This window comes from Gopherus evgoodei, chromosome 15, assembly GCF_007399415.2.
Source record: "Gopherus evgoodei ecotype Sinaloan lineage chromosome 15, rGopEvg1_v1.p, whole genome shotgun sequence".
Classification (NCBI taxonomy): domain Eukaryota; kingdom Metazoa; phylum Chordata; order Testudines; family Testudinidae; genus Gopherus; species Gopherus evgoodei.
The window spans coordinates 26,811,952-26,950,952 of record NC_044336.1 but is presented as its reverse complement, the minus strand read 5'-3'; the positions used below and the strand labels follow the sequence as shown (position 1 = coordinate 26,950,952).

Below are 139,001 nucleotides of genomic sequence, written 5' to 3'. Positions count from 1 at the left end.
AGGAGGGGCCGTTTCCCCTGATCAGAGCTCGGGGAGCCTTTAACAAGGGCTGACAGCGCACTGGGGCTTGGAGACAGAGGACAAGCTGCTGGGGTGGGAGACACGAGTTACTGAGGGGGTCAGGTTAGCTCTGCGGGGTCGGGGGGGGGCAGGAGAGGTCGCAGGCCCAGACCCCCGGCATGGGAATATCTGCCCAGGCGACCGGTGTGCCAAGAGGGGCCTCCGTCCACATTCACCTCCCCACGCGGGTTTTGCAGCCCACGCGGCACATTGCAACGAGCCGGGCCGCGAGGAACAGAGCGGGGGCTGGACACTAGCCCCGCGCGTGCAGTGCACAGCCCCAGCCCGGCGGGGCAGGCCCGCAGCCACCCCGCTAAGCCGCCCATGCCCCCGCAGCGCGACCCCCGGGCCGAACCCAGCCCGCGTCCCAAGAACCATTCAAGGCGAGAGCCGCGAGCACACGGAGCAGCCGAGCCCCCCCGCCCCAGGCGATCCCTGGCCCTGGAGGCGCGTTCGGCCCGGCACCCGCGACCCTGGCCATCGTTTTAACATTTCAAACTCTAATTAAGAAAACCGCTTCCACGGGTTCTGGGAGCGCCCCTCCCCCAGCTCAGGGGCCCCGGGGCCGGTCCGAATCGGAGACAGCGGCTCCTGGACCCAGGGTCACTGGCGAGCAATTAGCCAACGCCTGGGGAATCCCCGCTTCGCGGAGCGGAGCGACAGGCAGCTCCCCCAAGTACCCGATCCTGCGCCCCTCAACGCCCCGGGGCGAACGGCGGGGTCCCCGGGCTGCTCCCCTCCTGCCCAGCGCCCCCGGGGGGGAGCGGAGGCGGCAGAACGTGCCCCCGCCTCCCTAGGGTGAGGTTCCGCCGAGCCAAGAATTCACTGACCCGCACAAACATCTCTGCTTCCCTAGCCCCCCTTCGCCGGGTGACCCGGCAGCCCTCGCTAAACAAAGAACCGGGGGGAAGGGCGGGAGGCAGGTTCTGCTAAAGGCAGGTCCTTGCAAATGTTCTCCCCCAGCAAACTTTTAGCGTCAGTAGCTCTGCGTGTGGTGTGTGTGAATGTCTTTGTGAAGTGCTGTGTGTGTTTTTGTGAGTGCGCTGCCTATCATAGATATCCAGGTTGGAAGGGACCTCAGTAGGTATCTAGTCCAACCCCCCTGCTCAAAGCAGGGCCAATCCCCAGACACATTTTTACCCCAGTTCCCTAAATGGCCCCCTCAAGGATTGAGCTCACAACCCTGGGTTGAGCCGGCCAAAGCTCAAGCCACTGAGCTATCCCTCCCCCTATCCTAGCTGGCGAGCCCCATCCGCTGTCTTTTTACTTTAAAAATTATATATCTTCATGTCACAATCGTTTCCCTTTAAAAGCACAAACATCCAATTTGGCTGCGTGTAATAAAAATCAGTCGGGGCTCCTTAAACGGCACCGTTCGGCGGCAGTAAGTTGTGAAATCTAATCTGTTCTATCCATCAAGGAGAACGCGTCCATTGTAAATCCGGGTTATAAAGAAAACTGGACCTGTAACAGCCCCCCACCCCCTGTCGGATTTGCTACTTGGCGGCTTATCAAATTACTTCAAAATGCCGGGGCCCCCCCCATGTCACTGGGACAAGAATGAGCCGTGGCAAGACACCGCTTTTAACGGCATGAGCAGGTCATACACTGGCAACACCCCGGCACAGAAACACCCCACCTCGGCCCGGCCCTTCGCAGTCCGGGGCCTGATACAAAGCAAGGGCCCATTCGAGAGGCCTGCACAGAGCAGGGTGCGGGGCTCTGCGGGTCCCCCAGCTCCTCGGGCAGGCAGCAACCGCCCAACCTGACCGGGGAGTCGGACCTCCCACGCCTGATCCCCGGCCGGGCAGGGCTCAGCCGGGAGAACTGGGTACCTGCATTTGCAGTTCACTTTTCCACACCGCAAAGGGCGGCCCGGGCGCAGCCTGGCCATTTTTTAAAAGATAAAAAGATGGTGCGAGCGGAGTCCTGCTTCGTGCTGTGGCGTGGGACTCGAGAGGGAAAATGCCCCGCAGACTCGCTGATTGCATCCCCTTGCTGAAGAAATTAAGCGATACAGCAGGCACAAACCAGTGTGTGTGCGGGGGGGCTGCTTGCCAGGGCCGCGTTCAGGGAACAAAGCCTGAGGAAAACACCATAAACCAGAGCCGCTAAGTTTGGAGCTGAGGGGACTTAGGGGCAGGCTCCAGCTTTGCTCAGCGCTCGGGAGAGATTTATTCCAGGAAGGCGAATGTCCCCACTGCCCCAGCCGCCTAAAGCCCGGCCCGATTTCCTCCGCTAAGCGTTGATTTCCAGCTAATTATTTTTTCTGCCGCTTGCAACCTAGTGTCTTAAAAGGGGGGGAGGGGAAAAGGGAAAAAAGCTGCAACTTGCACTTACAGCATTCTTAAAATACTCGGGAGAATCTGCGGGGCGTGGAAATTCCACGCAACCCCCAGAACAGCTTCCATCCGGGAGCGAGACAGTCCACAAAGCGCGGCTAACCAGCACCGGGGTCAACACTTTAGCGCGTTTATTGGCGACAAAAAGCCTCGAAATAAACCCCAGCTGCAGCCCTGCAGGAGAAACCATCCACTTCCAGAGACGGTTCGGATCCCGAACTGCTTTTTTTCTGGGGAGGGGACAACATATTTGGCATGCGGACAAGAACATAATTAAATGACAGCAGAGCAGGGGAAAGAGGGTGGATTTGGGACCTGCTTTCTAATTAAATTAAATGTTTGCAAGGCAAATAAATAGAATTAGCTAAATATTACTAGGGCATAAATAATAATCAGCTAACCATGCACCAAAGGCAAAAACCCCACTGCTCGCCAGGGTTTGTTTTGTTCTTTGCAGTTTGCTGAAGGTAGATTCTTGTTCTGGGCGCAGTCTGTGTTTAGAGCAGGAGCCATTCATACATTTGCAGGGAGGGAGAAATGAAACTAGAGGCACGATTAGAGTGAAGAAAAAATCGGAGTAAATTCAGCCCGTTTGGGAGCTGGCGAAGGTGAGTCGGGGGGGGGGGGGAGAAGCGAGTTTTCCTGGGGAAAAACAAATCCGAAAAAGCAGCAGCGTGACCCGTGACAAGAGATTTCAAACGGAATTAAGAGACCTTTCAAAAACCGTTCAAACGGAAAAGAGGGAAAGTCCGACATCCCTAAACAAACCGAAACGGGCCTGATCGCAGGCCTGGGAATTCCCCAGCCCATAAATCTACCGAGGCTTTTTCAATCAAATCATATTTTTATGGATTGTTTAGTTTTATTTAGAGAGCGAAAAGCTTCGTATGTTTGACCAAAGCTGGGATCGGGCTCGCCTCGCCCTGGCTCTGCCCCTTTGCCCACGCCAGTCCTCTGACATGGTCATTACAAGAAAGAGGATTTTTAATCCAAGGGGGGAGGGAAGCCCAAAACCTCTTATATTTTAAAGAGAATCGCCTGGAGAGAATCGCTTGAATTTTACCCCTTCAATAGCGGGCTGGTACCGCTTCCAGCCGGGTTTGCGGGAAACCAATTGTGCCCTAATCCAGACTAAAAACCTCCCTCCGTGTATTTCCTGGCCGGCAGGAAATCCAGCTTCCAACTCGCCCAGCGGCTTCGGTTAGTGATCCCTGGTTGTGCCACTGGCCGGGGAGACGCCGAGCCCCCGGAGCGAGCCATTCCCGTGTGCTGCAGCGTCTGGCCCGACCGAGCCAGGGAGAACCTTCAAGCTTTGCAACAATGCAACATCCCCAGCCCCATCCTGCGCTCCCCTCCCAGCCGAGTCAGGGCCCTGCATGGCGGGGGAGGGGCGTTATTTTATTTTAGCGAGGTCACAAAAATAATCAAAAAAAATCCAGCTCCCTTAAACCCTCCCGGAAAGAACCCGGGATATTTGGAATCATTTTGGGGGAAGCCTCGTAAAACCAAATTGTTTTCCAGGAATCCAATTATCCAAAGAAAAAAAGAAAGGGGGGGGGGAAGCGCTAGATTTTCCCTTTTTGATCTACAAAAATTTTTTTAAATGCAATTTCTCTTATTTTTAAAAAGACACACATGTAGCATTCAGTTATTCCGTGCCCCCCCCCAGATCAGAAAATACATTCCTTGTTCTTCTACAATATATTTTTTTAAATAATACATTTATACCCGATCGCCCGGAGAATTAAAATAAAATAATTAAATCCCTTGGAAAGTAGTTACAGGGGAAATAAGGTCAATTCAGAAGGAACCGCATGAGCGCCGAGGAGCTGAGATGTCTAGATTCAAATCCATTCTCCTCGCTTTCTATTTTAAACGGGTTTCCTACTGCCACTTCGAAAGTAACATTAAATTATAATTATTCTTACCCCGTTTAGGGAGTTTTCCCATCCCGAGTTTTCAATATTTGCTCTGATTCAGAAAGAGACACGGGAAATGATTTCTCTGCGGTTTAGTTCAGGGCCCCGTGCCGGATTTGTGTTGGAGATAAAAAGTAAATAAGCGACTAAGCAAAGACCGAAGTCTCCTTTAGAGGATTTTCTAACCGGGATTTTTATTTTTTGAAGGGTTTTTCCCCATTGTTTTCTGGGCAACTATTAGCTCAAAAATTGCACTCAGCTCTTTCCCCCTCTCTCGATACAAAACCAACAACACTTTAAACAAAGTTAAAAGCCTAAAGACCCCATAACCTAGAACAAAGGACTCATCTAACATTCTTTAAGCTGGAGCAGGCGACAGCGGAAAAGCTGAATGGCCGAACGATTTGTTTGCTGCCTGGAAGAACGAATCCCGCACTAACCCAGAGCCCGCAACCCGCTCGCGTGCTGGAGGGATCCGTTCCGCTGCGGTTCTACGTTTTATTACAACCGTGGCTTGAATTCAGCTCCCTTGACCTGGGGAAACCAGCTCCTCGCCTCAGCACTTTTTTCCTGACCTAAATGATTTTTTTTAAATCACCAAAATCATCGCTTGATTGTTTTGGGGGAGGGAAACGGGCACATACCTGGCAATCCCGAAATCCAGCCTCTTCCCTCCCCCCGAGAAAAAGAATCCGGGGGGGAAGCTATTCACAGCAAGGTAGAGTCTGCAGCCCGGCCCAGCCCGGCCCTGCCGCCGGATGGAAAGTAAACACGGTCGAGAGCCGGGCGCAGCTGCCATTGGCGCTGCAAGCCGGGAGCGGGCCTGGGCCTCACGCTGGGATTCTGCCTTCGGCCAACAGATCGCTTTTACCTCTAGGGACAAGCGGCTGCCGCCCAAACCGAATCGCCCCTCATCAGAAAGAGCCCCTGCTCCCTCCCTGCCGTGCCTCCCCCGGGCAGCTGGGCCACGCACCGCCGCGCTCCCCAGCGGGGTCTCCGGCGCGGTGCGCCCAGGCCGGGCCCTGCTGTTCGCACGTAGTTCGCGGCTCCATCCAGCAGACTCGGGCTGGCCGGCTCCGCAGGCTGGGAGCGATCCGGGTGCGAACTCCAGATCCGGGCAGCCCGGTCCCCGGGGCGGGGGGGGCGGGCTCTGTGCTCCCCCCCCCCGGCTCCTCCTCGGGGACTCCGGAGAGAGCCCGGCCGCAGCCCCCACGCCTGGCCCCGCAGCACGTGCGACCCGGGCTCCCGCCGGCTGCCGAGTTATTTCGGGCGCGGCCCCTGGCCAGGCTGCAGCGGCTCCTCCGGGCACCGGCTCCCGGGCTCGCCCCGGGGAAGGACGCCCCGGGCGGCGCGGGGAGACTCCGCGGGGAAGAGCCGCCCCCTCCCCCAGCAGCCTGAGTCACCGGGATCCCCGGGCCCAGCCCCTTTAAGGCGGGACGGAGGCAGCCGGGCCGCACCGGCTGCTCGGGCGCAGCAGAGGCTCCCAGGCGGCGGGAGACCGGCCAGGGCTCGGGTCGCTCCCGGGCAGGAGGTGTCTAGGAGGCTGCAGGCCCCGGGCGCGCCCCGACTAGGCAGCGCCGCAGCCCGGAGCGTTACCGGGTCACCTTAAATGCGTCGCGCCGCCCCACTCCGCGCACCCTCCCGTCTCCGCCAATCAGAAGAGGCGCTGCCGTTCTCTGACTGATTCACTCCGGGCCGGTGGGGAGCGCGTCCTCCAATCGGACGGGGGGGCACAGCGGCCGCGGCCCTCGGGCCAATGGGCAGGCGGCTCTCAGCAGAGGCTGGTGCGCGCTGCTGGGGATGCCTCAGGCTCAGACTCGCCATGTGCTCAGCCAGCCGGCGCTGCCCGCGTGTCCGGGCCGAACAAGCCTCGAGCCTGGGCTGCTCCCAGGGCCAGGCGCCGAGACGCTGTGGGGCACAGGCGGGTTACACATGGTGTGGACTGAGCTCTGCCCCCTTGGCCCCAGTGCCGCCGCCCCTGGCATGGGAGCAGACGGTGGCTCTGGATTTAAAGGACAGCCCACTCCCCAGCTGGTGGGGGTTGTTACTGTTTACACTGAGCTAGGAGGTGGCCTGCCAATTTTCGTGGTTTTGCAAACACATTTTCTTATTTTTGTAAATGGGTTTTCTCTGTCTGGGTGTTGTGTGAAAGACCCACACAGACAAAGGAGCTTTACTAGGTCACAGGAGAAAAAGTGAAACCGACTACTCACAAGGTGCTGGCTAAGGCCCAAAGTCAACAAACTGAGTCAATGGGGAAAACTTTTTTTAATTTGATTGTCATCCTAGATTGTACTTGTACTATTGCAAGGTACAATGCAGAAGCATGTTTTTAAAGTTGACAGCGCCCCTTTAAATAAAAGATCATTGTCGATATTACTAACAGAGCATTGGATGATTAAAACAGAGAGCATTTTATGACAGCACTTTACTTTGCAGCCTTTATGCTGTTTGTCCAAGATGAGTGAATTAGCAAAAAGCAAAGGACTACAATAGCTTAGCCACTTTCTCTCTTGTTTCTATTCAATTTCATTTCTGGGTCCCGTGCATTAGCACAATGCTGCAACGTCTCAGTTGCAAACAGGGCACGGGGAAAGTTTACTTCCAAACCAATCAAACTGTTTTAATTGACATTTATTTTAGATGTCATGAAACATTTCTATTACTATCTCATTTTGAAAAACCTGTGATCATTATTACTATTGAGCAAATCTTAACTTTTGTTTCTAAACTACTTATCAAGTCCCTCTGAAGGGCAATATTGAAGCACTAAGTAGTTCATTGGTTATTGTCTTCTCCAGCACTGCTAGGCTTCCCTCTGATCTGCCTTGTTTTTTATGCATTTATGGATAAATGCATTTTATAGACTGACAGCCTCTTGAGACTCAAGGTTTCCATTAATTCACAGAACCGTTACAGTACAGGCAGCAGCTGCACCAGAGTGCCTTACCCTGACCTGCAGGAACCAGTTCCACAAGCCAGAGAGGCATTCCGTTTGCATGGCCTGCTCAGTCCTTGGTCTCCTTTTGTTGAGATTGCCTGGAACTTTGTCAGCTGTTACCAGTGGGGATGGTGTTTCCATGTAGGGTGACCAGATGTCCCAATTTTATAGGGACAGTCCCAATTTTTGGGTCTTTTTCTTATATAGGCTCCTATTACCTCCCCCACCCCCATCCTGATTTGTCACATTTGCTGTCTGGTCACCCTATTTCCATGTGACATGGATTCCTGATCACTAGGAACTGTATTGAGACCCACTAAACTGCATACAGACCACTGACCAGCATAGACCATCCCACTATTTATATAGATAGCCTCTGCTCTGTTCTGGATTCCCTGGCTCCAGCAGTTGTAGAAGTGGGATGCAGATGGTTTATAATAAAGTTGGACTTAAAACAAAAAGTGAACATAGTTTTATAACTGCTGTTGTTTATTCTCCTTTTGACTTATGTGTCTGTACATCAACTAGCACAATGTGGGGCCCACCTGGCTGGGGCTTCATGATAGTACTGTGCTACAAATAATCAAGGCAAGGCAAGCTGTGTGTCTGCCCAGGGGTGGATCACTGGAGCCAGCTAGGTGGTGCACTGCACTGGTGAAAAAAGTGTGAGCACAGCTTTGTGTTAGGCACCAAATCCAACATGCTGTTTACACTCATGCACAGTGAATGCAAATTGTTACCATTCTGGCTTAGCAGCATTCCACGCTCGCTTTGCACGAGGGTGAGCGATTACCCAAGGTGCAGAGCAGTCGAGAATAGGGGCCAGTGGGTGCAGGTCAAAGCATATAACTGAGTGGGTGCATGGTTATGATATCGCGAAAGGTGGTAAATCAGAAGATGGCTTTGGGGCATAGAGTGTGCCAGTCCAGACGCTACCGTTGTGTGATGCGTTTGGGAGTTACACTGTGAAGACAGTGTGCTGTAAATGGGAAGAGTAATGCATCTGTTTTCAGGGGCCTCTACAAACAGCTGGGTGCCCAGGTACTTGCTTCCCCTAGCAGCAGCACATGGAAATCACGGCTCCTTCCCAGCCATCCCCCTGAGAGGTGGCAGGGCAGCTCTATACAGGGACAGTTCATTCTAGAAAGTGAACGTGGGAGCTGAGTTCAGCTTCTTAAGTGGAAAACTATCCCAGCCACTTTGGACGGGGGAAGGAGAGGGGAGTGGAGGAGAGCAGGTCTGGCTGTCTAGCCAGTGGCATATTGTGGCACTTTGGCCCTTACTAACTCACCATCAGGCCGCAGACTGTGAAGGAAGCAGTAGCTGATCTTTGAGAGGGCAGCCAAATCCAGGGAATCTGGGAACCAAAGGGAGAAAGGATTGTAAAATACTCCACTACAGAGAGTCAAACTGGTGGAGGGACAAAGACGAAGTATTTCTCCCGCCTTTCCCTAGTCTATGCCCTTAGCTTTCTGCCGAGGAATACGCTCCAGAGCGGCGGGACATGAGACACAAACCCTCCACCCCAACGTTGTATTTTGAAACTTGAAGATGAAGCATCAGAACTAATACCGATAAGCCACTTCAGGGTGTGCTTGGCTGGACCTTTGCCCTCTTGACAAGCATGCACATGAATCAAGGGGGAAAGACTTCCTTCTGATCCGGTTCCTTCCCATGGCTGGGTATTCGCTCATCAATGCCTGGGCTGTATTTCCCTTCACCACCGACCCAGGGGCCTCCTGTCCTCAGAAGCAATGATATTGCAATAGTTCATCTCCTTCCAAGTGCAGCACCAGGGACTCCTGTTGCTCAGGGCGACGTCCCCCACCCCTTGGAAGGAAGGTTCCAATCTATTTGAAGCAGAATTTAATCTTGTTGAGGGTAGTTTACACTGGGTGGTAAATAAAGATGGTGGAGTGTGGCGCGCTTAGGGGGCTGCGCTCGGAGTTAAATGGAAGCAGGGGTGACGCTAAGCCTACATCCGGCTTGGAAAAAAGAGCCGCACATCATTAACAGAGGGGTTATAACTGGCTTTAAACACATCAATGTTAATTTCTTCACACAAGTTGGAGAAAAGGCCCTGTATCCCTAACATTGTCTATTGACGGCTCATGTGATCCCAATCAGCAAATGTATTTCAGTCAGAAGGCTCCGTCTTAGAGGAGTTTCTATAGAGCAGAAGAATGCATATCATTAGGAGTGTAAATCCTTTGGCAAGCTGATGGGTACCATGAAAGGAGACATCAGCCGCGCAGTTCCCGGGCTGCTGAGGAAACACAGGCACAATTAGTTTCTGACAGAGGGACAGATGGAAACAGAGATGGATCTGTAGATGGGTGGAGATACCTGTACACACGGAAAAGGAGGGAGAGGGCAGGGACCTGCGCAGCTGTTTCAGGCTGGAAAAAGGTGACTTCTCTTGTTTTCCCCTTCCCTTCTCAATTTATCTGTGGCTATTGTCCCTGGGAGACGGGTGAAGGGAGGGAATGCCAGAGCTGGACCTTTGCCCATAACCCGAGGTGCGCTGCAGTGGCTGTCGGTGGCTTCAGCTGGGAGCATCTCTCTGGCACGAGGGAATAGAAAAGCCTGCTGCATCCATCTTTCCAACCTGGTGTGGGCAATGGCCCGAATTCTTGCTCTTTGGGGGTAAAGGGCGGGCCCGGGGAGGCAGAGCCATTCATCTCTAAGTTGCCAGCTCAGATCAGCAGCAGAGAAGAGTTGTCACTGTCAGACAGCTGACTGACAGCCCTGGTGTGAGAGGAGATGCTGGGACCCTGTCCAGTGCGCAGATCATGGGAACCCCTTTCTCAGCGGGCAGCAATGAGTGATGGGCCCAGGGACCCAACAAGCTGTGCAGAGTGGAGTAGGAGCAGGTGGGTTTGGTTTCGCTCTCTGCTGGGTCCATGGAAACCTGCCGCTCGTTAGGAAAGACAGGTGCACTGTCTGCCTGGCCAGTTCTAAGTTGCCTCATGGCAGAGCCTTGTGTTCATTACCGGCTACGAATGGTGGATGAAGCCGGGACCCAGGGCCACATATCTTCTCGTTGTTCTGCCTGGGGCAGCGAGTGGCCCCCGCCTTTGACAAAGCTGTCCCGGAGGGACACTCTGCCCCCTCTTTTGGCAGCACACTTTGATGTTGGAGCCACCAGTTGGCCTGTCTCTCAAGTCTGTCACAGCTGGCTGTGCCTTGTGGCTAGCAGGGAGGATCAGTCCCTGGCCTGGCTTCAGCATCCCTTTCCCACACATGCCGTGGTTCCACAGGCCTTTCCTTCCCCCAGCCCCTTCAGGCCTCGTTCCCTTTGCTTTCCTGGCTTCCTGGGACTGACGCTTCCTGCAGCAGTTTCCCTGATTCCTCAGGGGTCGCCCTCCTGTAGCTCTTAGGGCAGCTCTCAGCCCAGCAACGTGGTGCCCAGTCCTGCTACTCGGGCCAAGGCCTTTCCACAGACATTGCCAAACTGCTCTGTGGCTTCCAGGGGGCCTGTCTCACCTCGGGTGGTGCAGAGTGCTCCGGGGTGCTGGAGCGGGGCTGGCATACAAATGGGAGCCCAGCCTCAGAGCCTCCCTTTTTCTACTCTCGTTAATCACCTGGGAAAAGCAGAGCAATTTTTCCAAATGAGCAGAGCCTTGGCATTATTAGCCCTGGCCGTCCCGCAGTCCCCAGCCCTGATGGATGGCAGGAGAGCCGCAGGCCCAATTAGCTGGAGCTGGCTGCGGGCACATTCCATGCCCTGCACTGCCTGGCAAGCAACTGGGGCGGCAGCCAGGATAACGCCTTCCATGCGGGGGACCTTCGCAGCCTGGGGCTGCAGCTCGCTCACCAAGAAAGTGCCTTGTTCTGTGGATTGACAGCTGAAAACAAGGTCCGGGCTCCAGGTCTTTGCTGGCTGGCCTGTCCAGGGCGGGGGAGCCCCTCCCAAGAGTTCCCTGCTCCGTGGGGGGCTCCACTTTGAGGTTCAGAAGGGTTGTTATTCTAGAACCATGTGCCGGGTCTTTACGAGCCCCTGGAGCCCTTGGATTCAGTAGGGACAAAAGACCAAGGTCTTTGCAAAGGCTGATGTACTTCCGCCAGCGAACAAAAAGGGAATGTAGTCCCCCCCCAGGGCACTTCTCTGGCAAGAGGTCAGAGCTAGCTGCTGCCAGAGGTTATACACTAGCACAGGGTACAGAGGGGCCAGAGGAAGAGCAACCTCTCATGGCAGGTCCCAGTGCTGGGGGGAGATAGGGGCAGGTTAGCAAACATCAGACTAAGAGAGTGACTGGACCACAGCAGACAGCACCCTACTTGGCAAGGTGCCTAAGTCCCTTGGGTTGCAGAGGCATGCCTCGGAGCGTCTCGCCTGTGCCAAATGCACAGAGCGCTAACTAGCACAGTCTCTCTTGGGGAGTAAATGGGGCACACTCTGTTCAGAAGGCGGGGTGGGACTCAGGACACATGGGATCAAATCCTGGCTCTGCCACAGCTCCCGGGGTGACGATGGGCAAGTCACATAGCCTCCCTGGCCTAATTTCCCCTCTGAGAAATGGGGATCCCGCCCTCTCCGCATCCGTCTTCTCTAGTTAGACTGGGAGCTCTTTGGAACAGGGTCTCTTGCACCGTGTCTGCAGTGCCTGGAACTACGTGGCCCTGATCTCGGCTGGGGTCTGGGCAGTGCCTGGCACAACCGGGCTCTGATCTCGGCTGGGGTCTGTGCAACGCCTGGAACAATGGGGCCCTGATCTTAGTCAGGGTCTGGGCAGCACCTGGAACAATGGGGCCCTGATCTCAGTCGGGGTCTGGGCAGCATCTGGTACGACGGGGCCCTGATCTCAGTTGGGGTCTGGGCAGCGCCTGGCATGAAGGGGCCCTGATCTTGGCCGGGGTCTGGGCAGCGCCCGGAACATCAGGGCCCAGCTCTTGGCTGGGACCTGTAAATGCTATTGTAGTACAAATAATAATAAGATAAAAACATGTTCTGGAAGGAGGGGAATGATCCACCCTGGTTTTCCCATACGAAGTCAGCTGTCACACAGTCATCTCTTTGTCCTCCCATTTCCTGCCCCTTCCTTCCCCCTCCCCCATGAGCTGGGGCCCATCTCTTATTGCCCTTGCAAACAATCGGGAGCTTTCAGCCACCAAATAGAAGGGGAGGAAAAATCATCTCACCCCGATCTCAGCTTCTCCAGGAATGTCTTGCTTCTTTCTGTGCCGTTTTGACTCCTGTGCCCTGACAAATAACCTCCATTGCTAGGCTACCAAGCAGCAGGCCTGGGAGGGCTGGGCTGCGAGGCTGAGCTGAACTGGCCTGCAATGAGACCCTCCTTGGGGCCAGCCCTGAACCCTTGGATGGGAACAAGCCCTGATTTCTTTAGACCACCGACAGAACACGGCCAGGGAAAAACCCACATAAGGCAGAGGGCCTGGGTGCCAGGCTGTACAATGTTTGGTGGTGCCCATGAGGGGTCCAAGCAGAGACCTGCCATCCACAGGGCCTCGCGTTTTGGGGGACCCTGTGCTTCAGGGGGATGCAGGGTCTAGGGCAGCCTGGGGGGCTAGTGGGTGGCCTGGTGCCAGCAGCAGCAAGTGACCCAGCCCCAGCCTGCTTTGCCCCACCCTGCCGGTGTCGCTTGTGGGATGGGGTGGAAGCCGGAAAGAGGTAGGACATGGGCGTGGGATGGAATGGGAGCAGGAGGGGGCAGAGTAGGGGGTGGGAAGAGGCGGGGCAGGGGCAGGAACTTGGGGGAAGGGGTGGAGTAGGGGTAGGGGCGAGGCAGAACAGGGGCAGGAAGAGGCAAGGCGGGGACAGGGCGGACTGGGGCTGGGTCATTTGCTGCTGCCGGTGTCAGGCCCCCCTGCTAGCCCTGCAGGCTGCCCTGGACCCCACGTCCCCATTAGGCACTTGGTGGGGGAGTCACAGGGCCCCGGGGCAGTTGCCTTGGTCCGTCCTATGGACAGGACGGCTCTGAAAATATAAGCCCAAATGTTGGTGGAGCCGGGCCCATGTTCCTGAATATTGGTGGAGCACGGCACCACGGGCACCTATAACTCTCCGCCTGTGCCAGGGGCTCTTCCTCTTGCTGTGCTGGGGCTGCAAAGCCTTCCTTGTCTCCAGCCCGCTAGCTATTGCTCTGCCAGAGCAGGCGTCTGTGGAGCTGCTGGGATCTGCCCTGGGAGCTCCAGGCCAGGCCTGGATACAACTGTCCTCCCTGCATGGTAGCCGCAGCTCTCCTCCCAGCCTCCTTCGCTCACGCAGAGCAGCCGTTTCCCTGTGGCAGAGCCGCTCCATCCTGGCCCAGAGATGGTCCTGGGAGCACCACAATTTGCCAGATCAGCTCTCTCTCCTCTCTTCTGGTCTCATTCCCGCAGCGCTGTCCAGTGTCCACCTTCCACCTCCTCTTCCCATTGCTGTCAGCTGCTCCGTGGCCTTTGCCATAGCAATGCTCTCTGCTTTGCACCCAGCAGGCGTCTTTCCACTCCTGGCTCGCCAGCTTCCAGCCCACGGCAGAGAGCACTGCTGGGCCGCGGAGCTGGGGGTGGGGGGTCACCCCTGGCCTCACCCTTCTAGTTTTATAGACAGTGAAATCGGGGCCATCTCCCCTGTCTGTCCATCAGTCGGTCTGTCCCAGGATTTATGGGGTCCTCATTGCTGTGTGGCAAAGGGCACTAGAGTAACTGCTCAGGGGACTGAAATCCTATATTCACAGAATGGGATCATCAGTGTCCCTCTCTGGCACCCCATGACCTGTTCAGCCCATGGTCTCTCGTCACAGCCAGACCGTCTGTGCCAGTCGTGCTGGTGGGACTTGCTAGGAAGCAGGGGAGGCCAGCAGCTCACTGCACACGGGCCTGGCCGCTCCAGATCTCAGAGCTTTCCTCACCCTGGCGTAAGCCTAGCAACCTCCCACCACCTCAACACAGACGCTGCAGTGACGGGGCCATCCAGGTACACGGCAGAGACGGAGCAGAGCAGCAGGGAAGCCGAGGATGTGCCATGTGTGTCCAGGTTCGTCTCAGCAGCTTTGCCTGTTTGCTGCATTTGGCACCGGTCCCCAGGAAGCCTCCAAAGTGTGTGGGTGGTGAGGTGTGTGTGGATGGGACAAGTTCCTCACTTCTTGCTTTTCAGTGGTGCAGGCCTGGGTGTGGGGAGTGTTTTGTTCTCAGCCCAGAGAGGATCGACCCACCCCTGCCGTCCCACGTGGCATTGGCCGCGCTGCCTGTCCGTCTGGATGCTGTGGGGATGGCATCACAGGCTGTGGGCTCTCCCGCTCTGCACCCCACTGCTTCGCTGGCTCCCAGTGCCTGGAACCGTGATTGAGGGAACGAGTGTGACCTGGGTTCAAACTGCCAAGCGTAAGCAGGGCCGGCGGCAGGAACTGCAGAGTGACGGGGGCGCAACAGCTGGAAGCAGTTGGAGCATAAAGGGCTTTGGAGATAAGAGCCGCACAGCAGATGTGGGATCCTCCGTCCAGCACCCTCTCACTGGTTCCCATTAGCGAGCTCCTGGCAGAGGCTGCAGGTAGGTCGGAGCCAGAGGCTGGCTGAGAAACAGGAAGGGGAGGGGCAGGGAGTTTGGGCCATGGGGCTCTCTGGTGCTATCCCGGGGCACCGGCTCAGCCGCTCCCTTGTCCCAGCTACCGAGATCTCTGGACTTGGCTGGGGGGCAGGCAGCCTCTGGGCCTGCTGCACTTTGATCTCTGGCAGGGAGAGCCCGGGGAAATCCCAGTAGTTCCTCTTCTGCCTCTTTCCTGAGCCTCCAAAAGAGGCATGTCTGGCAGGTGATGGCAGCAGGGCTGGGCCCTGAGTTCCCGAGTCCTACCCCGGCACTGACACTGCTGCCTCAGCGGCCTTGGGTGCATCACTTCTCCCCCATCTCGATTTACCTCGCCGGGAGCCGGGCCAGTTAACAGCTACATGTCTGCACAGCCCCTGGTGCTGCCCCTGGGCCGTGCATATGCAGCAGGGCTTGGCCGGGCAGGCCAGAATGCTAGGAGAGAGCAATTCCCTGGGGGTCCACTTTGGATACAGCCCCCCTCTCTAGCCTAGGATTTACAGGCAAGGCCCAGGCTCTGCCCAGAATGAGACCACCTTGGCTAACGTCTCCAGCTGCACCTTCTGCCCCTGCAGATTTACAAACGATAAAGTCCAAAATACAGATCAATGGTCCTACGTGCCCCCAGCGCCATCCTGCACTGTCCTGTGCTCAGGCCTCTGCCCCCTTGTGTAGGGTGACCAGACAGCAAGTGTGACAAATCAGGATGGGGGTGGAGGGGTAATTGGCACTTATATAAGACAAAGCCCCCAGTACCGGGACTGTCCCTGTAAAACCAGGACATCTGGTCACGCTCCCCTTGTGCCCTCTGCTCTGGGGGTCGCCCGGCTATTTCTAAGGTCATGAGCTCAGCTGCACCCAAACAGCTCCCGGCTACTGGTGCCTCTGACCCCTGTCTGGGAGTGGACCCCCACGTCCCAGGCTGGGTCGGAGTCAGGGGGGCCTCCTGCTGGGCCCCTTGCTGAGGTGTGGGGGGGATGCGGCCCCTTCACAGTGTGACTAGCTGTGACCCTGGTATCCTGTAGCCCTGTGTTGGGCTCCATGGAGCACACAGCCCAGCTGAGAAGCTCTCTGCAGTCAGGCTCCTGAATCTGGCTGTCACCGCCGGAGCTGGAGGTGTGCACTGGAGCTCAGTCACTCCCAGCGCGGTCAGGACAGGCCCCAAGACGGCAGCAGCCCAGGTTGTTCCACTTTGCTGTCTGTTGGCTTCGGGCTGATGCAGCCGGACGACTCTGGTGGAGGGCGTGGGAAGGAGGAGAAGCAGGAACAGCTTCACACCTGCTCGTCTGCCAGGCCTGAATAGACGGGATCTCAGCAGGCCGGGATCCCCTCCAGGCTCGGCAAGCAAAGCCTCTCCCTCGCCAGCGTGTGCACAGCCTCGCTTGGTTGATGAATTTGTCAGAACTTGAAAGGCCCCTCGTTTATAATAAAACTTCCTGTTCCAGCCCCATTGCCAACACAGCCACAGGCAGGTTCGCTGAGCGTCCAGCAGCAAGCATCTGTAAGGCAGCCCAGGGAGCTCTCCCTGCAACCTCCCTGTGGATCCCTGGGAGGGGAATAAGCTTGAGGGGATTTCAGAGGCTGTTGCAGGGAGATGGAGATTGGGCTATATCAAATATAGCTCACTCTTTCCTGGCTTCAGGGAGCTTGCGAAAGTGGCTGGTGAAAGTGAGTCAGGGAGTAACATCCCCCAGCCGTCTGCTGCCTCCTCTGTCCACGCAGAGCGGGGTCCTCGCTGGGTCGAGTGAACATGAAAAGAGGGGAAAGCTGCTAGATGGGGGAACCCTCCACCCCCTGCCTGTCATGCTCCAGTCCAGCTCCCAGCGCATGCAGGTTTGGAGATGCAGCCAGCGGGGAACCAGGAGTTGCTGGGACAGCCCTTCTTGTGATGAAATTTCACCCCCCAACAGGAGAGAGAAAATGAAAAGGTGGTGGCATGTGCAGGTGCTCTGCCCGGGAGCTCACCGCGGGGCAAGGCGGCGACAGGGATGGGGGCAGCTGCACAGCTGTTTTTCGGGGGTCAAACCTCCTGCCCAAGGAGTCACGGGAAATGCCTTGATGAGCAGCGACTCTGGAGCCCCAGCACATGCTGCTGCGAATTGCATGACTGGCATATGACATAATGCAAAGAGGGTCAGTGCTGAGGAAACAGAGACAAGGTTTTCTCTCTCTCTTTCTCTCTCTGCTAGTTCTCATCCTCCTTTTCTCTGCATATCCCCCCCTTCCCTTCCCCACAGTCTCTCCTCCTTCCACTTTCCCCTCCCTGGCCCTCGGTGCTCATCCATCCACTTCTAGCCCCCGCCGTGGCCCTGTCATGGATTTCGTGGCCCCAGCGGGCTCCATAGGGATCACAACAGGCTGGCTGCTTGGAGCCCCTCTTAGCAAAGGAAGGAGAATCCCCTAAAGAGATTTCCCAGGTGGTTGCTTCACTGGGAGAGGCAGCCTGGGAAAGGGTGAGGGATCTGGACACAGGACATGTCTCCAAGATCTCCTGGCTCTGTCCTGAGCGGCCTCTGCCAAGTCGCCCTGGCTCGCGGGCTCCTCCAGTGAGGCTGTAACTCAGCTAGCCCATGCGTGGGGTTTTCAGGCAGGCGAAGCCCGGCCGAGGACAACACTTCCGTGCTTGGCATACCTGAACTCCATGGCCTGGTTTTCAGAGAGAGCCCAGTTCAGCAGGGGTTGTGGATGTAGGGCACCCAGACTGGCAATGTTCCGCTGGAGCGCGGTAAAGCGAGAAGTCTCTCCCTGCCTGGGGGGCTGTGCAGATCAGCTGGCTGGGGCGGGGCTGCTGTCGGAGCAGCGAAGCCCGGTGTGTCTGCTAAGTATTGGTGTTAATAGCAACAGTAACAAAGGTAAGTAACTGACCATTCATTATTAATGCCTAATGATCTGTCCTCTTGCTTTGAAAGGACGCAGTCACGGGCGGTGCAAAGAGAAGCAAGATCACCATCCAAATCCCTCTTTATTCCAGGGCTGTGGGGGGTTGGGGGATCTCTGTGTCACTTGGACTAAAGAGGAATTTGCCAACTGCCAACAAAGACGTGTTTGATCCGGAGGGCTCCCCCCCAGCCTCAGTCGCTCCAGGGCTGCCACCCTGCCAGGAAGCCGTGATCCTCAGTGACATGATTGTTGTGCTACAGAGGCAGCTTGGTGGCTTCTTGGCAGAGTCAGACAGGAGGAGATGCAGGGGGATGGATGTAGCGTTTGCATTAACACGAGCAGGGCTGGCTCCCAGAAGGAGGGGCTCAGACTAGACTCCAGTCTAAACTCCCCCTCCCCCCGGACCCTGGGTCTGACCTTTCCAGCTTGGGCTCACCTCTGGGAATTAACAGCCCTGGTACAGACAGCAGCAGCGGACGAACCAGGACAGGGCTGATGGGGTCAGGCGATGTGTGAGGGGAAAGTCCCACTCTGCTGGCAGCAGGCTGGTGAATTTCTGAGGCCTGCAAAGGACCAGACCAGGTTCCGAGGGGGCCCGGGTAGCAAGTGCCGAGGCGTATGGAGGGTGTGCATGTCTGCATCGATTCTCTGTGTCTCCCGCTCCAGCCTGAAGCACCACATCGCCAATGGAACAAGCAGAGCAGAGATTTACAGTGGCAGACCTTCCACTCCACTTGTACAGCAGCATTTTCATCGATCTCTCGGAAAGCTGACAGCTCGGCAAAAGAATGAATCGCTTGTTTCCACGGCACTGCCAACAGATCCTTCAGTGTTCCAGTGGAGAGAGACAGAGACAACAGCCGGCAGCCCCACAACCCACCACCACATCACAGCCGCCTCAACCCCACCTGCCGTGCAACCACCACAACATCACAATGACCACAACACCCAGAACCCACTGACTACCACGACATCTAGACCACCTCAGTCCACTGCCTGCTGCAGCCTCGCCTGCGGAACCGGCTTCAGCACCACCGCAGCCCCTCCCCACAACCCAGCTGGAATCATGGCATGTTCCACATGACACGGAGTCATGTGGGAATGGGAGCATTCGACAACACTCAGAAATGACTTTTTGCTCCTCCTGAATCCCGTACACAGCTCTCCTGGTAGCTAATGCCCTGTGTCACCTGCGGGGTGACTGGGCTGCTTAGTTTCTTTTCTGTGGGAGGAGGTGGAAGTGGGAACAGAGTGAGAAGGGAATTCAGTTCAGTGTTTGGGACTGCGGGTCCCGAGCCTGCCAGCTGTTAACTCCTGGCTGGAGCTGCCTAGATTTCAGAGAGGGTCTGGGCAGATATACAGATTCTGCCCTGCGGAATAGCTCGCAGGGCCCTGGCTAAGTCAGGGCTTCGCAGTCATAGCTCAGTGTCCCAGGCCTGGCACTAGGGGCATGTCCCTTTTCTCCACACCAGGGCAGTAAATATAATTAGAATAAACACTTAGCTCTTACTGAGCACTTTTCATCAGTGGGCGAGAACCTGGCAGTAGACAGGGTAACCCTGGTGGCTTCAGAGGAGTCGCTCCAGATTCACACTGGGTTAAGCTGGAGTGGAATCAGCTCTGTGCTCTGGGCCTTCGTGCCGCGCTCCCACTCGCCTCCCGTTTCACTACGTGCCGGCGCTGGCCTAGTGCGTAGCCCAGGCTGCCCTGTCGATTGTGAGACTGAAGTCTGGAGGAGTCCAGGCTACCCAGTGCAGCCGAATGGGCACGGTTGGCACAACTGAGGTCTGAGCCTGGCGCATCTGCCCCAAGAGGTTGGTTGGGTCTCTTGGCTGAGGTCTAGGAGCAGAAAGCGTTTAACAAGGCAGCTTGGTGCCCAGCTGAGCCGAGCCAAGGAAAACGAGGCCAGGAGGGGACGGCTCAGCCCCTCACCCTGCCCTGCCTGCCTCAGACTCTCTCTCTATTACACCCTCAAGAAGTTTGCAACTCCTTTTGGAATGTGGGTCAGCGTTAATCATGGGGCCGAGCCTGGGAGCCGAGTGCGGGGGCCAGGGACAGTGCTACCATTTAGGCAGCCTAGGCAATTGCCTAGGGCGCCAGAATAATTGGTGGGCACCGTTTTGCTGGAGGGGGCGGCAGGCGGCTCTGGTGGAGCTGCTGCAGTGGTGCCTGCGGAGGGTCCGGTGCTCCGCGGCTCCGGTGCAGCTGCCGCAGTGGTGCCTGCGGACGGTCGGCTCCTTGCGCGGCTCTGGTGGACCTCCCGCAGGCACGACTAAAGCTGCGGGACCAGCGTGCAGGGCAGCGAAATTGCTGTCCGCCTAGGGCGCTCAAACCCCTAGTGCTGGTCCTGGCGGGGGCGAGGGGCTCGCCTCCACTCACCACTCCATAAAGAACATAAATGAGGCTCCACGGTAGAGGAACAGCTGAGTGCCGCCAAGGAAAGTCCCTGCCTCTGGCAGCCAGACAAGCTGACAGCGGTGCCGGTTCGGTGACCGACCAGGGGGGCCGGCAGCCCCGTAGCAAGGCTGGAAATGTGACCCTCTGTCTCAGAAGGTTAAACCTGTGACACATGTCTGACAATGAAACCCAGCGTTCCCAGGTCAGCCCCCAAGGAGGCGACCTCTGAACCAGCAGGAGGTTGCATCTCATTAAAAACGTATCTGTCCAGTTCTGTATCGATGGCCTTTACTTGCTGTAATTAAAAAAAAATTGTAGTCCTAGAGCAATGTTCTCCTGGAGCAATTACCTGACAGTCAGTATAGACTATGGCATAAATGTGATATGTATCCCATCCAGCCAGGGCCTAATGATGAACCATCGGCTACAGAGGGCGAGCAAAGCACAGAACTAGCACCGAGCAGCTGGGGAAGGCAATGCAGCCAGAAGAAGAGATCTCATTGGGCTGGGTGACTTTTGTCTGTTTCGTCTGTTCTGTGAGATTCCCCAACTTGGGCCTTGCCCCCACCCAGCCATCGGCCTTAGAGGCCCAGAAAGCTCAGTTTTAGGAAGATCACATTTTATGCCAGATAGAGGTAGGGGGAGGGAAACAAATTTCATGGCTGTGGCATCTTCAGGAGATGGTGCCTCGTCCTGTTGACATCCTGGGGGGGTCTAACCAATATAAATGCAGTGAATTAAAGTCAGCTGCAGTCTGATCAGCTGGGTCAATCTAAAGCCACAAGGGGTCCCACACCACAAAGTGAACACCTGCCTTTATGACAGGAATAAGGGTTAAATTGGGGAGGCCAAATTCTTGCTAAAGCCTAATCCTGCAGGGAGCGCCACTGAACTGGCCCCATCGAAGTCAATGAGCTCTGTGGGGTCTGTGATTGCAGAATTCATTGCAGGACCCTTGGTCCCCTGACTGCACGAGGAGTTTGCCAAAGGATGGACTTAATCTGTGCACTGGTTAAGGGCCCTGGGCTCTGGCTCAAAGTCTGGTCCGAGTTTTAAAATGACCTTCGTTTGGAAAGCTGTTCTTTGGGTGGGCGCATTGTAGACTGGGAGTCTGTTTGTGTTGCTAAGAGCAGATCAGGCACAGGGGCACCAGTTTAATAATCTCACCTAGGGTACCATAAATCCTAAGGCCGGCCCTGGTGGGAGATCTGCAAGGTGGTTGCCCATCTCCCTCTGCACATGTCACGCCCAGACAGGAGGGCCCCTTTCTGGAGCAGCTGGAACGCTGTGAGGGTCTCGGTGGAATGACTTTGCAAGCTAAGGCAGCCTACGTCTCGTCATTGGTTTTTAGTAGCGTCTCTGTTGGGAAAAGTCCTTTCGGGCTAAATGTTCAGAGTCAGAACCTGGTTTGCAGTGAGCAATTCCAGGTGCAAACAAGAGACCTGAGCATGCAACTGAAAATGAGCTTGTGGTAAGTTCATGCACTGTGGGCAAAACTCCACTTGAGCAGAGGCCTAGGCATCACTTAGGTCCCACTCAAACCACTCCGGGTGTGCTCCGGGAGGGGGTAATTGGACTGAGACCTTATTGAGATGAGTGGGCCAGGAGTAGGCCCTCTGTGTTTAAAATAAGTGTCCAGGGTGTTTTGCTCTTGAGGATACTTCTAAACATCATCTTGTTTCATGGCTTTTGTGCTGCAAATTGCTGCTAAGACCAGCTTCAGCCAGCACCCAGACTCCAGGTAGTGCTAGGGAACAGGAGGTGTTTCGCTTCGCATTCCTTGCAGAGTTAAGGAATCAAATATTTTCCTGGGGCAAGATTCTCAGGAGTGACTGGCAACTGCAGAGGCCTCCATTTGTGGGGCCTCGTCTTGAGACGTTTCAAAGGGACCCAATTTTCAGAAAGTGTTGAGCATGGACTTCAGGAAACCAGGCTCTTTTCAGGCGTCCCAGACCAGCTCTTTGAAAGTGAGACACCCCGAATTATGAGTCACCTCTGATTGCAACGGCTTCTTGGCTAGGGGTGGTATGCCTCACTGGAGCAGGCTGAAATTTACTGCTTGCCAAACAGCTAGAACATTATCAAGACACATCGAGTGAGTGCGTGCCACACATGGCTGCCTAGGGCACTTGTACAGCCCAGGCAAAGCTAATGCTCCCTAGGATCGCGTCTGTAAATTACTGCTCTTTGAAATGAGCCCGTTGCTAAAAAGGTGAAGGTCAATGTAATTTTTACCACTATGGGTGAAGCCTGACTCCTGTGTTTGACTTTTTAAATCCCCTTCAGCGCTCTAGAATGGTCGGTGTCAAAGCCAGACCTACACCTCATTTTGCGCTGAGGGCCAGCAAGGCATTCCCATTCATGTATGCAAATCTGCAAGTGGTGAGATATTGTTTGCTGATCTGCGGGGGCCTCCCTTTCTCCTAATCCAAGCCTGGAGAAGTGTCACGACAGCCCCACTCAGAATGACAAGAGATCTCTCTGCCTGCCTTTCTACAGAATGCCTATGTCCATGCATGGGGGGGTTATTCTGAATATCCCACTACTATGCAAATGAGTGTAGCAGGACTTGGGATTGGTTCCCATCATGTTGCCTACCGCTACTCTGATCAGGGCTAGACAGCACAGAGGTAAAAGCGCTCCTGATCATTGGTGCCTGCACCGCTGCCATGGGGCCACATGAAGACTGGACCAGGAAGGCCTGTAGGAAGCTTGCCCAGCGAGTCGCTTTAAAGCACATGGAACTCACCCACACTCTGCAAAATCACCACAGCAAAACCAGGCCTAAGGCAACACGTGGCGTCTTCTGGTCAGGGCCCTGGGATGGAAGCGTAGCCTGGTAATGCACTATGAGCCATTCTGGGTTTGAAGTGCAGCGCACCAGTGTACAGGGGATTTCTAGCACATGCTTCTGAGGTCATCGGCGTCGTTCACCTGATGCCAATGCCCAGAGTGCAGGTGTGGGGATACAGGGCAGGAAGAGCTGCAATCAGATCAATACATGAATTCAACAAACACCCTCTTGCAGGTGCTTAATGACAGAAGCAGCAAATCCATGGAGTGCCTTCAACTGTGTGTTTGTGTGTGTGAGAGAAGGAGAGATCTTACTATAAAATAAGTCCACTGGGGAATTTGTCAAGGAGTCTTGGCGCACACGGCAGGGCTGTGGTGACAACACTGGATGCTGTAGCTTTGCCACGGTAGCTAATCAAGGTGGCATCAGAAGGACTAAAGTGTATGTAAATTCTTTCCTGATAAGATCCCCAAACAGAAGAGGGTCAGGTGCTCACTGGGTCCTGAATTATTCCCCAGGAATCAGGGTGCGAAACTCCCCTCTTCCCTAAGCTGCTACCGGCTCAGTCTCCAGGGCGCAGCACCTGGCTTGGGAGACATCTGGCATGGGGCTGAGGGCATGGAGCCTTAGCAAAGGCAAGGGTGGAATCCCCCAGCCCCGGTGACCTGCAGCAGGCAGAGGACGTGGTAGGAAAGTTTTTACACCCTGCCTGGCTCATGACCACAAGCTCAGGCCCTGAGCAGACTGAGGTGGAATCCTGGCCCCCTGGGAGTCAACTGGATGTTTGCCATTCATTCAAATGAATGAATTGTGCCCCTGGTCTTTGTCTGTATGAACTGCCACTGAAGCCTGCAGGTGGGAGTGCCTGCCTGGGGGATGCAAGCTGCAGTGCAAGAGGAGGAGAAGGGAGCGAGAGGGACAGGAGACACAACACAGAGATGTCACAAAAAATCCCAGAGTCAGCAGTTTGCATTTAACTCGAGGGCAAAACTGAAATTGACACTGATGGGAAAAATTGCCCCATGGCATTGGGAAGAAAAGCCTCTCTGTTTCGTGGATCTACAAGTGAAAACCTTTTGATGTTGCAGAATATAATTAATGTCATATTGTTTGAGCCGGTGATAAATCAGGACGTAGATATAGAGATTTCAAGGTCCAGCACCGAAGAGTCAGGCTCCCCTGGCTCATCAGAGCTACTGGTAGAAGACAGCACCTTTTCCACCTCCATTCTTCTGTCACCTGGCTTTCCTTGCAGGGATCCCATCACCCGCCCCCCCGCCCACCTGCGGACCTGTCCGTGCCTGCAGAGCTGCAGATCCCTGCAGTGCTCCACTGGATCCTTTCACACTCTGGTTCCAGATCATGCATCTCCCCAGGTTACACGGCCCTGCCCCTGGGTTTCACTTTGGGATTCTCATACCTGCATCTAACTGTCCCTATGGGAAAGGGGTCCCTGAATCTCTGAGACCTTCTTCTCCACAGCACGCCCCCCAATCTTTGAGGCCTCCCCACTGGGTAGCACCCTCCCAGCCAGGACCATCAAGATGGGTTGCCAAGCCTCCCCTCCACAAAGATTTCAACTAGGTGGAGTCAGTCTGAGCACAGCACTGAGGGACGGGGCAGCACTCTGGGGTCTCTAGATTTCCTTGTGCTACTGTTGCTTCCCTTTTTTTTTTTTTTTTTTTTTTTTTGCTTGGGGTGGCAAAAACCCTGGAGCCAGCCCTGTCTTCTCCCTCTCCTCAGGGAGGGAGGGACATATCTCCTCAGTGCTTTCTTCCCCCTGCAGATCCAGGGAGCAGAAGATCAGGCCGAGCAGCCTGGTCTCCCTCTCCCAGGGCAGTGCAGAGAATTGATCATTAGTCCCCAAATCCCACATGCCTTCTGATATCACACCCCTGCGTTCAGCCCTGCCACTGCCTTAAATGTCAGAAATGGGCAAGAAGGCTCTGCGCTAAACCCACAAGAGGCGGCTATGCTGCTGACATCAGCGTTGTTGTGTCCACTTATGCCAGGTCGGTGTTTGGTCGTCTCTGGCTGCCCCAGAGCTCAGCATGGCTATTTCTGGAGAGACTGCTCCCAGTGCAGGTTCATTTGCCTACCACGATAGCCCAGAGTTCTCCTCCATCAGTAACAGCTGAACCTGACCAAATGGCGGATCTCTTCAGTGAATTCAGGTACCAGGCAAATGGGTTAGCAGGATGGTCACTGTGACGAAAGCAATAGTGTGAGGACTTGTATAGCGCCAAGAGATCTGAATGAGGCCCCCAGATAGGAGCAGTGCTCTGTTATTTAGATGGTGAGTTCTTCAGGGTTCTGACTATGTCTTTTGCATCCCCTAGCGCAATGGGGCCCTGACCTTGGTTGGGAGCTGCAGGTGCCAGGGGAACAACAGTAATAACTCTGCTCTACAGCCAAAATGCTTCTGAAATAAATGTAGTCCAACTTTACTAATTCTGGGTCACTGAGAAGGAAAATGATGCTTAAAATTGTTGATTGGCTCTAGTTTTCAAGATATGCTATTGGGTCCGTATATACGACCCTTGACTTGGGAATGGCGGAGGATAAGTGAGTTCTAAAGGGAAGGGATTTCAATTTAAACCAGAAATGACTAAAATACATCTTTGACTGGATCTATGAATAAATCTATGACTGGGTTTGGACAGTACTTGCTTTTTAGGCAAAACAATGAATGATGCAATCTGAAGCTGGTATTGCATCATACATGATATGAATTGCATCATGTTATTCCTAGAAGTCATGGATGATGCAATCATAACGAAGCTTACATCACTCTGCTGAACAAATTGCCCTATATCAGCTCTAGAAATCATACAGTGTCCTGCTCTCTTATTTGTCAGTGTTTGATTTTGCAAAGGGACACATTTCTGTTTAGCCAAAGTGAGCAGAGATGCCTCGTACTTGTGTGAACAGTGCAGATAACTTCTGCTATGTTTGTGGTGAAGTGACTTTTGCATCACAAAAGCGCAGTATAACCACTATGGTTAAGAAAGCCTATCACCTTTATTTTGGCTGCAAAATTGGAGATCAGGACAAGAGGTGGGCCCCACACATATGCTGCAACACTTGTGCAACAAATCTTCACCAGTGGTTGAACAGGAAAAGGAAATCTATGCCTTTTGCAGTGCCAATGATTTGGAGAGAGCCAACAGATCATACCAGCAATTGTTACTTCTGCATGGTGCCTCCAGTTGGGAAAGGTGTGTTAAAGAAGAAAAAGTGGACTGTGCATTATCCAAACATTCCATCAGCTATACGCCCAGTACCCCACGGAGAAGGACTGCCAGTTCCTGATGCACCAGAATCATTCTCACTTGAGTCAGACGAGGAAGAGGAAGAGGATGAAACTTCTGGTCCTGAACCATCAATGTCACAGGACCCACATTTTCTCCCACCCTCCTCCTCTGAACCACACCTCATAACACAAGGTGAACTGAATGACCTTGTCAGGGATTTGGAACTACCCAAGAGTAAGGCCCAGCTGTTGGGCTCCAGACTACAGCAGTGGAATCTCCTGGCAGGCTATCAGGGCAAATGGAGCCCATCAATGCTTGCAGACTATTGCTGGACAGTGACAAGAGATGCTCCATTTAAAGAATACAAGAGACAAGCCAAGAAGCGCTGAGTAGACACTGAATAGGACTAAACTATGTACATAATAGTTTTTTGCCTTTTGTTTCATAATAAATTTAATTTATATAACCCTTTTGCTGATTTTTAAAGTGTTACAGGTGAAATATTATCATGTAAAGCAACCATAAACACATGAAAAGACCTAGGTCTCTCTACTATCTACACAATATACATAGACATAAAATGTGAAAACTTAAATATCTTAGAAACAGTAGCCAATCAGTTGTTTTAATTGTCATATTTGAATTCAGCACATCAAAATACATAATAAATAGCACATTTTATCTCTGAAGCAGGCGACTTCTCAAAAATTGTACACCAGTGTAATCAATGCCGATGAGCTGGTGGGAAGATGAACTCTCGTTAGTGTGTTACTGTCTTACTGGGCTTTTTGTCTGAGCTGTTGCACAACACATCAAGTATCCGGGTAAGACACTGTCAGTCACGTTTGGCTGGCCAGGGAATTCCAGGTGAGTTAGTAACTGATAATGGCTCACAATTAATGAGTGGCTCATTGTCGCTTTGATATTTTGGTTCAGGAATGTGAGGCTGAGCCCTCCTGACTGTGCACAGTCAAATGGGTTAGCAAAAAAATATCTGTACAAATAGCAAAGAACTTGCCAAAATAAAAACTTCCGCTGCATTCAAGGGATCCACCCTCACATGGCTGGAATATCGCAGCACATGCAAAATGCAGTGTCAGGCTCAACAACGCAAACTCATCGGGAGAAAGACAGAAATCTTGGTGCTGAGACCTAACGAATTTCCTGACTCTTGCACGATTAACCCTGATGTAACTACAAAATTGCTGGATGGCAGGAACCTAGACCAGGAGAAATGCTGTAGGCAGAATGTCAAACAGTTCCCCCCGCGCAATGGGAGGGGATGTCAGAGCAGGATGCCTGGATGCTAGTCCTAGCTCTGGGACCAATTCTGTCCTTGCACCATCCCTTTGGGAGGAGTAACATACCATTCAGCCTGAGTACAGATGGGTGAAATTGGGCACTCAGCAATCTTGGGTATGTCTCTTCACCTGTCTGTGTCTCGGCTCCTCCCTCTACCCTGTGGGATTCTGATAATATCTAACTCACCAGGCTATTACCAGGGGAGCTTTGAGCACCTGGCCAGAACGGTGCTGCTTCCCTATGGCACTGGCTGCTCTTCTTTTTATTTTGATCAGGGCCCCCAATTAACTTTTTCTGAATCCACCAATCAACGCAAGAAGGTAGAACCTGACCCCTGTTAGCAAATGAAAAACCAAGTTATGGATATGACCCTACCAAATTCACTGTCCATTTTGGTCAGTTTCATGGTCATAGGACTTTAAAAATAATAAATTTCATGATTTCAACTATTTCAATCTGAAATTTCGCGGTGTTGTAATGGTAGGGATCCTGACTCAGAAAGGAGTTGTGTGTGTGTGGGGGGGCACGCAAGATTATTGTAGGGGGGTTGTGATACTGCTCTCCTTACTTCTGCACTGCTGCTGCTGGCGACACTGCCTGCAGACCTGGGCAGCTGGAGAGCGGCGGCTGCTGGCCGGGAGCCCAGCTCTGAAGGGAGAGCCCCCACCAGCAGCAGCGGTGCAGAAGTGAGGATGGCCTGGTATGGTATTGCCACCTTTACTTCTGCACTGCTGCTGGTGGGGCGCTGCCTTCAGAGCTGGGCTCCCAGCCAACAGCTGCTGCTCTCTGACTGCCCAGCTCATTAAGGGTAGCAGTACCATGACCTGCCTAGAATAACCTTGTGCCCCCCTGCAACTCCCTTTTGGGTCAGGACTCTGGTCTCCCCCCGTGAAATCTGTATAGTATAGAGTAAAAGCCCACAAAATACCAGATTTCACGGGGGGAGACCAGATTTCACGGTCTGTGACATGTTTTTCATGGCCATGAATTTGATAGGGCCCTAGTTACGGAATAGACCTTCCCCTTCCCATGGCTTTCACGCTACCCTTCGCCAGGAGCCTTTGCAAAGTCCCTCCTTGAGAAAACGCTCATGTGTCTTTCTACCTTCCATCCCACTCCTCCACCCCACAAACAAAAAGTGCTGGTTGTTTGCCCTGCCAAATTCTTCCTTTGCAAATGAAAGTCTGAACACGTTTCATTTTACTGACTTGGGAACTTTGTGCCTAATTAGGTACGTTTCCCCTTCCCACCCCAAAAAGGCATTTTCCTTCCAGAGAACATTATTCGTCGTTATGCAGACAGTCCCAGGTGCGTGCACACGGCGTCAGACATACATGGTCCAGGGGCTGAGTCGTGTGCCCGGCACCCTCCCTCATCGCTTACACCTGGGGAAATGGAATGCAAAGGGGGTGCACTGATTTGCACAAATGTAAATAAAGGTGTGTGGGGTGAGGCCCTGGTGAAGGGAATCTGATCGGGAAGAGAGCGATTCTGAGAACATCTTCAAACCCCTTAACTTGAGTCTCTTGGAAGGAAGCCTCTTCATAGAGGGGATACAGCCAATGAGAAGAGACCGAGGTGGGGAGAGACGGCAGTAAGCAACAGGAGGGGGATGTCACTTGGGGGAACCCTGCTGTTTATTGCAGAGATCCGCTTGTGTTGTTTTGATGTGTCTTTTGTGTTAGTTACATTAGTTTCCTTTTGTTCCCCGCCATGGCCCTGCTCCGGAGGCAAGAGGGCTGCAGAGATTGGGGCTGCAGATCAGCTCCGGATTTTCCTTCTCCCAGCACAGCAGGGTGCCTAGGCCAAGGTCACTCAGCAGAAATGAGTGCAGCTCAGCGCCTGTGGAAACAGGATTTGACAACAGGCTTTGTGTTTTCTTTCCTTTGTCAGAGCAGGGGCTGCCGGGCGATGACACACATCCATTCCTCCCTGCCACCTGTTTGCCAGCCATTCCCAAAATCCTTGGAGCAGAGGGAAGTCCCAACAGCTATGCCAGGCAGTGAGACGGGGAACTGACTGTCCCATCTGCCCAGCTCGCACTGTGCATGGGGATCTGTGTACAGAGAAGAGATGCGGTGGGCGTTCGGCACTTTGGAAAATGTGACAGACAGACAGAGCTGTCTGCTCCGACGGGTCAGAGCAGCAGCATTGTTGCTACTTTGGATCCTTTAAGAGTGAAGGAAGAACGTGCATGTCAGGAAGAGGAAATGCCACGGGCTGAATGTTCTGACCCTTTAGATGCACTGCAATCCAGCCCTCCTGCTTTCTCACCAGGTGCCTTTGATCTGCCCTCACCCCAAGAAACAAATGGAGGTGTCTCTTGAACTCATTTGTAGTCCTGGCTTTCGAGCATCGTCAGCTCTGTGTTTCTGCTTAGCCCTTTGGGCTGAGTCAGTGCAGTTCACGCAGAGACATTAGCAGATAGCACTTTATCTTACCAACCTCATGTATCTGCTCTGCTCCTTCGGAAGGGGGACGTGTCTCAGTTTCTAAATGGAAAGGGCCTGAGCAGGAATAATGGATCAGGGACATTAGCTTCATTCCGCAGCGCAGTGCTCAACCTTCCGAGACCTGCTGTGGCAACTCTGACCTTTCCGATGTCTGATGGAGACGCACTGCAAGGGACACAATCAAAAAATGGCCTGGCTGGAGAGCAGAGGAGAGAGCTGGCCATGACGCCAGTGTTGCTGCTTTAATGGCTAGAAAGTTTTCCTGATTCAGCGTTTCCGCCATGTGTAATTTACAGTCATGTCCAGTGAGACAGCTGCAGCTTTACACAGGACACGGGCAAATTTGGGTTTAAAATGAGTGATCTGCCGTGTCATGAGGGAGGGGGTGGTGAAGTCTGTTCCAGGGAACATTGCATTAGCTGCTCTCCGGTACATCTGGCTGGGAGATTTCTGTAATCCCAGTGCTACGACCAACCACTGGAATTTAGTTTAGATTCTAATAACAGGCTGTGGTTCTGAAGCACGAGGTCTATTGCTAGAAAGTGCTCCGGCTTGTCGTATAATTGCCTTTGCAGTGCATCTCCTTTCCCGTCGGAGCCCAGCAATGGCAGCTCTCGCGAATGCGCTCGGGATATGTGACGAGACTGTGTGGCATTGCCACAAGTTTCTGTTTGATCTTGTTAGATGTACGTACTTGGTGTCACGTGCGTATTCAACCCTGGCTAATACTGCACCATAGAAAAAGTCTCATGTTAACGACTTTTGTCACAAAAGTCATTAACATAATAGGACTTCCACAGCAAAACTGAATATTAATACTACACCAGGCTGCGGCAGTAAGAAGGATAATTGCTCTAATACATTTTCCAATAGGATTTTCGCATCATAGTAGCAATTGCATTAGCAAAACTGATTATTAACACATCTGATACAATGGAACGGGCTCATAGGAGTTAAGTTGGTTCCTTTTTTCTCAGGATTACAGCCTGAGCGGTTGAGCTGTGTCTCTCCCCTTCACCTCTCCCCAAAAGAAAAATAGCCACCACCCAAACCACAGACCCAGACAGAATGGATGCTACAAGCCATGCGAAGCAGGCAGCCAAAAAGGAAATGTTTATGGACAGTTAGGAGATTGGGGGCCTGATCCAAAGTTAGTCAAGAGAAAAATTCCCCTTCACTTCTGTGGGCATTGGCTCAGGTCCCGTTGTGTAAGTATTTGCAGCAGCAGCAGGGATGTTTTGCTGTTACAGAGACAGCTAAGTGACAGGTCACTTGTATTATGTACAACACACTGGATTGCCAAGTATCAGAGGGGTAGCCGTGTTAGTCTGAATCTGTAAAAGCAGCAAAGAATCCTGTGGCACCTTATAAACTAACAGAAGTTTTGGAGCACGAGCTTTCGTGGGTGAATACTACATGCATCTGAGGAAGTGGGTATTGCCACAGGATTCTTTGCTGCTTTTACTGGATTGCCAGTGCACATACCACATGCAACAGTTTTGGGTTGCTTTCCTGCAGCCCCTCCCAGGGCTAACCAGTAAACTAAATGCAGTGTGGCAGAGCATTCATAATCATATATACATATCTCACTTTCTCACACAGTGTTTGAACTGTAGAAGGTAATGGGGGGGCGGAGGGGGAGGCGTTCTCTTGCCTTTCATGAGTTTCATGCAGCTTTCCTGGATCTACTCAGTCACAGCTACCAGGGTGAGTCTGTCATTGGCCTTTGGAATGCATTGGATTGCACCTGATGCCTTAGATGTGTGTGTATGTAAGAAGGAGAAACTGAGAAAGAGAGAGACCTTGGGGTGAAAGTGGACAGCAAATTAGACATGACTTTGCAATGTGATTTGTCAACAAAACAACTAGGCCATTGCAACTCTGAGCTGTGTAATGAGAGCCATCACCTCCCTGGAAAGAAAGGAAAAATGTCTCTCATGTGTCCCCACCTGGGATATCACCATAGCTGAGAAAACTGTATATCCAGGATAAGAAACCAGCCTTCCTGATTCCCAGCCATGTACTTTCAACACCAGAACACGCGTCCTCTATTGCTCCTCGTGTGCTCCCTCCTGATCTTTGTCAGCCTTTTTAAGTCCAGATGGAAAATGCATCCTAGAGAGGATGGCTTAGTCAGATGAGCACCAGCATCCAGGATTCTCTAGAACCATAGGTCCAAACCTAGGGTCTGCTCACCTTTCCTTCTTTCTTCAGGGACTACATCCAGGAGCACACAGCTCACCCAGTGAGGGCGTTGGGGCAAGGCCTTACAACCAGGGCCCTTTCTCTTGGGCATGGATTCTGCAGCAGGCCCCTGGTGTCCTTCACTCAAACTCCCCTCCTTCAAATGTGGGGCTGTTTTGTCCACTTCGCGCTCACCCTGGACTTGAGAGATGGCAGAATATATGTGGCTTGGCTGTAGTACTGTACATGTCTAGATCTATATGGGGTATGTATAAAGCGAGAGATAGATCAGTGGTTCTTAAACTTTTGCACTGGTGACCCCTTTCACACCGAAAGCCTCTGAGTGCAACTCCCTCTTAGAAATTAAAACATGTTTTTATATATTTAACACCACTATAAATGCTGGAGGTGAAGTGGGCTTTGGGGTGGAGGCTGACAGCTCGTGACCCCCCGTAATAACCTCGTGACCCCCTGAGGGGTCATGACCCCCAGTTTGAGAATCCCTGAGATAGACAGATAGATAGATAACATTGCTACAGTAGAAAGTGGAGCAGAATAGAGGCCATTCCATGCACCGGGGCTGCCTTGAGGAAAACACAGAGACAGGCATGACAGGGTGGTTGGTGGAGGGGATGCGATGAAAGGTGAGGTCTGAAATGTTGGCTGGGGGAAGATGTGCAGGGCCAGGAAGGCGTGACACGCCCGTGATGCACAGTGAGACTGCAGTCTTCCATATTATGTGCCCTGATGACCACAGACCCTCTCGGTGTGGGGCAGGACAGAGGAATGGAGAGGAATCCACACTCCCCTTGGGTGGGTGAAGGGATCAGAGTGTGTCACCGGGTAACATATTTTGAAAACTAATCTGATTACTTGCAACTAGTTACTGTCACTCTAATCACCTGCTCAACAGCCCCAGAGAGCAGCATTGTCCTTAGGACTCACCATGGCCTCCAGTCCTGTGGAGGGTCAATAGGACCCTTGATCACACATAGCCCTGGGCACAGAGATAAAACTCCTTCATTCTGTGAAGCTGAAATCAGTGGGAAGCCTGAACACCGGGAGACCTGCCCTTCCCTTCCAGGCACTGTGCAAATGAGAGGCTGATTGCTTATAACACACTTGGCCGGGTTGGCCTTGCACTACTAGCTGAGAGGACTCCTTGCTTTTTGGAGAGGCCCATGAAGCTGCACCTTGGCATTCTTGCTCTCTTCTACCCCACTGCTCTGCCCCTGAGTTTCAATGTCCTCAGCTTCCCCGTTATGAGACACCTTTACGGAACATCTTCTTCTGAGCCTCTCTTCTTATAATAGTGGCCAGGGCTCCAGTGAGGCCTGGGGGGGAGACGTTTTCTATCACCTTTGAAAGAGACTAAACCAGGGGTTGGCAACCTTTCCGAAATGCTGTGCTGAGTCTTCATTTATTCACTCTGATTTAAGGTTTTGTGTGCCAGTCATACATTTTAACGTTTTTAGAAGGTCTCTTTCTAGAAGTTTATAATATATAACTAAACTATTGCTGTGTGTAAAGTAAATAAGGTTTTTAAAATGTTTAAGAAGCTTCATTTAAAACTAAATTAAAATGCAGAGCCCCCTGGACCGGTGGCCAGGACTCGGGCAGTGTGAGTGCCACTGAAAATCAGCTCGTGTGCCGCCTTCAGCACCCGTGCCATAGGTTGCCTACCCCTGGAAGTAAAACCTGGTGGTGGAAAACTGAGGAAACATCCAGAGCAGAAACTCATTCAGTGTTGCAGACCAGAAAATTTGCAAATTAGCCAGTAAGCACAATGAGAATAATTTAAAAAGCCTACAACAAAATAACCCAGGATACTGCATCCCGATCTCAGAATAAAAGTCACCCACGCTGAGTAACACCAGGCCTCACTACTATTAAGAGGAGAGGGCTAGCGAGTCAGATAAAACGCTTGGAGTTATGAGATGGGGACATTTGGATTCTGCTCTGGATCCTTTCCTGGTGACTTGGACTAACTCTGTGAAATGCTTGCTGAGAAGCAGGCTGACTGGCTGGGATGTTTTGTGAGAATTCATTGGGGCTTGTGGATCAGCCAAGTGAGAATTAGAAAGGTTCTGTTGTGCTTATCGTTATTTCTATAGCTCTGCCTGTGCGCTGGATGCTTTACAAAGTGAGTACAAAGAGGAGGTCTCTGCCCCAAACCAATTGCACTCTAACTACATGTCTCAGTGTCCCTGCAATGACAGTAAACAATCCCCCTAAAGACTCAGGGCCTGATTCTTATCTCAAGCTGCTTTCACACACTCTCACTTCACTCTCTTCAAGTTACTCCTTGTTTAGAGCCGTGTAAGTGAAATCAGAATCCAGATCTCACTTTTACTGTGATGTCACAAAAGGAAAATATATTTAAATCTGCCAGATAATTTATTCATATATAAGTAGAATAGAATAGAATTGTAATATAATTACTTCTAATCAATTAATAAACTGCCAGATGCATCTATGTAGGCACAGGGGGCTGCCCTCCTGGGTCTGTTTGCAGGATTGGCACCTAAAGATTCCCTGTATGACCTTCTCTGTCTTTTCAACCTGTTTACTTGTATCTCACCCAGCGTAGGGCCGGCACTTGATAAATAAACAATAAAACTGGCCCTGCGTGTCTAGCAGGAAGTCCCATAGAAACGGGTCCCACAGGGAAAAAGTGTGCAGTGTTGAAGTTGCACAGAGGGGTCCGATGCAGTGCTCCTTGGTTTCTGTACAAGCAGGGGGGAGAGGAAGGCTGTGGTGCCTGTGGGAAAGGCGCCGATCTGGGACTCAGTTGGATTCTTGGCCCTGGCACAGACTTCCTGTGTGCACCTGGGCAAGTCCCTTAGACTCCTTGCACCTGGATTGCCCATCCACTCAAGGGGATAATGCTGCCCATCTCCCACCATGTACCTACCTGCCTTGTCTAGCCCTGATCTTGCAAATGACTCATGGGCCTCCAGGGGGGTTAGTGGAGGGCCCTGGGTCGCTGAACCTATGGCAGGACGGGGTGTTAGGGCTTTGTGGGCAGGGGCTGTGCGCCGCAGCCCGAAGCACTCTTCCCTGGGCCTGGCATAAGTAAGTGGTGGGGGTGGGGCCGTTGTATCTGGCTCCACATATGTGCAGCGTCCAGCACCACCCGATCTGGCCGGGGCCTCTAGGTGCTACAAGGCCGGCTGCCCACAGTCCAGGAGGGGAGAGGGAGACCCTGGCAGGGCTGGCTCCAGCGGCTGGGGGTCACCGCCCCAGAGGGGCCATGGCCTCCGCAGTGCCCTGCCAGGAGGAGCAGCCAAACGAAGCCACGGGAGGCCGAGGCGCCAAGCGAGCCCGGAGCCGCCAACCCCGCCGGGCTCAGGGCACTGCTGGAGATCGCTGCGAGGCAAGGAAGGTGAAAAACCAGCCGCCCCCCGAGTGCAGGGAAAGAGCCGCCGGTGCAAAGCCAGCGCCCGCCTGCCCCGAGGGGAACGGGGGCGGGGAGGATTGTGCTGAGCCGCGCGCGGGGGGGTCCCGGCTGCCGCCTCGCTTCTTCTTTTTGTGTGTGCAAGAGTCCGAGCAGCAAATCTCTGTTTCCTCCTCTTGTTTTGCGCGGTGCAATGTAGGGATTTCCTCTCCCCTCCCCCAGCCCGCTCGGCTCGTGCAGCTGCGGCAAGGACGTTACTTTGTCTGGATCCCAGCAGCTCCTGCCCGCTCCGAGTGCGAGGGCGCCAGCTCCGGGCCTGGGGAGCGGAGGGCATGTAGCCGGGGCCATGCACGCAGCAGCCTCCCTATTTGCATTGGCAAAGGCAGAGGAGCAGGAAGAAAAGGGAGTTCCGTTTGTCCAGGCAGCGGGCGAGGCAGGGCCCAGGAGCCGGCGGCTCCGCTTCTCTCCCGGGGCAGGGGGACCATGCGACTCGGCACTAGAAAATCCAGAGCCCGTCAGGTGAGTCCCGTGCGCAGCGCCGTGCCCGGGGCGGCTCCCTGCAGCCCTGGGTGTCCGGGGAGGTGGCAATGAATGAAAAGCCCCGCTCAGCTTTGCGGGGGGGGGGGGCGGGATCACCTTGCCCCCCCACGCCCCAGTAAAGACAGCGGCAGGGTGTGTGTGTGTGTGCGTAGTGGTGGGGGGTTTCGATCCCGCTTCGCTCTCATCCATTTTCTGCTGAACGGCCCCCGGCTCCATTGTGGGGGAGCTGGGCGCGTCCCTCGCCAGAAACCGGAGCCCCCCGGGCGCGCTAACTGACCGGATTTACTCCACGCAGGCAGGTCGGGGACCCTGGCACAGGAGCAAAATCATAAAATAATTGCAACCGCAGCTGGCCCCAGAACGCAGCGTCCAGCTCCGCCGTGGAAAAATCCGGGATCCTACACAACCCCCCCAACAGCAGCAGTTTCCGCTTTCGGGAGAGCAAGAGGACGCGTTAAAGCAACAGACCCCCACATTACCCCGCATCCGAGGCGTGTTCCAGCGGCCCGCGCTGCAAACTGGCTTCGGGGTCTCCGGGGGCCCCGGTCTCTGCCCTGCTCTGGATTCGGGCTTATCCCGCAGCTCCGGCCCGGGAGGCGGCGGCCTGGCGGTAGGTGCTTGGGCTTGTTTGCCTTTTTCAGTCTTATGTTTTTAAGTCTTTTCCCCTCTCTCCCTGCCCCCCTCATTAATTCCTCAGCGAAGGGAGCTTTAATTCCAGAGGGAAACTGGCCCCCTCGCCCTAGTCTGTTCTGCATCCCCCCCCCTCCTCCTGGTGCAATTCGAGGAGCTTTCATGGCAATTCCAATTCCCCCCCCCCCCAGGAGCACACAACAAAGGGGGTTAAACCCACTTCGCTTGCTCGGCCGCGTCCTCCCGTGTAGTCGGGGAGCGGAGCGGAGCGGAGTGTTGTTTACTAACTTTGTGTGCCGCCGGGCTGCATAACTGCAGCCAGAGTCCGATCCATTGCAGCTCAGGGCCAGGCCGAGCCGCCACATGGCTCTCGGTTCCAGCGTCTCACAAATAAATCGCTTCTGCTTTCAGAAAACCGCAACGGTTCAGCCGCCCAACGGGCCTGGGCCCGACCTAACCTTTGTCTTTAGAACGTAGTTGCCAGTCGGGGGGTGTTGTAGCCCTGCAGTGTGGCCTAGAGAGAGAGCCTCCTTTGCAATGGGCAGGCTGGGCTTACAGCAAAACTCACCGCGGACATTTTTTGTTAAGAGACGAGAGAAATTTTTGTTCTTCTTCTGCAAATAACATTCCTGGCTCGGATTTTTAATTCTTCATTTGATTATTTTTTTTAATAATTATTTTCGTCTTTGTACTTTTAAAAGCCCAACAAGACTTTGCAAAAATAAATCGATAGAACAAAAATAGATCGTGTCTCCAGGTTTCCTTTGCAAATAGATTTACAGCGAACAAGGAAAACACGAGGGAGGCACGGCTAGTGCTACGGATTGTATTTAATGATTGCATCCGAAAACAGCCAGGACGGGTTAAACCCGGTGTCACACAAACACAGATCTGATACTGGACCTGTACAATCTGCAGTTTAAATGTAGCAATCTTTGCACCGCTCTTTTGAAGCTCCAAATGTACTGGCTAAATAGCTGCTTTATAGCCAAGGAAAAACACAGCTTTGCTTCTGGAAAGCGAATTACACATAAATACAATTATCCACGCTTTTAACACAATATAACTTACCGTCCAGACGGAACTAACCTCACTTAGAAAAAGGAAGAAGTACAATAGGATGATTCTGCTTTCCTGGGCGCCCTAAAAATCCCGCCCCAACTCCCCAGTCTTTTGTTTCTGTTTTCTTGAAGGAAACTGATCGCTGGAATCTGTCACGAAACTTTATATAGATGTCCTGTAAATTCAGTGTAGAAAGTATATTTGTGCTAGTAAACAATGGATTTATGGAACGATTTTTAATTAAAGTGATCGACTTTTCTGTTAACAAAAGCGGTAGTGAAAGCTCCGGGTTCAGCTCACGGGAAGCGACTCCGGCTTGATTCATACACCCGCAGCCTCTTCCTCGAGCGGCGGCTGGTGCATTTCGAGAAGGGTCGGTTAGACTCGGTATTTTTAGCGTTTGTTTCTCCCCCGTTCTCCTCTTTTGTTCGGTGCAATTCGGTTGCAAAGCGAGGGAAGGAGACTCGGTCCCGGGCTCGTTAAGAAACGCGCGGCAGGCTCGGGTCTCTGGGCCTTTGTTGTTGTTTTGGTTTGGGGTTTTTTTGGTGGTGGTTTGAAATCCGAGAAATGAGACATGACATTTTAGTGCGTTTAGAAAAGCACCGAGGGGCTGGGGGCTGGTGCCTCTGGACTAACGAACCCAAGGCGGGTCCCAGGCTGGCGGGGGGAACCCGAGCCCGGGCTCGCAGCCCCTTTGCGCTGCGGATGGGAAGGCCCGGAAATGGAGCGGGGAGGAGGAGGACGAAGGAGGCTGGGGCAGAGCGGGGACGGGCAGGGAAGATGGCCGGCGGGGCGAGGGCAACTCTCGGGGGTCCCTGGCCGGGGCGCGGGTTCCGCCTCGCCGGGGAAGCGGCTCCGGGGCCGGAGAGGAAGTGGCGCCTGCAGCCGACACGGCTCCGGCCTGGCCCCGCAGAGCCCGCGCGGTTCCTTGCAAGTTTCCCAACAAAACGCGGGGCTCAGAGGAGGCTCCTGCGGGGCGCGGAAAGGCCAGCGCCAGGCTCCGCTAGGCGCTCCAGGGCTGCCAGAGGGGCAGGAACCCGCTTAGGGATGGGCCTTGCCCTCAGCTGGGGGGTGGGGGGGGGTTGTGGGGCTGATTCTCCCGCCCCCCGTTTTCGGGGCTGTGACAGAAACAAGCCAAGGCAAAGCTCCCTCTTTTCTCCAGCCGGCTCCCCTTGGCGAGGCCTGTCAGTCCTAGCAACGGGGCAGGGCTGGGGGGAGAAGGAGGCTCAAGCAAGAGAGCAGCCGCGCTCGGCTTCCCTAAAAGCATTTCTTCCCCTTGGTTGTGGTTTTAAAAAGCCATTCATAACTGATGCGCAGCCTGGTCCCCCCCGCGGCCGCTGGGTGCAGGCGTGTGTGTCTGTCCCGGCAGCTCTTAGCCTTTTCAACAGGCCGTGCAAATCAGAGAGAGAGAGAGTGTGTGTGTGTGTGTCTCTCTCTCTCTCTCTCACACACACACACACTTATTTACTTACTTACTTTCCAATGCTGTGTGAGCAGATAAGTCAGGAGGGGGCTTCCCAGTCCTGGCTGCTCCCCCCCCCCGCCAGCCTGGGGGGCAGCTAAAAGTCCAAAACAAAAGCATTTAAAGAGAAAGCAGGGAGCTCCGGCCCCTTCTCTGGGCTGTAAGTCTGCCAAGGCCTCCCCAGCCTTCGGCTGCCTAGGTCTGGTTTGCATTGAGGGGATAGGCTGCTCGCTAGCACCCACCCTCTCGGGTCCTCTCTGGCTTTTCAGTGGGGATTCTGGATCCTGGCCCTCTCTCTTTGCTGCCACTTGCAGTGGGAGATGGAGCAGGAGGTAGCGTTAACTCCCTGCAACCACCTTAGTGAGAAACACTGGACAAAAATGGGAGTGGGGGGGCTCTAGGTCCATTTTCTTGATGACTTTGTGCGGGACTTTGGGGCAGTGGAGGCAGCTGTGAATCCTCTCCTGGGGGGAAGAACAGAGCCTGTTGGGCCTGAAGAATGTGAACCCCCAAGTGCAGGAGCCAGGCGTCCACACTGGATTTGCTTTGTGCCGCCAGCAGCGCGGGTGCACACACACACACACACACGCCTGCCTTTTACACAACAATAAAAAAAAAGTCAAACCAGAGGGTTTGTCAGCCAGAGGGTCTCCCATTGGAAGCCAAAGGAAAAGCCCCAGCGCTTCCGCTCTGCATCCTGGGCCCTCCTCAGCCAAGCCCCAGAGCCAGACTCCCTTTCCCAAGGCCCTGCAAGGGCGCGGCGCACACACACACACACACACACGTCCAACAGAGGCCCTAATGATCACTTAAGGTTGCTTTTGCAAATCCCGTTCCTATTGGCGCGCAGAGCTGCTGTTCGCAGGCCTGGCTGCCAGCTGCAGGATTCTGGCACTAATTGCGTGTTTATCAAAACATGCCCCCTTTTGACATGTCACAACATATTTGCGCAGAACGCGGTGTCCCCCTCCCTCCCCCAACGTGGGTTCCCTTCTGTGTGCTGTGGGAGGGGCGCTGGGTGACAGGCAGGGCTGGGTGTGCAGGTAGCCAGGACCAGGGGTCCCCGGGCTGCCCTGCAAAGGGGTCTTCGGGTTCCGTTGGGACAAGGTGGATCTGAGAGCCTGTCACTGGGATTATTTATTGTCACTTTGCATCTAAAATCAAGCCCCCGTGTGCTGGGGGCTTTCTCCTTGTGGAAGATTCCGCTAGCTCTGCTGCGTTTGCCACCCTCTTTCACTTCACCCCCTTCTTTCCCTTTAAAGCCCCCCTGCCCCTCCAGTGCCTGCCTTTTCATAATAATTCCCAAACTCCGGAGTGGGGGGAAGGCCTTGGCACCAGGTATTAAACTTGCTTGAATTTACCCCAGATGGTTGCTTCATTGAGACCCTCACACAACAAACACATGGAGTGGTGCGTAGGGGGTGTGAATGCACGGGGATAGATTTAGCTACACATTAGGACGCTGCATTTAACAGGGCATTAACTAAGTGTTTGGAAGTGGAAAAGCTCTGAGTTCCTAACCTAAAAACCTCTGCTCTGGGTTGATTGGACTCCAGGACTTCATCTCAACTGGGGGTGGGGAGGATTCTCTCCACTCCAAGCCCCCACCCCAGCTATAGTAAACAAGGGCACCATTTATGATGTGTGTGTATCTGGATATATATGACTATATATATTTGTGTGTGTATGCACTGAAATCCTGTTTGGGTTATCAAGGCTCATTGCATTTGAGCAAATATGCCCCTCAGTTGTGTTTCAATCCCTTCCTACAATGCAAGAAGCTTGTGAGGCAGCGGCCAGGTTTCTTTGGAGATTAAAAATGTGTTGCTGGCTTCAGTGCAATGTCTCTCTGTCTGTTTGTCTGTCTCCAGACACTTGAGCTAGGTAGATTTATTCCATTAACCAATTTGTCAGTCTCCTGTACAAAGAGGGAGGCCAGGGCTCCTGGTTAGCTCTGGGGAGGCCAGAAAGGATGTATTATTGCCTTGGCTATTGATGTTTATAGGCGATTGGCCAATAAATAGCCCGAACTGGTTTGGCTGGGAGGGGTGTCAGGATGCTCTCTGCCTTCTCGCTGCTGTCCTCTCCAGGCTGAGCCCACTGTGATCAATGCGGCCAGGGTGGGGTTCCACTCCCGAAAGGACCTCTTTCTACCCTGGATATTTTGCGTTTTTATCAACCCTCCAAGCCCCAGGTCCCCTCCCTGGCTCTCAGTCTCAATGGCAACTCAGACGCCATAAATAACGCTCCTGCACAAGGTCTTCAGGCTTGTGTCTGTTGGCGTTTAGCAAAGGGGTGGGGGAAGCTCCCGCTCCTTGTCCCAGGGTCCCCAGGACATGGGCATGGACTGGGGAATAACCCCGTGCAGCACTTTGAGGCTAGTCCAATCTTCCTCCTGTTGGCCTGTCCGGGGGAGGGGACACTCAACTCTCGGGGGTGGGGGGAATGACTAGGCAGATGACTCAGGCCACCCGGTTGGTTGATTCACCTGGCCCTGGCTGAGGCGCTTTGGGTAGGGGGCAGGCGAAGGCAGGTGCCAGCCCCCGAAAGGAGGGGCAGAGACACTGGCCTGAGGGCCAGGTGGAAACAAGGTACAGCCCTGTTTTGCTTGGAGGTCTTTGCCTGGGGTGCAGGGGCTTGTGTCTCCTCCTATCTGTTCTAGGGAGACTGGAGTGTGGGCCATCGCCTGCCCTCCCAGCTCCCAAGGATAGGGGGCAGGGAGGGGGGCACACACCTCAGGGCTCTGGGGGGGTTAGCTCCCTGGGCAACCCGTCCCAGCCCCGTGGGGTATCTGGTGCTTCTAGGGTCCAGAGACCCTCTGCCACAGTCAGAGGGCAGCTTGCCCTGTGGCTTCTACCTTGTGTGGAGTTTGCCCTGGCTTTTGGGCAGAGCTAGATGAGACCCACACAGAGGGACATGTTCTCCCAGATCCTTAGGCCAGCCCCTGTGAAGTCTGGAGTGGGATGGGTCTTTCCCCAGCGGGCTCCGACCACGTGCTGTTTTGTTTTAAATCCCTAGCAAAAATATAGGGCCACCTGGACTGGTCCCCCCTGCCCCTGGCAGCGATCTGGCTAACGTGGGCAGTGCGTGTTGTGGGGCTGGAGATGGAGGGCCAGGACAGGGGTGGGTCGGTGCTTGGGCTCTGTGCGGGAGGCAGCGACCCCCAGCAATATGCCCTGACTCGTTCCCTCTGTGGGTTTGTGCTCCCCCGCCCCAGTAGCCTGTTTTTGTAACAAGTAATGCAAAACAGAGCTTATTTTCAGGGAGATTGGCAGCAAGTCACAGCACGTGCTGACTCCCCCCGCCCCCCCCCCAAATATGTAAAGCTCGCGAGCCGGCTCCTGTGTTTACCGAGATCTCTGGGTTCGAGCAAATAAACCCGGCCGTGATGGAGGAGCTGAGTTATTTGCTTGTTTGCGTTTTGATCGGAGCATGAGGGTTTTTTTCCAGGGGGGAGGGGCGGGGAATTTCGGTTTTTGCAAAGCGCTAGATCTGGGCCCTGGGGGAGGGACTGCTGCAAAGGCCGCTGCCCCCACCCCCTGGGTGCCAGGAGCGTTTGGGTTTGAAGAATTAAGAGTCATTTTTTGTAGTCAAGAAATTGTTTCTAATTTGCTCTTTGACTAATGGCACTTGGAACAATGAGCCGGCCCCAAACAATTGCATTACTCAGAGGCGCCCAACATGCAATTACCCAAATGCAGAGATTTGCATCTTGCAGCCCTATTAGGCAATTATTTAGTGTGCTGGGTTAATCTACAATATTATTTAACATACCGGGGTCCTTTCCCGTTCCGTTGCCAGATGGAGCGATATTCAATTGCAATATTTTAACCCGTTTCCCCAGAGCGGGGAGGTTGGCGGAGGGCTGAGAATTGCCAGCGATCGCAGATTCATTTGGACAGGAAAGGAAGCTGCTTTGCAAAAGGCCACTCGCCAGCCACTCCGGTTGGCTTAGGCGCGCGCTGAGCAGCGACCCAGGGATCACGGCGAGGCTCTTCGCAGCCCTGCTAGGGTTCCGCAGGGAGGAAGGGTCCATTTTCCAGCACACCCAGCTCCACCCACCCCCCCCCAGCCCTTCAGGAGAACGGGGCTGCGGACCAGGCCCTGTGCGGACAGGATCGCTGCAAAGCGAAGGGACGAGTCTGACTCATGTCCTGCCAAGCCTGCAGCAGGGCCCCGGGGCAGCGCTCGGAGGCTTGGACCGTGCCCCAGGTTTCCAATCGCGGGGCGGGAAGTGTCGACAAAGCCCGGTTATTGCAGCGCTTTGCCCGTCGGGCTTTACCCAGCGCGGTGACCAGCAAAGGGGCTTCTGGGCGCCAGGATCCATTTGCAAAACAGCGGGGTGGGGGGTGGGGTTGGGTTTGCAAAGCTCAGTGGAAGGCCGCTCTCCGAGGAGGGTAAATATTTAGCTCTGGTCCATTATCTGCGCTCGGTCTTGTCTAGAGGAAGCGTAAGATCCCGGCGCTTTGTTCCTGGTCAACGAAAACATTTGCTCGGTCTGGGCAGTTACAAACTCGGCCATCCGGGAAGCCTGCCCCGGCGCAGCTACTCCCCGCCCACCCCCAGCAGCCTCCTTCCCTTCGTGCCGAAAACACGGATCTATTTCCCTCCTTCGCCGGCAGGCCCCGGCTTTGTCCCCCGTCCTGGCTGCGGCTAGTGGGTGTCACAACGGCGGGGAAGGGATCTAAAAATGATAGAAAAATCTATTGGTGAATCTATGATTAAAACAAAGGGCCTGTTTTATAGGCAGGGGCAAAATCTAGACGGGTTTAAAGCAAAATCAATCCAGCGATGTTGGGGATCAGGTCTAGAAACGGAAGAAGGGCCCTGGAAGTTCCCACCCGGTACATTTCCCCGGGCCAAGCGCAGCTTTATTTCCAGTCGGGTTTGTGCGTTGTTCGTTGGGATTAAGTATCAGAGGGGTGGCCTGTTAGTCTGGATCTGTAAAGGCAGCAAAGAATCCTGTGGCACCTTATAGACTAACAGACGTTTTGGAGCATGAGCTTTCCTATTCACCCACGAAAGCTCATGCTCCAAAACGTCTGTTAGTCTATAAGGTGCCCCACGATTCTTTGCTGCTTTCGTTGGGATTGTGCCCCTGGTCAAACACAGCTGACCCTTTAAAAAAAAAATCCGCTCCCTTATTGCTCCAGTAAATAGCCTAACTTTTGTAATGCTGAGGGGCTGGAGATTTTGCAACTCTCGGCCTAAGCCGGTGACAAATGCACCGCTCTGCTAGTTGCCTTTGGGTAGACGATAGGAGGGAAGTGTCAATCAGAAACGCTTCAGTGATCAGGGACAATCCTCTTTGCAGGGCTGGCCTTCCTCAAGCGCAATCAGTCACTCTGCATTAATTACCCTTCCATCCATTCCCCACTGCAAGGCAACCGCTGCTGCTCAGAGACCGGGCACATTCATGACATGGCACCACCTGAAAGAATGGAGCAATCCCTCCCCCAAAACAAAGAGTCCAGAAAGGAAAAGGACTTCAGGTCTTCAAATCCCTCAGTCCTGCAGGCAGCCCGAGAGCTTCTCAGCCCTGCTAATGTCTCCCCCCCCTCCGCCCCACAGCACATCAGTGTACAAGCGACAGCAGCCAGCCAGAATGTATATTGGATAATGTTCAACCGGGTTGTTCGTGTTGGTTTAAACAGCTCTCTCCGTACATTGCCTCTAACTCCCTCACTCTGCTAGGAACCGCCTGGAAGTTACAGGCTTGTGCTGCTAATTTAACCGGTGATATAATATCCTGAGCCCAGATCAAGACACACACAGCCGGAGCCAGCCAATGCGTTGGAAACTGTGTTTTTCCATAGGAACTAGGAAGGCTGATTTGAGGTCTCGCTTTCAAAACTAGCAGCGCCTTAGAAAAAAAAAAAAGACAACTTAGAAGTAACCAAAGGCCATTTCTCGTGCAGCGGGACGTGCGTGTGGATTTCAGGCAGTGATCTCCAGCGAAAGCAAAGCCAAGCGGCGCGGGCTGCGGGAGGCGCAGGGAAGGGTGAAATACACAGAACTTTGGCGGAGCCGACATGTGAGCGACACGGTGGGAAGTGCTGGGAGCCAGCCCGTGGGAAGAGCACCAGAGAGCAGCCTGTCCCCTTGACACTCCTAGCGCTCAGCTGTTATTTCGCAGCGGTTGGAGAATTCACCCCTGAAACGCGGCGCGCATCGTAGCGGCTGGGTCCCACACAGCACAGAGCGGGACACTGGCCTGCTTAGCAGCTGCCTGTTTTCTCCCTTTAAAACCCTGCCCCTGGGTAGCGGCTGCTGCTTTGCCAAGAGGCCCGAGAGCGTGAGCTCGCTTCCGAGTTCAGCCACCCGCCAGCCCCGAGCTCTCCCGGCTCTGCCCCGTTCGGACTCGGGTTTTCTCCTTTCCGGCTGGGCTTTTCATTCCGGTTTCTTACAGCGCTGTTGGCCGCCGCAGCAGGCCGCCCCCCAGGCACCCAAATCTCGCTTGTATCGCCGCGCAGCCCTGCAGTCCTTGCGGGAAGCAGCCGCTTCGGATCTCTGCGTGTGCTGGTGCCTCTGCCCGGGCTCGGGCCCCCTTTCACCACGGAACCGCTTCGTAGCGCCGCAGCCGCGCCGACCCCTGTGCTCGGCCGCATTTTGTAGACAGGGGATGTCTCCCTGGATCTGCGAGGCGCCCCGGCTCTGCACTCGGGAGGGATCGGGATTTCTGATGGGGTTTCTGGCCTCTCCGGTCTGCGCGTCGGTCTTGTTCCTAATTCAATTTGCTCCTTCGCGTAATGAATAGCTCCCTGGTAATCGAATCTCCCGTACGAGTTATTCTGATTTATTCGGCGTTTTCAATCAATTACAGCCTGGCGTTTTTAAAAAACAATTTTAATCGCCCTTCCAGGGAATCGCCCCGGCCATTCGCCACCTCACCCCAGCCTGCTAGCGGTGACATTGGCTGGTTTCTGTCCGGGTATCCCGGCGGCCCCCCCCCCCCGATCCTGCGGCTGGGAATATCCCAACCCAGCGCTCTGGCAGGGAAACAAATTGACGCGCCTGATCTCATTAGCCCCCGCGGCTGAAATGGGCTGAAATGTCTGGGAGCGCTGGGTGCCGGCATTGGAAATGGGGGGGGGGTCCCTGCACGGATCGCCCCCCCCAGCTGCCCAGGCTCCCGCGGTGCCAGCTTGCGATTGGAATCGATAACTCCGACCCTCCCTTCCCCTGCCCAGCCGTGGCAGGACTGTCCCCTCGGACCTCTCCCCCGCCGCTCTCACCTAGTTACACCGCGGAGCAGCCATCCCCGTGCACCCTGCCCGGGGCTTGCGGCTGCTCCCCACACCCAGCTCGGCCCTGCACGGTGCAAACTTTCCCGATGCACCGGCTGATTCTCCCCCCGCCCGCCAAGGGGAGGGGGCTGCCCCGTGCGCCAAACCTGCCTTGTTTTGGGAATCACTGACTGGCTCAGTCCATTGCCCCTGTCTCTGTCCCTTTGATCCTCTCACTCTTTGCTCTTCTTGGCTCCGGGGCCAGTGGGGTCTGCCTGGGGGCCTCCTGGAAACAGTCCCCATCTTATCTCCTTTCATCAGGCAGCCCCGGGCCGCCTTGAAACCGTGGGGCCAGTAATTGCTTTTTTCAGGCAGCCCAGTGCGGACTGGCTAACAGCCAATCAGCGCCTTGTTTACACTGGGTGATTGACAGCGGGCTGGCAGGCTGCCAACCAATCGTAGCCATCCCGTGGAGGGAGGGGGAGTGAACACAAGGGGGGGGACTGAAAGCGATGGGTTTAACCCCTGCGTTGCCAAAGGACAATCGAGCAAGGGAGAATCTGCATTTTCGTGTCTTGCTAGCGCCGCAAACCTCTCCCAAGGGGCAGGGCGGAGACGGGGAGCTGCGAGTGGGGCTGTGGAAGTGCGCTGGGTGGAGAGCACGTCCCCAGAGTGGTCGCCACCGCAGTGTTTATCCCGGGAACGCCGGGCGTCTTACGAGCTGAGCCCTGGCGCTTTACAAACAACGCGGGGCCTTCCCAGCAGCAGGCCAAGGGCGCACCATCCTCCCAAGGATCGCCGGGGTGGTGGGGCTGGCTGACGTGAGTGTAATCCTCCTTCTGGCCCAGGGCTGGCAGGGTTTGTGGCTGGTTCCCTCTTTTGGGCAAGGGGGCGAAAGAGACTGCCTGGGAGTGAATAAAAGTCTCCCGCGGCTTCTCCAGAAAAAAAAGCCCAGCAGGGTCCTGTTGAGAGATCGGGCAGGATGCAAGTGCCGGGGAAGAAAGTTGGCAGGTCGGTGTCCCACTTCTGCAGCCCCTGCTCTTTCTGCAGACGTTCCCGTATTGTCCAGTCCGGGCCCGGAGCCACAGCGTGCAAGGGGCCCCTCGGGAGACTGCAGCACTTCTGTACGCAAAGGGATGTTCGGTTTGGTGCAACGCCCACGTCCCCAGCCCAGTCCACAACCCCCCATATCAGACTGCGCAGGAGCCCGGTGCCCTCTGGTGCGGTCACCCCAGGCACAGTCCAGTCCAGTAAAGCGAAGACGAAACTAAAACTCCCTGCCCAGCCGCTCGGAGTGCGTGTGGGCTGGAGCAGCTCCCTGGAAGAGCGCAGCGCCCCCCCTTCCCTCCACCCCCCGCCTTTGCCGTGCATCCCCATTCACCAAGCGAGCGGGGACGGGAGCTGCGCAAGGGCAGCTGCGCAGCTGCAAGGCTTGAATTAGGCGCCATTGGGCTGAGTAGTAGCCCTGCTGCTCTCTGATTGGCAGCTTGCTGGCCCCGCGCCAGCCTATTGGGAGGCCTGTTTACGCAGGGAGAGTGGCACGAGCTTATTACCGTGGAGGGCCAGGCGTCCAATCAGCGAGCGAGCTCACCCTGGGTGAGTGGCACGAGCTTATTAGTATGCAGGGAGAGTTGCTTGTAGGACTGAGCTGCGGGCTGGGGAGCTGCTGAGGCTGGAAGGAACCCACTATAGGGTCCTTTCCCTTCTGCAAGAGCAGCCAGTGCATTTAACAGTGCAACAGTCAGCACAGTGCAAATACCAATAGGAATACAATACAAAGTCCCATTTACTGATTTAATTGTATTGCATTCACTTGTGCAAGGAACATACCTCCAGTAAGTAACTGCAATTATATTTTTGTTTGCTTTTAAAAAAATGCTTTATTATTTTTTTTTAGAATTAAAATAAAATCCAGGATTGTAATTTTTATTTTTTTTTTGCATAGTGAGAACTTTTGGTGGTTGAAAATACCATGTTGCTATTCTTTTTCTTTTGAGAACATTCTGTAGTTCTGTGTAATGTTACATCTGTAAAAAATTTAATAGCAGTGTTTTGCTTGGAACTGTTTATAACACATATCAATTGAAAATAATAATAATACTAAAAAAGACATGTTGGAATACGCTACACTTAGCACCTCCAATGAAAAGAAATGCTACAGGGCATTTTTTTAATGGTTACAGTAAATTGCTCTCTATACCCCTGGAAATTTGTACCTAGCGCCGGGCAGCACCAACAAAAACACAATTGTTTGCAAATTTCCTAATGCAATTCTAAGGTTTTTAAAATGCAGCCATGAATGGTGCTTTGCAAGGAAAAACAAACAGAGCCATTGTAGCGCTTTAAAAAAGGCAATGGATGCAAATTTGCACCCTTTCTGTTTTAAAAATGAAATAATAGGTGGTTGGAAGAGAGGTTTAGCTTTGCATCGAACGCCGAGGAGTCCTTTCTTTCTCCCCCAGCGCATTTGTTAAATTTGAATAGAGGACAAATCTGAACTGGGAAAAAAAATCCAAAGGAAAAACGCAACCAAAACAGAATTAGGTTTGGGGGAAGGTGCAGTTTGAGGCTGTTGATTTTTGTTATGGTCACACGGACTTTGCATGTTAATTAGTAGATTTTAAATGAAGATTGAGTTGGAGAACTGGGGAGAAAATCCGGCTTTTTTTTAAACCTTCGGGCTCGGTAGATTTTGTTGTTGGTCGCAGAGAGGCCGGCTCGTTGCAAATCTGCCTGCGGTTGATGGCCGTGGCGGTTGTTGTCTCCTCTCTTCCCGGGGTCCTGGGGTGTCTCCTCTAACCGGGAAGCTGCTTTTTGTTTGTTTGTTTAATTTTCGTTTGGAAATGCGAGCGGCTGGGGCCCGGGGGAGGTTTTTGTTGGACAAATGCATAACCGAGGGATGCACGGCTCGAGGCTGCGCCTCTGTTCCGAGGAGCTGGGCTTCCCTCTCGGTGCAAAGAGGGTTGCAAAGCTCCGCTAGAAAGCAGGGGAAAGCCTTGGGGTGGGGAGGAAAACACCCGCTCGGCGGCCAGCCGGCCCCAGCCTCGGCCCTCGCTGGGCCTGCCGCGAGGCCGATCCCCGCAGCTCCCCGGCGGAGAGCGATCGCGGCTGGGCTGGGGCAGCCGCTCGCCCCGCGAGCCGCCCCCAGCTTCTCCGGACGGCGAGCGGAGGGGAGGAGGCCGGGAAGCCGATCCCGGCCGGGTGCGGGAGGGCGGCAGCCCGGGCGCTGCGCGGCCGCGGCGAGCTGAGCTGGGCCGGGCGGAACCGCGGGTGCCTGCCTGGGCCGGGGCGGACTCTGGGCCGCTTGCGGCGGAGTCTTTGCTCCCACCGTCTCCCCGCGGTTTGTTTTTCAGCGCTTCCAGCTCCACGTCCTTCCTCGCATTGTTCCAGCCGCGGCGCGCTCGGAGCGGGGGCCCGCCGGCCCGCGGCTGCAGGGAGCCAGGCGGAAGGAGAGATTTGGGGGGCTGGAGGAGGGGATTTGGAGACTGGGGTTTGGAGATTGGGGCCTGTTTGGGAGGGGGAGAAATTTACCGAGACCCCGCCGGTCTCCGGCAGAGGAGCAGCGGCTGGGAATAGGCGCGTAACTCTCGGCCGCCGCCCGCTCCACCCTGGCCTGCAAACAGGACACGATCCGTACAAATAATAATAAAAATCATAATTCCATTGTGCAAACAAAGCCGTGAGCGGGGCGGGGTGTCCAGCCCCCGCGCCTGTAACTGATCCCGGGACTTTCCTGCTCAGCCAGGCCCCGGCCGGATTGTCAGCCTTGTATTCAACTGTAAAAAATCTGACCCCGAGATGAATCAGAGAGTGGGAATCTTTCCCTCTGCAAAACAACCTTTCCCCTCCGCGTTGCTATGTGAAGCCATTCACCCCGCCAGGCTGCTGGAACTGCGAACTGAGCTTTGTCTTCCAGGCTGCAATTTTTCCCCCTGTGAATTTCATATCTAGATATTGCTTTGAAGTGGGTGTTTTCCCATATTCTCTCCCAGACCCATTTCCGCTGCTTTTTAGGTGATTTCGGCTGACTGCTGAGAAAAAAACCCCTTCCGTAAGGTTCTTGCAAAGCGAAGGATCCTTCCAATAATTCCCTGTAATTGCAAAGTAGGAAATATTCGTTAGGCTAAAAGAGATAGATTATGATCTCAATAGGGGAAGAAAAAACCCGCCCCCCTTTGTATTAAGTTGTAAGCCAAAGAGAGCTCATTGTGTTACTTCCAATTTATTTACAAAGCAAAAGCTCCCCATCTAAATATATATATAAAATACTTATCAGCTGTGCAAATATGTGTTCACTTAATACATTGTGTTTTCGGTTGTAGATTAAATCAAACACAAAATAGTCTGCAAATACGACCCTGTAGGACTGGAAGCATTACATACAGCAATTGCAAATGGTGTTGGCTAAATGAAAAACATCTTAATTGCTTGGTTGTTATGATCCGGGTTAAAAAAATATACTGTCTCCCCCCTGTAATGTTAACAATTAAGGGTGGCGACTCTAGGAGGCTCCTCTCTCCCTGGGCTGGGGGGCAGATGAAACGTTTAAAACGAGACCGATTACAGGAGAAGATGAGCCATGCAAACCCGAGGGGCCGGGAGCGGTGGGGCTGGAACTCGAGCGGGCAGGAATTGCGGGGCGGCAGCAGAACAGAGGCGGTTTCCTCTCCGTGCCCCGGCCGTGCCGGTGCTTTGTGTGTTTTTGTTTATCCCCGCACGCCCGGTGCCGGAGCAGGGAGCTGGGGGAATGCTTCGATGCTACCGAGTCCTTTGCTTTCCCCACGTTTATGAAGCAAGACTCCCCCCATCCCCCAGATCGGCCTGATGTTACAGGCTGGGCCCGGGCCAAGCAGCCTTGTGTGCAAAGGAGTGAATGCCCGGGACGCACCTTCCATAACTGGGCTGGGACCCGTGTCGAGAAGGATGTAAAGCCCCGGCCTTGCCCACCGAGGTGGCCGGAGGGAGAGACTGATTTCGGGGCCAGTGTCACCGATTCCGTCCTGGCTTTCCCGGGGCGTCACTGGAGACAATAGCGCAACTTCTCTCTCCGGTGGCAGCCCGGATCGGTGGGTGGGGAAAGCAGGCCCGGCTCCTGCGGCAGGGAACTGACCCCCCCGGGCACTGCCCGAAGGCAGAGCGGGAGAAGTGGCCCCGGCTCCCTGCGCCCGCCGAGCGGCCCCGCGCAGCGCTGGCGCTGGCTTGGCCACGGAGGCAGGAGCTCCGAGAAATCGCGTCTTCCCGAAGCGGGGAAGAATTTTGTTAAAACCCAGCCCCGTCAAAGGCCTGGCCGGAGGGCGGGGGCAGGTTTTGTCTCCCTCGCAGATGCAATTCACGTTTTGGATGAAATGCAGCTCTGCCTTGGGACTGGGGGGCGGGTTGCGCGCAGGGGGCCTGCGCGGGTTCTGTATTTTTAAAACTCTCCCGTGCCCCCATCAAGGCAGCGCGGGGGGGATTTCTCCCAGCCCCCGGCGGGCTGCAGCCGGTCTCACGCTCTCTCCCCCCTCTGCAGAGGATGAGCCGGGACGCCAGGAGCAGACGCGGGGCCCGAGCCCGCCGGAGCCCCGAAGGAGAAGCGCTGCCCCGCTGAGGAGCCGCCTCCGGGTTGCGTGCAGCGGGCCCCGGCATGGACGGCCGCGAGTTCGCGCCCCCGCCTCACCTCCTCGCCGAGCGCGGCAGCGTGGGTCACCGCAGCAGCGCCGGCCGCCTGGCCGCGTCCGGCCACAGCCCCGGGCAGCACCCGGGCCACTTCCCGCCGGGCAAGTTCTTCCCCGCGCCCATCTCCATGGCGGCTCACACAGGTCAGTGGGGCCCGGCTCCGCGGCGGGGGGCTGGAGCGGGAGCTGAGCTTTGCAGCCGTAGGGCTGGGGGCGAGACGCGGTTCTCCCCCTTCTCACCGCAGCGACAGGAGAAAAGCCCCGGCCGGGAGGCGTGTGCAGGCGCTGGAGGAACAGCCTGCTCCGTGGGGCTGGCTCGGGCCTGGCAGGTGAGGGGCAGTGGACGGCGTGTGCCGGGCTGTGTCCAGGGGGCTGGTGCGGTAGGACTGGAAAATCCTGTTTCTAGATAAAGCCCTGAAGTGTCAGGGTGCGAATGGGTTTGCAGGGCGCGCAGGAGCTTTAACAAGTGCCTGCGGGATCCTGCTCGAGGCACACGGAGTGTGGCAAGAAAAATACAGCCGGTTAGATGCAATAGGGTCTTGGGAGAGCATCTGCAGCGCCCTTTTAATCAAGCAGTGCTTCGGAGCCGCCTGCAGCCAGAGAGGGGTGGGGGAATCTACCAGGGACCGACTAGCTGCATGCTTAGTATTAAACAAAACACGATCAAAACTATCAAGCGGTCAGTTATAGGCATGAGCAGCTCAGGGGCTCTGGGGAGGTGAGGTGTGGATTCATGGTCTTCAGTCTGGTGTATAGCAAAAGGGCGGAGGTCAGTCCCTGCTCTAGTTCTGTGTCAGCCTAAGAAAGGAGGAAGGGAAAATGGAAGGGAGGCTTCAGGATTTGGCCCTCACAGTTTGCCTTTGCTTCTGAGTTTTGTGGGCTCCTCAGATTTCCAGAGGGTTGATCCACGATGGGACTGGATTTTAAAGTGAGCTTCTGCTGGGTGCGAAATGAAGGATTGGAGTTAGAAATCTTATTTCCTCCGGATTTACTCTGCAGATGTATTTGCAAGTGGGAATGGTGGAATTCTGATGGGCTCCCTCAGCTGCCTGTATATGAACCCACAAGTGAATATATTTTTGTCCTCAAAAGTTTTTGAGCCCAGCCTGCTGGATTTGAAAGCTGTTAGCTGTTCTTTAATGACAAGAAGGCAGGGCTGTGGGAAGCGGTGTGCAGTGTGTATATGTGTGAGATATATTTATGGGTGTAATGCTCCTAGGGCACAAGCACATAGCTGGCTCGATTTGTTTACAGTTTGCTTTAAACATCAGAGTAAATGTTTTGCAGTTTTTTGAAACTCAGCAGTAAGAGTTATTATTGCTAACCTGATGAACTGTGAATACTAATAAAATTATATCTGCTTTAATGGGATTACAATTAGTGCGTGGATTAAAAAGGACAGCATGAGATGGACTAGAATGGAGAATTGTCATCTGGGAGTGCAGTCAAAAGATGACTGTAAATTTCCTAAAAAGAGAAAAATGACACACACAAATTGCGTAATTACTAATGGGCTTTTAGCATGATGAGATGAAAAAAAGTGCCACTAACAAACACAATGATCTAGACATACTTATTCTTAAATGTGCTGCATTTGAAATAATTACATCATATATTTGTAGAATTTTCCCTGGATGAAACGTGTATTTCCTCTTACTATTTTCTCCCTTCTCCTTCCTTTTCTTAAAAAAAAATGGCACTATGCTAATTGCAGTTCAGCCTTTCAGAAACAGTTGCTCCCAAATGACACCAAGGTTTATTTTAAAATATAAAGCTGGACAAACGGGGCAAATAGTCAGATTTGTGTTTAAATGGTATTTCTTCTGTACTCCTGAGTTAGTGCCCCTAGTTCAGACAGTGCCCCATCCCACTGCAGAGAAGGTTTGATCCAAAGCCCCCGTAGTCTTCCCTGGGTCAAGCACATAGGCACTCATGTAGCTCAGAGAAACCCTCTTTCTAAAGTCCTCAGCGTTGTGTTTAAGTCTCATTGGGGAATTCGGGGGAGATGAGGAAATTTGCAGGTAAGCAAATTGCTGATTCCTGTAGAATAAATTATTGATGGTATCTTGACACTGAGTATTTAATTTATAATACAGGGAACGACCTCACAAGGACCAGAGGCCACTGAATAGGAATATACCGACTAGACTGGATGGAGCTTTGCCAATTTTTTTTTAATCTGAAAAAGGTTATTCATGTCTGTTAACCCCCTGCTCCCAGCCTTTAAACATACACACACGGGATGGCTCAGGAAGGATGACGAGCAAAACCTGTCCTGACGGAATTGTTTTGACTCCTTCAATTTTCAGGTTGAGATTTGGATAAAAATTGAAATGTACGGCTCGGAAGGCCCCCAGATGAGACAGAGCCATTGGGGGTCTATTGGTCCTAATAAGAGAAGCGCCGCTCAGAATGAGCGTTGGTTTTATGTCCAGTCATTCTTCCAGTCAGGCAAAATTCCAGAAGGCGCACATAGTTGATCGAGCATTTATTGTAACACTCCCGTTGCTGTGGAATTCTCTCCCCACAGAAGCTTCCCTCTCCCCCCCTCAAACTGTACTTTTTTTTTTTTTTAGTCAGCTGCAAAGACCTTGATTTTGAAGTTGGCTTTTAATGTTTCACAAATTGTTTTTCTTAAAACGGAGTGCTGATAGTTTTATAATCCGGCTGTAGAACTTTTATGGTAAAGTGCTGTTATAGTAACCTTGTCACAAAAGGTGCAATTAAAATGTTTTGTAGCGTTATTTTTAGTGCAGTGGTAGATTTTTTTTGTCTCTAATGCAGATGGTCCAAAGTCAAAGCTGTGAAAGTTGAGAGAGGAGCAAGAGGAGCAGGGTTATTTAGCAGTCCTGCTGCCTCAAGCTGCTGAAATTTCAACATTGCTGTAGACTCTTATTTAGTAAGAGAGACATTTTTATCTTTTAGGGAAACCTCCAAATATAAACATTGTCTCTCTCTCCCCTGCCGCCCCTCCAAGGTAGCTGCATCTTTCAACGTTTTAGCTTGAATGGAAATGACAATAAGAAATAATCTGTGAGCTGCTGCAGCCAGAAACACAAATATAATCATCGTACTAATTAATAAAGATTAATAGTGATCAGGATCGGCAGCCGTCTCTAGCAGGGACCACAAAGGGCTGCACACCGAGAATTTCTGGTGGAGTACGTCCATATTTTACTCCACTACCGTCCAAGCCCTGAAACTTGCAAGGAATAATATAGATTTAGTTATCGTTAAATCCAGTAATTTCCTGGTGAGACAAACCCTGTAAAGGGGTTTCTCCCCACTGCCTTTCCTGTTCTTCTGTTTTTAAAAGAAAATACATTTTAGTAAATACCTCATTAACTGCATAACACCAGTGAGTGTTTTTGCAACACAGTTACCAGCATTAAATAGGTGCTAAAAGAGTTACTGTTCCAAGACATGTTCTAAAGACTCTAACTATCTTTACTTATAAATGACAAGTAGCATGAGACATCAAAGGCAATGCACAGCTAACAGCTAGGAACTGCCAGGGCTGAGCTTTTGCACAAGAACTGTACAATGTACATTGTTATGCAGGGCAGCTGTGGTTAACACACACACTGGGAAATTAAAGCTCAGTTTTGGAATGTGCATTTTTCCACTGGGAATTGCTACACCATCATGTCTAATTATTCCTATAAGAAGTGGAATTTTTCTATAGGACTAGCCATGCTGGGTGACGCTAATTTAGTGGCAGGCAGAGCCTTGTTGCAAATAGCGCATCCTAAGAAATGGACTCCAGCAATTCTTAGAAACCTGCCCAGCCTGGTGGGAGAGGCTGTGTGACATATGGAAGTCCAAATGCAAAGAAGTCTGTTAAAATAACATGTAGGAGTCTAAAAATACCCCTCCAGAAACTCACTTTAAAAAAAAGCCAAACCCAACAACAGAAAGATCTAAAAATATTCCCGGCTTTGGCAAGGCCCATGAAGTTAAATAAATTATACAAGAGCCATTCATGGGAGAGTCTCCACTTTCTCTTACGGGAACATTGTTCAAGCTAATAAAAATTATAATTTACTAGCCACCGAGCTTTTCATGAGTCTAAATTTAATTGGTTGGGCTTCTGGAGTCCATCATTTCCTACTGGATTAGTAGATTTGTATTGGAGTTTGTGACACGGCAGAGAATGAAAAAAGGCAGAATCATGAAATGCCGTATTTCTGGGCACAGGCAGGACAAGGGGACTTGCTTGCCCTGCGGCCTGTGCAGTGGTGGGGTTTTGGGAAGGGGCTGCTAGGAAGTGAGGATGCAATTTAGATGCTCCGGGCCTTTGGAATGGAACACGGTCATTTAAATTTGATAAATGATTGGACACCTTTAAGAGTATGTGTGAACAATCAAGATGCACTCCAGCAGGCGCATAGGATGTATGCTGTCAACTTACCTATGTCATTAGTGCAGGCTGTGAGCATAAATAATGGGAAGACAGAGCTCCTCTGACTACCCTCCACTCCTCTGCTTGATACCCACAAAAGAGCCCTCTCACCTCCCGTCAAATTGGGGGGGGACGTCTGAGAGCACGCCATACCCTCAACCCCCCCGCTTTAGGACACACTCCTCTTGTAGCTGCTGCCAGCAGAGAGCCTTCAAAATAGAAACACATTAAGGATAATGGAGCCACCAAATGTGATCTTGGGAAAGCTGGGTGTAACCACTCCAGCTAGTTGTGGCTGGGTCTGTAATTTGGAGGGGAGAGAGACGTAGCCCAGTTGGTTGCAAGAAAGAGACATCGCAGCTCTCTTAGAATACCGTACGGTTACTTATTTAGCTGTTAACCTAATTTCATTCTTTTCTTGCTGCTGTTCCATGGCCTGGCGCTGAGTGCTTTGGAAACGTGGCTAACGGTAATGAACGATGATTAATAATTACTCTCCCCGATAAATAACCAAACAATATAGTGGGTTGGCTGCAGTAAACCGAAAAGGTGGAAAGACAGGCGCAGAACGGTAATTACAGCATCGGGCCGGATCCCCAACTGGTGCAAATCAGCGTAACTCCCCTGGAGGCAGGGAAGCTGCCCAGACTTACACACGGTGAGGAGAGGATCCATGTCTTGCCCACATCTGTTTTTTCCTTTGCTTTGGTACCGGCTGCCTCTCGGTCAGGGTTATCCAAAGTGCAATTCACAGGGCATGTGTGGTTGTCTGTCTGTAACATGGCTCCCTTCCCTGCTGCCCCTTCAAGCGTGGGACTACACATCCCAGAATACCTTGCAGATGGCTGGCTCCAAGGTTGTGGGTAACTTGGAGGATGCGCAGAATATAAGATAAAAAGGGTTTGTGTTATTTTATTAAACCCATCATTCAAAGCTGGGCAGTTAGAACAGCCAAATGCTTCGCTTTGCATCTGGTTTTGGCACAAAGATCATGCAAATGAAAATGTCAGAGAATGTTCTCCAGTGCTGGCGCACAGGACTGGGAATCGTGACCCCCAGCTCCATTTCCAGCTTTCTCACTTCCTTGCTCTCTGAGTCTTGTTCTGTGCCTCAGTTTCTTCACCTGTACAATGTGGAGACCACTTACTCACCTTTGTAAAGGGCACTGAAATTCTCCAGTGCAAGTTACTAAACCAGAGCAAAGTATTATTAATGCTTGATAAGCGCAGCATTGTGTTCTGGGAAGTTGCCTATGTGACTTCTGATATGTCAGAGTTTGGATGCTTGACATTTCTTATTTCTGATGCAATTATAGAGAGAACCAAATGGAACAGAATAGTTTTTGTCCTTCGGAACCTATGGGGCATATTTTAATTTTCCTGCCTACCTCCCATTAAAGTCACTGAAAATCCCTCATGGAACATACCCTGGAATATAGAACAGATTTTCTATAAAAGTCACTTTGTTCCGCAATTAAAATCCTACGAAGGAACTGAAAGATTATCGCTGAATCAATATGAAAAGCCTGCCAGAGTCCATCATGGTCCGGGAAAGAGTCCTGCCTTCATAACAAACTAGCCTCATCAAAGTTATCCTGGTGTAAATCTGCAGCTTCACACTGGTCTAGCAGTCGGGTGGCTCTTGGCCCGGGACCTTGAATCTCATGTGGTGCTCAGACACCAGGGTGGAAATGCCCATAAATAAATGAAATAAGGGAAAGAAGTGGAAAACTTCAACAAAGAGGTTCTGTGAACCTGATACTTTACACGGAGTCTAAATTTTTGCCCTTGTGACATTTTTATAGGCTAATATATAGGTTAGCTCGTGTAGTGCTATTTGTCATTGCAGCAAAGCTCTCTATTCGTTGCAATATATACTAATGCTGTACCCTGCGAGCAGCAGCCGGGAAGGGATTTTACATAAGGCGGGAGCAGGCCAAACATTGCTGGGTAGCCAAAGGAGCCCCGGAGCCCTGCTGTGACGTGATCCTGGTGATTTCTGGTTTTCAATCAGGCCCCATCGTGTGTCAGATACGAGCCCTCAGAGCCCAAGTTGCCAGCATCTCCTGCTCCAGTTTGTTCTCACTGCAGCTGTCTCGGTGGATTAAATTCCTGGCTGGGATCGGTCCGAACACTTAATTTTTTATCTGGCATTCCCGAGAAAGGGATGGGTCAGAAACAGGTGGGGCCGTGTTTTCTTTTTTAAATGGACTGGAGATTGTTTCTCTAATTTCCTAAGACCTTGAAAGCAGCCGAATCCACGTCACCGGAGGCTGGTGAATTGGGATCCAGGAGCCCTTGGTCGCACGCACACATACATGTGCAGCTGTGTGTGTCTTCAGCAGCAATCCGCCAAGCGTGAGAGAAGCAACAAAAACAATGCTGGGTGAGAGCAAGAATGAAGAATGGATCTTGAGGCAAACCACCTTGCAACTGTCTTTTAATTGCTTTTAAGATGAAATCTGACTCATTTAAAGTGTGTGTGTGGATGGGGGGGCCGTGTATACATCCAGCCCCAGTCACACCGGTTGGGCGCCGTGGAAGACGATAGCCTTCCATCTTCTCCAGGCATAGCCTGAGCAGGCATGAGGATGTGGAGCTGCAGGGATCAGTTAGCTATCCATCATCCTAAACGGAGCCTTTTCTTCCTCCCCTCCGTATCGCCTGTGCCAGCCCAGCCTCTCTGGAACATGCATTGCATTTTAAAAAGTAGGTGTCAAAGTTAAAACAGATTTTGAGATTAACTTGTCTACTCCTTATTAGTGACACTCCTGCTGAAGATTACTGAGGAAGGGAGGCGGGAGGGAAATGCACATGTGTCAGGGAGAAAAAAAGCAGAATACTAAGAAACCAAAATCTTGTGGAATTACACTTGAGTGGTTTCATCTGTTCATTAGTTATTATTTGGATCTGGGCAGAGACAGATAGGCTGGGGCTAGACTGACTGTACAGCACATTTTATGATCTCACCTGTGGACACTAAGTGTCTCTAATAAATACTGTTATGATTGCCCCAAAATATGGAAATGAATGCTTGACACCAGGATGCCAGAGCGGCCACGCTGTAACATGGAATTGGAGTCCTGTTTCAGGGACGTGAATCTCTTTGATGTACTGAGGGATTTTTTTTTTGGGGGGGGAGTATAAATTTGTTATTCATCATGGTGAAAGAGACATAAATATTCCAGCTGCCGGTGATGTCAGAGGGAGATCCTGTGAGTGACTGTGTGTGTCTGGGCATGAGAGAGAGATCCTGCGGGGAAGGGGGAAGTGTATATTAGGGGGAGAAAAATGTACCATGCAAGTCACTGATCTCTGTTCCCAGGGACTTCATGGTGCTGAGCCCCTAAGATCTGAACAAATGTCCCCTTCACCTGACCAACTCAGTGTCCCATGGGTCCATGCAGGGGAAGGGGAATCTGGAGCTGTGAGCACCGAAGTTTAAACAGGCAGCTTCAGAATGGAGCCAAGGGAGGAGACAGGGCCGGGCTGGGCAAATTAACTTGTGTTAAATGCACTTCCTGTAAATGCTGATAGGTTGTTTTGGAAAGACCCGTGGAGCGCACAGCGCAGGCAGAACGTGGAAATGAGACCAGCGCGTGGAATCCCGGGAAACCTTGTTACAAACCTTGGGATTAGGAAGCGTTTTTAAAACGGCTCTTCCATGGTGGGTTTGCGAGCCCTGGTCCAACTCCTCCCATATCAGATATGGAGGGAGGCGATGGCTCCATCACTGGCAGGGGAATTGCCCCAAGCCCCCTCCCCAAAGCAGCCCTACCAGTATCTTGCAAGGTCTCTGGGCAGGCAGATGCCCTGCCTCAGGCAGAGCTCCCCATGCAAAGCCGATGTGCAGGGCACAGGAATGCCGAGATCACAGCTCCCAGACCCATTTGGGAACGCGCTACTCAGGTGCTGCTGGGAGCTGAGCAAGGTACCTCCAGCCAGCAGCAAGGCCAATAATACCAGTGTGATGAATGTGGGGTTCTCTGCCCCCCAGTGCATCAAATGTTCTCCTCGGGGTACCGCTGCCCTTACGGAGCCTCGGGGAGTCAACAGAGACAAGTCAGCAAGCTGCATCCAGCCTAAACAGAGTGCGAAACGCACAGGGCGTCTGACAGCAAAGCTACATGCGAGCTCTGCGCTGGCCTGCATCTCAACGTCCAGCAGAAGGGAGGGTGGCACCAGTGGTAGCGTCTCCGAAGGCCGGGGCCGTGCGCTGATGGCTACAGAAAGTGACAGCGAGTCTGGTAATGGCAGCAAAGCGTTAAAATAGCAGGATTTGGCTACTAGGTGACTCTGGAAAGATTCACACGGGTTTCAAAGGGCGAGCCACCCCCTCCCCCGCATTCGGCGCGTGTGTGCGAATACACCATCCTCCAAGAATGGGACTATGGGGCTGGTTTCTTTTTCATCCACTCTGTAAATACAATAAAACAGATGGGCCCAGAGTTGCAAACTCAGCTTCCTTCTGCCCTGGCTGCACTGTACTCCCAGGTCGGGACGTGAGAATTTCTCTGGACTGGAGAAGAGCCGATCCCAGAAGCTCAAATCCTGATTTCCCCTTCCCGGGCCTCAGACCGGTTCTCCTCGTCACAGCTCATCAGACCAAGGGTGGGAACCTCCTGTCTCTCCCCACCCCTGCTCTCCCCTGCCTGGGCCTTGACCCACCTCTTACCCTCCCCAGGCCTGTTTGGTCCCTCAGGCTGGGACTGGAAGCGACGGGGGGGGGGTCTCACGAACGGCCCTGGGGAGACATCCAACCCCTGGGTCAGACAAAAGCAGCTTGGTCCAAGTTTTGGGGACCCACCTGAGCTCCTGGCTGGTCTCTCCTTGCGCCCAGATTTCTTAACCTGCCTCAGTGCCCGGAGGTGGGGGCTGGGCCTTGTGTTAATCCAGCTGCTGGTTGTGGGACGCGCACAGGCCAGGGAGCATGGGAGCGACACTGGGGGAGGCCGGGGAGCCCCTCACAAGCTAGCAGGAGTTCCAAGGGAGAAACAGCTGTTGGGGCCCAGGCAGGGCCCGTCACTCGTGGGCCTGAGAGAGAAACCACTGAGGGGAAACGTACTGAACCCGGGTGCAGCTGGGCGGTGTTACAGCTTCGAGGCCAGTGGGCCATTGACTTCACTGGGATCAAGTGTTCCCCCTTAAGGCCTCCTCCTCCACGCCTGGGAAGGTGGGTGCAGGGGGCTGGCAGGGGACAGACCCCTCCCTCCCACCAGGCAGCTGAGATGCCCCTTCAGGGTCCAGAGCCTGTGGCCCCTTCCCCGGTTAGCTCCCCAATCCCTTGCCTGGCCAGAGCGATTTGGGGTCCCCATGCTGCAGTGTGGCAGGCCTGCTGCATGCTCTCTGCAGGTGGGTGAATTGCAGCCTTCAGGCTGGGCAGCCTGTACCCACGCTGGTGAGCTCGCCCCGCTGGCAGAGAGTCGGGGCTCAGCACTCTGGCTGAGGCAGGACCACAGCTGTGTAAAAGAACAAATCTCCAGGGGCAACCGGGAGGGAAACACCACGGGGAGCTGGCTCGATAAACAAAGACTTTCCACAGACCAGGCCAACGCCCCTCCTGCAAAGAGCCGAGGCCCTGCAGCTGAGAGCCGGCAGCTCCAGGGACAGGCCCAGCTAGTGGGAGGTGCAGCACAGCCAGGAGACCCGTGTTCTTATTCCAGCTCTGCCAATGCCCTGCTGTGTGACCATGGTCAAGTCACTTCCCCTCTCAGAGCTGCTGTTTCCTCGTCTCTAAAGTGAGGATGATAAAACTCAGCTTCCTTTGAGACTACAGATAAAAAGTACCACGCGCACCTCTTCCAGCCTCCTCGGAGATGGACAGAGACGCCAGCGGGCAGCAGGCCACGCGCCGTGCAAGCTGAGCCACACGTTATCAGAACCCCCTCTTGGAAGCAACTAGACTTAGCCAAATCCCAGCATATGTATATGGCCCAGATCAAAACCCAGCTGTTAAATTTCTTTCTTTCTAGGGTAACTCAGAATCCGTCATCAGATAGAAGAGTGGAGAAGCTCTGCTCTTGAATCTGGAGTGGGATTCACCGAGTAAAACCAATATTTATGTTAGCGGGGATGGCGCTGGCCTCCCGATACACTGTGCTTTATTGCTTACACTCTGGTTTGGGAATTTTTGTGTTGTTGCTTTGCGCTGGGCCCGCTCTGCCTTCTTGCCCTTGGTGGGGATTTTATGTATTTGAAACACTCTGAGAACTTAATGGAGCAATTCCAGGGGCTGGTTCTCAGCCCTGCAGACAGCAGCTTGTCGGAAAAGGCCCTTTGGATTTACCGAGGGTGCAGCGCGCAGCCTCCTGCTTGTGTTCCAGAAACGCAGGGAGCCAAGCTGGCTGGCGGGAGCGATTTCTCAGCCCCGGTTTGGATGCGAGAAGCTCCAGGTGTGATTCTCCCCACTCGGCCCGGCTGTACCCACTCTGCTTTGCACCTGGCCAAAGTGGGGGTGAAGCTGCTCAGCTCAGAACCGCACGTTTGCCCCCCTGTGTGCGGGGCGAATGGTGACACAAAGGATCAGGCAGGAGAAGCGGGGCCCGGAGCCAAAGCAGCGATGGAAGATTCGCATATGGGGCCAGGTGCCCAAGAAGCTCCGGGTGGTCTGGGATTGGACTCAGTTCCCAGGGTTTCTTGGCTGCGATGACTATTCAAGTAGAACCTGGCTTTGTGAGTAGCCCAGGGGCTAGTGGAGGCAGCACCCAAGAGATCCCTGAGCTGCCATGGTTCCCAAACTGCCCCGATTCCAGTCAGCCAGGTATGCTTTCTGTTCCAGGCACCCTGCACTCCCTTGCAGCCAGGGAGAGCTGTGCATCCCCTCACTCCCAGGGTACACCTGCCCCTGGCCATCCAGCACAGCTGCTTCCTGACCCCATTATGGAGATATCCGAGCACCTCACTATCTTGATGGATTCTTCCTCCCTATGCAGCAAGGTCAGAGAATTTAGAGATTAAGGTCCCATTGGCACTCTGGCAGAGCAGGGATTTGAACCAGAGTCTGTCACGTCCCAGGCTAATGGGATCACTGGTGCTGTGATTGTGGCCATGGAAGGGGAGAGGGGTGTGACCAGTGGGTCATTGCTTAGTCTAGTCCCACGTCCGCAGCAGCTTGTGTCATGTTGCTTGACCACTGGCACCTTTCTGCTGGCGCTGGAGCGCATTCAGAGTGGTGCAGTGCGATGATGGGGGAGCTGAACTTGGCAGGAGGAGCTCTGGAGGGGTTTGCTCTGGTGCCTTTGTTTGTCTGGCTTTCTAAGCACTGGGACGTGAAGTGGCGCTGATCAGAACCGCTCCTCCATTCTCTCTCTCAGGCAAAAGGCGACAGATTGCAAGTGGCACTTACAACGTAGAAAGTAGCTTGTGATTACCCATTGGATAACATTTTAATTGTGCGTCTGGCACTCTGTCAAGCTAATTTGAACTGCATTTCAATATTACAGCATTTATTTAGTGCCATAACAATATGGATTAATCTTAAATTATAACACAGAAAATTATATTACACTTATTTCCTATTTGCCAAATATTTAAAGGGGCAGCGTCAGGTTAAAAATCTCATTATCTGAAGGGAAAAACAAAGGAAACTCACGTGCCAGGTCTGGATAACGCTTTAGATTAGTGCAAGGGAAGGACTTGAGAAGACTGTCCTTATTGACGCTATTCGCTGGTCCCCTTTGCATCTCCGGTCTTTGAAGCGGTTTATCCAGCTCTTACTTCCTAACTAGGGTCAGTGTTAGCTCTCGTGCCTGGACGCTGCTGAATGGGGCAGGGAGCAGTTACTGCAAAAGGGTTTGGGTTTAACTTGAGATGCGCACTGGGTTTCTTTGTTATTAAAAAAATAATAAAATCAGGTGATCGTTGATTTCTCTTGACGCCAGTTTGTGTGTTTCGTTTTTTTTGAGGGGAGAGGCAAATCTTTTCAGATAAACCCTCGGTGACTGGTGTAAATGGCTGGGGCTGGGCCGAGTGGAGCTTGAGCTGTCCTGGGAGCAGGTTTGAGTGACAAATCCGGTATTTCTCAGTCCAAAGGTTTGGTTCTAAGAGCGGGCAGGGGACAGAGGGAGTCCTCTTCCCCCTCCTTGGTGTTCATGGATCACTCTCATATCAGTGTGAACATGGCTACACCCGAGGGGTGAGTGCCCAAGTAGAGCTATGGAGGTGGGGGGCAAGAGCAGCCTCTCTTTATTTCTCTCCTGTCTTTCCTGGAGCAATGGACACATGCACAGCAGTGAGGAGAGAAGAGAGAGAGAGAGAGGTGTGTGTGTGTGCGCATGCGTGCGCGCGCAGAACTGCATTCCCTATCCCCTGTTTCCTTTCCTGCAGTTTCTTTTAGGAAGCCAGGTTTACCATTTGTGGAGATACGCACCTTGTCCCCCATGAACAAACCTCCCATGAGTTGACCCCACGAAACAGGTCTGAAAATCCATCCAATCCTCTGCACAACTCTGAGAGGCGAGCCGGGCACAGATGTTGCAGCCTGTAAAGTAGGGAGAATGCTGCATTTCCAGGTACCGGGATACTCCGTGTTTGACAGATACCCAGCGCTCTGAGTGCAAGGCACAAGGGAGCCGGGGGAGTGAGCTCAGGCCCCCCAGCCTGCATGTGTTCTGCAGCCACCCGGCTGTTCTCCACCCCACAGTTGTTTGATGGCCCCTGTGTGAAATGAGCTGCTGGCTTCAGCCCTTTCCCCAGGGGGCAGGTGCCCAGATCACGGAAACGCCAGGAGCAGAGGTGCTAATTGGTCCCTGTGCTGCCAGGCCAGGGGCTCAGAGGGATGAGGGGTTTCTGCAGGTCAGGGCTGTGCTGCGCAGATGGTGGTGGGAGTGCCGTGTATGCAGGGCCGGCTTTAGAAAGTGCGGGGCCCAATTCGAACAGTTTCGACGGGGCCTTGGCAGGGATGACCAAAAAACCCCCAAAAAACGGTAAAAAACCCCATGGGGCTTGTACTCACCGGGCAGTGCTCCGAGTCTTCAGCGGCACTTCGGCAGCGGGTCCTTCACTCGCTCCAGGTCTTCGGCGGCACTGAAGGACCCGCCGCCGAAGTGCCACCGAAGACCCAGAGCAAGCGAAGGACTCACCGCCGAAGTGCTGCTGAAGACCCGGAGCGCCGCCAGGTGAGTAAAAATTAAAAAGGTGCCTCTAGCCAGGGAAGAGATTAACACTGGGCGTGGGGCCCGATTCGAGGGAATTGGTGGAATTGGCCTAAAGCCGGCCCTGCATGTATGGGGGGAGCTGAGACTTGCTTTGCCTCTGCCTGTGGATAAATAAAGCAGATCCCCCAGGGCTGCCCCCTTGGAATCTCTCCAGTGGGGAAGGGACCAGGGGAGAAGTAGCCAGGATGCTAGTACCTGGATGGCTCCGATGGGCAGGGAAAGTGGGCGCCATTGCCAAGTTCCCCCTCTATCGTTGGAACCAGTGTGTGAGGTGCTCCTGGCCCCAGCGCTGGGGCATCCTGCAGGCAGAGCACTGGCCGTAGCTTTCCCAGAGCCACAGGGATTCTGCAGGCAGCGTCGGCCCCAGTCTGCTGTGCCAATCCCCCCGCCCCATGGTGGTGACTGAGCGGGTGGCTCGCTCTGGGCCCGGACACACAGGGTCACTGGAGAGCACCGTGAGGGCTGGCACCCTGTGCTGTGGCTGATGGGTGGAGTGTTCTGCCCTCCCTGCCTCCTGGCTGCAGCGGGGCACGGTGGGGTCAGGGCTGTTGGAGGCGAGGTGGGGAGAGCAGTGCCATCCGCCCAGAGCCCACAGCTTGGCCCCAGCGCCAGTTCACGAGCTGTAGTGACGGTCCTCCCCTTGCAGCACAGCCCAGCGCCTGCAGGACCGTTCCCTCCTGGCGCCTAGAGCCTGGGAGGAACCTGTTCTCCTGGCCCTCCTGGCTGTGAGGCTGGAGCCTGGCTGGGAGCACGTGCTGCTGCTGAGCTGGGTCACGTGCTGTGCAGGGGCCGTACAAACGTTCACTGGTATTGGTTACGCAAGGCTTTGTTTCTATAGGGCTTTGAGCAGTGGCTCTCAAAGCACTTTATGGAGCTGGGGGTGAGGGGGGAATGGGCAGAGTTGGTGCTATTAGCCTCCTGTTTGGGTGGGGAAACTGAGGTACAGAGTGGGGCCGTGACTGCCCAAGGGCACACGAGAGCTGGGAGCAGAACCCACGAGTCCTGACTCCAGGCCTGCTCTGTGCCGGTGTAAAGGGCTGGAGGCTTGGAGAGATCCAGGGTCTGGAAGGCAGGTCCCACTGAATGCGCGGAACTAGGCCAAGCCTTGGTCATCCCTCGCACCATTGCCCCAGTGAAAATACTGGGGCACCTGCCCCAAGTTGGGGACAAAATAGAACAGCATTGTCTGGGAGTTTCTCCCCCTGTCCCTGCCACACAGCCGGCTCCACCTGTTCCATGTTAGCTGCCATTTATTTTCCAGTCACAAATTGCCCCCGTCTTTCCCCAGTGCCGCTCCCAACTTTTCATTTTATTATTATTATTATTTTGCTATAAATTAAGAAGCATAATCAATATTTGGAGAAACCGGGATGGATTTATTCGATTTGCATAAACGGATGGAGTGGATGTTTAGCCGATATTTCAGCATGTCAGGGAGCTTTATGGGACAAATTGATTGATGAGGAAGATGAGGAAAGATTAGATTGGAAGGGGCAGGTTGCTGATACTTGTGAGGACCAGCCAGGGTGGGAAGGTGGGGGCTGCACATTGGTGGTGGGGGTTGCAATGCTACTTGGGTGCTAATTTGCATCCCTCGGCTTTCCGTTCTGGTTAGGGAACCTGCTAAACGGCTTGCAAATGAACAGACAGATTGCTGGGTTCGCTGGAGCAATTTTCACACGTTTTCAGGGCCAAAACTTTAACAAAATGGTCTCCATAAAATGTAACGTTGTCAACTTGGAACACCAGCTCCTGCCTTCGGTGGCAGGCGCCTCCCCCGGCTCTGCCTTTCTCAAGTGTTTTCTTTTGCAGTGGAAGGGGAATTAATTGCTTTTTCTTTGTTTGTTTTTCCCTATTTCCAGTGTAATCTACCAGTGTTTTATTGGTAACAATATATCTCTAGACTGTAGCATTTTAACAGCAAACTGAACCTCAAATATTTTCTGTGAGAGCATCTTCTCATTAGAATAACACCGGGTGCACCAGCTGCTTGTGTGGGAAATAAACTGTATTATCCCTGAAATATGGGGAAACTGAGGCACAGAGCAGGGACGTGACTCACTGAGGCCCACTGCGGGAGTTAGTGTTAGACCGAGATTAGAACTCAGTGACCTGGACATCAGTAAATGAGTATCGACCAGGGGAGAGGTGGCCCCCAGGTGCTCCTGGCTCGCAGGTAGCCTGTCTCCCTCTGTCTCCTGTCTCTGGCATGTCAGGATCAGTAGCCTGCGTGTGAGAGTGGCACCCGTAAAGGAAGAACGTGTATCAGGTTGCAGGGGCAGGCGAGAGGTCGCACTGGCAGATTTCAAGAGAATAGTGGGAATTGGATGGAAAAGCACCAGAGTTAAATGCTCACGCTCCGGTTCCAGCCAATCAGTTCCTGGGGCCGTTCACACCTCCACAAGCCCTGGTGTCAGGCTCTGCAGAGGCCCAGGGCAGGATTGGGGCCATAGACTAGTTGGGGTTGGCAGAGCGCGAGGGGCTGAGAGCACTGGCCAGCGTCAGACAGGCTGGTGTTGCCCAAAGCCTCCCGGCAGGCGGCCCACGAGAGAACCCGGGCTGCTCCCTGTCGGCTCCGGGGACCCCGGCCCTGCTCCCAATGTTCTAAACTTGGAATAGACAAATGAGTAACTCGCTGCTCCCCCGGCTTCTCTGCTGGGGTTTGAGTCACGCTCTGGCATTTCTCTGGGGCAGTGACCCAGCCACATCGTCCCCGACAGGGAGGAGTCAGCCAGCGGCCCATGCGTGGGGCTGGGAGCCAGAAATTCCCGAGGCCTATTCCTGAAGGTGCCACTGGGTGGTGGTGCCTCCTTGGGCAAGTCCCTGCCCTACCTTTTGCCTCGGTTTCCCTTTCCTGTTGCAGGGAGTTAAGGACGCCAGCCCCTCTCAGGAGCCTGCAGGTGAAGGAGCTGTTTGCGAAAGGCTGTGCTAAGCAGTATCAGTAAGAAACTAATCAACTCTTCCACCCCGATGCATGACGGGAGGACGGCCTCCCAGGCGCCTGTGTTTCTCATGAGCGCTGGCTGGTGCTACAGCCTCTGCCCTGGTGTGAGCTGAGACCCTGGGGCAGCGAAGGAGCCTGTGTGGAGGAGGGGCTGTGGCCTTGCCAGCTGGCTAGTGAGGCCTGTGGGTCTGGGCACCCGGCACCCAGCCAGCTCCCAGCCCGCCCTGCCTGTAGAAAGGAGTGAAACAGCTCCTTCCAGCAGGGATTTCTGGGGAGCCCCCAGGGTGGTGGGCACTAGGGAGAGCCTGGTGCTGCTCGTCTCCTGCCTGGTGGGCTGCTCTGCTCTTGTGCTCTGCTCCTGTGACAATTTCCCCATAGCCCCCCAAGCAAGGGGGCAGGGGGCTGCTCCCCCAGCTGCCCCGCACTATGAACGCCTCCCCACAGGGGCGCTGGCCTCATGTGGTGTCTGCTCCCCTGGTGGACGCTGCTCTCCGAGGGAGGGGCGAAAGCTGCCGAGGGGGGGTCAGCAAGGTTGGAGCTGCCCCGTGTCTGACCTGCATGGGGGGGAGGGTGGGGAATGGTGCCGGGGAGGGACGGGGCCGTGTGGGACGAAGTGGGGACCCAGGGTTGGTATTTACAAGCTCAGGGATGGGCTCTGCCCGGAGAGGAAGGTTATTTTGGAGCTGGGCTCCGTGCCCCCTTCCTTTCCTGGCAGTGCTCATCTGGCTCCTGTCGCTCCGCTGGAACTCGGCTCTCAGCCACTGGCCAGAAACCTGCTTAGTCGCAAAACAGATGTTGCCTCCATATTTCCCGTGTGGCCCCTGGAGTCTGTGGCCAGGGCGAGGTCTCCCCAGCAAGGGGGTTTGGAGGAGAGGCCAAGCCCTGACCCGCAGCCCCAGCCCAGCTGAATGGACGAGTGGAACTTTCCATCTGCCCAGCGCATTTGTATGAGTGTGAGAATTCGGTGCTCTCGAAAGGGAGGAGATAACCCTACGGAGGTTGCAGGAAGGCATGGTGCAGACTTCCCTTGGCCACCAGCCTCCCTGTGCCCCTCACTCTCGACCCGTAGCCCCCTGCTTTGCCAGCCCTGGGCTCCCCAGCTCTGCTGGTGCCCCTTAGTGCTGTTCCATTTCTCAGGCCCAGGCTCAGCTGTGCTGATCAGTTGTGTTTACAGTGTTGGCCGCTGGCCCCCCCACCCCCCGGGGGCTGTGCTGAGAGCTGCCGGGCTCGCTTCACGTGGGTTCTACCGAGGGTCTGCCAAGCGAAAAGCCCCCAAGCCTCCCCCAGGGCTTCCCAGCCCCTCCCCCACATTCTTGGCAGGTGAGGAGAATGAGTCTAAACTTGGTTCCCAAGGTTTTGTTTTAACTCTTTCCTGCACCCAGAGTTTCATGTGTTTCCTCTAAAAAATTTTGAAGTCAATTTGTGTGTGCATGTGCGTGTGTACACCTGTGTGAAAGAACGTGTGTGTATGTGTGTGTGTACTCGCGCGTGTGAGAACATGTGTTTATGTGCACATGTATGTGCGTGTGTACACGTGTGTGAGAATGTGTCTGTGTGTATGTGCAGGTGTACATGTGTGAGAATATGTGTGTGTGTGCACACGTGTGAGTGTGTATGCATGTGAGAATGACCGTGTGTATGTGCATGTGTACACGTGTGTGAGAACATGTGCGTGTGTGAATGACCCAGTGCACAAGCGTCCCGGGGGGAGTCTCATGGGGAGGACTCGGGGAGGTTTTCAGTCTGGAGCAGGAATCTCCGGAGATGGAGGAGGCCGTCAGTGCTGCCTTGTGCCCCAGGAACGGCCCCGCCCACGTCAGGGCCCATGAGCAGGAGGCGTGGCGGTGGCCTGCTCTGCTCGTGCTGTGTGTGGGGATGGGCGAGGGAGGCGCTTGGTCAGTCCCAGGGGTTTTGGGTTTGCCTCATGCCGGTGGTTCTGCTCCAGTTCTGCTGTGGCTCCGGCGTGGCTAGTGCCCAAGCCAAGTGGCGCAGAGCGGCTGGCCAGGATCGGGGGTAGGAGCAGGGTCTGCCTGCTGCTGAGTCTCCCTTTTGCCCCGTTCCCTGGGGCTCGGGCCCGTGTAGCCAGAATCCCAGCAGGCCTGGGAGGAGGCTGGGCAGTGTATGCCGTGCCATGGAGGTGGGGTGGAGAGGGCCCCCCATGAGCTGCAGCCTGGACTGGGATAAAGGGAACATCCTGCGGAGACAGGAGCCCAGAGAGCTGCATGGGGAGCTCCCGGCTTGGCTGCAGCCTGGGGACCCAGTGACCCCGAGCCCGGGTGGGGTCCCTGCTGCTCCTCCCGTCCCCCGGCGTCCTGTGCTGCCCGGCTCCCCGCTGCGCTGGGCTGTTCTCCCAGGCTGGGCACGGGGTCGGGCACGGCTTAGCTCCTGAAGTTCATGGGGACTGACATCTTCAGGAGATTAGCTGGCGCGAGCAGGGACGCCAGCCCGTGTTAACAAAATCCGCACAGCCTTCCCACTACTCGCCCGCGCTGCCGGGAGCCGGGCGCCAGGGGCCAGCTGTGCCTGGGTAGGGGACGGCAGAGATGTGGGAGGAGAGGGCTCCTGGTGGGTCTCACCCAGGGACAGAGCATGCGGGCAGCAGCTCCCGGAGGGTACAGACTGGGGGTGCTGCCCCTGCAGCCAGTCCGGTGCCAGGCACTCTCCAAGGGCAGGACAAACCTGGCAGGTTGCTGCTGAGACCAGGCAGCGGGTCTCCCGCCCTGCCCAGCGCTGGGAGCAGCCGACCCTGAGCAGCTCCTGGATCTGCTAGGCGCTGGCCACTCGCTCGCGTCCCTCGCCAGGGCACCTGATAGGGTGGGAATGGCGCCATCAGGGCCTGACGCGGGAGTCTGAGACCCATCCAAGCCTGTGTCCCAACCACTAGGTTCCTCAGTCACAGCACGGCCTAGGGGTCTGGACGGAGCCTATTGGCCGAACTCCGTGTGATCCGGCCCTGGGCAGGGGCTTCCGCCTGCTGAGCTCCCTCGGTCCGTCTGGGCGGCCTACAGGCCTAGTGTGGAGAAGGGCCCGACCTGGGCAGAGCGGGCCTCTCACTTGGGTCTCTCTCGCTCTCTGGGCCATGCTCTGGCTGCTCTCAGCCCCCTTGGCATATACTGGGAGCAACAGCCTGGGAGGAGGGAATGGGGCTTGGAGAGCAGCCCCTCCCCTGTGGCTCTGCATCTCTGTCCCTGCGTCTCTGCAGCTGCTCGATATCACTGGTGTCACAAGGGTGGATAAAAGGGGCGGGGGCACTGGGTGCTGCTCAGTCTGACTTGTGGACTCTCACTAGGCCCTGGGGAGACCTTCTCCGTTGCAAGGGCAGGGAGTGTGTTCGGATCAATTCTTTGGGGGCAGGTGTGGGGAATCTCGTCACGGCAGGGCGGTCCTCCGGGGAAGCCTCTCTTGAGTTGTGCTGGATCAGGGTCCACTCATGGGAGCCGATGGCTTGTGACTGCGTGTGCAGGGTTGGGAGCTGCTTCATCAGCCGCCCCGAATTCAAATCCAGCCTCTTCTCTCAAGGGAAAGTGACTCGCTCTAGCCCCTGTTCTCCCCATCAAAAAACTAACTCATTCCTAGTGACTTTGGTGCAATGGAGAATCGGGGCTGCGGGTCGGGAGTGAGGGGCACCGGCTGAGGTAGGGGGGGCAGGGCTGGGTTAGCAGAGGGCTATGGGTTGGGGTTGAGGGGCACCGGCAGAGCTGGAGTGGGGGGAGCCCAGGGCTGGGCTAGCAGGGGGCTGCGGGTCAGGGTTGAGAGGCACCGGTAGAGCTGTGGAGAGGGGGGAGTCCAGGGCTGGGCTAGCAGGGAGCTGTGGGTCGGGATTGAGGGGCACTGGCAGAGCTGGAGTGGGGGGAGCCAAGGACTGGGCTAGCAGGGGGCTGCGGGTCGGGATTGAGGGGCACCGGCAGAGCTGGAGTGGGGGGAGCCCAGGGCTGGGCTTGCAGGGGGCTGCGGGTCAGGGTTGAGAGGCACCAGTAGAGCTGTGGGGAGGGGGGAGCCCAGGGCTGGGCTAGCAGGGGCCTGCGGGTCGGGATTGAGGGGCACCGGCAGAGCTGGAGTGGGGGGAGCCCAGGGCTGGGCTTGCAGGGGGCTGCGGGTCAGGGTTGAGAGGCACCGGTAGAGCTGTGGAGAGGGGGGAGTCCAGGGCTGGGCTAGCAGGGAGCTGTGGGTCGGGATTGAGGGGCACTGGCAGAGCTGGAGTGGGGGGAGCCCAGGACTGGGCTAGCAGGGGGCTGCGGGTCGGGATTGAGGGGCACCGGCAGAGCTGGAGTGGGGGGAGCCCAGGGCTGGGCTTGCAGGGGGCTGCGGGTCAGGGTTGAGAGGCACCGGTAGAGCTGTGGGGAGGGGGGAGCCCAGGGCTGGGCTAGCAGGGGCCTGCGGGTCGGGATTGAGGGGCACCAGCAGAGCTGGAGTGGGGGGAGCCCAGGACTGGGCTAGCAGGGGGCTGCGGGTCGGGATTGAGGGGCACCGGCAGAGCTGGAGTGGGGGGAGCCCAGGGCTGGGCTTGCAGGGGGCTGCGGGTCAGGGTTGAGAGGCACCGGTAGAGCTGTGGGGAGGGGGGAGCCCAGGGCTGGGCTAGCAGGGGGCTGTGGGTCGGGATTGAGGGGCACCAGCAGAGCTGGAGTGCGGGGAGCCCAGGACTGGGCTAGCAGGGGGCTGCGGGTCGGGATTGAGGGGAACCGGCAGAGCTGGAGTGGGGGGAGCCCAGGGCTGGGCTAGCAGGGGGCTGCGGGTCAGGGTTGAGAGGCACCGGTAGAGCTGTGGGGAGGGGGGAGCCCAGGGCTGGGCTAGCAGGGGGCTGCGGGTCGGGATTGAGGGGCACCGGCAGAGCTGGAGTGGGGGGAGCCCAGGGCTGGGCTAGCAGGGGGCTGCGGGTCGGGATTGAGGGGCACCGGCAGAGCTGGAGTGGGGGGAGCCCAGGGTTGGGCTAACAGGGGGCTGCGGGTCGGGATTGAGGGGAACCGGCAGAGCTGGAGTGGGGGGAGCCCAGGACTGGGCTAGCAGGGGGCTGTGGGTCGGGATTGAGGGGCACTGGCAGAGCTGGGAGGTAGCAGGGGAGATGCTTTGGCTCTGGCGAGTGCTGTTTCCATGAGCGCATGGGTCCCCCACCCTGTCAGCCCCCTGGTTCCCCCCGGGGGAGGTCCGGCACTTGCTTGGTGGCCTCTAGACATGCTGGTGGTGAGTGGACTCAGTGGCCAGCCCTGTGCAGTCAAGAGCCATGCAGGAGTGTGGCCGTGCCCCTGCCCTGCAGGAGCCCCTGAGGGCCAGCGTAGCTGCGCTGTGGATCCAGCAGCCAGTGAGAACCAGAGCTGGAGCCAGGCCCCGGCTGTGGGAAGGACGCACCCTGCCCCTGTTCTGGAGCTTTCCCCTAAGGAGCCAGGATACCCCAGCCGGCTGCAATCTGGTGCTGGGATGGGAGCTCATCAGCCAGCAGCGTGTGGGGGGCAGGGGCTGGGACAGGGGGCTGCTGTCCCTACCCCGCTGGCGAGATGGGAGACCCCCCCCCAACCCTGCTCGGGTTCTCCTGGGGCTCTGAGCGTGGACAGGAGATTTAAGGTGGATTTTTTTACCATCAGCTTTGAACTGGAGAAAGGGAAAAGTATTTAAGGTGGAAATGTTTGTTTCCTGCTGCTCTGTGGGGTTTGACCTTCCCAATGGGGTTGTACATTGATGTCAGTCCGTCCATTCCCTCTGCCTGTGTCTGTCTGTCTGTCTGTCCTGAGCTCTCCCCCCCCAGGGCTGCGCCTAGGGCTCCCTCCCCACCCCGCCCCCGGGGCTGCGCCTGGGGCTCCCTCCTCGCTGGGGGCCACGGCTGGGGCTCTCTCCCCACCCCCACCCGGGCCGCGCCTGGGACTCTCTCCCCACCCCCGCCCGGGGCCACGTCTAGGGCTCCCTCCCCATCCCCACCTGGGTCCACGCCTGGGGCTCCCTCCTTGCTGGGGGCTGCTCCTGGGGCTCTCTCCCCACCCCCACCCGGGGCCACACCCAGGGCTCCCTCTCCCCACCCGGGGCCGTGCCTGGGGCTCCCTCTGACCGTTCCGGTTTCTTTGATGGGTTTATAGTTTTGCTCTGCAGATCAGGGCTGGGGGCTGGAATGAGGGAAACGTGCATCTCCTCAGCACTTGGCAGGGGTGTGGGAGCAGAGAGCTCTGGCAGAGAGGGTGGGAGCAGGGGGATTGCTTGGGAGTGTGTGAAAGGAGGGGGGTGGGAACCTGGCTGCAGGGCTTGGCAGCCAGACCCAGAGCCTGGGGAGCAGAGCCGGTGCCAGCGGCCTGTGAGTCAGCTGGTCGGAAATGTGGGGGGAGTGTGAGAGCAGCCGAGGGGGCCCTGTTCTCAGGGAGCCCTGAGCCAGCCAGCGCAGAGCCTGGGTTGCTTTGCCGCCTGCTTCCCAGCTCCAGAACAGGCTGGGCCTGGCACCTCGCCCTGCCCTGCCGAGCACATGGCAGCTCTGGCCCCGCTGCCCGGTTCCTCCTGCTGCCCAGCTCTGATGCTCCCTGGGGAAGGCTGAGTAAAGTCCCCGTATACCCTTCCACTAGGAGCTAGACTGGGGGAAAGTTAGACTCTGAACCTGGCTCAGCCAATCAGATTGCTGCGTTAGAGAACCCGTGTTCACCCCGAGGGCGCGGCTCAGGGCATGGGGCGTCCCGGGGCACCGGGATGGGGCAGCTTGGCCACGAGCCTTGGCCAGAGCTTGATCGTTGGCCCCTGTCACGGAGTCCCCGGGCGATGCTCCGGAACTGCTCCCCACCAAGCCAGGCAGGACTTTGGGGAGCCTCCTCTCCCTTGGAGCAGACTTGTTCAGGGCAAGAAGCTCACACGGCTTCACCTCCTGGGTCTCTCCTTGGAGCATTCAGCATCCTCTGCCCCTCCGTGCGCTTCCCACAGCGAGCCCGCCTCAGTGGGGTCTTGGGGAAGCCACTGGGTCCTGCACCCCCACTTTGCAGTCAGACGTGACTCTCAGCCAGCCAGTAACACAGAGGTTTATTAGACGACAGGAACACAGGCCAAAACAGAGCTGGTAGGTACAGGAAACAGGACCCCTCAGTCAGGTCCGTCTTGGGGAGGCAGGAAAACCAGAGCCCCGTCTGGGCCCTCCTGCCATTTTCCCAGCCAGTTCCAAACTGAAACTGAAACTCCCTCCAGCAGCCCCCTGCCCTGCTCTTTCTCCAGCCTTTGTCCAGTTTCCCGGGCAAAGGTGTCACCTGGCCCCAACCCGACGCCACACCCGCCCGGGACGCCACCCCCCCGTCACCCACCCCCCGGGACGCCATACTCCCCTGTCATCTCCCCCCCGGGACACCACACCCCCTGTCGACCTCCCCCCGGGACGCCACACTCCCCTGTAACCCTCCCCCCGGGACGCCACACTCCCCTGTAACCCTCCCCCCAGGACGCCATACTCCCCGTCACCCTTCCCCCGGGAGGCCATACCCCCTGTCACCCTCCTCCCCGGGATGCCACCTCCCCCTCTCATGTCCCCCCTGAACTCCACACACCCCTCTCACCCCACCCCTGGGACACCACACTCCCCCGTCACCTCCCACCCTCCCCAGGATGCCACCCCCTTTCACCTCCCCCCTGGGATGCCACACCCCCGTCACCCTCCCCCTGGGATGCCACACACTCCTGTCACCCTGCCCCCAGGACACCACACACCCCTGTCATCTTCCCCCGAGACACCACACCCTCTGTCACCTCCCCACCCCAGAATGCCACACCCTGCTCTCACCCCGCCCCGGGACACCACACTCCCCGTCACCCTCCCCCTGGGATACCATACTCCCCTGTCATCTCCCCCCCGGGACACCCCCCCGTCACCGCCATACCCCCGTCACCCTCCCCCCGGGACGCCACACTCCCCCGTCACCCTCCCCCCGGGACGCCATACTCCCTCGTCACCCTCCCCCTGGGACGGCATACTCCCCTGTCATCTCCCCCCCGGGACACCACACCCCCCATCACCCTGCCCCCGGGACGCCATACTCCCTTGTTGTCTCCACCCCGGGACACCACCCCCCGTCACCACCATACCCCACTGTCATCTACCTCCCCCTCGGGATGCCCACGCTCCCCTGTCACCCTCCTCCCTGGGACGCCACCTCCCCCTCTCACGCCCCCCCCAACTCCACACTCCCCTCTCACCCCACCCCCGGGACACCACACACCCCGTCACCTCCCACCCTCCCCAGGATGCCACCCCTTTCACCTCCCCCTGGGACACCACACCCCCCTGTCACCCTCCCCCTGGGATGCCACACACCCCTGTTACCCCGCCTCCAGGACACCACACGCCCGTGTCACCCTCCCCCTGGGACACCACACCCTCTGTCACCTCCCCACCCCAGAATGCCACACCCCACTCTCACCCCGCCCCAGGACACCACATCCCCTTCTCATTCCCCTCCCCTCCCCCCCAGACACCACACCCTGCTCTCACCCCGCCCCGGGACACACACCCCCTGACACCCTCCCCCCGGGACACCACGTCCCCTTCTCATTCCCCTCCCCCCCCAGACACCACACTCCCCTCTCACCCTGCCCAGGATGCCACATCCCCTCTCATCTCCCCACCGGATGCCACACCCCCTTTCATTCACCGCCCCCAGGACACCACACATCCTCTCATTCCCCTCCACGGGACACCCCCCAATCCCTTCCGGGATGCCACACAGCCCTCTCACCCTCCCCAGGATGTTGGACCCCTTCTTATCCCCCCCAGGACCCCGGACCCCTTCTCATCTCCCCCAGGACGCCACACCCACCTCTCCTCCTGCCCCCCCTCTGCTCCCACCCCAGGACACCCTCCTCCTGCCTGGGACATCCTACCCCCCTTCATCCCTTTCTCTGGGACACCGCACCCCTACTCTGCTCACCCCAGGATGCTGCACCCCTCTCTCATCCCCCCCAGGATGCTGCTCTCCCACCCCAGGACACCGCCCCCCCCCGATGTGAGCTCTGTGTCGGCAGAGCGGCCCAGGCTGAATGGGGTACATGGCAGGGATTGGATGGCAGTGCCCGCCTGGCACCTGCTCTGGACAGGGGGCACATCTGGCTCTGGGGGCCAGGCTGACACCTCTCCCCTGAGCGCAAAGCAGTCCCCCCTCCCATCTCGGTGACTCAGTGGTTCCTGGGTTTGGAATCCAGCCCCTCGCTGCCTCTCCCGAGCTGTCTGCTTGCCTGGGCCCTGTAATGCGGCCTGGCTCCTGGCTGGAGCCGCGTTCGCATGGAAACACTTTGCCTCATCGCATCTGATTTAAATCAAGCTGAGAGTGCGTCTAACCAGACTGGGTTTTCCGGGGCACGGGGGGTCCTGGGGGCTCGTCGAGCACTCGAGGAGGGACAGAGCAGACATTGGGGTGTGCGCTGGCCGGCAGCATGTGTTCGGGGGCGGTTTGCCAGGGCTCAGTGAGTGCTGGGGGGCGGGGAGGCAGCTGTTTGGGGGGTGGACTGGGGGGCCGACCATGGGAGAGAGTGGTCATTAGGACCATCCTCCCTCTTGAGCCATGGGGAGCCGTGGTTGGGGCTTTGCTGGGACAGGCTGGGGGGCAGGGCCTGCCGACAGGGGTGACATGGAGAGATGTTTGCATGTTGGAACTGGGGAGAGGTGGGGAGTGAAAGGGAGGGTGAGGCAGAGACCCCAGGTAGGGAGCATCAGCCGAGCTCCATCTCTTCATTAGCTGAGATCTCCTCTCCCATGATCTGTCTCCCCCACTTCCACGTCCCGGCTTCCAGCTCCCCAGCCTAGCCCCTTGGCCCCCCCTCCCACGGTGAGCTGGCATGAGGTGCCCTTGGCTCGCCACGCTCTTCTGCCTTCGCTGGCACTGAGCATGGGGCTGGGCCAGGGAAGGGAGAGCAAACGCCAGAGTCTCCGGCCCCAAATGGAGCAGGAAGAGTCATTGTCTGGCTCTGTGATGGCCCGGGAATGGGAAATGGTTTGGCAGGCGCAGTGGGGTCCCAGCGGGAGCCGGGGGCTGCCTGCCACTCCAGGACAGTTCGGGTGCAAATCAAGAGCCAGTGACAATGAATTATAAAAGCTGCTTCCCCAGCCCAGCAACCCTTGTGTGAACCCATGGCCTATGGACAGGAGCCCTGGCTAACAGGCAAGCAGGCCGGGGACTGTGGGGTGTTGGTATAGCTGGATGTGGGGGGCATGGGAGGAGGGAGATTTCCAGGCGGGGGGGAATCCTGGGGGGAGCAGTGGGGCTTTGGGACGGAGGACCCCAGGAGGTTATTTCCAGCTGGTTTTGCTCTATTCTGGGCCTAGCTGCGGATGCCCCAAGAGATGCCCAAATGCGTCAAGCTGGCACGTGGGCTGGGGGGTGGAGAGCAGGGAGCTGAGCCCAGCTCTGCCAGCTGGGGACAGAGGGTTGAGCTGGGAGTGGCTATAGGGGGCAGCTGCCTGGTGAGGTCTCTGGGACTGGTGAGTGCCAAGGGCTTGGGGGCGCCAGCCCCTTCTGTACCCACATGGGTGGCCCCTGCCGGGCAGACGGCGGCTTCCAGGGTTCGCGGCAGGTTTGGCCCCTGCCTTGGGGGCTGGGGCAGAGCTGGGCTGGCTGCATGCACAGGGGGGCCTGTCTTTGCCATCCCATCCCTGCCTCATTGCAGCTGTGGGCGGGCGCTTCTTGGCAACGCGGTCCATGGATGCCGAACACTGCTCTGGGGGGTCCAGTGGCTGTGAGGTCGGAGTGTGGGCCCTGCCTGAGGCCCATCTCCTGCCCCAGGGTTGCCGCCGCAGGCTGGGGGATCCTGGACTCCCAGCTCCTTAGCTTGGGGTCTGGCCTCCCCTCATTCCCAGGCCCCCCTGCTCCGCTGGGAATCCCCCATCACTGCGTGTGGGAGGCCCCAGGCTCCCTGTTCTCAGAGCCGCAGCCTGGAAAATCCTTCTCCTCCCTGGAGCCGGGCCCTGGCGTCCCAGCCCCGCTGGCTGCTTGGCTCCCCTGGAGACGTGCACTGAGCAGTGGTCCAGGCGCCCGCCCCCGGCCCAGCTGCTGGGCGCGGCCTCGCCTCGCCTGCTCTGCGGTGCCCAGCCCCAGCCCCTGGCTCTGCGAACGGGAAGGCCAGGGCGAGTGTAACCACATCCCGACACTCATCCCCGAGGCATCCTGGGGATTAGCTCAGGAGCGTGGGCCGGCTTAGAGAGTAGAGCTCACTTCCTCCCCATGTGGGCGTCCGGCCAGGCTCCGCGGGCCCCGCTCGGCTTCCCATCGGGGAATGACCCGCTCCTCGGCTGCGCCCCCGGCTGCAAACACATGTGTTGGGGCGGGGAGAGGACTGGGGCCAGCCCGCCTGGCCCTTGGCTACCGGCAGCGATGTTTCCAACATGATCTCACAGGCCGGTCTTCCATGCTCACCTCCTCCCCTGAGCCCACACCTCCCCAGCCCCAGCCGCTCTCCTGCCCAGCCGGGTGCCTGCAGGCTGATCCGGGTGAGCACCTGGCATGGGGCGAGTGGTCTGTGCTGAGGCATTGGGGATGCCAGCCCCAGCCAGGCCTTGAGGCATAGGGGCTTTGTGCGTTGCAGGAGACAACTGCCTGCTGTAGGGTGGGTGCAGCTGAACTTGGAGGGACACTGCGCCTGCTCCCTGCCCCAACGGCACCTGGCGTCTCACGGGCTGGGGGCCAGTGGGGCTGGACACCTGCTCTGCTCTGGGGCGCTGCCCGCTCCTAATCCAGAGCCGGACGCAGAAGGGCCTGAGCGGCTTGGATGGGGCTGCACTCCTGTGCGCATGGGCTGCCCCATGGCCCACGCACGCTCACGCCCCTGCTGATGCGCTTGCTAGCACGCACCTACGCAGCCTTTCTGCGTTCTGCGCTGGGCCCAGCCCATGGAGGTGCTGGTGCTGACTGCGGGGCCTGCTGCCCTCGAGCAGCTGACATGCGTGAGAATGAAGGGGGCGCTGAGCTGCATTTCTGCCTCAGGGCACCTGCCCTTCGGAGCCCGTGGCAGCGTGAGCAGGGTCTGAAGTGGGGACCCTCAGGGACATTCGCTGTGTGTGGCCAGGAGGCTGGGCCCCCACACCGCTTGGCAGCTGCCTGGGGCGCGAGGTGGCGGGGGGCTGTACCAATCAAAGGGTGCATTGCTCGCTGGGCTGCCCTCTGTGATGACGAGGGTGCAGCTCCTTGGCTGCGAGAGGGGAGCTGTGCTGGGCGGGGCCCCATGAAGGGAGTCCTGCTGGGGCTGCCTGGGGGAGATGTCCCATGGTCTTGCTGAGGGGAGACTGAGCTGCCTGCTCCCCCCGATCAGAACGAGCAGCGGGTGCCCGCTGCCACATGTGGGCGCACACAGAGGCACTGTCGGCTCCTCACACCCACTGGGGGACACGCTCCAGAACAGGCAAATGCATGCAGCCCCCCAAGTGCCCACAGATAAAATACACACGTGCCCTGCATGCTTGTGCCAACAGACGGGCATTCCTGGTGCACATGCCCAAACACCTCCGCAGGCACCTCCGTGTCCGCTGCATGAGAGATGAGCCCTTGCCCGGGGGCAGATTTCCCCACATTTCCCCGATGGCCCCGCGGCTCCGCACGGCCACCCCGCAGGGACATCATGGAGCCGAGAACTTCCCACCAGAGGTGGGTGTCAGTGGGTGTGTGCACGCCCGGGCATCTGGGCACTCATTTCGTGGGGGAGTGTGAACGGGGCTCAGAGCACATGGGTGCCTGGGTGCTGGTGTGTGGGTGCCCATGCGAGTGGAACTGATGGTCCTTTGTTGTGTTCACAGCAGGGAGTGGATTGATGGGGAACACGCCCGCCTCATCCTTCATGGGCAGCTTCCTCACCAGCAGCCTGGGCTCGGCCGCCCCCACGCATCCCACGGGCCCCGCCTCGTCCCCCTCGGAGCCGGCCTACCGGGGCCCACACTCCGGCACATCCCAGATCTGGTTCTCGCACTCCCACGAAGGTAAGGGCTCGGCAGCCCGGAGCGCCGCAGGTGAACTGAGGAGGGAGCAGGGCAGGGGAGACAGTGGGGACACGCGGAGTCCCAGCAGCCGCCCAGCCTTGGCTCATTGCTCCTCCTGGCAGACGACGTGGATTGGGCCAGTGAACCAATGGCAGTGAGCTGTCTGCCCACCCCTGGGCCACGTGCCAGATGTGTCAGGTGCAGCCTGCTGCCCAGGGTCACGTGTCCCCACATGTGTCAGGTGCGGCCTGCTGCTCAGGGCCACGTGTCCCCGGATGTGCCAGGTGTGTCCCGTTGCCCAGGGCCATGTGTCCCCAGACGTCTCAGGCATGTCCCACTGCCCCAGGCCACGTGTCCCCAGATGTGTCAGGTGCGGTCTGCTGCCCAGGGCCATTATTCCTCAGATGTGCCAGGCGCATCCTGCTACTCAGGGCCACATGTCCCCAGATGTGCCGGTTGTGTCCCACTGCCCCAGGCCATGTGTCCCCACTGTACACACTCAGACGTCTCTAAGGCCTTTGACTTGTACCACACGACATTTTGATTAGAACACGAGAATGAGATAAAATTACCCTGGCACACATGAAATAGATTAAAAACTGGCTAACTGGTAGATCTCAAAATGTACCTGTAAGCGGGGAATCACCACGGAGTGGGCACCTTACCAGTGGGTCCCGCAAATCAGTTCTTGGCCCTTCACTAGTTAACATCTTTACCAATGACCTGGGAGAAAACAGAAGCTCATCACTGGTGAAGTTTGCAGGTGACACAGAAATTGGGGGAGTGGGAAATAAAGCAGAGGCCACGTCGCTGAGCCAGAGCCAGATGGTATTGCTTGGTAACCTGGGCGCAAGCAAACGACGGGTGTTTTAATAAGGAGAATTGTAACTGTAAACATCTAGGAACAGAACTCTGGCCGTGCTGCCAGGCTGGGGGCTCTGCCCAGGGGAGCAGCGACTGTAAAAGATTTTGGGGGGTGGAATTCAGCCGAACATGAGCTCCCGGTGCAACACTAGCCAAAAGCGCCGATGGGATCGTGGGATGCACAAACGGGAATCTGGAGGAGCAGCAGAGAGGTTATTTCCCCCCTGTACTGGGCACTGGTCTGACCGTGCTGGGATCCTGTGTCCAGTTCTGGTGCCACGATTCAAGAGGGATGTGGATAAATCGGAGACGGGTCAGAGAAGAGCCACGAGAATGATCAGAGGGTTAGAAAACCTGCCTTGTAGTGACGGACTCCAGGAGCTCAGCCTATGTAGGGGAACTCAGAGACGGTTCTGGGGGGACTGGATCCCAGTCTGGAAGCACCGACCTGGGGAACTTTGATAACAGGCTCTTCAGTGTAGCAGAGGAAAGTCTCACACCATCCGCCAGCTGGACGCTGAAGCTGGACACAGTCAGCCTGGGAATAAGGTGGAACATTTTTAACACTGAGGGTAACTAACCACGGGAACAATTCCCCAAGGGGCCTGGTGGATTCGCCATCCCGGCAATTTTGCAATGAAGCTGGGATGTTTGCTACAAGCTCTGCCCTAGGGATTGTGTGGGGCAGGTCTCTGAGTCTGGCCTGCGTTACAGAGGAAGCCAGATGAGATGATTGCAACGGTCCCGTCTGGCCTTGGAATCTATAAATCTGTGTGCCAGCTGCCCCCCCGGCTGCGCATTCCCAAATGTGCCAGCCGCACCCCCTGGCTGCGCATCCCCAGATGTGCCGGCTGCCCCCCCGCTGCACTTTCCCAGATGTGCCGGCTGCCTCCAGGGTCCTGTGTCCCCAGATGTGCCGGCCACCCCTCCCGGGCTGCACGTCCCCAGATGTGCCGGCTGTCCCCCCGGCTGCACTTTCCCAGATGTGCCGGCTGCCTCCAGGGTCCTGTGTCCCCAGATTTGCAGGCCACCCCTCCTGGACTGCCCGTCCTCAGATGTGCCGGCTGCCCCCCCCCAGGCTGCACATCCCTAGATGTGCCGGCTGCCCCCAAGATCATGTGTCCCCAGATGTGCCAGATATGTGTCTCTGCTCAGCTGGCTGTGTGGCCCTGCCCCTCAGTTGGGATAACTGTGCTTAGGAGAAGGACGAGGGTGACTTTACTGGCCCCAGCCAGGAGCTTTCGGTAACCCCACCTCTGGTTCCTATCCCAGGGATGAGTGCGTCCGAAGGGCGGGGTAGCGCCGAAGGAGTAAGGCTTTGCAGGCCTGGCTCTTGGCATGGCTGGCATGTGGAAAGATAATTGCAGTTGGCAGCGTGAGTGAGCGGTGGGCTCTGTGCCGCTGGCACCTGGCTGCGCTGTAATATGACAGTTCCTGCAAATCAAGTGTTTAGAGAGGCGATGAGGCAGGCAGGGCTGGGGGGCCGTGCTCCCTGCAGCCCTCTCACTCTCCCAGGGCCTGTGTGTCTCTGGCTGGGGGGTTGGCATGACAGGGCTTGGAGGGGCATGATGCTCAGGGACCTGACTGCTCAGGACTGAAAAGTGCTAGAGAGAGCCCAGTACAGCTGTGCCAGGCCATGCCTTGCCCCGCCCCCCCTCTGGCTTTCTCTGCCCTGTACAGTGCCTGGCAGTGCCAGCTCCCACCATGGCTTGTGTGATGTGCACAAACACGGACTGGGCTGAGGCCAGTCAGACTCATGCCACTTGTGACCATTGGGATGTGGAACCTGCTTTAGCAGCTCGCTGTGCCAGGCACCCTCCGGGCAGCCCCCCCCGGGCCATCCCTCTCTGGACAGTGCAGGGCCCGGTGCGTCCCAGGCAGGAGTCCAGCATGGGTGTCGTGCTGCAGCGTGAGCTGGGCCTGCGCGAATCGGTGCTTTGGCCAGCAGCTCACTGGGGCTCAGACCAGCTCAGGGGTGGGGGCCAGGTGCCAGGAAGCAGCACAGGGAGTAGCCGGCATAACCGACGCCAGGCCCTGAGCTGCAGGTGCCACGAGGCCTGATCTCCGCGATAAGCAGCAGGGGCTCCAGGGGAAGGGAGAGGGGCCTTGGGTGGGCAGAGGAGTGAATGTTCCCTTCCCCCTTCCAGTAGCAGCCCAAGGTGCAGGGGTGACCCCAGCCTTTCGCCCCTCACCTAGCCCAGCCGGAGTCACTGCTCCAGGCCCCCAGGCTATCGCCCACTAGGGGGCTGGCACCTGTCCCTGCCCCCCATCGCCCGCTCATCAGCACAGAGCCTCTGTGGTTAAACCGGCGACACCCCGGCTTCCTGTACCACTAACGGCCGGGGGGAGGGGGATCCTGCTACCGTGGGGGGGGGGGGCTCCTGGCTCAGCCCCCCAGCCATGCTGCTTTGCATCATGGCGGTTGTGCTGGGGAGATTCAGCCTGCCTGCCCCCCACACTGGCCCCAGGGAACTGATTCACTCACTGGTGGGAAGCAGCACCCCCAGTGCCCACCCTGGGCTGGGCAAACCCCCAGAATCCATGTCCCATCACGGCTCACTCCTTAACCTCCGCCTGCCACCCCCTCCCCTGAAGAACCACTCCTCTCAGCCCCCCGTTGTACCCCACTGGAGAGCTGGCTCCCTTCTCCAGCCTCTCCCCCTGCCCCACCAGCTCTTTCGGTGCCCCCCACTCCCAACTCGCAGCCCCTTGCCATCCCAGCCCTGAGCTGCCCCTCCAGCTCTGCTGGTGCTCCCCACTCCCGACCTGCAGCCCCCTGCTATCCCAGCTATGCTCCCTAAACTCTGCTGGTACCCCCCACTCCCGACCCACAGCCCCCTGCTATCCCAGCCCTGCCCCCTAAACTCTGCTGGTACCCCTCCCGACCTGCACCCCCTGCTATCCCAGCCTTGCCCCTTAAACTCTGCAGGTGCCCCCCACTCCCGACCTGAAGCCCCCTGGTATCCCAAGCCTGCTACCTAAACTCTGTTGGTGCCCCCGACTCCCGACCAGCAGCCCCCTGCTATCCCAGCACTGTTCCTTAAACTCTGCTGGTGCCCCCCACTCCCAATCCGCAGCCCTTTGCTGCCCTCCCCCACCGCCTGGGTTTGGTGCTGAGTCTGCGGTGTCCCCACCTGATCCCTGTCCAATGAGCTGGGTCAGGGGAAGCGAGGGAGATGCAGAGTTAAGGAGCGAGGAGCGAGGTGGTATTGGCAGGGTGCCCTGGCACCGAGCCTGGCTGCTAGTTTGAACTGGTGCCAGCTGGCTTCTGGCATGCCGGGGCTTGCTCAGCGCGTCGGCGGGGTGGGGGGGGCAGCGCACGGCTGCCTGAGCAGGATCACGAGAGGCCTTATTGACGGGCAGCCAGGCCGAGCACCGGCGGCTAATGAAGCTGAAAGGGGCCGGGTACGCGTGGGGCTCATAACTCAGGCTTCCGGGAGGGCGCCTGCGCCAGGCTCGCTGGGCCCCCGGCTGCCATCCGCCCTGTTGCACTAGAGGGAAGCAGAGAGGGGGGCTCACAGTGCCCTGGGGGCTGGGTGGGAAGGGGCATGGATCTGCGGGAAGTGGGGCAGGGGAAGATGGGGCTGCGGGCACCGTGGGTAAAGCTCTGGCATCTCACCGGCTTTGTTCACCAGTGAAACAAGTCTGGCGGGTCTCAGCGTGGGGCCCATTGGGGTGGGGCACGGTAGAGGGGCATCGGCAGAGGTGTGCAATGGGGCTGGCATCGGTCGGTCTCTCTCTGCAGCCCCAGGCTCGACCTTGCTGTGCAGAGGGGCAGGATGGGGCCTCTGGATCTCGGCAGAGTGCTGCATCCCAGCCCCGGCTTGTGGGAATTTCCTGCCCCTGGCCCAGACCCCTCTGCTGGACCCCACTGTGCCAGCTTCCCTGGAAGGCTCCGAGCCCTGGGCCAGAGGGGTGGGGTGTGGATGTGCCCCATGGCTGGGAGCCACCAGCAGCAGTGATGGGGAGAGGATGGGCTGGCCGGGGGCAGGGCCATGGGGCTGGCCGCATGTGCCAGATGCCCGCCCCAGCGGAGGCAGGTGGGGCTGGTGACCCCAAGGGTAAGAGTGAGTCCACTGGACACCCCATAGAAACATCTAAACAGGTGGGGGGAGGGATCCAGGCCAGGGCCAGACAGACACAGGTGGGGGCTGGGTCAGAGTCTGGGCTTTGTTCCCCCCTGCAGGGAGTTGTGCTGGGGGTGAGCAGAGGGCTCCATCCCAGAGCTCCTGCTCCGTGCTGTGTGCTGGGGGCCTGGGGTGGGGACACTGAGCTGCCCTCGGGGTTCCCTGCTCCCACTAATTCGGGCTCAGGACACCTCGTCCCCATGAGGCTGCAGGCTGCATTCCCACAGGCAGTGCCTGTTGAGTTGAGTGTGGGCTGCACGACTGTGCATATGCCTGTGTGCTCGTGCGTGTATATATCTGTGCGAGGGTGTGCTCACGCGTGTGCATTTAGGCATGTATCCACACTTGAGCTGCGTTCCCTCTGGTGCCACGTGCAGCTGGGTGAGCTCCGTGGCAGGGCGGCACGCTCAGGTTTCGGTGCATACCTCGGCCGCCTTTGAAGCGAGGGCCAGAGATGAGGTCGGGAGTTCTGAGCCACGTGCTGCAGGGAAACCCCTCCCCTCCCCCGCAGTTGTGTGTGTGCTCCCCCCTCCCCCCTAGCCTGAGCCAAGACCTCTGAGGCTGGGCAGGTGCCATTCACACCCACGGCCCCTCTCTGAGCCACAGCCCAGCCTGGGGCACTGCCCTGGGCCACTCGCTGAGGCTGGAAAGTGTGACTGGGGGGGCCTGCCGTGGGGGAGGGCTGGATTTGACCCCTCAGTGCCCAGTGCAGGAGTCAGCTGGTTGAGGCTGGGCTGGGCCAGGCGGGCAGAAGCTCTGTCTGGATCTCCTGGTTCCTCGACTGCCCCAGTGCCCCCTTCACCTGTGGGCAGAGATGGGGCACAGGTGTCCCGAGACAGGCACTGCTGCCAGCAGCAAGGGATTCTGGGTAACCGGAGAGTGCCTGGCTGAGGCTCCGTGGGGCTTGGTGAGCCGGAGCTCAGACCCCAGGCCCCCTCCCTCAGCCGCTCCCCTGCCTGCCTCCCGCAGAGGGCCAGGGGCTGGGCGCCTTGCAGACGAGGCGTGTGGCTGGGAGTCAGGGCTCCTGGGTTCTAGACAGTGCGTGACCTCGGGCAGGTCACGTCATCGCCCTGTGCCTTGGTGTCCCACGGCAGGGCGGGGTCAGAGAGTGGAGGAGCTGGGTGAGGACCCAGCACTACAGAGAGGTGCCAGGGAAGACACCTGGGGCCATGGAGGCTGCATCCCCCGCCCGGGAGAGCGTGGGGGGCAGGCCTGGCCAGCGTGGGGGGCAGACCTGGCCAGCGTGGGGGGCAGACCTGGCCAGAGCTGGTGTCCCCTCCCCCATTGCAGCACGACATCCCTGGGGGATGCAGATTCAGGGCCTGACACAGCACAGAAGCCTGGCCGGACTTGGAGTGGGGTGGGGAGAGACGTGGGGTGACGGCAGGAATTTACAGACTTCTGTGACTGAAATGAGGGCCAGTAAAACTTTTAACAGGCGCCGATGACAGAGGTTCAGCTGCCGGTGTGCCCTGCCCTGCCGCATGCATAGCCCCAGGGTGCAGCGCGAGGTGAAGGTGCCATTGCAGCGGGCAGAAGAGTGCCGTTGACCACGCAGTACTGGATGTTATCAAGGGTCGTTCTGGTCTGACGGGGGCCAAAGGGAAGAGCGGCCAGGGGTCAGCGGGGGGCTAACAGGCCTCAGGCTGGAGCAGCGCCGCAGAAAAGCAGCGTCGCTGTTAGCTCCCTGGGGAGGCTGGGCAGCCCTTCCATTGCCGTTTCCCGACTTCACTGCTTTCTGGGCTCTGCGCTGTCCAGGTTTGGGTGCGGGCCGGGCTAGCCAGCCGCTGCTTTTGGGGTGTAACGGTTGAGATCCCTGTTCCTCCCTGGGCGATGGGGCTGTCACCATGCAGGGAGAGGGGTTGCTCCTGGCCTAGCAGTGAGCCCTGCTGTGTGCCAAAGTCTAACGAGAACTGCCCAGATGCCTTGGCGGATCAGACAGCCCCCTTGCCAGGGCTAGCTGAGTGCTATGGCAGGACTTGAGTGGTGCCAGGGGTTCGTGTGGCCACAGATCCTGGTGCATGGAGAAATACCGGGTGCCCCGTGCTGGCCCCTTGGCCTGGGAGAGCACGGGGGAGGCGCACCGCAATCGGTGCTGAGGCACCGTCCAGCTTGAACGGGCAAGCACACAGAAGCCAGCGAGCTGAGCACTCACTTGCCAGGCCGGCTCACGCCCCCTCTTGTGAGGGCTGCTGGGGGTGCCGGGCAGATGCACCAAGGGGATCAGACGGGCTAGCACAGGGGGGCATTGTGCCATTGCAGGTGCACTGACCAGATCTGCCCCCGCCGTAAGACTGGCATGCAGGGGGTTGATTGAAACACAACGGGGCTGTGTCCTCTCTGCTGCTCCTGCCTTGCCTCCGTGTCACCCCAGTGTCTGCGCACAGTGGGGTGAACCCCCCTGTGGGGATGGAGGTTGGCGCGCAGGGGGCCCAGGTGCGAATGGCGGGGAAGGGCGTCACGGCACCGGAGCGTGAAGGCCCCAGGGCTATCTCACACCAGCCATAGTTGGGTGGGGAGGGGCTGTCTGACTGCTGGCTCTGGGCCCCCCATTCAGAGCCCAGACAGCAGCAACCCGCCAAGGGAGAAGGGCCAGGAGCCTGGCTTGTCCATGCAGGCTTTGGTGTTCCTGTGGCCTGGCTGGGGAGGTGCCCAGAGGCCAGGGGGACGGGCAGCCAGGCGAAGCCTTTCCACAGAAGAGTGCACCGGTGTGCGGGGGCGGGGGTACCATTTACCTGGTACCTGTGCTGTGCTCGTCATCTGCCTGCGCATCTCTGCCCCACCGCGGGACCGGCTCATTCGCTTCCTCTCTCTCCAGCTCCGGGGTACCCCAGGTTCTCGGGGAGTCTGGCCTCCACCTTTCTGCCCATGAGCCATTTGGATCACCATGGAAACAGCAACGTCCTCTATGGCCAGCATCGCTTCTACGAAAGCCAGAAAGCAGGTACCAGGAGGGGCTGGGGCAGGGCCCCCCAGCCTGGAGTCTGCACCCCAGCGGCCGGGCTCCTGGCCCCCAAGGCAATGGGCAGGGAGGGGACCAGCTGAGCCCAGGAGGGAAGAGGCAGGAAGCCACCTGCAGTTCTTGGCACAAACCTGTGCCCCGCTAGAGCTTCCTGCTGGGGATTTGGGCCGTTGACGCCGGTGGAGGGGGCTGGTTACCCCAGCTGATGGGGAGACACCCCCGGTTCCTGTCTGGAGAGGCCTGCCCTGCCACGTGGCAAAGGAAGGGCCGAGCCCCCCTCGCCCGCTGGCCATGGCAGGAGGGGGCGGCTCACAGGCCCATACCAGGGAGCCGGCCTGGGCAGTGCGGGCTGTGGGTCGGTTTGCGATGCTCCAGCCTGGCCCATAACCCTGCACTGGGACGGAGGAGCGAGGGATTTGGGCAACAGGCTGATTTTTTTCAGCCACTTGGACCAAAAAGTGGGGAACTTCTGGCAGGGGGTGGGGAGTCTGGGGGGGCACGATTTGTGGAGCTGCTGGGGGGGATTAATGGAAGTGACGCTTCTGGGTTGGAAAGATTGGGGGTGTTGGGGCAGGGAGGATTGTGGGACGCGGGCTGGGATGAGGGGGCTGGGATGAGGAGTGGATTGTGGGGCTGGGGGGGCTGGGAAGGAGGTTGGGGCAGGGAGGGTTCTGGGAGCTGGGAAGAAGGGTGCTGGGGCAGGGAGGATTGGGGGGCTGGGATGAGGGGGGCTGGGATGAGGGGAGCACTGGAGGGCTGGGGACTGGGATGAGGGGAGGACGGGGCCAGGGGGGCTGGGATGAAGGGTGCTGGGGCAGGGAGGATTGTGAGATGGGGGCTGGGATGAGGGGAGAATTGTGGGGCTGTGGGCTGGGAAGAAGGGGGTTGGGGTGGGGCGGATTGTGGGCTGGGGGGCTGGGATGAGGGGCTGAGATGAGAGGAGGATTGGGGGGCTGGGATGAGGGGAAGACTGGGGGGCTGGCAGGGCTGGGATAAAGGGTGCTGGGGTGGGGAGGATTGTGGGGCTGGGGGGTTGGGATCAGGGGGACTAGAATAGGGAGGATTGGGGGGCTGGGATGAGGGGAAAACTGGTGGGCTGGCGGGGACTGAGATGAAGGGTCCTGGGGCAGGGAGGATTGTGGGGCTGGGATGAGGGGGACTAGGATGAGGAGGATTGTGGGGTTGGGATGAGGGGGACTAGGATGGGGAGGACTGTGGGCTGGGATGAGGTGGACTAGGAAGGGGAGGATTGGGGGGCTGCAATGAAGGGTGCTGGAGCGGGGAGGATTGTGGGGCTGGGATGAAGGGTGCTGTGGTGGGGAGGATTGTGGGGCTGGGATGAGGGGGACTAGGATGGGGAGGATTGGGGGGCTGGGATGAGGGGAAGACAGGGGGGTTGGGATGAAGGGTCCTGGGGCGGGGAGGATTGGGGGTTGGGGGGCTGGGATGAGGGGGACTGGGGACAGGAGGCTGCGGAACGGGGATGCTGCCACAGCGGGCTGTAGCATTGCTGAGGTGACTGTCATGGCGCTGAGACGTCAGGTGCCTCCAGTGGGCGATGCCGGGGGCTGGTGCGCAGAGCAGGGTCAGTGGGGCCTGGTGGTGGGCGAGTGCTGGGGAGGAAGCCAGCGTCCGGCCCCGCTGGGGCTGTGTCCCGGGCCCTTGCGGGGAGGCGAGCGCCCGTCGCTGCAGAAGGCCCCGCGCTCACCGGCTGCGTTTACCCCCCAGATAACTTCTACCTGCGGAACCTGCCGGCCCAGCCCACCCTGCTGTCAGCCAACCACAACTTCCCCACCATTGCCCGAGCCGCCCCCGGCCACCCCATCGGGTCCTGCAGCCGTGACCGCGAGGCCAGCCACGGGCAGAAGAGCCACAAGGAATACGACCGCTACCTGCTGGCCAAGGAGAAGGCGGGCAAAGGGGAGGCCAAGGAGAGGCCAGCGGAGGAGGACGTGAAGGAGCGGCACAAGCTGGTGCTGCCCATGACCCCAGAGGGGCACTGCAAGGACGGGGTCCACCAGAGGAGCTCATGCGAGAACCGGGCCAAGCACCTCAGCTCCTGCCTACTGAACTCCAAAATGCTCAACGGCGACGCCCACAAGGCCGTGCTGCCCAGCTGTACGGGTGGCGCCCTGCCCCGCCACGCTGGCATGGCCCAGGGCCACTGCCCCAAGGACATGCTGCGGTCGGAGCGGGAGCTGGCTCCCCACGAGTCGCCCCAGCCCTACAGCGAGTGCCTGGAGCGGCGCCAGATGCTGCACCACTCGGTTTCCTACACCGTCCCGTCCAGCCTGCCCGCCATCCCGCCCCCGCTCAGCACCTCGGCCGCCACCTTCCCCTGCCTGCAGCTCCACTCCAGCCCCGACGGGCTGTGCCCCTTGCAGGACAAAGCCGGGCGGGAGCTGAAGCTCAGCGGGGCCACGTTCGTGCCCTCGGTGGGACATTTGACTGACAAGAGCAGGTCATTCCAGGTGGCATCCGAGGCCTGCAGCCTGGAGCGCGGCGAGGCCAAGGAAAGGCACGAGATGGGCTTGGAGCACACGGGCACCTATGGGAACTCCTTTCACCATCTCAAGGCAGAGGGCAAGGTGGAGCGGAGGCTGGAGTGGGCGCAGAGCTCCAACCCCCGGCTGAAAGGCCTGGAATACCTGAACAGTGCCGGCTCCGAGGCCCCCTTCCCCAGCCTGCCCCCGGCGCCCAAGGGCTGCCTGGAGAAAGGCAGCTACTTCGAGATGGCACCGTCTCAGGACTGCTCCCGTGCCAGCCACCAGGATGCCCTGTGCGTCAAACTCAGCCAGTCCTGCTGCACTTTAGACAAGGGCTCCAAGGAGTGCCAGGGCCAGAGCGGGCAGAAGGTGGCGCGGATACGGCACCAGCAGCACGTCCCCCCAGAGCTGGAACTGGCGGGGAGCGGCTCTGAGGCCAGGAGGAAGGCGATGGGCTACAATGGAGCCCCTCTGGCCCCCTGGGGCGTGCAGGGGCAGGGCGCAGCCATGCCCATTGGCGAGGAGAGGAAGAGCTCCTACCTCGACCCCTTCAGCACCAGTTTGCAGCAGGCTGCGCTGATGACTCAGGGCTCGGTTTTGAGCCAGGACATGCAGAGCCCCCCCGATGAGGTGTCGGCCATGAAGAACCTGCTGAAATACAGCAACCAAGCACTTATCGTGGGCCAGAAGGCCCCTTTCGTGGGGCTGGGTGCCATCAAGGGCAGCTGCGCCCAGCAGGACGGGAAGTTCCAGGCAGGGAAAGGGCAGCCGGAGCTGGAGCGGCCGGACTGCGCCCGCAGCAGAGACCACGAGCTGGCCCACGGGGAGGGCGAGGTGCGGCAGCCGCCCGTGGGAATTGCCGTGGCAGTGGCACGACAGAAGGACACGCTGAGCCGGCCGGAGCCCTCGTACGGCGCCAACTCCGGCCGGCAGAGCCGGGCAACCATGGGCCTGAAAGGTAACGGGGCCAGACTGGCCGCGCCACCCCGGGCAGGAGGCCATCTGCGGGGATGGGCAGCCCCATGCCTGGGAGGAGCAGCAGCGGTGGGTGGCGTCCACAGGGCTGGCGGGGGGAGGGCGCTTCCCAGAACCCCCCACAGCTCTGCTGGTGCTCCTTGGTCCTGACCCACAGCCCCTGCTAGCTCAGCCCTTCCCTCCACAGCCCTGCCAGTGCCCCTCAGTCCCGACCCACAGCCCCTGCTAACCCAGCGCTGCCCCCCAAAGCCCTGCCGGTGCCCCTCAATCCCATCCTTCAGCCACACCCTCAGTTTCCCAGCCCTGTGAAATGTCCTGTGGAGAGCGCACGTCAGCCCCAGCTAAGGGGTGAGATGGGCACAGGCAGGGGCAGGCTGAGACCCACGGGATGAACACGGGAGTCCAGGGCTAGAGGCAGGTGCCCGTTCTGCACCTCATGAGTGGGGAGGTTCAGGATCCTGTCCCTCACGTCTCTCTGTCTCATCTCCCTTCTGTGGGGCGTCCTGTAGCCGGCTCAGCACGACCCATGCACGTCATCGACCTGGAGGCGGAGGAGGAGCGGAGCCGCCTGTGCGAGGAGCGGCTGGGGATCACGGGCCGAGACCTTCTTCTCCAGTAAGGAGCCAGTGCACCCTGGCACACGCTGGCAGAAGAGTCAGGCTGCCTGGCCTCCCCCACCCCCTCCGGGGCTGCCCGGATCCCGCATCCCTGATATTTCTCTGCCCTGGGTCTTAAACGGGCCCCCAAGGCCTCTGGGTCCGGGCTGGAGCGGGGCCAGTAATGGGCTGGGTGGGTGCCAGAGGGGGGTCAGGCTGCACCAGTCTCTAGCGTCATTCTATCAGCCTCAGGCCCAATTCTGAATATTGCAGAGCGCTGGCAGCCCTTGCTGGGGCCCAAGGGTGCTCAGCGCCCCAGGATTGGGCCCGGTCACAGCTGCGAGGAACAAGGGGAGGAGGCAGCAATCTCAGAGCTGGACACAAACCCTGTCACTCCCAAATCCTGCAGCTCCAGGGCCAGGCAGCGCAGGCCATGGGTGGAGGGCACCAGGACACCTGGGTTCTGCTCCCAGCTCTGCCATGGGTGTGGCCTTGGGCGGGCGTCTATCGGTCCACCCATATCCCACCTGTAGAGTAGGGGTGGGGTGGACCCTCCCTGGGAAGCGCTTTGCCCCTGGGATGTGCATGGAGCCCAGCGCATACCTCTGGCTCAGGGCCCAGCGTGGGACTCACCTGGCAGCTGGCCCAGGGCAAGCGCCTTGAGCTGGTCCTGTCCTGGCTGACAAGGCAGAGGGAGCCCAGAGCCGGCTGGACAAGTGGCCGCTGTGATGTGTGCCTGGAACCATGCCTAGGGGCAGCCAGGTCCCCGCGTTGTCACCAGGCACCTTATCTCTGTTTCCAGTGATGGGGGCAGAGGTGGGGAGCAATGGGCACGGTCAGTACAGACGGCTCCAGGGTGGCCCCTCTCACCCTGATCTGCGTCTCCCCTTCGCTTTGCAGGGAGAACAAGGACCTCGTGGACTTTGCCAGGATCCACCCATCCAGCGGCTGCCCGGGAGACCTCACCCCCCACCTCATGATCACAGGCAGCTCCTCCCTCCAGGCCGGCCAGTTGGGAGGGGACCCTGCAGCCCACACACACCCGGCCCATGCGCACTGGCTGCCCCGGACGCGCAGCCCCTCCATCTGGATGGGGGGGCACTCGTACGGTCAGTGCAGGGCGTGGCCGGCTGGCCGCTGCTGGGGAGACGGGGCCCCAGGAAATCACAGCTCCAGCTGCTGCGGCAGCTGGCCCCGGGCTTCGCTCCAGCTCTTTGGGTGACTCTATGAACAGGATTGGGCCTGTCTGGGCCCGGGCATCGCAGGGGCTGGGCATGCTGCCAGCCACGCACCTCTGGTGAAGCCCCTCAGTCCCCTACTGCACCCGCCCTGGCCTCCCGTATGCAGGCACTGTGGATCAGCGCCAGGGCTTGCTGGGGTTAGACGCCTCCAGACTCCTCCGGCTCCTGCTCTTAACACTGCTCCCAGCAGCCGTGGTCCGGCCGTCCCAGCTGCCACATGGAGCCTGGCGCGTGGCCCGTGGGCTCGCTGCCCAGCCCGGTTCTGTCACTGACAGGTCTCTGGGTCTGGCCATGGAGCCAGCGCTGGGAAGGTGCCTCCGGCGACGCCAGCTCCCATGACCCTTGTGTGTTTGTTCCCTCCGCAGGCATCAGCCACCCGGCCTTGCATCAGAACCTGCCGCCCGGCTTCCCAGCTTCCATGCCCAGCACCATGCAGTCCGTGTTCCCCCTTCCCCAGGACCCCCCAGCGCAGCTCGTCATCCTGCCCACGGAGCCGTCAGCCCACAGCGCCCCGCATACGCTGGGTAAGGGCAGCTGCCAGGGCAGACGCTGCCCCTTGCAGAGGGTGGGCCCAGCGCCTGGCCCCCTGGCTGGCTTTGTCCCTCTCTCCTCGATTCCCTCGGCAAAAGCTGGTCAGGGAGGGGGGCATGGCAGGGCTGAGCCGAGTGTCCCCTTCCCCTGGCCCAGGGCGAGGGGCTGCGGCCGCTGAGCTGACCCCCTGCTCTCTTCGGCAGCTGATGTTATGGACCAGGCCTCGCTGTGGCCGCCCATGTACCCAGGCCGGGGCCCCAGCTCCCACCTGCAGCACGCGGGCCAGCTCCCCGTCTACTCACGCTCGCAGTTCCTCCGGCAGCAGGAGCTCTATGCCCTGCAGCAGCAGCAGCGGGCGGCCCAGGCGCTGGAGCTGCAGAGGCAGTCGCAGATCCAGGTCAGGGGCAGGGGGCTGGGGGCAAGGGGGGGTTCAGAGGAGGGTGGTGCCGGTACACTGCCCCTCCCAGCCCCTGGCAGCCTCACAAGTGGGGAGCCGGCACTGGGCAAGCCGGGCTGGGGCCATCTGGTCTCTCCGCGGTGGGTGTCAGGCTAGGGCATGAGGCCAGTTTGTCTGGGGTGTGGGGCTGGGCCCTGGGGCTGACCTCTCTGGGCTGTGGGGCTGGGCCCTGGGGATGACCTGTCTGGGGTGTGGGGCTGGGCCCTGGGGATGACCTGTCTGGGGTGTAGGGCTGGGCCCTGGGGCTGACCTGTCTGGGGTATGGGGCTGGGCCCTGGGGCTGACCTGTCCGGGGTATGGGACTGGGCCCTGGGGCTGACCTCTCTGGGGTTGGGCCATGGGACTGACCTCTCTGGGGTGTGGGGCTGGGACTAGGCCCCGGGGTGACCCGTCTGGGGCGTGGAGCTGGGCCCTGTGTGACCTGTCCAGGGTTAGGCTGTGAGGCTGACCTGGCTGTGTCCTTGCCCCGCAGCGGAAGGCGGAGGAGCAGCCTGCCGAGCTGGAGGAGCCAGGCCCCGAGAAGCCCCTCAAGCCGTCCCACAAACCAGTTGCCTTAACGCCCCCCACCAAGGGCCTCTCCTCGCCGGCCCCCTGCCCTGCCAAGCTCTCCCCCTGCTGCCACTCGCCTGCCCTGCGGCACCCGTCAAAATGCCCCTCGGCGCATCCTGCCACCCCCTGCACTTTACCCGTCTGCCCGGCGCCCAGCTCGGTCATTGCTCCACGCTCCCCGCCCGCCAGCCCCAGCCCCTCGCCCAGCTCCAAGGGCAACGAAGCAGAAGACAAGCAGGTGGAGGGGCAACCGCCCCGGGGCTACCCCAAGTCGCTGGAGCCAGGTGGGGATCGCGCCGGGGCTGGGGTGGATGGGAGTCAGAGAAGTGCTGGGGCCTGAGCCCTGAGACAGATCGTGGGGCCAGCCCCCGATTCGTGTGTCTCAGGGCAGTCCTGTGAGGTGGGAAGATGGGGTCTCTGGCTGTGGGGCGGGGGGAGGCCATGCTGAGGGCCTGCCCCAGTCCTGGGCAGAAGGATTCAGCCTTGTCCGGACTGCAGCTGGGCACTGTGGGGACGAGGCCAGTGGGGTGAGGGGAGCTCAGGGCCACTGCGGGCAAGATGAGGCGCCTGGGTGGCCCTGGTTCTCCGTGCTGGGATGGGAGAGGAGGATTGGCAGTCAGCCCTGATAGTGGGAGAGAAGCCGAAGGGGGCATGTGGGGCATCACGAGGCCAGAGCCTCCCCGTCCCGTGCAGCCCGCCATGGGTGACCCAGTGCTAGGGCAGGCACAGGGGCTGGAGCCGATAGGCATCCGCTGGGGATCTGGCCCCAGGAATCCACCAGGTGCTTGTGGGGCTGTATGCGCGTCCCGTTGACTGGGCTGCTCCCTGTGCCAGCCGAGCTGCCCGCTGGCTCTGCCAGCCCTCAGACAAGGGCATTTAACTCCGCTGGCATTGCCGCCAGCGTTTACATTGGAACCGTGTGTTGGACGTAGCATCTGGTCCCAGGGTTGCCACGGGGATGCCCGCCAGCAGGGTTAATGGGGCACGGTGCCTGTGCTGAGCCAGCTCCCCTTCCCCAGCACCAGCTAAGTCCTGCCTGCCGAGCCGGAGGATGGGGGGGGCCCGGGAGCTCCAGCAGGGAGCAGACTGAGCAGGGGGTGGCCTGGCCCGCCTGGGAGTCATCCCACGCAGCAGCTGGGGAGGCACAAACCTGGCAGACGCGTGGGCCAGTTAGACAAGTCCCCTGGGCCCCTTCCGGCTCGGGGCTGGGGATCCCCAGGCAGGCAGACACCAGGCGCCTCTGACCAGCTGGCAGGCCCACAAGGCTCATGAGAGAGGCCAGGGGGAACATCCAGGTGAGGGCCTCAAGGGAGGGAGACCCCCAGACACTGAATAGGGTAGCAGGGGTCAGAGTCCCCTCCTGGAGAGCGTCGGGGGGGGGGCTGGCCCCTAGTGCTGTGGGGCACATGGTCCCCTCCCCTGTCCTCATTGACTGCGCTGCCTTGCTTTGCAGACCTGCCACCTGGATACAGCTACCCTGCTGTCAGCATGGGCTACTCTTCGCCGCTGACCGTGCACGCTGCTGAGCTGGCCGACCCCGACACTATGCAAAGCGTCTCCCCGGCGGCCGAGCCCGAGCAGTCCCGGACGTTCCCTCCCACGGAGGAACCGTGTCATGCCAGCGCTGCGGCTGTGCTGGAGGAGGCTGGGCGGGCGGCGCAGGGTGTCACGGCCGAGCCCAGGGCCCACGCTGCCATGGGCCAGCATCTCCACCACCACCACCACCACCTCCTCCCCCTGGGGCAGGCCTCCGGGGAGCTGGTGGGGGCAGCAACGGGGCAGGACCTGGCGGAGGAGCTGGGAGAGACACCCTATGGCCCAATGCTGGGGGGGTCCCAGCTTGGCCTCGGCTCAGGGAGCTCCGGAGGAGAGTGGGGACCTGGAGGAGCAGCCGGGGGCAGCACAGCTCACAGGGGCACTGGTGGGCTCCCCCTCGGAGGGCACAGCCGGGGAGGAGCAGGCAGCAGGGCGGGAGGCTGGCTGCGAAAAGGAGCAGGAAGATGACTCCCTGAGCCTCCTGCGGGCGGGCAGCGGCCTCCAGGGCCCTCTGAGCGGGCTGGACACACTGATCATCGCGGGCATTGACCTGGGAGACCTCCCTGCCCTGAGCCCTCCCAGCGCGGCCCCCCCAGCAGATCCCCCCTCGCCCTGCCCGTGCAGCTCAGGGATCACCCTGCTCAGCGAACTGGCTGACCTGGAGCGCCAGCGGCAGAGGTGCGATGCGGCAGTGGGAGGTAAGAAGCTGCCTCACACTGGACCCCTCCCTGGGCTGGGAGCCCCCCCATTGCCCCATTGCAGCCCCTCTGCTCTCTGACCCCCACCCCCCACTGTGTGGGGTTGGCATCGGGCTGGGTGCAGTGTGGGGTTGGCATTGGGTGCGGCTGCTGCATGGAGTATCAGGGTGGCCAGCAGAGTGCCCTGGCCCAGTGCAGACAGGCTGAGAAGCTCCATGTCCCACCCAGGCAGGACACGGCTGGGTCCCAGGCATGCCCCTCGGGCTTGCAGGGGAGCAGGCGGGTTGCCCTGCCAGATGCCAGGGTGCTCTGTGCGTAGTAAACCCCCCTGCAGAGTGGGGCCTGCCTGGCCCGGGTGAGCTGGAGGCTGTTTGGAGACCAGCAAACGCTCAGGTCGCTCACCAGCCACTCAGAAAGGAGAGTGCACCACGGCCAGGCGCCCCCACCCCCCTCGCAATGGGCGCAGACGCGGCGCACCGGGGACGTCTCCTGGGAGCAGGTGTTGGGAAGGTGGTGGGGTGCCAGTCTTCGGGCCCAGCGTCCCTCCTCCCTCCACACCTGAGATTCCTGCTCAGCCTGGCCCCGTGCTGCGAGGCCGGGGGGTTCCTGAACCAGGGCTCTGTGAGGAGAAGAAGCTGAGAAAGGGCACCAGGCTCTGAGCAGAGGGAGGAACCCGCCGGGCATGGCCCCAGTTACATGAAAACAAGCCCCTGGGAAGGGAGCAGGTGGCCCCCCAAAGCCCTTCCCATCTGCAAGTCCCAGGGAGCAGACTAGGGGGAGCATCCTGTCCTGGGGATGGGACTTTCCCCACTCTAAGGCTGGGGCTCTTTGGGGGGACCAGGGTGTCCTGGCAGGAACAAGGAAACCCAAAACCCCACTGCAGCAAGAGCCAGGCAGGGAATGGGCACCGGAGTGGGAATGGGGAGTTGGAGGGCCGGGAATGGGGGGCGGAGGGCAGGGAATGGGCACTGGAGTGGGAATGGGGGGCAGAGGGCAGGGAATGGGCACTGCAGTGGGAATGGAACATTAGAGGGCTGGGAAGGGGCGTTGGAGGGCAAGGAATGGGGCTGAGGGCAGGGAATGGGGCATTGAAGGGCAGGGAATGGGGAGCGGAGGGCAGGAAAGGGGCGTTGGAGGACAGAGAATGGGCACTGGAGTGGGAATGGGGTGTTGGAGGGCAGGGAATGGGATGTTGGAGGGCAAGGAAGGGGCACTGGAGTGGGAATGGGGCATTGGAGGGCAGGGAATGGGCACTGGAGTGGGAGTGGGGCATTGGAGGGCAGGGAATGGGTGTCTGAGGGCAGGGAAGAGGTGTTGGAGGGCAAGGAATGGGGCTGAGGGCAGGAAATGGGCACTGGAGGCGGAATGGGGCATCGGAGGGCAGGGAAGGGGTGTTGGAGGGCAGGAAATGGGCACACCCCTGCCCCGAGGCCTGGGCCAGCGCACGGGGGCTTGGCCGCAGGGCGCAGCCCTCAGGGTGCGGAAACTTGCCAGGACTTTGTCTGTGGGATCGAGTTGTTTATTTTCTTAAATTCTAGAGGCAGAAAATCCCCCAACTCATTTATTCCTGCACCATGGAAAACCAAAGCCACACGGCATCGCCCCCATTTCCCCTGCCTCCTCCCCCCAGCTGAGTCTGGCCCGGCCTTGGTCCATAAAGGATTCCCAGAGAGCACAGATGGGCCAGGCCTGGTTCACCAGATCCCCACGCCAGTGCTTTGGGCGCCGCTAGCAGCTGAGTTCACTGGGGGCTCCACACCCTGACATCGCCCCCCCAACCAGCCTGGCCCCGTCGTCCCGCTCACACGCCATGGGTCCTCCTCGCCCGCCCTCACTGCAGGGTATAAACAAGCCCCTGCTGCTCCCTGACGGTTCTCCTGATCCCCGCAGTCCTTCGGCCAAGCAAAGTCTGTTCCTTCCATCTCTGCTCAGATGGTTACTGTTCCCAGAACCCGCACGAAACAGAAACCACACGCAGGCATTCCTGCCCACCGCCACTGCCACGCCATGCACATGTGCCCTCCCCTGACAAGCCAGCAAACCCGTGCACACGTGTGCGCGGGCCCTCGGTAGGAGCATACCCACAGTACACGCCTTTCACACAGGCATGGCCAAAGCCAGCGTCACTTGTCCAGCCATGCAGAGAGCGCACAGCTTCACCCGTGCTGCCAGCCGTGTGTGCACTCGCCTCTCTTGTATGCAGCACATGCCAAGCATACGCATGTGCGCAGCCGTCCTCACTGAGCCTGGCTACTGAGCCTGGTCCATGGGCTAGATCCTGGTGCTGAGCCCCCCGCCTCTGGCATCACACAATCCCGGGGCCTTGTCGTTCCGGTGAGCCATGACGGACCAGCACGGGGATCCGGGCAGGGCCGGCTTTAGGCCAGTTCCCCCAAATCGGGCCCCGCGCCCTACGGAAGAGTGCTTAACTTTTTAATTTTTACTCACCCAGCGGCGGTCCGGGTCTTCGGCAGCATTTCGGTGGTGGGTCCTTCACTCGCTCTGGGTCTTCAGCAGCATTTCAGCAGCTGGTCCTTCAGTGCCGTGGAAGACCCAGAGCGACCCACGGGCCCCCGAGTCCCTCCAGCCACAATGCTGACCTCTCTGCTCCCCACAGTGGAGGATGAAGACTTGGTGGCTGTTAACCTGCAGAACCTGGCGACCATCGCTGCCCTGATGGAGGCAGCCAGTGAAGAGAGCAGCCCTCCCTGCCTCAGCCCCATGGTGCCCCCCCTGGCTCCCCGCACACGGGACCTGCGACGGAAATACACCTGGACCCCCAAAACCAAACCTGTGAGTGCCAGCCTCGCTGCCCTGCCTGCATGGTCCCCCAGCCTCCGCAGCACATGGCAGGGCCCACCCGAGCCACTCGCTGGCCTGGATTCCAATGGGCAACCCCCAGGGAAAGGCCCTCGAGCCCTTCTCTGGGCCCCATAGCCCCTTGACAGCATCTCTCGACACTGCTGGGAGCCCCATGCTTTCTCCCTCTTTGGTCTTGGGAGCCCTGGGCCCACCAACGGTCGAAGGGCCCAACCCATGTTTAGTGTGCAGGTTGCCCAGGGCCTGCTGGCTCATTCCACATCCCAGAGCTAAGCGCATTCCCTGGCACACGGGGACTCCAGGGCGCTCCCATCTCGCCAGGGTCACCCATCGGGCAGCTCCCTGAGGGGCCCGGATGCCTCTCCCTGTTGGGACAATGGGAACTGGAGCTGTGGGGACCTGGTGGCTGGGTGGGGTGGCCTGTTCCCGACAGATGGATCCCCCATTGCACCTAGGATCCTGGAGAGAGGAGCCGTCCCAGCCGGAAGGGGCATGCGCCCAGGCTGCCGCTGTCCTTGGCCCTTTACTGGGCTCCAAAGGCCAGTTGAGGCAGAGAAAGGGGGCCAGGCTGGTGACGCCAACGAAGGGAGCAGCTGAGGACATGGTGCTCGGCCGCCCAGCCTGCAGGCCCTTGGCTCTCCTCCCTCACGCTGACCCTGGGCCTGCCCCCCCAGGTCTGCCCCCTGAAGGCCGCAATTGAGCAGCTGGACACACAGGAGGTGGAGATGCGGCTGCGGCTGGCGGAGCTGCAGCGCCGCTACAAGGAGAAGCAGCGGGAACTGGTGAAACTGCAGCGACGGCATGACCATGAGTACGTCCCCCTTGACGCACCCTGCCCATTGGCTTTTCGGAGCCTCCCCCCACACAGGGCATGGGGCAGGCGGCCAGTCTGTGAAAGGGGCAGGGGGGGAGGGATGGAGTGGGGATAGGTGGGGGAGAACCGCCACAAAGGAAAGAGGAGGGAGCCCACTGAGGTCTCTGCCCAGTATCCCAGGAGGTGTCAGAGCCCCAGGGAGAAAAATGAGGCAGGTGAAAAGTCACTGGTGTTCTGAGTCTGAGGCCGTTCTCAGCCTAGTTCACACACTGAGCCAGTCAGTTTAGAAGATGCAGGAGCCCAGGGCAGAGGGCAGGTGGGGGGCGAGTTCCCAGGGGATCTCCTGGTGTCACTCTGGTTTTGTTGTGGCTGGTGCCTGCAGGCACGACGAGAGCTCGCGGAGTCCGGCGCGGCGCGGCCCGGGGCGGCCGAGGAAACGGAAGCACTCCAGCGTGCTCGGCACCCTGCGGCAGAACAACACGCTCAGCAGGGCTGACAGCAGGAAAGTCAAGTGAGTGACGCTGTGTGTGGTGCATTGTGGGGCTATGCCAGCAGCTGGGGCCCCTGTCTCTGGGGGTCGCTTGGCCCCAGGACGCCTCGTGCTCTGGGTGTGCTGCATACTTTGCCTTGCGGCATGGGAGGGTGGGGGCTCATTCCCCATCCCCGGCGTGCTAGATGTGACTCCGGGCGCCCCTGCTTGGCTGTCTTAGCAGGTCCCGGCACAAGCCCACAGGGCAGAGAACTCTTCAGGGCCCGACGGGTGGCACGCCAGGGCACTGGGCCTCAGCTGGGACTGGAAACCTGCAGCCCCCTGCACTTGGCAGCCCGATTACAGGAGCGTGTCCTGGTGTCCTTGCTCTCCTTCCTGCTTCTGCGTGGCACGGCCCGCCTCACGGCTCCCCTGCCCCAGAACCGGCAGCACTTTGGGGGCAGGAGACGCAGTCCTCGTGTGTGCAAGTGGCAGAGCGCACCAGGATCCAAATGGGGCTGGATAAAGGGCCGGCTGGCTGCAAAGCTGGCTTCCTTCTGCCTCTTGGTACAGCGCGCTCCCTCCCTCCCCAGCCCATCGCCGAGTGGTTCCGACTTGCCTGCTCTGTTCGGGGGACCCCCCTCCCCTTGAAGGGGAAGGCAGCGTTGCATAAAAGCCTCTTTATCTGTGCTGTATAAAGTCATTGGTCACGCTGCAGTGCTGTTCATTGCTGCCGGCGCTTTATTATTATCCATTAGCCGCCCGGCGCAGTCATTCTCGCACTCACGGGCCCTGTATAATTGTCCTTCTCTGCTACAAATTGCCTCTCCCGGCAGGCCCATTTGCATAAATCCTCCGAGCTAGTCCAAACATGATTGGAGTGTGTGTGCGCAGTGCATCAATCCTGATGATTTGGTAATAATAGTTAAATCTGTACTAAATGGTTCCTTCAATTAAGACAGAGGAAAAAAATTAATCTCGAGGTTTTATGTCACAAAACATTAGCAAATGGAGTGAAGGTTAGAGTTAAAAAAAAAAAGCGGTTAGTGTTGGCTTAGGGCTGCAACGTGGCTCGACCATATGGCTGGTGGGAATTCTCCTGGGCTATTGGGACAACTGGTTTTTCTCCCTCCCCCCAGTCCAGGGGAAAGAGGAGAAAGCTCCCCCACCCTCATCCTCAAAGCTCTGCAACCCTCAGCAGAACAGCCTGCTGAACACAAGGCCAGCTCCCTGGGAGGAGAGTCCCACCCGGAGACACCCTGCACTGCCCTCCACTGCCCGTAGCAGGTCTGTCTCCTCTAGTGACTGGAGAAAAGGGCTTCCAGGCTCCTCCACAGACGCCTGGGCTGAGCACGAGCATGGCCGCCCTCGTACGAGGAGCTGGGCCAGGGCTTCCTGAGCTGCCAGCTGGTGGGGCAGGAGGGACAGAAAATGCCATGGTGGGGCCCAGGCCAGGGGACTGGCATACCTAGAAATTCCTTCCCAGCTCCACATCTGGCCACTTCCCTCCCCTGGTGCTTGGGCCAGAGTCCCTGGAGCTGCTGCTTTCCTGGCGTTGCTGATAAAGGACCCAACAAGAACCTCGGGTGGATCTGTGCCATTTACCTGGGCGGTGGCCAGACTACGGCGTGTGCCTGCTGCTCGTGTGCACATGCAGTCACGCAGCCATGCTCGTGCACACGTGTGCTCATGCACATACCTTCCTCCACAGATGCAGCCCCACAGACCGGCACACTCATGTACGTGTGCTCCAATGCATATCCATGCACGCGCATATCCTCGCACGGATATGTCTATGCTCCAGTCCACATACAAATGCACCATCACATAGCCCTCCACTTGACCTGACCCGCCTGCTGCACACAGTCTCGCACCACATTTGTGAGCCTTCTGGCAGGCTCCGTATGCTCACACCCCTGCATCCATCGTGCTGACGCACACGCTGCCTGTGACCCTGGCCCTGCACCCCAGGAAATCTGGCTCTGCAGGCTGTGAGCCCACAGCCCCACACGCAGGTCCTGCCCCTCCCCATGCGCTGCATGTGGGATCTTGGCCACAGCCATGCGGCAAAGGCTCCTCCAGCAGCTGCAGCTCCGGCCCTTTGGCCGCCGTCCTATCACTAACATTCCTGCCTCCTCAAGCTCCCCAAGGGCGCGGAGCTGTCTGAGCAGAGATGCCTCCCAAAGCCAGACATTCCCCTGGAGCAAAGCTATGGCCTTGGGCCGTGGAATCTCCTCTCAGGGCCCCGGTCCTCCCTGGCTGGCCCAAGGGCCCCGGCTGGTGACCTGGGGAGCTGGAAACCTCCCTGCCTCCCCTCCTGGCTCTCTGGTTCCCCGGGGATTCCCTCCCTGCTGCCCCGAGCTGACACTGGGTGCCAGGGTCACCCAAGGGTGCCAGGTTGAGTGAAAGCATCCGGCCCTGCGAGAGGGGTGTGAATGGGAGCTGCCTTGCAGCCTTAGACCCCAGCCTGGAGTTCCAGGTCAGGAGAGCAAAGTCAGCTTCCTTGGAGCTTGGGGCTCAGCACTGCTCCCAGCACGGAGGGGCTCCCGGCAAGGCCAGGCCTTGGAGCAGTGAGATGCCCTGGTTTGGGGTGGGCAGCAGTGCTCCCAGCACGGAGGGGCTCCCGGCACGGCCAGGCCTTGGAGCAGTGAGATGCCCTGGTTCGGGGTGGGCAGCAGTGCTCCTGGCTCGGAGGGGCTCCCGGCACAGCCAGGCCTTGGAGCAGCGAGATGCCCTGGTTTGGGGTGGGCAGCAGTGCTCCTGGCTCGGAGGGGCTCCCGGCACAGCCAGGCCTTGGAGCAGCGAGATGCCCTGGTTTGGGGTGGGCAGCAGTGCTCCCGGCACAGAGGGGCTCCCGGCATGGCCAGGCCTTGGAGCAGTGAGATGCCCTGGTTCGGGGTGGGCAGCAGTGCTCCCGGCACGGAGGGGCTCCCGGCACAGCCAGGCCTTGGAGCAGTGAGATGCCCTGGTTTGGGGTGGGCAGCAGTGCTCCTGGCTCGGAGGGGCTCCCGGCATGGCCAGGCCTTGGAGCAGTGAGATGCCCTGGTTTGGGGTGGGCAGCAGTGCTCCCGGCACGGAGGGGCTCCCGGCATGGCCAGGCCTTGGAGCAGCGAGATGCCCTGGTTTGGGGTGGGCAGCAGTGCTCCTGGCTTGGAGGGGCTCCTGGCACAGCCAGGCCTTGGAGCAGTGAGATGCCCTGGTTTGGGGTGGGCAGCAGTGCTCCCGGCACGGCCAGGCCTTGGAGCAGCGAGATGCCCTGGTTTGGGGTGGGCAGCAGTGCTCCCGGCACGGAGGGGCTCCCGGCACAGCCAGGCCTTGGAGCAGCGAGATGCCCTGGTTCAGGGTGGGCAGCAGCGCTGGGAAGGAATGAACAGGGAGGGTAAATGATCCCCCTTCAGGGAGCCCGGGGTGAGGGGGGCATTCTCCCTGTGGGGTGGCTGCGCCAGTGAGCACCCAGATGCACGGGCAGTGCCCACAGAGCCGCAGGCAGGGTTGTGGAAGTGCCAGGGCGGGCACTGGTGGTGCACAGTGGGGATAGAGGGCGTGGCTGGTTCTGGCACTCTGAGCCACAGAGTCTCTGTGCGCCGCTCCCGAGGTGCTGTGATCTGAGTGCTGGGGTGGGGGACCCCCCCTCTCCCATCCCCCACCCCCTTGGGCCCAGCTGCTGCTCCCAGGCCCTGCTGGTTTTCTCTGTCCTCTAATGACTAAAGCAATTAGTCAGTAATAACTGCCCTCAGCCCCAGGAGGGCAGCACCTGTGCATTCCCCCCAGTCTGGAGGGATGTCTCCCCATCTCCCCCATTCGCCAGTGGCGGCACTGACATCCTCTCGGACGGGACAGGCCAGCCCCACGTGGGAGCTGCCTTTCCCCTGCCAGCCCCGTGCCCAGAAAGCGCCCTGACAGCTGGGGATGGCTATTCATGTTTGGTGAAAGAGGCGATTGTCCGTGGAGCGGGTCCGTTCCCCCCCCCATATTAATTAGCTCCAGCAGGAGCCGCCTCGCGGGCTCTCTGGAGGAATGTGGCAGGAAGGCAGGAAAGCCCAGGAATGTCCCAGGGAGAGGACCCCCCTCCGCAAGGGAGCAGATGCGGGGGTTGGGTGGGGGTGGATCTGCCTGCCCCAGCTGTGGCCTGCATTGTGTTCATTGTTGGGTGGGAAGATCCCAACACAGCCCCCCCCCCCGCCACCAGTAATACACCTGCCAGGGAAGGAAGGGGGCGCAGGGCCGATGTCAGGGAGGCTGAAGGGCAGTAACTCTTTGCATTGTCTGTGCAGCCTCTGTCCCCAAGGATTTTAAGCACCACAATGGATTTTGCCTCCCAGTTCCCTTCTTATGATGCAGAGATGTCTCAATGCCCCCATTTTATACAGTGGGAAACTGAGGCACGGGGTGATCTGGCGACTTGCCCCCAATCACATCATTGGGACAAGAACCCAGCGCCAGGCTGGGGTGGGAGTTCAGAGCCGCTCTGGTTCTCTGCTCCAGCATGGACCTGGCTCGTTCCCACCTGTTTGTCACCAGCCTTGGCTCCATGGAATAGGGTTCTGAGCAAAGGGGCTGGGGGGGGGCAAGATCCCTCCCCTGCTCCCCTAGGCTGCCTGGTGCCGGGTGCAGTTCCCAGTGCTGCTCAGGGCCCCAGGCTCAGTGGCTGTGGGGACTGGTGCTCCTGGGCTGGGAGCGTCCCTGGGAGGCTGCTTGGCTTGGGGGGTCAGGCTCTGGCAGTGGGGCTGACATCGGGGTGGAGGCTGGCAGCAGGCTGGGATTCCTGGGGCAGCCGAGTGGACGGCAGGACAGGTCCCTGGGGTGGGGCCAGTGGCGGGGCAGGCGGGGTCCCTGGCAGGCTGGGGCTGATGGCGGGGCACGTGGGGTCCCTGGGGTGGGGCTGACGGGGCAGGCAGGGTCCCTGGAGTGCGGCTGAGGGCAGGGCAGGCAGGGTTCCTGGCAGGCTGGGGATGACAGCGGAGGAGGTGGGGTCCCTGGGGTGGGGCTGATGGCAGGGCAGGCAGGGTCCCTGGAGTGGGGCTGAGGGCAGGGCAGGCAGGGTTCCTGGCAGGCTGGGGCTGACGGCGGGGCAGGCGGGGTCCCTGGGGTGGGGCTGACAGCGGGGAAGGCAGGGTCCCTGGGGTGGGGCTGACGGTGGGGCAGGCGGGGTTCCTGACAGGCTGCGGTGACGGCAGGGCAGGCGGGGTCCCTGGGGTGGGGCTGACGGTGGGGCAGGCGGGGTTCCTGACAGGCTGGGGTGACGGCAGGGCAGGCGAGGTCCCTGGAGTGGGGCTGACGGCGGGGCAGGCGGGGTTCCTGGCAGGCTGGGGTGATGGCAGGGCAGGCGGGGTCCCTGGGGTGGGGCTGATGGTGGGGCAGGCGGGGTTCCTGGCAGGCTGCGGTGACAGCAGGGCAGGCGAGGTCCCTGGAGTGGGGCTGACTGCGGGGAAGGCAGGGTCCCTGGGGTGGGGCTGACGGCGGGGCAGGCAGGGTCCCTGGGGTGGGGCTGTCTGCGGGGAAGGCAGAGTCCCTGGGGTGGGGCTGACGGCGGGGCAGGCAGGGTTCCTGGCAGGCTGGGGCTGACGGCGGGGCAGGGAGGGTCCCTGGGGCGGGGCTGACGGCGGGGCAGGGAGGGTTCCTGGCAGGCTGGGGCTGATGGCGGGACAGGCAGGGTCACTGGAGTGGGGCTGACGGCGGGGCAGGCAGGGTCCCTGGAGTGGTGCTGACGGTGGGGCAGGGAGGGTCCCTGGGGCGGGGCTGACGGCGGGGCAGGGAGGGTTCCTGGCAGGCTGGGGCCGATGGCGGGACAGGCAGGGTCACTGGAGTGGGGCTGACGGCGGGGCAGGCAGGGTCCCTGGAGTGGGGCTGAGGGCAGGGCAGGCAGGGTTCCTGGAAGGCTGGGGCTGACGGCAGGGCAGGCGGGGTCCCTGGGGCGGGGCTGACGGCAGGGCAGGGAGGGTCCCTGGCGTGGGGCTGATGGCGGGGCTGGCACGGTTCCTGGCAGGCTGGGGCTGATGGCGGGACAGGCGGGATCCCTGGGTGGGGCTGACGGTGGGGCTGGCACGGTTCCTGGCAGGCTGGGGCTGACGGCGGGGCAGGCGGGGTCTCTGGGTGGGGCTGACGGCAGGGCAGGGAGGGTTCATGGCAGGCTGGGGCTGACGGCGGGGCAGGCGGGGTCCCTGGGGTGGGGCTGACGGCGGGGCAGGGAGGGTTCATGGCAGGCTGGGGCTGACGGCGGGGCAGGCAGGGTCCCTGGGGTGGGGCTGACGGCGGGGCAGGCAGGGTCCCTGGGGCGGGGCTGACGGCGGGGCAGGGAGGGTTCCTGGCAGGCTGGGGCTGATGGCGGGACAGGCAAGGTCACTGGAGTGGGGCTGACGGCGGGGCAGGCAGGGTCCCTGGGGCGGGGCTGACGGCGGGGCAGGCAGGGTCCCTGGAGTGGGGCTGACGGCGGGGCAGGCAGGGTCCCTGGGGCGGGCTGACGGCGGGGCAGGCAGGGTCCCTGGAGTGGGGCTGACGGCGGGGCAGGCAGGGTCCCTGGGGCGGGGCTGACGGCGGGGCAGGCAGGGTCCCTGGAGTGGGGCTGACGGCGGGGCAGGCAGGGTCCCTGGGGCGGGCTGACGGCGGGGCAGGGAGGGTTCCTGGCAGGCTGGGGCTGATGGCGGGACAGGCAGGGTCACTGGAGTGGGGCTGACGGCGGGGCAGGGAGGGTTCATGGCAGGCTGGGGCTGACGGAGGGGCAGGCAGGGTCCCTGGGGTGGGGCTGACGGCGGGGCAGGCAGGGTCCCTGGGATGGGGCTGACGGCAGGGCAGGGAGGGTTCATGGCAGGCTGGGGCTGACGGCGGGGCAGGCGGGGTCCCTGGGTGGGGCTGACGGCAGGGCAGGGAGGGTTCTTGGCAGGCAGGGGCTGACGGCGGGGCAGGCAGGGTCCCTGGGGTGGGGCTGACGGCGGGGCAGGCGGGGTCCCTGGGTGGGGCTGACGGTGGGGCTGGCACGGTTCCTGGCAGGCTGGGGCTGACGGCGGGGCAGGCGGGATCCCTGGGTGGGGCTGACGGTGGGGCTGGCACGGTTCCTGGCAGGCTGGGGCTGACGGCGGGGCAGGCGGGATCCCTGGGTGGGGCTGACGGCGGGGCAGGGAGGGTTCTTGGCAGGCTGGGGCTGACGGCGGGGCAGTCGGGGTCCCTGGGGTGGGGCTGACGGCGGGACTGGCACGGTTCCTGGCAGGCTGGGGCTAACGGCGGGGCAGGCGGGTTCCCTGGGTGGGGCTGACGGCGGGGCAGGGAGGGTTCTTGGCAGGCAGGGGCTGACGGCGGGGCAGGCAGGGTCCCTGGGGTGGGGCTGACGGCGGGGCAGGCAGGGTCCCTGGGATGGGGCTGACGGCGGGGCAGGGAGGGTTCCTGGCAGGCTGGGGCTGACGGCGGGGCAGGCGGGGTCCCTGGGTGGGGCTGACGGCGGGGCAGGCAGGGTCCCTGGGGTGGGGCTGATGGTGGGGCAGGCAGAGTCCCTGGGGTGGGGCTGACGGCGGGGCAGGGAGGGTTCATGGCAGGCTGGGGCTGACGGCGGGGCAGGCAGGGTCCCTGGGGTGGGGCTGACGGCGGGGCAGGCGGGGTCCCTGGGTGGGGCTGACGGCGGGGCAGGGAGGGTTCCTGGCAGGCAGGGGCTGACGGCGGGGCAGGCGGGGTCCCTGGGTGGGGCTGACGGCAGGGCAGGGAGGGTTCATGGCAGGCTGGGGCTGACGGCAGGGCAGGCAGGGTCCCTGGGGTGCGGCTGACGGCGGGGCAGGGAGGGTTCTTGGCAGGCAGGGGCTGACGGCGGGGCAGGCAGGGTCCCTGGGGTGGGGCTGACGGCGGGGCAGGCGGGGTCCCTGGGGTGGGGCTGACGGCGGGGCAGGGAGGGTTCCTGGCAGGCTGGGGCTGACGGCGGGGCAGGTGGGGTCCCTGGGTGGGGCTGACGGTGGGGCTGGCACGGTTCCTGGCAGGCTGGGGCTGACGGCGGGGCAGGTGGGGTCCCTGGGTGGGGCTGACGGCGGGGCAGGGAGGGTTCTTGGCAGGCTGGGGCTGACGGCGGGGCAGGCAGGGTCCCTGGGATGGGGCTGACGGCAGGGCAGAGAGGGTTCATGGCAGGCTGGGGCTGACGGCGGGGCAGGCGGGGTCCCTGGGGTGGGGCTGACGGCGGGACTGGCACGGTTCCTGGCAGGCTGGGGCTGACGGCGGGGCAGGCGGGGTCCCTGGGGTGGGGCTGACGGCGGGGCAGGCAGGGTCCCTGGGATGGGGCTGACGGCGGGGCAGGGAGGGTTCCTGGCAGGCTGGGGCTGACGGCGGGGCAGGCGGGGTCCCTGGGTGGGTCTGACGGCGGGGCAGGGAGGGTTCATGGCAGGCTGGGGCTGACGGCGGGGCAGGCGGGGTCCCTGGGTGGGGCTGACGGCGGGGCAGGCAGGGTCCCTGGGGTGGGGCTGATGGTGGGGCAGGCAGAGTCCCTGGGGTGGGGCTGACGGCGGGGCAGGGAGGGTTCTTGGCAGGCAGGGGCTGACGGCGGGGCAGGCGGGGTCCCTGGGATGGGGCTGACGGCGGGGCAGGCGGGGTCCCTGGGGTGGGGCTGACGGCGGGGCAGGCGGGGTCCCTGGGGTGGGGCTGACGGCGGGGCAGGCGGGGTCCCTGGGTGGGGCTGACGGCGGGGCAGGGAGGGTTATTGGCAGGCTGGGGCTGACGACGGGGCAGGCGGGGTCCCTGGGGTGGGGCTGACGGCGGGACTGGCACGGTTCCTGGCAGGCAGGGGCTGACGGCGGGGCAGGCGGGGTCCCTGGGTGGGGCTGACGGCAGGGCAGGGAGGGTTCATGGCAGGCTGGGGCTGACGGCGGGGCAGGCAGGGTCCCTGGGATGGGGCTGACGGCAGGGCAGGTAGGGTTCCTGGCAGGCTGGGGCTGACGGCGGGGCAGGCGGGGTCCCTGGGGTGGGGCTGACGGCGGGGCAGGCGGGGTCCCTGGGTGGGGCTGACGGCGGGGCAGGGAGGGTTCATGGCAGGCTGGGGCTGACGGAGGGGCAGGCAGGGTCCCTGGGGTGGGGCTGACGGCGGGGCAGGCGGGGTCCCCGGGTGGGGCTGACGGCGGGGCAGGGAGGGTTATTGGCAGGCTGGGGCTGACGGCAGGGCAGGCAGGGTCCCTGGGTGGGGCTGACGGCGGGACTGGCACGGTTCCTGGCAGGCTGGGGATGACGGCGGGGCAGGCGGGGTCCCTGGGGTGGGGCTGACGGCGGGGCAGGCAGGGTTCCTGGCAGGCTGGGGCTGACGGCGGGGCAGGGAGGGTTCCTGGCAGGCTGGGGCTGACGGCGGGGCAGGCGGGGTCCCTGGGTGGGGCTGACGGCGGGGCAGGCGGGGTGCCTGGGGTGGGGCTGACGGCGGGACTGGCACGGTTCCTGGCAGGCTGGGGCTGACGGCGGGGCAGGGAGGGTCCCTGGGTGGGGCTGACGGCGGGGCAGGCGGGGTCCCTGGGGTGGGGCTGACGGCGGGACTGGCACGGTTCCTGGCAGGCAGGGGATGACGGCGGGGCAGGCGGGGTCCCTGGGTGGGGCTGACGGCAGGGCAGGCAGGCTGGTGGCAGGACAGGCCCGCGTCTCAGGGGCGCTGCATGCCTGGTGCACTGAAGGCCGCTCTTCCCCGCTCGTAGGGCCGTGAAAACCAGCCTGTCCCTCCTGTGCGCGGAGCTGCGGAGCGACGGCGAGCCCAAGACGAAGCGGAGCAGGATTGCCGAGGTGGCCTACAGCAGCCTCAAGGGTGCCCAGGTGAGTGCCTGTGCCGGGAATGGCCCTGCCAGGTTGGCTGGGGGAGGCGAGGGGACGACCTGGTGCCAAGCCCAGCGCAGAGCCTGGAGCAACCGCGCCACCTGCCCCAGAGAGGAGCCTCCAGCTGGACGCTGGGTGAGGGTGCAGGGCACGGTGCCCAGGGGTCTTTTGGGGCCCTTGGCTGATCCACACATGGGGCTCGATCCGACAGCCCCAGCTGGGAGGAGCAGGGGTTGGGGGTTGTAATGGGAAGCCCAGCTCCTCTTCTGGCCATGGGGGGGGGGGGAAGCCATTGCTGCGGGGCCGGGCAGCAGGGCAGAGCGTGCTGGGGGGGCCTGCAGGGGTGGCCGCTCAGGGCTGTGCTGTCTCTGGCCCACACAGGACAAGGTGCGGTGCAAGAAAAGCAGCTCCCAGAGCAAACTCGCTGCCAAGGTGGCTCACAAGGTCTCCCAGCTGAAGCAGAAAGTGAAGAGCAAAGGGCTCCCGGCGGGCATCAGCCCCTTTCGCAGGAAAGAGCCCAGCCCCGGCAGCAGGATCCAGAAGAAACTCTCCAGGGCCAAGAGTACCAAAGCTGCGGCCTCCACCAAGTACCCGCAGCAGGACCCGGCCAGCCGGGAGTCTGCTCACTTCAAAGCCATGCCCAGCCCAGGGGCAGCCGGCGCAGGTATGGGAGTGGGAGAGGGCATGGGCCAAAGGTGCGGGGCCATGGCACAGTCAGGTCCCCCTGGCACCCGGCCCCAGGGCTGCCCCCCCTTCGTACTGCTACAGGGAGGCCCTTGCTGCTCCAGGCAGGCCCTGGGCACGACTCTGCTCCACGAGAGAGGGAAGGGGCATCTGTCCCTGGGCACAGGGCAGCTGGCAGGGCAGGGCTGCCTTGGCAGTGAGCCATTCCTGGCTGCTGCTGCTCTGCTGGGCTCCCTGCGGGCTCCCTGGGGTGCTGGCTCTGATTGAGGGGCTGGGGGTTCCCCAGGGCTGGGGGCCATGCAGAGGTGAGCGCTAGCTGCAGCTATGGGGGAGAGGAAGGGAGGCCGACAGATGGAGAAAGCTCTGTGGGACGAGGAATTTAAAAATAGCTCTATCTGCCTGGCCCAGGGCTGGTTCCTGAGGCCCCGGGGGCGACCCCGCAGCTGCCGGGCAGGGTTATCGGGCAGCCAGGCCCTGACACACAAGACTGGGAAAAAGCCTCAGCTTCCTCTCCCCAAAAGCCCTTTGGTCCGGCAGAACAAAGAGAGGGGCCTGCCTGGGCAGGATGCAGGAAGGAGGAAACTGGAGCAGGAAGTGCTTTCTGTGAAGGAGCAGGAGGTGCCATCCCTGGGGAGCGCCCTCCCTATGCCCCGGGTGAAGGGCAGAGAAGTGGGAAGGGCAGATAAGACGAGGAAATCCAGGGCTCTTTGTGCCGGCCCTGGTCGTGTCTGGCTGAGCAAACCTCTTCTGGGTGCCCAGCCCTGCTCCTGGCGAGAGGGGTCCTGCCTGTCGACTGGCCACCGGACTGGGGCCAGAGAAGGGGGATCCCAGCCCTGCACCCTACCCTTATGGGGGTATCCCCCGGCAAGCCCCAGGATGGCTTCCAGAGACCCCCCCAGCCACTCTCGGGCTGTGACATGTGGGACATGCTGAGTCCCCTGCGGCTGCCCAGAGGGTTCCTCCCGGATTCCAGGGCCGGGCAGGGCAGTGTGGGGAGAGGAGGCTAGGTAGTACGGGACCCCCTGCACCCACGTGGTCTCCGGCCAGCGCTCAGCCTCACACCCACCATTGCAGCCCCACTTCCCCCATCTCTTCCTCACCCCTCCCGGCCTGGCCTCCCTGCAGACGCAGACTACGAGAGCGAGGATGGTGCCGCCCTGTCGCCCGACGAGACCCTGCCCCCCTCGGTGCCCCTCGCCGTGGCCGGGCCCTCCCCATCCTCGGTGGTGAAGATGGAGGCCAATCAGAAGGCGAAGAAGAAAAAGGAAAGGCAGGGGTTGCTAGGTAACGGGAAAGGCAGGCCGGGGGTACCGGGGATTGGCAGGTGCCAGGCGCAGAGCGCTGGGGCAGGGGGTCCCTGGCACACACCCTCCTGAGTGGGGGGCAGGCCATGGAGGCAGAGCTGCCTTTGCCCGGAGCAGGGGCAGCATGCTGGAGGGGCTCATGCTGGCACCGTCTGGCTCTCCCCAGCACCGACCCCGTCCGCCCACCTCGAGAGGCAGCGAGCAAAGCCAGACGCTTTGCTCAGCAGCTTCCCTGGTGGAAACGTGGCCGGCTGGCCATGGTTCAGCGTCAGTGCCGGGAGAGCACCCCCTGCCGGTGCCCCAGGACGCTGGCCCACATGCCAGCACGGGGTCCCTGCTCCATGGCGGGCTCAGGACGGGCACAGGCTGGCAGTCACCCGGACCCCTGGCCTAAGCAGCCCGTCCCTCTCCTCTCTCCCTGCAGGGCCGTGTCGAATCTCCAGCCCAGAGGGCGAAGTCAAGATCAAGCAGCGCCCGGGGAAGCCTGGCGCAGGGAAGCTGGAGAAAGTGCCCCCCAGGAGGAAGACGGGGGCCTGCGAGGGGACCACCAAGGAGAAGCTGAAGGGTAAGCCCAAGGAGAGCCTGCGGCAGCTGGTGCAATCCGCCGCGGGCAGCCTGGCAGCCAGCAACAGCCCCTTCCCCGGCACCGACGCCAGGCAGCTCGCACCCAGGGAGGATGGGGCCAAGATTTCCAGCGAGCGCCTGAAGAAAGCCACCCGCAAGAGCAAGGTGCTGCAGTCAGCCCTGCGGGTGAGTGCTGGGGGGCAGGGGCTTGTGGGGGGGGTAGGGGGCTCTTGCGGGTGAGTGCTGGGGGGCAGGGGCTCCTGGGGGGGTAGGGGGCTCTTGCGGGTGAGTGCTGGGGGGCAGGGGCTCCTGGGGGGGTAGGGGGCTCTTGCGGGTGAGTGCTGGGGGGCAGGGGCTCCTGGAGGGGGTAGGGGGCCCTTGCGGGTGAGTGCTGGGGGGCAGGGGCTCCTGGGGGGGGCTGTGGGCGCACGGGGGGAACGTGTTGCATGGTGCAGGGCAGAGGGCTGTGGGTGTGTTGGGGGTCTCCAGGCCAGTGCCATGCACGGTCAGTGTGCAAACCCGTCGTCTCCCCCCGACAGCGGAAGAACGGGGCGCTGGCCCTGGCCCTCTCGCCCAGGAGTGCCAAGGCCATCCTCAGCAAAGGCAAGAAACTGGGCAAGGTGAAGAGCAAGGTGGCCACCAAACAGGTAAGCCCTGCCCCCGCCCCGCTGCAGCAACCCCTCCCCCACCTACGCTAGCCCTGCCCCCGCCCCGCTGCAGCAACCCCTCCCCCACCTCTGCCAGCCCTGCTCCCACCCCCACTTCAGCAACCCCTCCCCCACCTCTGCCATCTGTCCCCCCCTCCACCCATGGCAGCAGCCCCCATGGCCCCTAGTCTGTGGCATAGGAGCTGAGCCCTGAACCACATCCTGCCCACCCTGCCCCGGCTGGGAAGAGACGCTGAGGCCAGCGGCCTGCGGTCCCCTGACTAATCACCAGCCACCCATCCAGAGATAAGGGGCTGGTCAGGGGCCTGTGGGCGGAGAGCCGCCTGGAGAGACCGAGGCTGCGCACGGGGCTGGAGTCCCAGCCAGGGGGGAGTGGGGATTGGGAGAAGTGCAGGAATGGGGCAGGGGGAAGCCCCTTGGGGCCATTCCTCCCTCCAGACACTCCCAGGCGTCCCCTGGGCCCCCTAGACATTCGCTGGCCAGGCCGCTGGTGCTGTCGGGAGAGACCCGGGTTCAAGGCCTGGCCGGGGGCTGAGTGAGGGGCTCCCTGGCGGGCCCCTGACCACAAGGGGCTGGCTGCTCACTGCCCCCGACACTCTGTCCCCACAGTGCAAGGGACGGGCAGTCAGCAGGCTGCTGGAGAGCTTCACCGTGGAGGACGACTTTGAGTTTGGTGACAACAGCAGCTTCTCAGAGGAGGAGGAGAGCCCTCGGCTGGGGGCTGAGCAGGGCGCAGCCCATGGTGAGCTCCGCCCCCCAGGCAGAGCCCAGGGCTGCCAGACCACTAGGGGATGGGACGAATGGACACATCGGGGGGGCCAGGGCAGAGGAGCTGGTGCTAAGGCACCAGAGTCAGGACCGCTGGGTCCTCGCCTGACTTTGTGTGTGACTGCCCCATTCTGTGGCTCAGTTTCCCCATGGGGCTCTCAAGAGTGAGGCTGTGGGGCTCAATCCAGTCACGTCTCGCAGCACTTTGGGATTCCTGGAGCGAGGTGGAGCCACAGAGTGGTGGGGCAGGATCCCAGGGGGCACAGCGCAGCCCACAGCTCGTTTCAATGCTCTGTAATGAGAGCCAGCATCCCATGTGCAGCGCCCAGAAGCCAATGAGCAGCTGCGGATTCCTAAGCCACGGGACGGGCTGTGAGGCATGCAAGCGACCCATGGTGCGGCTTGCCTTGTGGGCACGGTGTGGGCAGGTGGGCAGGTGCTGGCCCCTGGGGGACTCATGCCCCATCTTCTCCCTCAGCGCACTCCTGTACTATCCACAAGGAGGACCTGCGGGACGGCCTGCGGGTGCTCATCCCCAAGGAGGACAGTCTCCTGTACGCCGGCAGCGTCAAGACCCTGCAGCCTCCGGATATGTAAGAGCCATGCTGGCGTGGGGGAGAGACGAGGGGTGGGGGGACCCACAAGGAAGGAGACGAATAGATGGACAGACAACCCCAGCACGGAAGAGCTACCCTGATGCCCCCGGGTATGAGGGTGGGTTGACCCCTTTGGATTTCCCAGCTGTTCTCCCCTGGAGAGGCCAATGTCTGGGAACGCTCTTGGGATGCGAAATGAGTCCTGTCTCTGCCCATCCCCCTGCACCCTGGCCCTTCCCCTCTCACGGCAGCGCTGGGCTGCGGGCCCTTGGGTCACCAGGCTGCCCCTGTGGCCACTGACTGCCATCCAGCAGAGCCACTCACTGGGCTCTGGGCCTCTCGGGCCGGATGTCCCACCTTCCCCCTTCTGGGTGAGCTCCGAAAGCAGAGGGAGCCCCTTCCTCCCGTCGCGCTGGCCTGACCCCTTTGTTCGCTGAATCCCCCATGCAGCTACAGCGTTGTGATCGAGGGGGAGAGAGGAAACCGCCAGCGGATCTACTCCCTGGAGCAGCTCCTGCAGGAAGCCGTGAGTGCTCTGCTCACCCTGGGTAAACACAGCGCTTGGCCCGGCGCCCTGGGGAGGGAAACAACCTGCCTCAGACAATCGGAAGGTCCCAGCCATCTGTGCAGGGCAGGCAGGGCAGCCTTCAAAGCACGGGCAGGAAGGGAGGGGCTGGCAAGCACCCAGCCAAGGCAAACAAGGCCAGACGTGCACAATGTGCTGGGGCCAGCGTGGGGCCAGGAACCAGGCCAGGCCAGCATCACAGCACCCCGGGCAGCGGCTGGAGCACACCAGAAGGACTAGCTGACCCAGAACCCCACTGGTTCCCCGCCCTGTGTGCACTTCCTAGGCAGAGCTCCCCCCACGTGGCTGCGACGGACACCCCCGTCCCTTGGGGGCAGAGGCCCCAGCCCTGCCGAGGAGCCTCCGGTGACCCATGCTCTTGTCTCCTTCCAGGTGCTGGACATCAGACCCCAGTCCAGCCACCACCTCCCGCCAGGCGCCAGGGTGTGCGCGTACTGGAGCCCGAAGTCCCGCTGCCTCTACCCGGGGAATGTTGTGCGAGGTGAGGAGCCTTCAGGGTGCATGCATGGGGTAGGAGCCGTTCGGGTGATTTGGGCTATGGGGCAGCGTGAGCACCACTGCAGAACTGAGGCTGGTGCTCAGGTGCCAGGCCGGGGTCCCCGGGCAGGGGCAGCGAGAGGAGAGGGCAGCAGGGCTGGCACCTCCCTGGCACACAGCCCTGCTGGCAGGCCTGGGCAGACGGGCTGTACGGAGAAGCGTGCAGAGTGAGTGCAGGGCGGGGCAGCTGGGGATGGGCCTGGCTGGAGGAGGACTCTCATTCTGCCACATGCACATGTGACTGTGGCTCAGAGATGCCCCTGCCATCAGCGCGTCCCTCCCCTGGCCTGCTGGCTCTGGCGCAGCCTCACCTGCTCAGGGCCTTGTCCTCAGGGACGCCCTGCGCTGGCAGTGGGGTGGCCCCCTCACTCCCTCAGCGCTGGGGCTCCCCCCCCCCCCCGTGCGCACTGACAGCATGTCCCCTCAGGTCCCTCCAGCGAGGAGGAGGAGGAGGAGGAGGACCTGGACTCGGTGGTGGTCGAGTTTGACGACGGGGACACAGGCCACATCTCGGTGTCCAACATCCGCCTGCTGCCACCGGACTATCAAATCCAGTGTGAGCCGCCTGGCTGGGCCCCGGTTGGGGGGGGGAGGGGCCGTGCCCTGCCTGGGGCTGAGGGGGAGCCCCGCAGAGAGGCACAAGTTGGGTGTGCAAGGCCAGAGTACTGGCCTCGCACTGCTGGGGGGCCGGGCCGGGACTCAGCCAGGTCTCCTTGCCCCTGGGGCCTAGGCCAGCCCATCTGGCTATGGGCGTGAGTCTCCTCCCCAGCCCTGACGCGTGCTGTGGTTACAGGCACGGAGCCCTCCCCCGCCCTGCTGGTATCCAGCACATGCCGGCGGACGAAGCGGTCCTCCAGCGATGCCCCCCCGCCCAGCGAGGCGGTCCCCAGCCTGTGTGTGGATGGACGTGACAGCGCCGAGCCAGCCAAGAATGCCAGCAAGAAGGCCACTAGCAAAGAGAAAGCCGGTAGGTAGAGCCAGGGGCTGGGAATTAGCCTCCCAATAGGCCAAGAGTCCCTCCCCCGCGCAGCTACAGCCAGCCAGCCAGTAGAGCTGTGCTCTTCCCTGGAGGGGAAACTCCATAGGGGCCTGGGATTGACCTAGCAGGTCAGGCGGGAAGGGCACCAGCAGAGCTGGGTGGTGGAGCCCAGGGTTGAGTAGCAGGGGGCTGGCATCATGCTCCTCTCCAGCCGCGCATTCGTGCCTGACTTGAGAGCTGAACTAGCAGAGCCTTGCCTGGGACCCATATGTGCGGGGGGCACAGTGGGGAGGCTCTGGCTGTGGATCAGGAGCCTGGCGGAGCCCGGAGGTGTTCCCAGCCACAGCCATCGCCCTGACTCGGCTGTTTCCCTCCCCGACAGGTAAAGCCGATGTGCTGGCCATGGGTGCCAAGGCGCTGCCACCGGCTGATCACTTCCTGGGCCGGCGAGGCAGCCCCCTGCTGAGCTGGTCAGCGGTGGCCCAGACCAAGCGGAAGGCAGCCAGCAAGAACCCGGCCGTGCTGCAGAACCTCTTCCAGCTCAACGGCAGCAGCAAGAAACTGCGGGTCAAAGAGGCGCTCTTCCCCGTGCACAGCATGGCCGCCCCCATCTTTGGCAACGGCTTCGGTGCTGACTCCTTCAGCAGGATCGCCAGCTCCTATGCCTCCTTCGGCGCCGGCACCGGCCTGGTAATGCCCGGTGCCCAGAAGCTCCTGCGAGCCAAGAAGGTGGAGAGGCTGGAGGCGGAGGTGGGCAAGGGGAGCAGGAGGAAGTCGGGCAGCGAGTACCTGGTCAAGCTGGACCACGAGGGCGTGACGTCGCCCAAGAACAAGAACTGCAAGGCCCTGCTGATGAGCGACAAGGGCTTTGGGCCCAAGCTGGAGAGGCCCTTGCCCAGCCATGGCTACACCCACGCAGCTCTGCTAGGCAAGGACAAAAAGGGGTGGGCCCCCATGCACCAGCTGCCCGTGGGGCTGGCGCTGCGCAAGTACTCGGGCCAGGCCGACTATGCCCTGAACTGTGACAGCGACTGCCACAGCTCCTACTCCGACATGGATGAGGACGAGGAGGCCGGCGGGCTGGGCGCCAACGTGCCCTCGCGCTTCATGTCGCGCCTCTCGGTCTCCTCCTCCTCCTCCGGCTCCTCCACCTCCTCCTCCTCCGGCTCCATCTCCACCTCCAGCCTGTGCTCCTCCGACAACGAGGACTCCTCCTATAGCTCCGACGACGAGGACTCCACCCTGCTGCTGCAGACCTGCCTCACCCACCCTGTGCCCACCCTGCTGGCACAGTCCCAGGCACTGCGCTCCAAGGGCAGCGCCCCGCAGAGGTGTTTCATCGCCAAGGCTGCCGCCGCCAGCACCAAGGCCAAGCTGAAGCGCAAGGAGGCCCTGAGCTTCTCCAAAGCCAAAGAGTTCTCCCGGAGGCAGCGGCTGCCGTCGGTGGAAAATCGGCCAAAGATCTCCGCTTTCCTGCCAGCGCGGCAGCTCTGGAAGTGGTCGGGGAACCCCACGCAGGTACGTCCAGCCCTGCCCAGGGGAGCCTCAGGGGCAGGGCAGGTAGAGGCCTCCCATGTGATTGTCCCTGGCTTGTTAGCTTGGTGCCGAAGGGAGGCGGTTGGGCACTGCCAGCAGATGGGATGAGGGGCAGGGCACGCCCTTACCAGGGATGTCTTGGGTCAGGGAGATGCTGGAACAGGCCAGCACCTCCCCAAGCAGACCCCTGCCATGGAGGCACAGTCACAGCCTGAGAGGGCACCGGCTTGGCACACCGAGGCGTCTCCCCCAGCCCACTGCCTCCATGGTTTGCAGTTCTTGGTCCCCCCTTAGCTCCGATCCAGGCAGAGCCTCCCCACCCCCACCAGAGGCACCCCATCCCTGCCGCTAGCCCTGGGCCTGCCCTGTCTTTCTGGGAGCCCATGGACTCGCTGAGGGGGCCTGGAACCGCTGCATTGCTACCACCCCTCCACCCCCAATCCCACTAGGGCAGCCATGCTGCTATTGGCACCCCAGTGTGGGGCTGGAGAGTCGCGAGCTGGGGCCTGACAGTGTCTCCACGCCCCACAGAGAAGGGGCATGAAGGGCAAGGCCCGGAAGTTGTTCTACAAGGCCATTGTGCGGGGCAAGGAGACGCTGCGCATTGGTGACTGCGCCGTGTTCCTCTCGGCCGGCCGGCCCAACCTGCCCTACATTGGGCGCATCGAGAGCATGTGGGAGTCGTGGGGCAGCAACATGGTGGTGAAGGTGAAGTGGTTCTACCACCCCGAGGAGACCAAGCTGGGCAAGCGGCAGAGCGACGGCAAGGTGAGGGTGTGGGCGGCTGGGCACGGACCGTGGATGGGGGCAGACGGGTGTGGGACGGGTGGCTGGGCGGATGAGCATGGGATGGGGCGCTGGGTGGAGAGACCTAGGATGGGGATGACAGGCGTGAGATGGGAGTTGCTAGGCACATGGGCACAGGATGGGGGCACTGGGCAGATGGGCACAGGACAGGGGTGCTGGGCAGAGGGGCACAAGATGGAGGCACTGGGCGGAGGGGCACAGGATGGGGCATTGGGCTGCCGGGCGTGGGACAGGGCACTGGGCAGATGGACACAAAATGGGGTTGCTGGGCGGATGGGCACTGGGCAGGTGGGCACAGAACAGGGGTGCTGGGCAGACAGGCACAGGACGGGGCACTGGGCAGCCAGGCACTAGATGGCCCCTTTCCCAGGCCCCCCCAGGAGAGCCCACAGGCTGTGCTCCGAACAGGATGGCCACGGAGCTCCCAGCATGCTGGGCAGGGCCAGGCAGGCAGCCCGTCCAGTGGAGCCTGCAGGGGACCCTAACCTGACTTCTGCCCACAGAACGCGCTGTACCAGTCGTGCCACGAGGATGAGAACGACGTGCAGACCATCTCGCACAAGTGCCAGGTGGTGGGACGGGAGCACTATGAGCAACTGACCAGGAGCAAGAAGTACCAGGACCGCCAGGACCTCTATTACCTAGCGGGGACCTACGACCCCACCACGGGCCGGCTGGTGACTGCCGACGGCGTCCCCATCCTGTGCTGACCCACCCACCCACCGGCAAACACGCAGGGGAAAGGAGCCGGGAACCAGGGCCAGGAATGGCCGGGCACCCTGGGGCCTTTTGCCTCCCTTTCTGGGTGGGCTGGCTGACGAAGGGGCTGCGCTGACACCGGGGAAGCTCCCCCTGCAGCACCACCTCTGCCCGTTGGAGCCAGGCCCGGTAATTATGCAAACCCCGCCCAGCGGCACAACCCCGGCAGCTCCCACAGAGCAGCGGCCCAGATGCCGGCCGCGGGGCAGAGCCCGCCTGGCTTGCCGGAGACCTGCACACAGAGCTCTCCTTCCCGTTGGCAGACGCGGAGAGATTTGAATTCAAGCCATACTGTCCCTAGTACCTCGGACTGTTTGCCAGCAGGTAAAGCAGAAATCAGGTATATTATTCTATTTATTTCTCGTGTAAATATTGTATTTCTTCCGGGAAGTTTTATGGAAACAGAGAAACCGACAGACAAACGGGGAGGGGGGTTGCAATGCACTGTTTGCCCTCAGCCTGGCTGCGGCCGAGGACAGCTGGGGTTTTCTGTACATAGGGAGGGAGCAGGGAGGGCCCCTGGCGCGCTCACCCCACTGACGGGATGGTGCCCGCCTGGCTGGCTGTGTAATATAGATCCCCGCGGTGCACTCCCTCGGTCCTTCGGTGTATTATTATTATTATTATTATTATTCTGATGCTGATGACCCCGCGCTCTGTCGGGAGGCACGTCCTGTGACGGGGGAACAGAGAGAGTATATATATTATTATAAACTAGGGCAGGGAGGCCATGCCACGCTCGGCAGGGAGCACACAGCCAGAGCCAGCTTCCCGCAGGAACCAAACACGCCCGCCACGCACAGACCTACCACTCCTGCATGCACCCACGCCCCACACAAGCAGGAGACGGGCCAGGCTGGGCGTATCCCTGTGGCTCCCAGCCGCGCCAGGACTCCAGTTAAAGGACGTGGGTGGATTTGTGCAGACAGTGGGCGGGGGCATTCGCATGTGGACGTGGGCATGCAGAGGGGTGCACAGGCACTGAAAGGACAAAGTGCAGGGCTGCCTGACAGCACCGCACCCCCTCCCAGCTGGGGCCGGGCAGCCCTAACCCTCTTTTCTGAATCTCATTAACCCAAACTCCCCCAGACCCTCTCAGGAGAAGACGCAGGGGCCCAGCTGGAGCCAGCGCTGCCCGTGGGAGGTGGCTGCCCCGATGCCCTGGGCTGGGGCCGGGCTGGAGCCGAGATGTCTCTGCCCTTTGAGCGCTCTCAGGCCTGCAGCTCCGACAGTGGGGCTCAGCAACCCCCCCGGCCAGGCTGTCCACATGGGGGAATTGGGGCTTTTCTGAAAGCAGAAGAACCCAGTGAGAAGGTGCCTGGGCAGGTGGGGAGCGAGTATCGCGCCCTGCTTAGATCCCATTGCCAGAGGGACAGGGGGTGGCTTCCTGCAGACAAACCAAAGCACCACCCCCCTGCTCCTCCCCCTCGGGGCCTGTGTGGGGAGCCAGCAGGGACACGCGGGAGCAGGCCCTGCCTTGGCTGCCCCTGCACCTGCTCTGTGGGGTGACATCCCAGCTCTCCCACCCAGGCGCTGCCAGCATGTCTGACAGCCTCCCACTGACAGGCCTGCCCCACAGGGAGGTGGGACCCGCTGGGCACAACACTGGGCTCCATGTGGCCCATGCCAGCTCGGCGTAGCATGGCCCCACTGAGCAGATGTCCCCAAGCCCCCGGGCTGCCCCAGGGCCTGGCAGTTACCCCAGCTCCCAGGGCCGCAGCAGGGGCTGATGTAATGTGTTCGGAGGTGCCCCTGCAGCCCCCACACTCCCAGTACTTTGCTGTCTGTGGTTTCTGCCCACTCCAGTCAGGACCCGCACCCTCAGTGGGGCAGGGGGACGCTGGCCCGTCCCAGCCCCCCCAAAGCTCCAGATAGAAGAGAAAGGAGCCTCCCCTCCCCCTGGTGGTCTCAGAGTAACCCAGATTCCTGATGAGCGCGCGAGACGCCCCCCAGCCCCCCTCCCCGTGGCCGCGCTATGCTGTAAATGTGTAAAGGGACGTTCTGCGCCGAGGGGAGAGGTTTTTTTCAATGTAAACACTAAAAAACTACAACAAAAAAAGGGGGCAACACCCCGGTTTTCTGAACAGCAGATGATGTAAAGGCCTTTTAGTATGGAACTTTTCTATCAATAACTTGGCTTATGAATAAATATATGAAACCTTGCTGGGCAGTGGGTGTTCAGTCCCTCGTGGGATGGGGCGTGGAACCAGCCCTGCGGGGCAGACAGGCACTGGGCCAGGGCTCTGGCCTATGTACTGCGGGTGCCAAGCCGTGGGGGGCCGTCAGGGAAACAAGGGGGCATCAGAGGGAGGATTGGGGGTGCCCTGCCTTTGAGGGGTGTTGGGTGAGGATCAGAAGGGAGGATTGGGGGGTGTCATGCCTTTGAGGGGTGTTGGGTGAGGATCAGAGGGGAGGACTGGGGGTGCCCTGCCTTTGAGGGGTGTTGGGGTGAGGATCAGAGGGGAGGACTGGGGGTGCCCTGCCTTTGAGGGGTGTTGGGTGAGGATCAGAGGGGAGGATTGGGAGTGTCATGCACTGGCTGGGCCAGGCTACACATCAGTTACTGTGACGGAAAGCTGGAGCCAGGACCCGTCTCCATGTGACGCACTTTGCTTTAGCACTTTTCAGAACAGGCCGACAGAGCATTTAGGTTCTAGTCCCTAGTTCTGCCACTGACACCCTCTGCCGCTTCAGACAAATCCCTTGTGGAGGGGTGGGTGGATCTGTGCCTCAGTTTCCCCTTCTGCCTGAGGGGTCTCAGTGACCTCCCCAGGGGAGAGTTTGGGACTTACACGGGGACGTGCTTTGAATTCCTTGGCAGAGCCAGGAAGGCTGAGCGCTCTCTGGGTTCAGACCTTGGCTGGCCTGGAGCAGCCCACCCCCTTCTCCAGCAGTGTGGGGTCAGGGTCACCCCATGGCCTGACTGCGGGCCAGGCTGCCTCCCAGCTGAGCCACTCGCAGCACGAGAGGGCTGTAAATCCCAACACGGCCCCCCGCAGCTGCTGGCTAATGACTTCATTTTATATCTTAATTCACAATTTTATTGCCCTCCTCCCAAGCACAGAGAGGTGTAATTAGCAGCCAATGCAATTACTGCCTGCCGGGCCCAGCTCCAGCACCACGCTCAGGAAGGGAGCTGGAGTGGCTGCTGGCACAGGGTGGTCCGGATGCCCAGGGCAAGCAGGGTCTTGCTGGCCCTAGTCCTCCTGCAGCAGCCATGGCAAACACGTCCGCTCCCCCCAGCTCAACAAACAGACACGTGGCTGGGATAAATCGAGACACTGGCTGGCTCAGTGAGATTAATGGGTGCACTGATGACAGGCAAAAGGGGGCACAGGTGAAATGTTGGGGTGCTCTCAGTTCCAACCCCCATTCTGCAGACTGGGAAACTGAGGCATCTAGCTGGGACCTCCCTTCCCATGGTCACACTTCAGTGGCAGACCAGTTACAGCCCCCAGGAGCCCTAACTGCCAGCCCCACACTCAACCCCCCCAGGGAGCCCTGGCTGTCCCCCAGGCTCCAGCATGACCATTGAATACCATTCCCCAGGGCAGCAAGCACCACCCAGAAGTGGGGACGTTGCTGGGGGCAGGGGGGCCAATGTTCTGTCTCCTCTTGCAGCCAGCCAGAGCTCCCCAAATGCCTCCCCCTTCCCCCACACCTACCGGCCCAGCTGCTCCACGTTGGTGCTTCGTGTCTCTCCGCGCTGTGTGGAAAGTGATCCCACCCCGGGGGAGGTCAGTGCGCAGGCCGGGGATTTGGCTTTCAGCTCAGCACTGCTGCCCGGGCCCCCCCCAGGCCACGCCAGCCCCTCCGCCCTGACAGCCGGCTTGGCTTAATTCTACCCAGCCGTTAAACAGGAGCCAGCCCAGCCCCCAGCAAGCCTTTTGCGGAGCAGGGAGCCGCACAGCCACAGGCTGGGGGTGGGCGCCAGGGAGCGCTGGGGGTGGGATTCTGTTACAGGGGGAGAGGCCCCACAGGGCACGCCGCCCCCATCACAGGTGGGCACAAGGGACCGTGCAGCTCCCTCCCAGCAGAGACCTCCAAGGCCAGCCGGCCACTGACTCACCAGCCTGGAGCAGGCACGAGGCTGGCAAGCTCCAGGGACTGCATCACCTCTCCCATACCCCCCCCATCCCAGCCGGGGCCCCCAGCCCCCTGAGGGTGGGGCTTGAGGTCTCCAGCCCTACTCCCCCGATCCCAGGTACCACAGGAGCAAATTCCTTTCCCCACCTGCCAAGGCCATGGCCAGGTGACCTGGAAGGCCCCCGGAGCAGGGCCCATGCTGTGTCGGGGGGTAGCGCCCAGAACACACGGGGTTAAAAACGAGGCACCTGGCCTGTGACCAAGACAAACGAGGTGCTATGGGACCCACCACAGCAAGATAAATGGTGGCCCTGGGTGACTTTGATCAATAAATGTGACGCTGGCCCAGGGAGAGATGACAAGCGGGGCCGATCGCAATTAGTTTTTAATACCACAAACCAATGGGGGACGAGGGCACGTTAATTATTCATCCACCAAGCACTGCCCTCATCTCCTACGGAACCGCGTGGGCGGAGGCCTGGGCACAGAGCAGCAGGCACCCCTGGCCGGTGCCCCACAGCCACGGGAGGGGGCACACACAGGGATGCCAGAGCTGGTCTGGGGATCCCCTGGGAGGCATCTTGGCTGATGGACAGAGATTCTCCCACGGGAGCTAATGGGCACAGCAGGGCTCACCTTCGCCCAGGCAGGTGCCCACCCAGCCCTCCCAGCATAAATGGGCACTTCAGCCAGTCGAGGGTGAAGCAGAGACGGGTGAGTGGGGAGGGGAGAGACGCTGCAGGAGGAGCTTTCCCAGACACCCCCCACCAAGCTTCCAAGTGCCACATGGGCAGCCGCCCACCCCTATGCAGCTGCCACTTCCCATCCATTGGGCAGGAGCCGACCCACACCCAGCCCATGAGGAGCACAGGCTGGTCAAGCCGCCCACCTCTCCTGCTGCCCCCAGTCCCCTCTGGATGGCAAGGCCGGCGTTAATCCCATTCTGGGGCAGGCAGCCCCATGCACCCAGACCCTCTTGTCACGTGCCAGCTGCTGTCCCAGCTCCCCCCAACCTCCATCACAGCCCCTGCAACCCAGGGCAAGAGGCCTCTTCCACGGGGACAAAGGCAATGGGCCCAATCCCCTGCCAGGACTAGCTCTAATGGACTCCAGTGGGCACCTGCAGCTTCCACCCTTCCTCCTGGTCAGGCGGGGGGTGGGGGCAAGGTGCGATGCTAAGCCTGGTTTGGGGGGGGGGGGGCCGCACACAGAGGGCGGGATGGGACATGAAGTGGCATGAGAGGGGGAGGGGAAGAGCAGAGTGCGGTTTTATTCTGGAGACAAAGAGCCTGAAAGTCCCAGCGCAGGCAGCAGGCACCAGGGTCATTTGTCCAAGGGAATTAGGCCCCCAAGATACAGCAAATGCCAGGCACATTTGAAAATCACCCTTGGTGCCTGTCCACACCTTTAGGCTCCTAACTCCATTGGCCACCTGGCCCCCAGAGGGCATCATGTGCCACCAGGAGCTGGTGCAGGGTGCTGCCAAGCAGAGGGAGGGGCCCTGCCCCAAGGCTAGAGTGGGGGGCAGCCCTGTCACTGCAGGAAAGGCCTTGCTGCAGCCCAGATGGTGCCAGGGCAGCCGAGGAACGGGGGTTAAACCCCAGCCAAGCTCAGCAGAAATAGTGCCGAGCGGCCATTCCTGAAAGCACCCGGCTGCACCAGAGGCCCGAGGAGACAGCACCAAGGGGTTCACTCCACAGGCTAGGGACTGGCCACCAGCTATTCCCGGGGTGCTGGACCCTCGTAGCACCTGCTGCAGCCACAGGGCAGGGAGCTGGGATTCCTGGCTTCCACCCTCAGCTGCCCCCAGCGTGGTGGATACCCCACGAGAGGTGATGCCCCATCTAGAACCAAGGTAAGCAGTGCTCTGCAGAGCCCTGCGTGCCCATGGGGCCCCTCCTGGCCTGGGTACTGCCTCTAATTCCTCAGCCATTTCTCTAAGCCAGGCTGGGGAAGTTCCAGGAAGGGGGCACGATCCCTTAGGACCCACAGATAGCTCCCGGCTCCCACCCCTGCTGCCAGCTCAGAGGGGAGCCCCACAGGCACTTCCGGCTTCCCGTTCACCTGGGAGCAGGCCCCATGCAGCCAGCTCAGGGTAGGGGGATGCTCCTGGGAGCAGGGTCCTGAGGCAGGGGCAGCAGCTCCCTGTGACTACACCCTGGCACCAAACCTGTGCCAGTTGCCCAGGAGACCCTGCCAGAGGCCCCACGAGCCAAGCCAGCGAGCAGAGGACCTTGAAGGGTCACCACAGGGCACCAGGAGCCGAAGGGGAAGGGCTGCCGGCCGTGGCCAGGGGAGTCAGGGCAAAGGGTGACCATGGCTGGCCAGTCCCTGCTGCAGGCACCTCCTGGGCACAGTGCCAGGGGTTGGCTGGAGGCTTCGGCAGCGGAGCTACTCTACAGGAAAGACCCAGCGAGCACTTTGAGGGGCTGCTCCTCCCACCCAGGGGCCTGGTTGTGCCAAGGAGCAGTGGTGCAGGATGGCTGGAGCCGGAACAGCAGCCCCACAGGTACTAGCCTCTCAGGACTCGGGGGCAGGGCTGGGCAGGGGGCTGTGGGTCAGCACTGAGGGGCATCGGGGAAGCTTGCATCACTCCGGCCTGCGCTATCGCGCTCCCACTGACATGAGCACAGACGCTAGGGCCCGGCAGGATGGGTCTGTTTAGGGTCTGTCACAGGGCGATGGACCCAGCCTTGGAACAGCCTCTAGGAGGTAGGAGCCCTCAGTGAGCAGAGCCCTTCTGGGTCTCACTCCTCAGACAGCACCTTGGGGTCCGCTGTCCCCCCCACGCTCCCTGCAGCGAGTGCAGGCCCCGGGTGAGACCTGGCCCCTCTGCAGGACTAACACCCCTCGCCCGTAACAGCAGCAACACACAGCCTTGGCAGAAGAGTCAGTTTATTAGTCACCTGGTGTCGCCCAGGAAACCCCTGGGTGGCACAGAGAACGGTGAAAGCACAGACCCTCCTGCTCAGCCCAGAGCCCGACTAAGCTGCAGTGAACCCGTGTTCTGGCTCCATCTCTGCCTGGCCAAACCCAGGTGAGACCCTGACTCCTTCCAGCAGCCAGCTCGTCCCCTCCGTCCTTTGCACTCGAGCGAGGGATCCATGCTCAGCTCCCGTAAGCAGACGCAGGGAAATCCAGCTCCCTGGGGCATCAGCTGGTAGGTGTCCACATCCTGGTGACTGGCTTTGCCACGGTCTTCACAGAGGCTCCATTGATCTCGGGTCTGAGGCCACATCAGAGCAAACAGCCCACTGGGTAACAATACACCCCAGGGAAACTGAGGAACACAGGATTAAAAATAGTACAGAAAATTCCCCACTTTCTCACAGGACCCCGAGAGCTGTGGCTCCCCACGCTATGGTCCAGCTCCTGTTCTCTGCATGGCCTGGCCCAGTGAAGTGGATTGGGACTTGGGGGGTGTGTGTGTCTCCCTCTCTGCCCCCCCGTAGGGCGACAGGCTACAACTGGAGACAGACACAGACAACCCTGCCTGTATCAGCAGATGCCTCTGGGTCCCAGCCTAGCTTATCCCTTTCACGGAGCAGCTCACCTAAAAGGGGCACACACCAGCCGCTGGCTCTGGTGTCTGCACAGACTGCTTGGCAGTGGCTGGGGAAGGCTCCTGACGGCAGGGAAGATCAAGGGGACCACTGGGAGCTCTCCACACAGGACCCCCCCTAAGACAACTGGCTTAGCCAGGTCCCACTGCAGCTCCCAGCCTGCCTCAGCCCCAGTGGATTTCTCGCTTGTGCCCCGTAACACTGAATCAGCCACAGCAGTGTTAGGTAATAAAGCAAGTCCTCACTCACCTCTCCAACACCCGAGGTTGTGCGGAGTTGGAATATGGGCCCACAATTCTGTCAGAGACCAGACACAAATGCGTTGATCAACGGGCACACACTACCCCAAAAGCTTTAGAATAAGTGTGGCCCCTTTATTAGGGGTGAGCATCAATATTTATACACAGAAGTAAACAAAGTGATTAATAAAAGATAATGGTCATGCATAATCAATCAAGATTTTACAGGAAGAGCAAGTTTAACAAGTAAATGCATAGAGATAAAGGCTAATGGCTACTTGAGGAAGGGGGTGTCATGAGTAGTTTGCAGGTCAGTACTTTGTTCAAAAAAAGGTTCAGAAAGGATTATGCAGAGACGGCCAGTCTGGGTGTTTTTTGGCTCCAAAGTTCACCAAAAGTTTAGACCCAACAGCAGGGCTGGCTGGTGTACAGGCCCGGGCTGCTGGGGAAGCTAGGCTGTGCCCACTGTGCCATTCACTCACCTGTTAATGGGGCTCCACACTGGGCAAGCTCTGGTGAATGATGCCCAGGGTGCCCACACAGGGACAGGGCATGCTGCAGACAGAGCCCATGCCAACAGCTTGGAGCTGGGATGAGGCCTGAGGCCCAAAACCCCTTTCCCAGGAGACCCTGATCCATCTCCCACCTACCCACAGAGGGGCTCAGGCAGAGACCGGCCACGGCTCCTCTGCTCTGGGGAGGGCTGGAGAAGGCTGCTGCAAACCAGAGAGAGACAGGCCTGGGGTCTTGCTCCCCGTGGTGGGCGGCTGGGACCTGCAAAGGAACAAGTCAGCCCTGAACATCGCCCTGCCCACCGACTGGGCGCTACTCTCAGGGGTGTCAGATCATCCCCACACATGGCCACTGGAGCCCTGCACTGCCTGGCCCAAGGGCTCCCCACCCGTTCGGCCAGCTGAGCCCAGCACGGCAGGAGATGAGCCCGTGGCATGGCACATCCTGCCATGGAGCTCAGCCAAGCCGCCTGGGGGGTGAGGGGGATGTGCCAGCACAGAGCGGGGATGCCGGTGGGGGATGCCAGCAGGAGAGGGATAGCTCAGTGGTTTGAGCGTTGGCCTCCTAAAGCCAGGGTTGTGAGTTCAATCCTTGAGGGGTCACTTACGGATCTGGGGCAAAATCAGTACTTGGTCCTGCTAGTGAAGGCAGGGGGCTGGACTCAATGACCCTTCAGGGTCCCTTCCAGCTCTAGGAGACAGGTCTAGCTCCATATATATTACACTTATTTATTTAACCAGCCCTGGAACCTACCAACAAAATAGCCCAGTGCCACAGGGCTCCCCCTCCCCTCCCTCATGGGCCTGGCTGGGCTCCCCTGGAATGGCCAGCGCCAGGTTTCCCACCGTGGCCCGTAAACACGCTGGAGTGTTGGCCCCACAAGCTATGGCCAAGGGCTGGTGCTGGGCAGTGTTGGGATCCCCCCACCCCCAGGTGCCTGGGCAGGCATGGCTCTGGGGACAGCACTGGGGTGTTGCAGCCTCGCTCCTCCCTCCCCCTAGGGCACCCAGCCCCCTTCCCCCCTCACAGGCCTGACTTTGGGGTCACAGGTGCCCCCAGGAACCCACTCGTGGAGGGGAACCACAGCAAACCCCAGCCTTAGCCCTTCGCCTCCCCCTGCTCCTTCAGGGAGACAGAGCCGGGTGACTCCAGGCAGCTTTGACCCAGTCCCAACCGGCAGAGCAGGCGCTGAGGCTCAGAGCAAGGGGTTAGTCCAGCACCGCTGTGCACGTTTTAACTCCAACAAGCCTGCCGGTGCCCCTCAACCCCGACCCGCAGCCCCCTGCTAGCCCAGCCCAGGACTCCTCCCTCCCCCTAGTTCTGCCATGGCCCCTCTAACCCGACCCACACCCCCCCAGCGTCACCTTCCTTGAGTCAAAGCCACAACAAGCCAATGGCACAAGGCGAGGGTTTTGCTCCAGCCCGCGCTGAGGACAGCCGGCTTGCAGACCAGGGAGAAGCGTTGTCTTCGGGGTCTGATCACGCAGCCATCTGAGAAGCTGGGTCAGGGGCCAGCAGGAGTGGGAAGTGACCCCTACAAGCCCCCCCCCCCAAGCAGGGGGAGCTGCCAGCAGCTTGCAGGGGGCCTGGAGAGCAGATCCAGGCTGGTTTTGCTTATAGGATCAAAAGTGAAGGCAGTGAGAAGCTACAGGGGATTTTAGATTAAAGAGCCTTGGTCTGCGCTCAGATGAAGAGCTCACCAGGCCTGAGAGAGGAGAGAAATTAACCAGGCTCAGTTGCACGCCGGGGGGGGGGGGGGCCTGAACCAGGAACCCACAGATCCCCCTTCCCCAGAGCCTGGGGCCCCTGCTCAGCGGGCTACCCCACAGCTGCTATAGTGCTGCTGCCAGGGTGGGGGCACCATGGGTTGAGCTGGGAAGGAGGCCCCGGAGGGCCAGGGAAGCACAGCCCTCCAGCGGTGGGGTACAGCCTGAGGACCAGGCTGGGGCAAACCTGCCGATTTGGAGCCAACCAAGGGCGAGAGGAAATCCCACCTTGTGGGCAGCTGGGGCAGAGCGCTGGCAGGGCTCCAGGAAAAGGCACCTGGGACTCCACAGGGACAGACCCGCAATCAGCAAGCCATCCCCAGAGCCTGGCAGCGCCAGCTTTGCCATGCTGTGCTGAGAGGCTGGGGAGGGGCAAGCCGGGGCCTGCAGACCCCTAGGGACGGGGCCGGAGGAGCCGAATACCAGCGCAGGGAACAGTTTCTAAAGCACGTTTAGTTGCAGGCCTCTGAGCAGCTGAGAGATGGGGCCAGGGCAGATGCTGCACATCCCCACCCCGTGCGCCGCTGGCTCGGGCCTGAGCGGAGCACCAGGGCGTATCCCCCGAACCCCGCAAGCAAGGCTGCAGCCACCCCCCACATACTGCACTGGGGGCACGTGTCCGGGGGCTCCCTCCAGCTGCTGCAGTGGGGGGAGGAAGGGTGAGTGCAGCCGGGCCCTGGAGACGTGCCCGTCTCCAGCAGCCAAGGGGTTAAACAAGACCCGCGAGCCCAAGGGAGGCCGGCCCGTGCACCCCGGATCTCCCCGTTCCCACCAGCAGGAGGCGCTGCGCCGGGAATGCCCCTGCCAGGCGGGGGGAGCAGGACACTCCCAAGGGGGGGACCCGGCTCCTGCCGACCTCGCACCCACCCCCAGCACCGGGCCACGGCGGGGGCAGCTCCGCGGCCCTTCCCTGCCTCAGTTTCCCCTCCAGTGCAGGGGGGGCGGGGATCCCAGAGCCCAGCTGGGGACCCACCTCCCGGGCCCCGCCTCCGAGAGGGAGGAGCGCGAGGCCCCGCCCACGGGGTCCCTCCATCCCCCACGCCGGCCGCGCGCGCACGCGGCTCATTGACGCGAGGTGACGTGTGCAGGGCTGAAAGATGGACGGGCCCCTAGCTAGCCAATGGAGACCCGACTCGCCGCTCCTTCCCCCACGTGGGGCAGGACGGGCAGCCAGTGCCCGCCTGCCATTGGCCCCGCGGCAGCCAACCAAAGAGTGTCAAAACGCAGCTCTGCGCGCCCATTGGCCAGCGGGGCTCCCTTTTGTTCTCGCCACCCTAGTGCAGTTAACCCTGCCCTCCCCGCAGGCTGGTCTGGGGGAGCCGCCGTCCTCCAGGGGGCGCTGGCAGTGCCAGCGAGCCCCGGGACTAGCACGTGCGCCAGCCCCGCGCAGGGCAGGGCAGGGCAGGGCAGGGCACTGCCTGGGTCCAGCCCTGCTCCATAGCTGGGGAATCAGCAGGGTGCTCCAGGGAGAGCAATGGAGGCAGGTGGAGAAGGGCCGGGTACATGGGCAGATGGTGCAGAGACCCCCTAGGAGCCTGCGAGGGGCCCCTCAGTGCCACAGACCAGGGAGACTCACGGTGGCAAGCCATGACCCAGGGCTCAGCCAGCACCTGGGTGGCAGCATGTCCTTCGCCCAGCCGGAGCCCCCTGAAAGCCAGCGCCAGCCAAGGAGCTCCTAGCAGGACAGAGCCAGCGTCACTCACAAGGGCAACAGGCTGGGAAAGGGGGAGACCTGCCAGCTGGGCACAATGCCCTCAGCTTCCTAGCTAGGGGGAAGGACTCTCTGCAGATGCCCTCCCCCACACAACCCTGCCTGCTGCAGGGGTGCACGCTCTGCAGGCGGCTCAGTGCACAGGGCGGGGATGCAATGGGGAGTACTCAGTAGGGCCCCCATAATGCCCTTCACTTCCTCCTCACCAGGGCAAATATGCAGCCCAGGAAGCTCCTGGATCAGTCAGATGAGGTGGAAACTGTGACGGGAGCTTTGCGGGGTCACACATCTCACTAGTGTGACCGCAGCACACTGCAGCAGAGCCACAATGAATCCCACCCTCCCGACTGCCCGTGGTGCCTTGCCACGCAAGCCCTTCCCATTGTCCTCATTGACAGCGGGCAGGCCTGGCTCTCAGACAGAATCCCTGCTCTGTGTGCACACAGACAGGGCCATGGGAGGCTGGTGACCAGCCCCCAGGCCAGGGGAATTAAACCCTCTGCTAGAGTAGAGCCTGCTTCTCTACACTCAGGACAGCACCACACACTGGGGCAGGTGAGCCCAACATTCCTTAGGCCTCGCTGGTATGCTGGCAGGATGTCACTGGGGCTGTTAATGGCTCTCCCCGCTGCCCCGACAGCAGAGCTCTGGGTGCCCCACGTAGCAGCGCCATTTGCCTGGCTCTGTGCCGGCCAGCGAAGCTAGGCAGGATGGTGAGGGGGATGGGTCTGGGTATTGGCACAGCTGGCAGCTTCATCTTTGGGGGCTACCAGGCGCTGCACTGGGCATGCATGCAGGGCCGGCGCTAAGGGCTTGAGCGCCCTAGGCGCACGGCAATTTCACCGCCCCGCGCACTGGTCCCGCGGCTCCGCTGGAGCCGCTGCAGTGGTGCCTGTGGGAGGTCCACCAGAGCCGCGCGAGCAGCCGACCATCCACAGGCACCACTGCGGCAGCTCCACTAGAGCCGCCTGCCGCCCCCTCTGGCAAAACGGCGCCCACCAATTATTCTGGCGCCCTAAGCGATTGCCTAGGCTGCCTAAATGGTAGCACTGGCCCTGCATGCATGAGGTCACTTGGTTTCTGCACAGGAAGCCTGAGCCTAGATGGCACCTGCCCAGCATCATAGGTGCACAACCCTAGTCCATAAGTCTGCGAGGCTGCACAGGAAGCCCCTCGTCCACCAGCCAGCGCCTCTCTCCTGAACCCCCAGGCTGAGCCACATGAGTCTATCCCATGTTCTGCCACTAGGTGGCAGCCCAGCAGACCATTGCCAAGGGCAGGGGGCAGCCGAGAGTGGGGTGGCTGAGACAGAGTCCTGGAGCGGGCAGGCTATGCAGTGCCAGAGCAGGGCAGGCCGGCTGGGCCCAGGCGAAGGGCTGGGTGCATGTGCCCCACAGCACATTACATCTCTGGGGGGAAGGAATAAGAACCCCCCCCCCCACAGCAGCCGCTCCTTGGGCTGGGGAGAGATGCTCCGTCCCCAAGGCAGGGAGCAGCTGGCCCCTGAGCTCTGCATTTGCTGCAGCACCAGCCCCTGGGTTTGGCTGCAGGCCACCAAAGAGTTAAGCCTGCCACCCATCACTCAGCAGCCATGGGGACCCCCGCCCCCGCATGGCACAGGGAGGCAGGCCGGGAATTCCTTCCAACACCACGGTATAAAGAGTCTGCAACTAAGCAAGTTAACAAGTGAACAATCAACCACAGCCAAGTTGGCTACAGCGAAGCCACGATGAATGCCAATTGAGAGACGAGCAAAAGCTGCGGCAGATTGCTACTGCCCAGCCAGCCGGGCGCAAGGCACGGCGTGCAGAGCAGGCCAGGGCAGGAACGGGGGCTTGACAGACCCAGCAGCCGGCTTCCATCCCCAGCTTCCCCCACTCTTCCCCACCCCAACGCGTACCTCCTGTACTGCGCCAGGGCTGCCCTTTTCTGTGTGGCCCTTCCAGATGGGCTGCATAGCACAGCATCCCATCCGGAAAGGCCATTACCGCGTGCACTGTGACGTGGTAAATGCCCCTTGCCAGCAGCCCAGCGCTCAGACATGGGGTGCAGCCAGCAGGGGGCATCACAGAAAAGGACACTGTCCCTCCCTCTAGGGGACCACCACATCCTCAGCCTGTTCCCCAATCAGATGCACCTACCTGGAGCTGGCAATGGTCCCAGGTCCCTGATCCTCTCCATCCAGCCAGGCTCCCTACAGAGCGCATGGACACACCTGTTAGGAGCCAGATGCCAGGTTCCAGACACCAAGCCACCACCCCAAAATCAGCCCCTTACCAGCCCTGGGATCAACACAGCTGCTCCCTACCCCAGGAGCTAAAGGTCTGACATAGCTCCACCTTCCCCCTGCTCCTTATATAGGGAATGGTGTTGCAGGGAAAGCTGGTGTGAGGCCCGCTCCCTCAGGTTTGAAACCTGTTTGAGATGAGCACAAGGCAGGAGCAATTTGGACACAAACGCAGTGCAGCCAGTGCTTGTAGTTTGATGATGGTCTTCATAAAGCCCCAGCTCCTGGAGTCCTGTGAGTCACAGAGAGCCTTGGCTTTCATTGAAAAAGAATCAAAAAGTTTCTAGCCCTTGTGACTGGAGAAAAACCTGAAATTGTGATTTGGGTGTGACCAACAGGCTCCGGAAGCAGAAGGAAACAAACCAGGACCCAAACTTCATTACAAATATAAATACAATGATTTTCAAGCCAGTCATGGGCGGCTGTTTTTTTATCATGTAGGATTGTTGTTCATAACGCAAATGCATTTTGCTGCCTCTTTCTTGGGAGAACAGGCTGGGGGTTGAGGGGAGCTCAACTGGAGCGGGGGGGGGGGTGAGCTCAACCGGACTGGGGCTCTGTATTGTTGACACAGGTGATTTCTTTGGCAAATGAAATCTGCTCCTGGACATTGGCTATTTCCTTGTGAGTGTCTGTGCCAGCGCTTGGCTTGCCTGCCTAGCTGCAGTAGCCTGGCCTGCCCACGGGATAGCGAGTGCCCAGCCCATTATCAACAACGCTCGTGCTGCGGTATCAGACAACGGGCAATATTAATAATGTAAACCACATTGGGGTTGGTGCAGCTCAGGCCTTTGCCAAGAAGCAGCTATAAATTCTACCTGGCTAGAGCTGTACAAAGTGAAATAGGCCCGGCCCAAGGCCCCAGGGCCAGGCTGCGGCTGGCCTGGATGCGCAGGCAGGTGAGTGCACAGATGTATCTAGTCACCCGCTAGGGCCGAGGCAGCTGGGGCTGAGCCTGGCCACCAGGCAGAGTGTGAAGGGAGCCGAGGCTGGTGCTGGCGGGTAGCAGCTGGCTGGACGGAAGGGCTGTGGAGTGCTGGGGAGCTGGCACTCCCTGGGGAGAGCCATTCTCAGAGCTCAGAGGTGTGGGGACTCCAGCGCCCCGGTAGGCCTAAGGCAACAAGGGCTCTCTAGGCCAACGGCACATGGCAAAGCTGGTGCTGGCCTGACACCGCGCCGAGCACTGCCTCGAGCAGGAGAACCCAAGGGAAAGGGGTCTCTGGGGGACAGGGAGGAATCAGGAAGTGACGGCGTCTGTCCTAGGAACAGCGAGGGTCTGGCCGACTCCCCCACTTCCCTGACCCTCCTTGCAGGGCTGCCCAGAGGATTCAGGAGGCCTGGGCAAAGTGGGGGAGCTGCGGCACTTGTACTCACCGGGTGGTGGTCTGGGGCTTCGGCGGCATTTCGGCAGCGGGGGGCTGTTCAGTTGCTCCGCGGCTTCGACAGCACTGAAGGGCCCCCCGCCGCCGAAATGCCGCCTAAGACCTGGACTGCCGCTGGGCCAGGGCTCACAGGGCCCCTGTGGGGCCTGGGGCACATTGCCCCGCTTGCCCCTCCCCTGGCAGCCTTGCCTCCTTGCTAGGATCCCCACACCCCCACGGGCTGAGAGTCCAAACCCTGCATGGATGGTGATACAGCCGGGCTCACACAAGCTCATAGCCAAGGGGGGATTGCAGGAGGTGGGGGAGAGGTCATGTCTTCACCCCACTCCCTGCCCTTAACCATGTAACTCCCACCCCCCATGTCACAGCAATGAGCAGAAAGCGCTGCTGTGCCCTGTGCCTGCTGCAATTGCCAGGGCATGGTGCCCCAGCACACGTTGTGACACCCCAGGCACCACCCTGCAGGGGGGCAGGGAGTTCTGGTCACCGGATGAATCCTGTTTTGGGCTTGGGGGTCACCCCACGGAGACATATCTGAGCTACAGATTTTTCCTTCTTCCATGAAAAGACTCCAAGCAATGTCTTAGCACCCCAATGAATCCCCAAAACCTTGACTGGAGTGCGGGGCTGATTACTGAGGGAGGCGGGGGGTATTCAGCGCTCTTTGGCTCAGCACTCCCCTGAAAACCAGCTCACAGCCTGAGCACCCAAACTCACTGGACATGTGGGCCTAGATTGCAGTGTGACTCAGTTTCCCTCAAGGAGACTGATCTAAAACACAGAGGGATGTGGGGCCCAATGGGTTAATGCTGGCCCAGCGCTAGGAGCCAGAGATGCTGGCTGACTGTCCCTGCTTAGTTATGTTCAAGGCCTCTTACCCCCAACCCCCATGCCAGTCTGCTCTGGAGGGTCCAGCCCTAGGGCAGAGAGGGGATTTTCACTCCCCATCCCCGCTGAGGCTGGGCCGTTTGTGCCATGCTGGCAGAGCAGAGACCCTGGCTTGGGCCAGCGACTGCCGGGCACCAGGCTCCGTATGGCTCAGCAGGGAGGCAGCCACCATCTTTGCCAACTGCATGAGCGCAGCAGCTGGCAGCGAGCTCTTCCAGCCAGGGCCCATCTCCCACTCTGGGCAGCACTCGGCCTGCTGGGGCCCGCAGGCGCTACCGTAACAATAACGACCAGCCTGGCGAGGCCTGCCAGCTGGGAGAAGTTGAAACCCTAGCACATGTCTGTGCCCCCCCCCACCCCCACCCCCATCGCTCCACTGGCTAAAGTCCGAGCAGAACCGAGAGCTCCATCTCCCGCATGGCACCCCCAAAAAGCCTGGCCAGCTGGAGCAGTGCTGCACTGCCCTCTTGT

The 139,001-nt window shown here is 59.5% G+C and overlaps 2 protein-coding genes across 2 annotated transcripts; both read left to right on the top strand.

The window, feature by feature from the left end:
• The first annotated feature begins 34,493 nt into the window (after positions 1 to 34,493).
• LOC115635603 lies at positions 34,494 to 38,379 on the top strand. Its single transcript, XM_030534601.1, has 2 exons — positions 34,494 to 35,967; positions 36,284 to 38,379. Exons 1-2 carry the CDS (start codon positions 35,167 to 35,169, stop codon positions 36,323 to 36,325), a joined length of 843 nt encoding a protein of 280 aa, XP_030390461.1. The 5' UTR covers positions 34,494 to 35,166; the 3' UTR covers positions 36,326 to 38,379.
• Positions 38,380 to 51,347: 12,968 nt separating this feature from the next.
• BAHCC1 (BAH domain and coiled-coil containing 1) lies at positions 51,348 to 124,257 on the top strand. The gene is given in 29 exon segments (XM_030534581.1): positions 51,348 to 51,438; positions 51,878 to 52,166; positions 81,247 to 81,426; positions 89,236 to 89,361; positions 91,108 to 92,823; positions 93,350 to 93,455; positions 94,337 to 94,545; positions 95,043 to 95,201; positions 95,412 to 95,605; positions 96,138 to 96,498; positions 97,668 to 98,041; positions 98,043 to 98,448; positions 101,066 to 101,241; positions 101,943 to 102,079; positions 102,465 to 102,593; positions 112,193 to 112,307; positions 112,689 to 112,971; positions 114,117 to 114,275; positions 114,720 to 115,045; positions 115,399 to 115,506; positions 116,137 to 116,269; positions 116,774 to 116,888; positions 117,342 to 117,417; positions 117,850 to 117,958; positions 118,442 to 118,570; positions 118,808 to 118,981; positions 119,376 to 120,511; positions 121,061 to 121,297; positions 121,840 to 124,257. Coding segments are annotated over 28 exon segments (7,755 nt in total). The 5' UTR covers positions 51,348 to 51,438; positions 51,878 to 51,991; the 3' UTR covers positions 122,047 to 124,257.
• Positions 124,258 to 139,001: the final 14,744 nt, after the last annotated feature.

Bases quoted from the DNA above. Each gene is read 5' to 3' on its own strand.
- LOC115635603 (XM_030534601.1), top strand. From the start codon at position 35,167: ATGTGCAGCGTCCAGCACCACCCGATCTGGCCGGGGCCTCTAGGTGCT. The intron at 35,968-36,283 runs GTGAGTCCCGTG...TACTCCACGCAG, and splicing joins GAAAATCCAGAGCCCGTCAG to GCAGGTCGGGGACCCTGGCA.